This window comes from Ursus arctos, unplaced genomic scaffold (genome assembly GCF_023065955.2).
Source record: "Ursus arctos isolate Adak ecotype North America unplaced genomic scaffold, UrsArc2.0 scaffold_27, whole genome shotgun sequence".
In the NCBI taxonomy this organism is placed as follows: domain Eukaryota; kingdom Metazoa; phylum Chordata; class Mammalia; order Carnivora; family Ursidae; genus Ursus; species Ursus arctos.
This window is the reverse complement of record NW_026622952.1, coordinates 16,002,459-16,131,522: the sequence shown is the minus strand read 5'-3', so window position 1 is coordinate 16,131,522 and position 129,064 is coordinate 16,002,459. Positions and strand designations below refer to the sequence as shown.

At 39.9% G+C, this 129,064-nt stretch overlaps 1 protein-coding gene and 1 long non-coding RNA gene across 9 annotated transcripts; one reads left to right on the top strand and one right to left on the bottom strand.

The window, feature by feature from the left end:
• Positions 1–59,054: 59,054 nt before the first annotated feature.
• LOC113262030 (uncharacterized) lies at positions 59,055–60,702 on the bottom strand. Its single transcript, XR_003318585.4, has 3 exons — positions 60,502–60,702; positions 59,928–60,010; positions 59,055–59,745 (listed from the first exon to the last, which is right to left on the bottom strand). It is a non-coding gene; the product is annotated as an uncharacterized LOC113262030 (long non-coding RNA).
• Positions 60,652–128,775, top strand: SLC7A2 (solute carrier family 7 member 2). Of its 8 annotated transcripts, none has more exons than XM_048226303.2 (14): positions 60,674–60,825; positions 71,716–71,860; positions 78,039–78,160; positions 103,690–104,080; positions 104,561–104,716; positions 108,184–108,349; positions 111,264–111,397; positions 112,427–112,649; positions 114,519–114,658; positions 117,506–117,608; positions 118,982–119,187; positions 120,171–120,337; positions 121,098–121,206; positions 123,558–128,775. In XM_048226303.2, exons 4-14 carry the CDS (start codon positions 103,705–103,707, stop codon positions 123,752–123,754), a joined length of 1,977 nt encoding a protein of 658 aa, XP_048082260.1. In that variant the 5' UTR covers positions 60,674–60,825; positions 71,716–71,860; positions 78,039–78,160; positions 103,690–103,704; the 3' UTR covers positions 123,755–128,775. The 8 variants fall into 8 exon arrangements, with proteins under 8 accessions (XP_044243480.1, XP_026364236.1, XP_048082262.1 ...); XM_048226306.2 differs by lacking the exon at positions 114,519–114,658 and adding an exon at positions 114,923–115,059 and having other exon boundaries at positions 60,676–60,825; XM_048226305.2 differs by lacking the exons at positions 78,039–78,160; positions 114,519–114,658 and adding an exon at positions 114,923–115,059 and having other exon boundaries at positions 60,672–60,825.
• The last annotated feature ends 289 nt before the right edge of the window (positions 128,776–129,064 follow it).

Here is a 129,064-nt window from a genome sequence, read left to right as displayed (position 1 = left end):
GGTTGAGTTGAGAGCCACAAACCTGGGGAAGAAAAAAAAAAAAAAACGTTTTCTGAACTCCAGAAATTTAGCTTTAATTATCTAGAGTCAAAGACAGAAGGAAGAAGACATTAAGTTTATCCTCAAACAATAAACAGGGAGAAGAAAGATGAAGAGCCCATTTCCAGCCACACAAGAAGAGGATAAAAGACTTTTCTTGGCTGGGGGAAAGGACTTCAAAGAGGAGAGAAAGCAAGAGCGGGATATTGTGTCTCTGGCCCCTGGCCCTACTTCTGATAGCCTGGGCTGAGTCCAGGTAGGGAAGGCAACTGGAAATCGAAAGCAGGAAAGGACCCAGAGTCTCTGCATCCATCCTGGCACCAGGAAAATCTGAGAGATATGCCCAGACATCTGGTCCAAGGGCAACCTCATGCATTCTCAGGGTGATATGGGAACAGCAGCAGAAAGTTACTGTGGCCCTGACAGGGGGATGGAGATGGTACCCAGGTCAATGGACATGGAGGGAACTGGGATCTATGCCCTAGTGAGCAGGACTCAGAGTGACCTGCAATGAACAGATAATCAGGAGGGTTATCAGGAGGACAGTGTTTCTTCAGGACATGCAGCAGGACACGCATCCAGAGGCTGGCGGGCTAAGTTGCAGCTCAACAGCTGCACGAGATGGACACGGGATGACTGAGTACCAAGCACCCTCTTCCCCTGACCTGGAGGATAGTTAAATTCTCTTCCTTCTGGGACTTATGTCACCTCCTGGCAGAAAGGATGAGAGGGTTGAGGGAGAATGAGAATGATTGAGAAGATAGCCATTATCCACAGAGCTTTAAACCCTGAGGATCTGAGCTAACCTCGAATCAAGATTACTCTTGTCACTACCCATTAAACTTTAGTTTAATTATAGAGAAATGAAGAAAGATAGTTTCGCATACCTGTTCAATATATGGGGAAGGTCTACAAATTTTTCATTTAAAACGTCTTTCATTCCTGCTGTTGAAGTGCTGTTGCACTGAACATGGAAGGTTTCTCACTGGCCCTTCACCCAGTCCTCCTTCTCTCGGGTTTTCTTCACTAGCACACACTTCTCTGTGCCTTCTTCCACCGGGATCACCTTGCGAACTCCAAACTCTGTTTCCATAACCTGCAAAGCAAGTCAGCACTCCCCAGCCCTGACTCTAACCACGTACCAGCCAGTAAGGTCCTCACAGCTCGAAGCACCTTTCCATTGAACAGAATCTGACCTTAGAAGTGACTTTGGGTTAGGTATGCCATCTTTCTCCTTTTACAACTATGTACCAGTTGTGTTTTGTACTTCACCTCACAATAATGTGTATAAGAAAACTGACAGGGGCTCAGGAAGAAAACGAAAAGAGGCATAGATCAGAAATTGTGCAGGCAGTACTCAGACCTCGGTCTTCCTAACCCCAAATCATATACTAATAGACACTGTCTTGCAAAAATTCCTAGTCTTTGCTTGTATGTTTGAGTGATGTCCTTGAAAGTTACATCTTGATCATTCCCTTTCTTTTGAGGGCTTGGATTCCTTCCAGTCTACTTCTCCTGATTTATTGGTTAATAAAATGGCTGATGGCTGATTGGCTCTGTCTCTCCAACTCAAGAGCCCATTATCTGTCTTCTCACTTTGTCAAGTTGCTCAGTAGTACAATCAGCCTCACTGCCTTCTGAGGCCTGAGGGAATCTTTTTAAATCCCCTTTGATGAGAAAAGTCATTTCCTGCCCTGAGTTTCAACTGAAATTTGATCATGAACATTTCCTGTATATCTCTCGGGAAGCAGTAGCTAATGGGTGGTATTATTGCTCAATCTTTTTATGTCCCCTCTGTGGACTACCAGGGTCACCCAGAGCACTGTTCCTGCCACCTCCTTTGGGGAAAATCACTCCAAAGGGGAGTTGATTTACACTAGTTCCCAACCAATGTTCTCACAAAATGGAGTGGGAGAAAGAGAGCTGTGTAAACAGGTGGAACCACACAAAATATTTTGCCCTAGACTGAAAACTTATGTGGTTGGAAATGTCTAACAGCTCATGAAAAGTAGACACTTCAGACATTTTCTTTATCTCTTCTTTCAGAAGACTGAATAAAAGAACACATTGCATTTAGCCTTGGAAAACCGACTGTCATTACAAATTTTATCTTCTTTAAGGTTATTTCACTCAAAAAAATTAACAGCTTTTGAGATGTATCGAAAGCAATCATAGCTAGAAAAACAACTAGTCTTTCATGAGTTAATAAACTGTGCTACAGTCACTAAGTAGTCAAATAAATTAAACTCAAATTCAATTTGATATATTTCTCTGTTTTAAAAGCCCTATTTATCCCAGGTAGGCAGGTTGGTTTAACAATCCAAAATCAATGTAACTCACCATATTAATAGACTAAAAAAACTCCACCATATTATCATCTCAACAGATGAAGAAAAATCATTTGGCAAAATCTGACATCCATTCCTGATTAAAAGAACAAGAATAGAAGGGAACTTCTTCCACATGATAAAGGGCATTTCCAAAAAAAATCTACAGCTCACAAAATACTCAATGATGAAAGACTGAAAGCCTTCTCCTTAAGATCAGAAGAAGTCAGGAGGGCACATATTGCATGGTGCACTGGGTGTTATACGCAACTAATGAATCATCGAACTTTACATCAAAAATTTAAAAAAACAATCAGAAGAAGTCAAGGATGTCCACTCTCACCACTTTCACTCAACATTGTACTAGAGTTTCTTTTTTTTGTTTTTAAGATTTTATTTATTTGACAGAGATAGAGACAGCCAGCGAGAGAGGGAACACAAGCAGGGGAAGTGGGAGAGGAAGAAGCAGGCTCCTAGTGGAGGAGCCTGATGTGGGGCTCGATCCCAGAACGCCGGGATCACGCCCTGAGCCGAAGGCAGACGCTTAACGACTGCACCACCCAGGCGCCCCAGTGTACTAGAGTTTCTAACTAGTGCAATAAGGGAAGGACAAGAATTTAAAGATTGAAAAGGAAGAACTAAATCTGTCTTTATTTGCAACCAAGATGATTTTATACACAGAAAATCTCATAGAATCTACAAGAAACCCATTAGGCTAACAAACTTACCAAGGATATAGGATGCAGGGTGCCTGACTGGCTCACTTGGAAGAGCATGTGACTCTTGATCTTGGGGTCATGAGTTCCAGCCCCACGTTGGGTATAGATATTACTTAAATAATTTTTTTAAAAAGCATATAGGATGCAAGATCAATACAAAAATTAATTATATTTCTATATGCCAGCAACTAATAATTGGAAATTAAAACCTTTTACAATAAAATTTAAAAATGTGAAATAAGGGGCGCCTGGGTGGCACAGCGGTTAAGCGTCTGCCTTCAGCTCAGGGTGTGATCCCGGCATTATGGGATCAAGCCCCACATCAGGCTCCTCTGCTATGAGCCTGCTTCTTCCCCTCCCACTCTCCCTGCTTGTGTTTCCTCTCTCGCTGGCTGTCTCTATCTCTGTCAAATAAATAAAATCTTTTAAAAAAATAAAAATAAAAAATAAAAACAAAAATGTGAAATAAGCATAAATCTAACCAAAAAAAAAAAAAAAAGTGTAACCACCATACACTGCAAAGTACAAACATTGCTGAGAGAAATTAAAGAAGACCTAACTAAATGTTTAGGAGGATTTCATGTTTGGGAGGATTCAATATTATTACTATGTTGCTTCCCAAATTTATTTACAGATTTAGTGCAATCCCAGTCAAAATTCCTGCAGGTTGTTTCTGTATAACTGACAAACTGATTTTACAATTCTTAGCAAAAGACCTAGAATTGCCAAAACAATTATGAAAACTAAGAGCCAGTTTGGAGGACTTACAATATCTAACTTGCAAATCGTGAAACTGCAGTCATCAATACAATGTGATATTGGCTTAAGAATAGACAAATAGAGTAAACAAAATATGGAGTCCAGAAATAAACCCACACATATATACTGACTTTCAACAAATGTACAAGAGCAATTCAGTGGAGAAAAAAATAGTCTTTTCAACAAATGGTGCTAGGAAAATTGGATATCCATGTGCAAAGGAAAAAAAACCCAAACAAAAACAAACAGAATAAAACTGTGACCCTTACTTCACACCATTCAACCCAAAATGGATCACAGATCTACATATAAAACCTAAAACTATAAAGCTTCTAAAAGAAAGCATAGGAAAAATCTTTGTGACCTTGGGCTAAGCAAAGTTTTCTTATATAAAATACCAAAAACACAATCCATTAAAAAAACATCATAGGGGCACCTGGGTGGCTCAGTTAAGCATCTGCCTTTGAATCGGGTCATGATCCCCAGGTCCTGGGATCAAGACCCACTTCGGGCTCCCTGCTCAGCGGGGAGTCTGCTTCTCCTTCTGATTCTCTCCCCTCTCATGCTCTCTCTCACTCCCTCTCTCTCTCTCAAATAAATAAATAAAATCTTTAAAAAAATAAAAAATAAAAATAAATTTGGGGGATCTAAGTGAGCAATACCGTATTGTACAATCGAAAGTTGCTGGGAGAATAAAGCTTTAATGTTCTCACCATAACAACACAAGAAAATGGTAATTATGCGAAGTGAAGAATGGGTTAACTAACCCTATTGCGGTAAACATTTCATAATATACACATGTATCAAATCATCACATTGGACACACCTTAAACTTACACAATGTTATATGTCAATCACATTTTACTAAAGCTGGAAAAAGTTAAAAAATTAAAAATGGGCAGAAAATTTAAATAATGTCACCACAGAAGATATGGAAGGCAAATAAGCACATGACAATATGTTCAACCTGATGAGTCAACAGAGAAATGCAGGTTACACTATAACCAAATGCCACCTCGTACCTAGAAGAATGGCTAAAATTATGAAGAATAATTCTACCACCTGTTGGCAAAGTGGAACAAGTGGAACTCTCACACACTGCTGGGATAAATGAGAAATGATACAAACATCTTGGAAAACAGTTTGGTGATTTCTCCAATAGTCAAACATCCTACTCTTTGATTCAGCCCTTCCACTCCTAGGTATTTAAAGAAACAAAAGCATATGTCCACACAAAGGCTTGTACATGAATGCTCATAGCACACTTCTTTGTAATATTCCCAAACTGGAAACAACCCAAATGTTCATTACCAGGTAAATGTATACATAAACTGTGGCATATCCATATAATGAATAATCCTCAGCAATTGAAAACAAGAGAGAGCTATTAACTCACATAGCACAGACAAATGTCAAAATACTTAGGCTGAATAAAAGAAGCCAGACGTCCCACCCCTTCCCCGCCCAACACACAGACATACTGTATAATTCTATTTATATACAATTCTAGGGAATTCGAAGTACTTTATAATGACAGAAAGCAGATCAGTGGTTGTCTGGGGTTTGGGAGGAGGAGGTTATTTGGAAGGTGTGGAGAGAGGAGAGTAAGGATTACAAAGAGCATAAGGAAACTTTTGGTGGTAAGTCGTTATCTTGGTTGTGGTGATTTCATAGATGTCAAAACCTATCAAACATGGTAGTTGTGCATGTCGGCTACACCTCAGTAAGGCTGTTCTACAAAAACCTTTTTAATGATTATAATTTATTTAAAGAAATCTGAATTATTTCTATATCCTATAATTTTTCAATATCCTATAATTTGAAATAAAAAATTAAGTTATTTTTGGAAGTGCTCCAAGCAGTCATTTCATAAGGACTTTTACACATTTGAATCGCGTGGCTGAAAAAGTGAAACTGTACAGTAAGATCTGTAAAAGGCTCATTGTGTGATCAGATTTTCTGACGTCATTCAGTGTCACCTGAATGTCGAGTGTCACCTCTGTAGAGTGCTGCTGGTGAAATGTGCAAAGGCTTTGTCTCTGGGGACTCAGATTTGTATGAGCCAGAGTGACTGGGATCTTAAGGAAAAGCTGATAGAAAAGAACTCGGGTTTGGCAGCTTGGAGTATCAGGACAGGGAAAGTATAGGCACAAGGCTGTCCATCGAAATGTGCCACAGCAGTATTTGCATCGAGTTTTCTTGGGGCTGGCTGCAGTCCTCACCTGCCCCCCTCCCTGCCTATGCACAGAGCAAGAGGCTCTCTCTCTCTCACAAAGTGTATGTTTGCTCGGCTCTTCTTTCTCACTTGTGGGAAGGCAACCACAAAGCTCTGTACTGGGGACTGAAAAGTCATAATGCACAGATCCCTATTGTTCTCTGTTTCCTGAGTAGCCAAGAACAACAAAGGGGACCAAGGTAATCCAGGCCTGATTTTTGTGTATCTGCCAGTTTCAATAAAAGATTCACTGTGCTGTAGTCAATAGTACTGTATTATAAGCTTCAAAGCTGCTAAGAGACTAGATCTTAATTGTTGTCACCACAAAAAAAGAAATGGTAATTATGTAACCTGACAGAGGTGTTAGCTACGGCGAAGATGGTAATCAGATTGCAATATATAAATACGTACCAATCAGCACACGGCATGCCTTAAATTTACACAAGGTTTTATGTCACTTATATCTCAATTAAAAAAAAAAAGATTCAGAGTAATAGCTGTTCTAGCCCTGGTGACAGTTTCAAGTATATAATCTGTGGTCCCAGCTGCAGTGACCAGGAGCAAATTACTTTGGCTCCAACCAGGCACGCACATAGGGGCTGCATACGGGGAGAGTGCTTGGCCAGTGATCAAGGTGGTGTTGAGAGGAAACCTTCCACCCAGGTAGGGGAGGAAGCTGACCGCTCACTAGAGAGCGACACTCTGGGGTCTGACCATGGAGGACTCAAATGTCACACCTAGATGGGAGAGTTATCAATAGCTAGTAAAGAGCAGCCAGCCAAACTCATAAAACTGGGTAGTAAGTAGAGGAAAGAATCATGAGCCTTTCTCTGTAGGCTTCTCAGAATGGCCTTTTGTCTGTGCAATTAAGTTGTCTTATAGGAGATGTTTTTAGGAATCTGATCTGCGGTACAATTCTAGAAATAAGCAGAATAGCTTAAACCATCGCTGCACACCAGAATGACCTGTATGCTGAAAATCGTTTTCAACAGTATTGTCCAACACGTTAGCCGCTGGACGGTCACGTGTGAGCATGGAACACCAAAAACGGAGCTAGTGGGACTGCTACTGAATTATTGTTGTATTTAATTTTAACTGATTTTAATCTGTATCTAAAACAGTGACATGTGGCTGTTGGCCCTGGTACCAAACAGTTTTCTTCTAGCCTGAAATAGCTTGCATTATAGTTGATGGTATATAATACCATCCCGGGTGAAGTTGAAGAAACTAATTAAATTGCTAAAAAGGAAAAGCACCAGCCCTTTTGTCCTTTGCATTTGACAGCATCTCAAAAACAGGCGTTTTTTTTCTTATTCTTGTGGTTTTTGTTGAATACTAAGAGAAACCTTTAGAAAAGAGAGCATAGATATTTCTTTTCTTTTTTAAGGGAAATCCATTAATTTCTTAAAGTCAAAGATTATTTTTATCAACTTCTATGTAGGGAACAGGAAAGTTACAGCAGATATACATGATTCTGTTTGTCAGCATTCATTGACATTTGCCCTGGTAACCATTGTACGGTTATTTGTTTTTCTAAGTAACTATCAACACTACCCAAACCAGCCCACCCCTTTCATCGCTGCCCCATCACACCAATGTAGAGGGAGTTTGGTTTAAGAACTTTCTCATCACCCAATCAGAACCAACAAAGTGAGATGAGATTTTTGTGGGGACCATAGGGGCAAAGATGGCTCTTACCACCAGGACTTCTGGGAAGTAAGCATGATGTGGACTGGGAGGTTCTTCATGGAGCCTGGGGGAGTCACCAACAAAAAGAAAGGCAGAACCAAAAAATGGAGAAAAACTGATAGTGATAAAAAAGGAGAAGGTTTGAACCCCAACGTCCAGTCACAGATGAAGCTCCCATGGAGATTTCTTTAAATAACAGTTTTAATGAGGTATAATTCATATATCATATAATTCACCTATTTAAAGTAACAATTCAATGGTTCTTAGTATATTCACAGAGTTGTATAACCATCACCACAACCAGTTGTAGAATATTTTTGTTCCCTGCCCACCCCAGAGACATACCATTAACTATTTTTCCTCTCTGTCTTCTCTCCCCAGCCGCTGGCGACCACTAATCTACTTTCCGTCTCTATGAATTTGTCTCTTCTGCAGATTTCAGACAAGTAGAATCATGCACACAAACATACAGCCTTGTGTGCCTGTTTTTTTTCACTTAACGTAATGTTTACAAGGTTCATCCAGATTGTAGCTTGCATCAGTACCTCATTCTTTTTTTATTTACAAATACGAGGTTTTTTAAAACAGGCTTTTTATTTTGGCTTAATTTTAGATTTACAGAAAAGTTGCAAAGATAGTAGTAGTAGATATCACTTACCCCTTCTCCCAGTTTCTCCTAATGTTAACATATTACATAACCATGAACATTTTAAGAAATAAACTGTTAGCTAGACTACGGACTTTATTTTGATTTCACTTTTTTTTTTTTAACAAAATGCCTTTTTTTTTTTTTTCTGTTTCAGGAAACCAAATTGCAGTTAATTGTCACATCTCTTTAGTCTTTCTTCCGGTCTATAACAGTTTTTCCTTGTTTATCAGGATTTTTGAAGGCCACTTTTGAAGTTAGATATTTTGTAGACTTTACCTCATTTTGGACTAGTCCCATGTTTGGATTTGTTTGGGGTTTTTTTGTTTGTTTTATTTTTTTTTTCATGATCACACTTGGGTTATAGGTGTTCAGTAAGACTGCCACAGAGGTGAGGCACTGTTCTCTTCTCATGATAATCAGGGATGGGTGATATCCACATGCTGAGGTTAGCCTTGATCACTTAGTTAAGATGTCTACCAAGTTTCTCCTCCATATAGTTAACTACTTTTCCCTTTCCATTCTCTATTTTTTGGTAATAAGTCAATAAATCCAGCCCTCACTCAAAGGTAGGAGGATTGAGCTCTACCTTCTAGAGACAGGAACAGCTACATATATTATTTGACATTCTTATGTAAGGAAGATTTTTCCCTTCTCATTCACTCATCCATTCATTTACTTAATCATTTGTACCAGTATGAACTCATCAATACATATTATAACCCAATACTGACATTGTTTGTTTGTTCAAATTATTCCAGCTTTGTCCATAGGGAGCTCTTAAGTCCTTTGATATGCCCTTTCTCTTCCTCCTCTTTCTTCTTTTCCTCCTTTTCCTTTCCCTCTTCATCCTTCTTCCTTAGCATTTCCTTACTTGCTGGCACTACAAGATGCTCCAGTCCTAGAATAAGCCATTTCTCCAAGAAGCCTGTTTGTTTTATTGAAGAATGATAGTTAGAAATCAAAATCTGAGCACTGAGTGTGCTTATGCAATTGGGATGTTACTGCTGAGCCAATATATGTATGTGTCCTAAATCATATGTACACACATATCTAAAATTACTTTTAGTTCTATCTATTTGTATATATATTAAAATAAACAGGAATCCATACCGATATCTCTGACTCTAATCCAGGACCACAGGGTTCATTCTAATTTCTGTTCTTACTTACTTTTCTTATCTGACAGTGAGAAAACTGGCTCCCACTATCTGTAATTTATTTACGTATTTGTTCAACCCTAGCATGCATGTAAAGTAGTTTCAGAATTTCTAATTTCCACTCTGGTGATAAATAAATTTACCAATTTACGCATAGTGCCTAGTCCCAGTTCTTTTTGTTCCCAGTCTTTTATTACCAAATAAATTCTTTTTTTTTTTTTTAACTGTACAGGTTGTAATTGGCTGGTCTGATACCTCAATCTCTTATACCATAATTTATAGGCATTTAAAAACTCTCATTTAAAAAAATATAGTAAATGTCCTCTGTTTTATGAGGTTTTTACAGTATATTTTATGCTGATGTTCAAAATCAATTATAAGAAACATAAGTCCACGATTAAATAACTCTACCTTACTTTAAAATATGAAGAAGCAAGGAGTCAGAGCTCCCCTGTGCACAGCTTTAAAAAGTCATTCATCTAAAAGGGAACAAAAAATGATGTGGCAATATTGTCATTTAATTGCCATGACTAGTTGAGTTTCACAATCCTAATATATCTAACAAGAGAATCTGATTACTGGTTCATGATATGAATTAATATTTGTTGAAGGAATTGTGGAGGGTTGATGGGCCAACAGGACACCTATAATCATAACCAAAATTACTTTCACCTACACTTATCTCCTTTATTTTTTATACCAACACTGAGAAGACAGACACTATAATTATCATCATCATAATTATCTGCAGTTTTCTAAGAACTGAAGCTGAGTAACTTCATTAAGCAACATACCTAGATTCAAAAGCAGATGATCTAACTTAAATTCCCATGTTCTGTCCCTTCTAGTAGGCTGTCGATCAGGTCATCATGTTATTGCGGATATCAACATACTGACATCATATAAATCACCAGATTTTTTCAGACAGGGGTTCACATTTGGTTCACGTGAGCTACGGGGGGTCCCTGAGCCCTGAGTTCAGAGCAATAATGTATATCCCTTTTGTCATCACACCATTAGCCATAAATCTATGATATAATAGTAATGCAGTTAAAGAGATGGAAAACATTCAGATTTTTTAAGCCCTCTAAAATTTTCAATTTCTCCTCCTTTTTCTTCTCCTCCTATTTTCTAAATAAAAATTCTCAAATTACTAACTTACAAAAATAAGAAACTTATCTATAGAAGATGAAGATTTTTACATTTAATTGACTTTGGGTTTACTGTCAACCTTTACGACAAACCTAGAAAAAGACTCAGGGTCTATGTTAGTTCGTTTCATGGTAGGTACCTGGTAAATGTTTGTTGCATTAATCAATTATTCAAATCACCAAATATTTACTGAACTAAACTCTGTAAAGTCGCCAAAAAGAAAAGGTCTGTCTTCAAGGAGCAATGACCTAGCTGAGGGGCCTAGGTACAAACACCTGCTCGTGCTGAAAGTTAACAGTACAAGAGTTCCAGGATAATCAAAGCACTAACATGGAACTTATTGCCAGTTAAATTATGGGTAGTAGATACAGAAGAATTTCTGAGCAGAAAGCAATTATTCAAGCAGACATGATCAAGTGGACATTTTGCGGAGAGGTGGTTTGATTTCAGTTGTAAAGGGTGGCTAAGCTTTGGGTGGGTGAAGGTGTGGAGGTCTGCTGTAGAGAGAGAACAGGGAAATGCCAAGATTTCTGATCTGAGGGGCACCTGGGTGGCTCAGTCATTAAGCATCTGCCTTTGGCTCAGGGCATGATCCCAGCGTTGTGGGATGGAGCCCCACGTCGGGCTCTTCCGCTGGGAGCCTGCTTCTTCCTCTCCCACTCCCCCTGCTTGTGTTCCCTCTCTCACTGGCTGTCTCTCTCTCTGTCAAATAAAGAAATAAAATCTTAAAAAAAAAAAAAAAGATTTCTGATCTGAGAGCTTATTTTTCCACTAAAGACCAAATGCAAAGGTGTCAGAGTGAAGTTGCTTATGTCAGAACAGTCAGTGGCCTTTATTGATCTCAAAGAAGCAAAATGTGTCAAGTACTATTTAGGAGTTTGAGAGTAAAATAAAAGAAATTAGCTGAGATCCAAGTTTCAAAACATCAGGTAACTGCTTTGTTCTGATTTTCTTTAACTACTTGTATACCTACAATCAAAAGAAATATCATTTGAAAAAGTAGTCTGTTTTTAGAGTTTAAATTTAAAGTTTAGCTAAAGTCTCTATGGCTTTGAGTTAAAGTTTAATTATTTAAGTAACCAACAGATTCCTTCATTCCCCCATGAATGTGACTCACAGTAATTTTCAGTATGATGTGTTTAAAAAAATCTCAAGTGGTTTTGTCTTCCATAAGCCACTTTATTTTTTATTTTTCCAACTTCTACACTTTTAATTTAGATTATGTGCTATGTGGGGGAGTATTTTCTGCTTTCTCTTCATTTTTCTTTCACTCATTAGCAGGATATCAGTTTTACATGTCTTTCCTCTCATCCCAATAACTGGAGGTTCAGTTTGGTTTCCAAAAAAAGATCTCATTATGGGGCAGCTCCACCCAGAAGTTGGACTCTAAGTTTCCTGCATATGTACCTATCTATAAAAGACAACTAATTGGTTCTTAGAGGTAGATTGCCTGGCTTTAAAATACACACTTGCTGTCCAACAATGAGACCAGAACAAAAACTTTCCTTTTGCTGAGGGAGTTCTAAAAAAAAAAAAAAAAAACTGGAAAGAAACATATTTAGTATTGGAGGAAAAATTGTTAGTTTCCTTCCAAAGAGTGCTAGAGGCACATGTCAAAACATACTAATAATAGAAAAAAAAAAGTTCTGTTTTTTTTTCTTTTTACTGTTAATGTAGCTTGTGTGAGGCAGCTGCAAATCTTCATTTTCATGGAAACAATCCCACACCCTTGTTCACCCCAAAGAGCTCTTTCCTTCCAACTAAGAACAGATTTTTTTTTTCCTTTCATAGGATTTTAGAGTTTTGAAACTTAGGGATCACTGAGTCTAATTTTATAAACTGAATGAACCAACAAGGATAAGGCAAGAAAATAATAGGAGAATCTACCCACTTATCCCATTTCCCACCTTGTACTCACCTATAAGCTAACTACAGTCCAGCAACATTAAGCTTTTTGAAAAGATCTGGTGATTTTAGGGTTCCAAACGTTGGCACAGGCAATTCCCTTGCCTGGAATGACAGCTCCTCCTTCATCAGGAACATGCCTGCTCATCCTCCATGACTTAATTTAAAGGTTGCCTCAATAATGGAGACTTTCCCAGGTCCCTGAGCAAAGTGCTGTCTTCTGACCCCTGTCTTCTTAGAATACCCAGTTGATACCTCTCTCATGGCTCTTGTCATGGTGTATTACAATAATCTCTTACATATTCCGACACTCACTGGACCGTGAGTGACTCGGTTTCAATTCTTCATCTTTATAGATCCATTCCCTTGCATAACACTTGCCACATAACTAGATAATTCATAACTGACGATTGAGTGATTGGCTGGAACTTGCAAGCAGTTCTCCTCATGCCTCTACTAGATTGATTACACATTCTCAGATCTGTTTCTTATCTAAATTGAAATCATTACTTGAATAATAACTCTGAGCCCCACACCTTTTGGATAATGCACTAAAAAGTTAGCAAGGTTGCTCGTTTTCAAAATTCTTTGATATGCATTTGAATAAATTAATAACCACAATCTACCATTCATTAAATTCAAGGAGTAGAGGGTCACTCATACTTCACCTTAGAAAAAAATCACTGGGGGCGCCTGGGTAGCGCAGTTGTTAAGCGTCTGCCTTCGGCTCAGGGCGTGATCCCAGCGTTCCGGGATCGAGTCCCACATCAGGCTCCTCCTCAGGGAGCCTGCTTCTTCCTTTCCCACTCCCCTGCTGTGTTCCCTCTCTCGCTGGCTGTCTCTCTGTCACATAAATAAATACAATCTTTAAAAAAGAAAAAATCACTGGACTCAGCAAATTTAGAACAAAATAAAATTAGAGTTTGATTATTTTTGCCTTTTTTAAAAATAAGAAATGTCTTTGTCCTTTATTAACTAGATATGATTAGGCTTCATAATCAAGTTTTTGTACCTCTCATCCTCATGGTTAGCCCTGGGGAGTTTTCTCTCACTGGTAAGATCTCTTCTACCCAAGTATTTTAGGAACTAGGAAGGATAAAGTTTAAGATATATGTATTTCTAAAATATTCCCAAATATAAGATGTCAAAATTTTAAAACTTAATTTTTAAAGTCAGCTCTCTCCCGATCTTCCAGTCCAGTGGTAAAATGGAAATTATTGACTCTGGGAACTCTGACTGCCTTAGTGATGAATCATGGCTGCATGACACAGACCCCAGAGCTGCGTTCCTGTGTATTTTCTCAATTGCCATCATTGGTTTTATATGTTTATTTAAAATGAGCCAAACTGCTGCAAACGTTTCAATTCCTATGCAAAGGCCACTAACGTGTCTGAAAGGGGAGCTCGTTAGGATTGTTGGATGAACCTTTTGGACAAAAATCAAAGGCTACATAAAGCTCGGTATAATCAAACTCTGTGAGCACACACAGAGCCAAAAATAAATGTTGTGTATTGGCAAAGACTCAGGGCTCAGAAGTTAGGCTTTGAAACTGTTGGTATAGGTTTTTCAGACTTTCCCTGTAAACTGAAAATATTAATATTTGCCATTCTTCATAGTACTAAGTAGTTGCTCTCTGGAGAAAAATACAGACATTCTAAATGTTATTCTTATCTTCCTCCCCCCCTCTGTTAAGTCAGTCACTATATTCGTTTATCAGAAATGTGGGAAAAAGTCTTAAAAATGTGCCATTATCATTTCCTATAGGGAGTTTGACTAAAGGTAAAATCGGGTCTCTTCAAATATGCTACCACACTTTTTCTCCCTGAAACACGAAGAGATTGTGGCATTTTTATGTACCTATCTCTGGACACCAGAATGTTTTGCCCTTGTCTTAATTTTTCATAAATAAGAACATACATAAATAAATAAGTATGGGGGAGAGAGAGAGCGAGCTCTATTAAAATTACATTTTAAATAAATTACCAGATAGATCTTATTGACTACTAAAGGCTTACAATAGAAGCTATGGAAATAACCATCTAATAATAATATGTGAAATCTGTTGCCTTAGTGTATATCCTAATCATACCTGCACATTCCATTTCACCTGGAAGTGCAAGTGAAGACACATTTGGTAAAAGATGTTTATACGTATATGTCCTGGTTAGAGCAGGAAGTAATTGAAAAATCTCATGAGAGTCTTTCTTGTGACCAAGCCAGGAGAGTTTGGGGGATTCCAGATGTTTATGAGCTTATTACCGACTTTGAATTGCTATCTGCACCCTGACACTAACCATTGACTAGCCATTATTTCATTCCTCCTCCTAACCCCACCCACTAAGATTTGAGGACATATCTCTTTATACCTGGGATTTAAAAATGGGGGGGGGATCCCAAACCACCTCTTATCGTGGCAAAATCCTTAACCACAACCCTCCTGACTATCTCCTCACCCTCTCCTTAAACCAACAAAGAAATGCACCAGACCACTTTCTAAAGCTTTCCAAATGTAAATCCTGGTATTCAAAATTATGTATGTTCTTTTGGGAATCCCTTTTAATAGTAGAGCACTGATTTACTTTCTCTTCAGGAAGGAACACCAGGGCTGAGTGAAAACACCAGGAGCCATGCTCTATGAAATCCCATCCACTCCCCAGCCTTCCGCTGCTCGCCCCTGGGAATCCAAACTACCACAGTGTCTGCTCACCCCCGGTAATCCAAGCTGCCACAGTGTGGAATAGCAATTAAATATTTTCCAAATTATCTGAGTAAGTTATGGGATTTCATATTTTTTCTTTTTCTCGTCTTGAAAATAAAAGAGAAATTCTTTTTCAATCCAGTGTTCTCTCGACGGCTTTAAATGCATTAAAAGACAAGCAGACAGGAAAACAATGCTAGGAGACAGAAGAGCATTTGGCAGTTTGCCCGAGTCTGACACCTTCCTCTTCCTCTGTGACATTACCCCTTGAGCTGGTGTGTCGTTCCGGTCACATGAGTCAGTCACTGAAGCGTGTAGAACCTTGACTAGTTTCAGGTGGTTCTGTTCCAAGGGGAGACTCTTTTAAATCTAAGAGCTTGTTTTTACTCACTGATTTCTGTACTGAAGGCCACTGAAAGTACATCAGTTAGCAAAACTTTTTAGGACACCTGTGTCACAAGATGTTTGACATCGAGTAGTGTCGGCAAGGATGACTCAAGCCCGGTTAAGTTAGGTGGGATCAGCGGTCATTCACACATAACACAGTTTTCTCAGGGCAAATTCAAGAGGAAAAAAACTGCTTCATGAGACTAAAACCTCACTTCGTATTATCGAAGAAAACAGTGCACCTCATTGTGACACTTAATAAACCAAATGTGTATCCTTTCCCTTTCAGAAATGGTCATTTTCTACTGATCGTAGACTAATAACAAATGATAACTTGATCCAATCTCATGACAAGATAACAGTTTTTAGAGAGAACCAATTGATTGCAGCTGTGTTTTTTGTCTCCCAACAGATGATTTCCCAAAATCGAAGCTCTTTTTTCCCTTGGAAAGCTATTAAACAAAATAAACAAGCAAAACAAAACAGAAGCAAACTCATAGGTACAGAGAAAAATCTGGTAGAGATTCTGCCAGAGGAGAAGGGGATGGGGCGACGGGTGAAGAAAGGCAAGGGGATGAAAAGGTACAAACTTCCAGTTATAAAATAAATACAACAGAAGATGTAATGTACAGCATACGTGTAGTTAATAAGATTGAATGTAGTTCATAAGATTGTAACAACTCTGTGTGGTGACAGACGGTAGCTAGATTTCTTGTGATGATCACTTTGTAGTGTCTATAAACACTGACTCACTATGTTGTACAGCTGAAACTGATACAATATTGTATGTCAACTATACATCAATAAAAATTTTTAAATAAAAATAAATAAAAAGATTAAAGATTATTTTTGATCTCCAGTGATGTTATTATTTATGACTCTTGTTATATGAAGTTTAGCAAAACCACATTAAAAGACCAAATCCTTTCATAAGGGAAATGTCTTCCTTTTCAGACATGTCTAATAGAATCATCTGAACTCCGGAGCAAGAGGAGCCTGGTTACAGCCTGCAGGAGCAGCAGCAGTAAGGGGTACAGAGAAGGAATCTGAGAATAGGAAAGCCATCCCTCAGTGTGTCTCAAAGTGAGTAGACTTACTAGCACTTACATTCTCTGCTTTTGAAGACAGGCATCGGAAGAAAAATTCAGATAAAGATTCAAAAGGAAATTCTAAGATTAGAAAATATTCTAAAAAAGAAGGAAGCAGAGCTTTTGATTTTGGTGTAGTCCCAATACTTTGATTTTGCTTTTGTTTCTCTCTTGTCTGAGGAGACACTTCTAGAAAAATGTTTCTATGGCCAACGTCAAAGAAATAACTGCCCCTGTTTTCTTCTAGAAGTTTTATGGTTTCAGGTCTCACATTTAGGTCTTTAAACCATTTTGACTTTATTTTTGTGTACGGTGTTAGAAATGGTCCAGTTTCATTCTTTTGCATGTAGCTGTCCAGTTTCCCCAGCACCATTTGCAGAAGAGACGATCTTTTTGCCATTGCACATTCTTGCCTCCTTTGACATAGATTAATTGACCATATAAGCGTGGGTCTATTTCTGGACTCTCTGTTCTGTTGATCTATGTGTCTATTTTTGCGGCAGTACCATACTGTTTTAATTACTATAGCTTTATAGAATATCTTGAAATCTGGGACTGTGATACCTCCAGCTTTGTTCTTCTTTTTCAAGATTGGTTTGACTGTTTGGAGTCTTTGTGGTTCCATACAAATTTTAGGATTACTTGTTCTAGTTCTGTGAAAAATGCTGTTGGTATTTTGGTAAGGATTGCACTAAATCTGTAGATTGCTTTGGGTTGTATGGGCATTTTAACAGTATTAATTCTTCCAATCCACGAGCACGTAATATCTTTCCATTTGTTTGAGTCGTCTTCAGTTTCATTCATCAGTGTTTTACAGTTTTCAGAGTATGGGTCTTTCACCTCCTTGGTTAAATCTATTCCTAAGTGTTTTATTCTTTTTTGATGCAATTGTACAGGGGATTGTTTTCTTAATTTCTCTTTCTGCTACTCCATTATTAGTGAATAAAAAGGTATAGAAATTATGTCTTCATATTTTGTGTCCAGAGATCTTACTGAACTCATTTATCAGTTCAAATAGTTTTTGGAGGAGTCTTGAGGATTTTCCATATATAGTATCACGTCATCGGCAGTGTTTAAATCACTATGTGTAGTTCACAGGCAAATATGAAGTGCATTTGCTTAAGTTTTTTTCAGTTTTATTGAGGTATAATTGACATATAACACTTATAAGCTTAAGGTGTACAGCATAATGACATTGGTATAATCCATCTCCTCACATAGTACAAAAAGTTTATTTTCCTTGTTATGAAAAATTTTAGGATTAGTCTCTTAGCAGCTTTCAAGTACCCCATATAGCAGAGTTAACTGTAGATGGACCTTGAGAGCATTATGCTAAGTGACACAAGTCAGACCGAGAAAGACAAATACTGTGTTATCTCGCTTATATGTGGAATCTTAAAACACACACACACACACAGAAAAAGAGATCATTTTTATGGTAAACAGAGGTAGGGGGTTAGGAGGTAGGAGAATTGGGTGAATGTGGTCATAGGCACAAACTTCTCATTTTAAGATAAATAAGTCCTGGGGAAGTTGCCTACATTTTTAAAATTCTAGTTGGTTAGCATGTAGTGTAATATTGGTTTCAGGGGTAGAATTTAGTAACTCATCACTTCCATAGAATACCCAGTGCTCATCACAAGTGTTTTGTGGTGACTCTCAATTTTGCTCTTTCTCCTGTGTCTCATTTCACTAGGCTTTAAATCAGACTGCCTTATGAAATGTGTTGGACTCACGTTACAGCAACAAGAGCCAAGCCACAGAACTAAATGAGAAGGTAAGTAAAAATCAATTCAATAACATCTGCTCCCAGATATCTGAGCCTGAGGGGTCCCTGCACGGCTTAGTATGTTGTGAGTATCCAAAGAAGCTGTTTGTTCTGTACCACAAGCAGGAAACCAGTGTGTCCTGAGGCAGCATCCTTACTGCCAAGGTTACACAGCCAGTTGGATGGTGAGAAGGGAGCAGGTGAGGAGAAAGGGCTGCAGAGAGAATCAGTGATTGGGAGGCAACATGGCAGGAACGAGTTGAACTGTCAGAGAAGGTTGGGTTCAGAGACCTTACAAGACATGTAGAGATAGAGACAAACTTTGAAATAAGTTACAGTACAACTGGAACATGAGGGTTAGAATCTAGTAAAGTATGGAAACTGCGAGGGAAATGAGGGAGACAGAGGTGCTGGGTTGACGCAGCAATGTAGGTCAGGATGATTGTAGGATGAGGTCCAACATGAGTCAAATTTGGATATGCAGTGTTTATTGTAACTAGGCTCCAGATCCAAAGATGTTAGGAATTGATAAAGGGCTTTTGGACTCAAGGATGTGAAAAGCTATGAACTCTGGTTTTTCAAGTTGTGCTGTTAGCACACTAGAGTCCCATAAACCTTTCTAATTTCTGTTCATTGCCACCTGCAACTTCTGATGTTAGTCCTCAAAGATGAGAGGTGAAAAGAATACAGAGCCACATCTATCAAAGAGATTACCTTTTGAAGGGTTAGGATCTAACCTGTTGGTGGTTCTCCAAATTTTATACATATTAGAGTCACAGTGGTGGAAAGTAGTGGAGCTTGTTTAAAATACAAACCCAATCTGGAGATCCTTTTTCAATAGATTTGAGGTAACGATTCAAAAATCTGTGTATAAAACCAGCATTCTAGGACATTCTTATCTGGGCTGGCTGCTGGCACGTGTGCAATGTGGTATCAATTGAGTAGACCAATTTAAAAGGCTCTCCTTCTTTAGGCCTTGCACACTCTTGCCAGCAAGCATATCCTAACCAGCAGGGCTGGTGGAACTTCAGCCCCAGCCCCTGCCTACTTGGCTGGGCATGATACAACGTAACACCCTCCCTCTCTCTCTCTTTTTTTAGAGAGAGAGGTGGCAGGAGAGAGGGAGAGAGAGAATCTCAAGCAGGCTTCATGCCCAGCACAGAGCCTAATCCTGGGCTTGATCTCCTGACCCTGAGATAATGACCTGAGCTGAAATCAAGAGTGGGGCACTTAACCGACTGAGCCACCAGATGCCCCAACCTTCACAATCTCTTTCAGTGGTTCTGATTATTTGAAGGTGGTTCTTGAAATACAATGTGAGAAAACCTACTTTAATTGAACATTTTCCAAACTGTCCTGAGGATAACCATATCCTAGTATCTTATTAAAATGAAAAATGCCTGGGGTCCCACACTCAGCCTATTGAATTAGACTCTTCAAAGGCACAGATTGGGAATTAGAGTGTTTAACACATGCCTTGGTCATTGTTTTCCTCGGAGAAGTTTGGGAAACACTAACTTAAGGGATGATAAAACCCTGGTGCAACATTTGTCCTTGGTGTGTTCTCCCATCTGGGGAAATCAGAAGCATCTTTTCGCTCCAGATCTTATGACCTCTCAGAATGGAACAGAAAGGCAAAATAATATGGACAGAAGAGCAGACTTGAAAAATGTTCAGGAACTACAAAATGCAGAGAAGAATGATAACTTGAAATAAGCTACATGTTTTCATAGAAGAAGAAATTGGGAACATTCCCTTGCAGTTTTAAGCATGAACAGCTGTCATTCTGGAGTTTCTGTCTACAATGCCTCTTTCCAGCTGTCATATGCTGCAAGATGATATATGAAGTAAATTCAGTTTTTCATCTCATCACTCCTACATATTGTGAACGCTTTAAGATGTTGTTGAAAGCTTACTTGACAATAAAATTTGTTCATAAAGTTAGAGGACATATGTTTCACTATTTTCACTTCCATAGTATAAAACAACACCAAATAATCTGTCCAGGAAAGAACGAAAGATTGTCTGAATAAAAATGTTAGAAGTGGACCTCTGATTTAAGTAATTTTATTTCTTAATAATCTTAAATACAACTGCAGAAACATGAATGAAACACATGTTTTAGAGGTCTGATAACTTTCATATGGTGACCAAATCCTTATTAATGTGCAATGTTACAGGATCAAATCCTGCAATGTGTGTAGCTGTTGCGTAGCTTGAAGTTACAGGACTCATCCATGTCTTAATCTTCTAAAACTAAACAACACAAAAAATCTCCATTATGGTGACCTGTGAAATTTAGATTCTTTTCTTAAAGCCATTCTGACCAAGAACTGGGGTTAGTAATGGGTATGTAGTTTTAATACGTGTCAGGATAACTTTTGGATGTTCCTGGCTGGTATTTGTGACAAGCTGGGTCCTTGATTATTTGATGGTCTAATGACCACTCATGCCCAGGCCTGGAGATTTGGTTGACATCCTCAAGTCTTGTGTTCTTCCAGCAGGCTTAACAAAATTGATTCCTCATGATGTTCAGATCTATTTCTGAAGAGGGGGTAAACATGAAGTGAATATTTGCTAGAAAGGGATCAAGATGAAAGCCCAACACAAAAATGCCATTCTAAGTCAACAGGTGTGCTTTTCAAAAACCAGAATTTTTTTGTGAGCAGCCAATAGCAACCTTGCCAACTATCTGATGAAACAGCCAAAGGTTTGAGTGACTAAACTGTGTTTATAGAATATGGATCCCGTAGAGGCTGGAGACATTGGAACAGCCTCCAACCATGGTTCCAAGGGTGTGGCGTTAAGAAGCTCTTGGCCATGATTCTCAGCCACTGCTAAGGGGAAGAAGTGGAAGGGGACTTGCTGCTCCTGATAATTAACAACAGTTTCCTTAACATTGAGATCAATTTCTCTGAGAAATGAACTGTAGCTTTTTTCTTTCTTTTTGTAATCAATATTCTCACATTGAAATTAAAGAGTGTATTTTCTAGAGTTGGTTTTTAAGGCATTTGTTTGTTTCTAAGGCATTTGGGGTTGCTCCCACTTAGTTCATTGGGTACCAGACACTTGGGTTTTCTGTCATTACCCTGTGTCTGTACCTGACTAAGTTTACATGTACCTTGAAGTGGGTACCGCTACAAAACTTGTAGTGAGCCTATTTCACCGCACATTATAACTGTAAAAATAGGTACTGACTTCTGAACCACACATATAGACTAATAGCTATGATACAGTGACCCACTCTAGTCATACGTGCTCATGAAAAAAAAAACACCAAAAGTAGATCCTTTGGAAAATCTGACCATGGAATCTCTGTTAGTGAGAAAAGTAACAAATGGTATCTATTAGGAAGTTAGTTTGGGGCTGACTTCCAGGTATAGTTTGCTTAACACTATGTTCTATTGCTTTTACTCAAATAGTTTCTCCTTCTTCCCTTTCCTGCACTCCACAAACTACCAAAATTCAGACAAGATGAAATAGATAACCTGAATTGTTCTGTAAGTATTCAAGAAGTTAAATTTGTAAAGCTCCTGAGAAAGAAGTATCCAGGCCCAGATGTTTTCACTGGAAAATTTTACCAAACATTCAAATAATTAATGCCAGTTTTATACAAGGTCTTTCAGAAAGAGGAGGGAAGAATTCCCAATTTCTTTTACAAGGCTATAATAACCCTGATACCAAAACCAGACAGCAACAACACACAGAAAAAACTATAGAACAATAGTTCTGATGAACTTGGATGCAAAAATCCCCAACAAAATTTTAGTAATCCAACAATGTATGAAAAAAATAATATACCATGACTAAGCAGAATAATTCTAGGTATAGAGAGTTGGTACAATATTCAAAAATCAATTTAACCCACCAATTATATCAGCAAACTAAAGAAGAAAAATCATATGATCATGTCAATTTATGTGAAAAAATCATTTGACAAAATTCAGCATTGATTCATGATATAAAAAGAAAACCCTCAAAACAGTGAGAATCAAAGCAAACTTCCTCAACTCATAACGATCATCTGCAAAAAACCTACAGCTAACATCATACTTAATGATGAAAGAATGAATGATTGCTTTCCCTATAAGATCAGGAACAAGGCAAGGATGTATGTTCTCACCATGGTTATTCAACATTATACTGGAAGTTGTAGCCATGGTAACAAGGAAAACAAGAGAAAAGGCATGCAGTTTAAAAAGGAAGAAATAAAACTATCTCTATTTGCAGACAATGAGATTAGCTGCATAAAAACAACAAATAATCTACAAAAAACAAAAACAAACAAAAAACCCAAACCCTCCTGGATCTTAAAAGTGAGTTCAGTAAGGTCATATGACACCAATCAACATACAGAAATTAAATATCTATATATTGACAATGTACAGTGGAAATCAAACTAAAAAATGCAATACCATTGATAAAGAAAATGAAATACTTATGTATAAATCTAACAAAACAGATACTAGATCTAGTTAATGAAAATTACAGTACACTGATGAAAGAAATCCAAGAAGACTTCAGTCATTGGAAAGACATACCAGGTTCATGGATTGGAAGATACCACATAATAAAGATGTCAATTCTCTCTACATTCATCTATTGATTTAACACAATTCCTATCAAAATCTCAGCAAGTTTTCTTGTTGACATAGATAAGCTTATTCCAAAATCTATTTAGAAAAGGAAAAGTCATAGAATAGCCAAAACAATTTTGAGAAAGAATACATTGGCAGGAATCACTCTTCTCAAGATTAAGGCTTACTGTATATCTACAGTAAACCAAGACTTTGATACTGGCAGAGATAGACACGTAGGTAAGTGCAACAAAGTAGAGACCCAGATAGAGATCCATACATATATGGATTCAATTTATTTTTTACAAGGGAGAAAAAGCAATTCAATGAAGGAGATATAGCCTTTTCAATAAATGTGCTAGAGCAATTGGACATCAGCAGGTAAAACAAAAACAAAAATTTATAACCTAAACTTCACACCTTATGCAAAGTTTAATTTAATATGGATCATGGAGTTAAGTAATATGAAAAAGTATAAAACTTCTAGAAAAAAATAGACAGTCTTTGGGAATGAGGACTAGACAGAGCTCTGGACTTGACAATAAATCTATGTTCATAAAAGGAAAATTGATAAATTGGACCTCATCAAAATTACAAACTCATCCTCTGTGAAAGACCCTATTAGAAAGATGAAAAATAAAAGTTACTAACTTGAAGAAAATATTTGGAAATCAGTTATCCAACAGAGGTCTTGTATACAGATCATATAAAAACTCTCAAAACTGAACATTGAAAAAATTCAGCTAGAAAATGGGCAAGAGACATGAACAGACATTTCACCAAAGAGGATACATTGACATCAAATAAGCACATGAAAAGATGGTGAGTATCATTACACATTAGAGAAATAAAATTAAAACCATAATGAGATATCACTACACAATTAGAAGAAAGGCTAAAATTTTAAAAAATGATGATAGCAGCAAAGGCTGACAAGGATGCAGGGAAACTCATTACTCCTTCATTGTTGATGGAAATGTTAAATGTCACAGCCACTTTGGAAAATAGCCTGGCAATGTTTCATAAAACTAATCAACCAATTACCCTACAACCCAGCAATTGCACTTGTTAGCATTTATTCCCAAGAAATGAAAACTTATTTGCACAAAGAACCGTGTACATAACTGTTTACAGTAGCTTTATTCTTAATAGTCAAAAGCAGCAATTAAACAAACATGTTTACTGAGTACGTGACTGAATGAACTATGGTACATGCATACCATAGAATAAACTTCTCAGCTATCAAAGGTACAAACTGCCGATGTCTGCAGCAACTTGGATGAACTTCAAGGAAGTTATAAAGAGTGAAAAAAATCTCACAAGGATACATATTGTAAGATTCCATTTATGTGACATTACTGAAAAAATATGGTTACAGAGATGGAGAACAGATTAGTAGTCACCAGAGGTTCGGGATGGGGGAGGAGAGGTGGGTGTGGTTATAAAAGTGTAATAGCGGGAGTCTTGCCGGGATAGTAACATATCATGATTGTGGTGGTGGCCGTGTGAAGCTACACATGTGATAAAATTGCAGTTACGGGCGCCTGGATGGCTCAGTCGGTTAAGCATCTGCCTTCAGCTCAGGTCATGATCTCAGGGTCTTGGGATCGAGTCTGGCATGGGGCTCCCTGATCAGCGGGGAGTCTGCTTCTTCCTCTCCCTCTGCCCCTGCCCCCTGCTAGTGTGCTCTCTCTCCTTTGCTGTCGCTCTGTCTCAAATAAATAAAATCTTTTAAAAAATTGCACAGCTACACACACACACACACACGCACACGCACACGTACACTAACTACAAATTTAAGTGGTGAATAAGCCATTGGATTGTACCAGTGTCAATTTCCTGATTCAGATATTATACTTCCATATAAACATGCCATAGTTATTCATGATGTCACATTGGAAGAGGCAGGGTGAAGGTGCACAGAACCTCTCTTTACATCTCCTTGCAGATGTCTGTGAAGCTGTAAATATTTCAAAATCGAAAGTTTTTGAAAAACCAGGTAGTAGGCAAGATGGGCAAGAAGTAAGTGTAGTTGGTGCTCTCATACCTTTCTAAGGGCACTCCAAAGAGATAGTCTTTTTGGGGAAATAACTTGGCACACATTTTTTCCAAGGCTTTTACCTATAAGTCTCCCTTTGAAGATCTCTAAAGAGAGCATCCTTAATAAAAGAAAACTATATTCAGGAAGAAATTTTTCGTGGTGTTATTTGCAGTAACAAAAAATCTGGATGCAATCTGACTTTCCATCACAAGTGGGAGGATTGATGACATAAGACATGCATCTCTCCAGTGAAATACCAGCTGTCATTAAATGTGATGGCTAAAAACACAAAATAGCAAGTGGAAAAATGCATGTAAGTTATAAAAAGGACAAAGCAGGATGCCAGATAGTTTGCATTGCATTTATGCAAAAAGGAAGGAACAGAAATGTATAAGAATAGGTGTGTTGGTATGAAAATTTGGATTTTTTGCTTTTCTGCATTTTCTATGCTTTTTAAATATAATTTCACTTTTTCATACTCAAAACAAACAAAACCTCCCACCAGCAATTTTTACATTTATCACTTCGAAGAGGCTCGAGTGCTTAGCTCTTGGATAGCAGCACGGCTCTGGGTGTTTGGTGTGAGGAGTAGGAAGGACAAGCGAGAAACAGATCACAATGCTTGTTTTTAAAGTTGGCTTGATATCAGCCTAATATCAAGAAGAAGATATTCTGTGCATTCGACTTTCTATTTCACAGGGCCCAGAACTCAGTTGAGCACTAATAACAATAATGATTTAGCTCTGCTGTGGGTACTCAATTGCACGTGAGCTGGGCTAGGCCCCTATTCATCACTCATTAATATTACTTCTGAATTCTCAATCACGGTCAACAAAATTGAAAAGAACCACCGTACACTGTTGGTGAGAAGCAAATTGGTATAGCTACTGTGGAAAATAGTACAGAGATTCCTCAAGAAATTAAAATAGAAATACCATATGATCCAGCAATCCCATTTCTGGATATATATCCAAAGGAGATGAAATAACTACCTCAAAGAGCTATCTACATCTCTATGTTCATTGCAGCATTATTTACACTAGCCAAAATACGAAAACAACCCGAAAGTCCATTGACAAATGGATGGGTAAAGAATATGTGGCATACGCATACAATGACATAGTATTCGGCATTAAAAAAAGAAATCTTACCGTTTTCAACAATATGGAGGACATTAAGCAAAGTGAAATAAGTTAGTCACAGGAGGACAAATACTGTATAATGCCACTTACATGAGGCATCTAAAGAGTCAGACTCATAGAAACAGAGACGAGAAGAATAGAATGGTGGTTGCCAGATGACTGGGGAGGGAAGTTGTTCCATTGGTATAAAGTTTCATTTATGTAAGATGGATAAATTCTAGAGATCTTCTGTACAACGTAATGCCTACAGTTAACAGGACAGTGTTGTGCACTTAAAAATGTGTTAAGAAGATAGATCTTATGTTAAATGTTCTTCTCACACACACAAAAGCAAAGGGACACCAGACATCTTTTGGAGGTCATGGCTATGGTTATTACGTTAATTGTGATGATGGTATCACAAGTGTAAGCATATGTCCAAACTCATCAACATGCTTATGTTAAATACTTGCAATTTTTTACATACAGAGAAATCTCAATGAAACTGCAAAAAAACAAAAAAACAAACAAAAAAAACCACCGCCTTTCCTGGAAAATATGATGGCTACTCTTTGTTCAGTTGACAGCAAAGATCTTGCCTATTGGCTATCCTTAGCGTAAGCAGGTGTATCATACTTCTAGGTGCAAATCTGTTAGTAATTTGGCAGGTGTTAATAAATAAACATTAATGATAGTCTCTCTTTATATCAAGGCTTTAATATGGATCCCACATTCTTCTGTGTGTTTATATATGTCTGATAAACACAAGTAGCTATCCATCCCTACTTCATAAAAATCTAATATGATTTGCAGGTGTCGCATGTGACTGTGGCTAGGATCATGAAAATGCACTGGGTGTTAGGAATCCTGATATTTGCATGGAAACAAGCCAGCTGGCCAGGAGACGCATCTGGTCACAACAGTGCTTACAGATCTCTACTTTTCCTTCACAGTGTGGTGTAACTTGTAAGTACATATTCATTTACATAATATTTTAAATTATGTATTTATTTTTATTAGTTTCAGAGGTAGAATCTAGTGATTCATCAGTTGCATATACACCCAGTGATCTTTACGTAATGTGCCCTCCTCAGTGCCCATCACCCAATTACCCCATTCTCCCCCAAACAAACAAACCCTCCGTTTGTTTCCCAGAGTTCAGTGTCTCTTATGATTTGCCTCCCTCTCAATTTTCATCTTATTTTATTTTTCCATCCTTTCCTCTATGTACATCTGTTTTGTTTCTTAAATTCCATATATGAGTGAATCATTTGTATAATGCTTTTAGTGTTTCTCTCCCACTCAGTTTGAAACCCCAAAAGAACATTGTCATGTGCCGTACGGGCACTCCAGCATCCAAGTCACTGACAGACTGCGTAGCTCATAACTGCTGCATGACAAGTATGTACTGAAATAATAAATATGAGGGTAGAGGTGGATGTGATGTTCTTTGGGCTATCGGACTAGAGAGGAAATAAACCTAATATTTTGAAAGTCAATTATGTGCTACGCACCGTGTATATTTTCTTATTTAGTTTGCATTACAGTCCTCAGGCTAGCTATTATAATTGCATTTGAAATAACCAAGTTGAAATTAGGCGAGGTTGAACCATTGACCCACGGTTACACTGTTTCTTTGGGAACCCAGGTCTATCTGACTGCAAATACTTTGTTTTTGTCTACATCTCACTGCCACCTTAAGCCCTCCTGAGAGGAGAGAATTTCATGATAAAATCTCCTTTAGACAGGACTGCAAAATAATGGTGGGGTCATCTGTGGAATAAGCTTAATGGGGAAAAGGGACCAAACTGGGGCTGAACTCCAACCACCAGCACGTGGGTGAAGAAGCAAAAGAGAAACACCTCACCCTAGAAGCATTGTCTGGGAAAGAACTTCTCTCATGAGGTCTCAACTCACGGTGAGTTACTGTTACTGATGCCAGAGTAGAGATACCCTATGGACTTTTTTTATTTGGAACTCTCCTCAATCTCATTTGGTGATAAGATTTCAGCTTTGAAAGTCTGCCTGAGGAATTTTTTTTTCATTATGTTATGTTAGTCACCATATAGTACATCATTGTGGAATTTTTGATGACATAATGATCTGAGCAGTTAGGGTATTTTAAATCTTCTGCAAAACCCAACATCAGAATTACTGGTTTGTCTTTCTATTATCACCAACACATGTCTACTATAAATAAATATAGGGCTGCTTGCCCCCTACTGAAGCCCAAAGAACAAAAAGCTGATGTCAGTCACCTTGACAAAACCAGACATACCCACTCCTCCAAAAGTTGTTGGTGCTCAAGGTGGGAAGGCGAGGCTGAAGAACACTGTCGCTGGCTTCATGCCTTCATGGGGCTAACACTTTAAGTTTATTATAACCCATAATCAAATTCTGACCAAAATTCCCTGAATAAAAGTCCAATGAAGAACTAGAAATGAGAATTACTTGACTCCACAGCTGACAAGCATTGTTGTTTATATGAAAAATTAGAGAGAAAAGCAATTGAATATATTATGTTCCTTGAGGAGAGAACAGATTTCTCTTTGCAGGCCAAATTCCTTCTGTTTGCCTTGAAAAACGATGCAAGCAAAAAGGCAGCGGGCAGAAGGGATAGTGAGGATTTATTTGGCTAAACATTTTGTACTGCTCGCCTATTTCCAAAAGATAGCATAATAATATGTATTAAGCCACATGAGTTCAGTGAAATTCCTCAGATAGTTTAAAAATAAGTATATAGTTAAGTGCAACCCAATTCTGCCTTTGAGTTCTATTCCTCAAGGGTAAGTGTGGTTTAGAAGCTGCTCAGACTTCAAGAAGCTCCTACAAATACATTTTGATGAGTTGAGTGTAAGTGAATCAGAAACATATGGATTTCATTTGCTCTGAAATATGTATAAGCCTAAAAATCACACAGAACAGTGGTTGTCAAAACATGTTCTGGGAAAAGCGTGGTATAGTGTTTTCCTCAACCAAACTCAGCGAAATTCTTTTCGTTTGTATCCTTTAATGGATTCTAGAAAAAACTTGGCAAGGTGTTGAATTTTAGTTTTCCCTATTTTACTGTCTCATTTGAGGATATGCCTTATTTTAAAGTTCAGGCTCTATGGATCACCACTGCATGGCTTATGATGTTCTCTTGAATACATGAAACTAAACAAAGAAAAAAAAGTTCTGTGTTCAAATTTGCTAATTTAAGTAGAAGTGAAGTTGACTCTATCTTTTTCCTTTAGGAGTTAATGAGCAGATAGGAGAAAACAATGTTTATATAAAATCAACTATTGTGTTTGAAAGAAGGAGGTTCAGGAATGTGGATCTTGCTATATCTCCCTATTTTGCTGTAATGTTTCATAATTGAATTTTTTTCCTGACACATTGATTATTATCTTCAACCGAAAGCTCTTAGAAAGTAGACTATGGAAGTTTTCTTTACTTTCTATGGTGTTTTTTAAAAAGCCTCATATTTCTCTGTGAACCAGATAATGACTAATGCAATTGCTTTAAAGAATTTTTGAAGCATTTTAAGTCCTCAGGCTTATTGACAAAGAAACTCAAAACCCTAGTAACTCCTTATTCCTTTATTACAAAGTTTAATTTTTAAGTGCCAGCCATATATCAACTGCACTTCAGAATTACCTTTTTTTTTTATTAAGCAAAACCGTATTTGTACCTCAAAGGAAAAAAAATTATGTATGTATGGATTCTCTATCATTTTTTAGAAAGGTCTACTTTTTTTCAGAGAAGTCTAAAAACACAAGATCCTTGAAATGGTTTTTTATAGCTAACCCCGCTGTCACAGCAGATTAAACCTAATTATCATATCCAAACTCCTGCAGGGGTGTTGTAGTATTCCTTTCTACACTCACAAAATCAGGTTACCACTGTTATGTATTTCCCTAAAAACATTATCTCATGTTAACCCAACATTTATTTTCATGATCACATGAAACCACAGTGAGTGGTAGAAAGCAAGGAATTTGTCATTGATAGGTCTCTGAACAAGAAAGCATATATATATGTATATATGTATATATATATATATATATATATATATATACATATATACATATATATATACCCCTTGCACCGCCCCATCTTGACCATCAGCTGAGATCGAATGTACACTATACATGGACCAAAACCTGATTAGTCTCTGGGTCTTCCAGCTGGTGGATATATACAGTCTGTTTTTCACTTCGATGTTTGCCTAAGAGCAGAAGCTTGAACTAAGTTATCACCAGAATTGCCCAATATCAAGCTTGTCAGCTGGTTTTTGACACCTACGTCAACACCAGATAGAAAGCAGTGATTGCAGCTCTCCAGCTACACCCCTCCACACACCCCCTCCACACACCCCCTGACATCACTAATCACAGGGCTGCCAGATGGGACAATAAAATAATTTAGCCTCACTTAATTTTTTCCCTAAGTTTTGTTTAAAGTGTTGACTTCCGTGTAATATTCTCTTCTAACTTCACCTAACCATAGAGATAGCTTAACCTCTCCTGACCATTAAAAAGACATAGTTTTAATCCTTTAGGAGAAAAATCAAGAAGTATATTAGAGATGAATAAAGCAACATTAGAAAATTCACATTTTCTAATAATGTACCCCAGGTTCTTAATTTTTTGTATTTGTACAGCCTTGTGGCACATTTCAACCAGTTGACAAATGGTTTTGACAAATGCCTAGTCATTGTCTTGCTGTCTCTTCAACTACATTTCCACTCACATCTCTGTTTGAAATCACAAGGTTAAAGGACAAGTTGTCCTCAGTATTGAAATCCCATATTTGTCTAGTGGTGAAGCATGTTTGAGGCAGGTACTCCTCTCCTGCCAACTGCTTCAACCTTGACCCACAGGACACCTACCACCTTCATTACAAGAGCAGTGATGCACTGGTGGTGTATCTCTCCTGACATTTGCATTCTTCCCTGGAGTCAAGACATCCAGTTGACTGGAGAAATTCCAGAGACTTCTCCTCCATTACATATAGGCAATGTCATGGGACTTGCTATGAGAAGTAAAATGATACTTCGAGGAGAAAAATGAGAATGGAAAAATCATAACATCCAGTTTGGGCCCCCCCCCCCCCCCAGCTTCCACCACTAACTAGGGGTATGCCCTTGGGAAAGACAATGTAAATTACCCTGGTCTCTATTTCCTTCTATGACAAATGAGATAGATACACTGGGAAATGCCAGAGATCCACTGAAACTCTAGCTTTCAATGGTTCTGTGGCAACAGCATGGTTTACCAATGGACGGTAAGAACCCTGAACAACAAGAATACAAATCCCAGGTTCTCCACTGCCCTATGACACCTTGGGTTGCAACTTGCCTCATTTTCTTGGAGGCAATAGTGAACCAAAGCATAATAAAAAATAATCGTAAGAAGTTATCTAATCCAAGCTTGAAAATATCCACTGACTTGCTCACATAGGCACATACTTGTTAGAGTGTTGAAAATGGTGCAGATTTCATTTTTCTATCACCAGTAAAGTTCAGTGGAGAGTATGGGCTGGAGAAAAATGCATGTATGGGTTTTTTTCTTTGATGAGATTTCTTTTTATAGTCGGTCATGGTAGTGAAGACACCAGGGACAACATAGGTCATTCCTGACTTTGCTTTGCCTCACAAGAAGAACAACTGACAAATATTCAAGAATGAATCACCACTGAGAGAATCCTAGAACATTAGGGGTGAGGCCAAACATCCCCTGGACCACAGGACCAAGACAGACTGCATTAGGAGAGTAGTAGAAGCAGCTAAATAAATGTTGACCACATTGTCCCTCCCCCAGGCCAACACAGCACCACATGAGAAGTTCTCTCTTGAGCCTCTGGTTCCTACAGTAGGAAAAGGAAACCCGGGGGGTACAACCAGCCCTCTCCAGCATTGCGGGTCACTTTGTGGGAGCCCCTCTGATCTCACACCATGGGGATTGCAGAGGAATCTGAGAGTTCAACTACTAGAAATCTGATTATGACAGAGGAGGGAGGCGCTTCCAACAACCAGCACAAGGATCTTGGCAGATGGAGTTCATACCTGTAGGGCCCAAGGAGTAGTCCCAAGCAGCAGTTTTGCTCATCTGTACCACTAAGTCAGAGGTTCATTCTGACCAGGGAACTTAGCAGAGTGCACATCTTCCTGCTTCAAATTTTCAAATAAGGAATGTTTTTGTTCTTAGAGCCGGTTTTCCCATGCCCAGGCAAGAAGTGGAGTCACAACCCTACCCACTATGGAGGGTGTCTTCTGGTCCTAGCTGACCAGAGGACTGGTAACAACTCTTGGAAGCTGTGCAGCTCAACAGTGCTCAAGGCTAGAGAAAGGCAGGCAGAGCCAATAGTTTGCAAAGCAAAGTCAGTGACCTTGTTTGGCCAGGGAACTTGGGGTGCAGAGTGGCTTGAGAAAAGACAACAAAGAGCTTTACTAGGTTTAGTGCTGCTTCCGCACTGTGTTTGGGCAGGGAATCTAATCCATAGACCTACTAATCACTGAATATAGCCTTCAGCTGGTCCAACAAGGAAGCATAACCAAAACATAGGGGCAGCTGTGTAGCCAATTCAACAGCCCTACATACAGTAGGGCTCAGCTCATGGCTCTCCAGCTCATGGTGCCCCCCCCCCACCGCCCCATCTGCAGAGCAAAACCCGTGTCCTCACCTGACTAGGGAATTCAGTGTATGTTCTGGCCTGATTCAGGCTCCCAAACAAGGAGTTGTATAGGCTCTGGGTCCTGTCCTTCTGTCCTACCATGATAGGGAAGCTAATTCATATTCTCATCTAATACCAAATGTAGTACCCAGTCCCAACCATCTAGTAAGCCTAACCAGAGAATCCAGCCAACCATAGAGCCCATCTTTCAGCCTCACTTGGGTAGGGAACCAAGCTAGCTGTCTTAGGCAACTGTTCTCAAGCCAGTGGCACCCCCCCCAACCAACCCATTCCTGTCCTCAGAGCTCAAACAGTTGCCTTGCCCAAAAATAGAACATAATAGTAGATCATAGGTCCCACCTGCCCAAGGGCATTACCAGCAATCACACCCAGAAACCCAAACTGAGCTGCGAGCTGATGAAGAACAGTCTTTACTAAACTAAATTTGTGAAGTATGGAAGAAGAGCCCCATTACCCAATTGTGTAGATACCAATGTAAGGAATTGAGGACCACAAAATATCAGATAAATATGACACCATCGAAGAAAACTAACGAAGCTCCAATTACTGACCCTAAAAAATGGAGATTTATGAACTGTCAAAGAGTTCAGAATAATGCTCTTAAGGAAGTTTAGTGAACTACCAGAAAACACAGACATGTAACAAAACAAAATTAGGAAAACAAACTATGAACAAAAGAAGAAGTTTGGAAAGGAAATAACCACCATAAAAAAGGGGGGGGGGACATGGGACACTTGGGTAACGCAGTTGAATGGGCATCTGACTCTTGGTTTCAGCTTGGTTTGTGATCTTGGGGACGTGAGATCGAGTCCCACATGGGGCTCCATTGCTCAGTGCAGTGTCTGCTTGGGACTCTCTCTCCCTATGTCCCCCCCCCCATATCCTTCTTCTCTCTCTTTCTCTTTCTCTGTCTCTCTCTCAAATAAATAACTAACTCTTAAAAAAAAAGAAAAGAAAAATAAGAAAAACAGAAATCTTGGAGTTGAAAAATACAGCAACTGAACTGAAGAATTCAATAGAGTGTTTCAAAAGTAGACTCAGCCATGCAGACAAAAGAACCAGCAACTCTGAGTTTAGGATGTTAGACATTGTACAGTCAGAGGAGCAAAAAGAAAAAAATAATGAAGAGTGAAGAAAGTCTGTGGGACTTATGGGACACAGTGAAAAGAAACAGTATTCACATTATGGGAATTCCAGAAGAAGAGAAAGGGGTGGAATGTATATTTAAAGCAATAATGTTTGAAGACTTCCAAAACCTGGGAGGAGAAGTGGACACCCAGATCCATGAGGCCCTAAGGATTTCAAATAGGTTGAACCCAGATAGAGCTATGCTGAGACACATTATAATGAAATTGTCAAAAATCAAAGTCAAAAAAAGAATTATAAGAGCAGCAAGAGAAAAAGGAGAAGTTAGATACAAGGGAACCCCATAAGACTACAGGCAGATTTCTCAACAGAAACTTTTCAGGCCAGAAGAAAATGGGTCATCATATTCAAAATACTGAAGGAAAATAACTATCAGCCAAGAGTCCTATAACCTGCGAAGCTGTCCTTCAGAAACAAAGGAGGGATACAGACTTTCCTCAGCAAACAAAAGCTGAGGAAGTTCATTATCACCAGACCTGCCTTACAAGAAATGCTAATGGGAGGTCTTTGAATGGGAGTAAAAGAACACTACTTCACATCATAAAAACATAAAAAGTTAGTGTAAGTCTCACTGGTAATGGTAAATAAGTAAATATGTAGTCATAGTTAGATTCTGCAAAATAGTAACGGTGGTGCATAATTCACTTACAAGTCTAGTTTATTTATTTATTTTTTTAAATGATTTTTTATTATATTATGTTAGTCACCATACAGTACATCCCCGGTTTCCGATGTAAGGCTTGATGATTCATTAGTTGTGTATAACACCCAGTGCACCATGCAATACGTGCCCTCCTTACTACCCATCACCGGTCTATCCCATTCCCCCACCCCCCTCCCCTCTGAAGTCCTCAGTTTGTTTCTCATAGTCCATAGTCTCTCATGTTTCATTCCCCCTTCTGATTACCCCCCCTTTCTTTATCCCTTTCTTCCCCTACCGATCATCCTAGTTCTTATGTTCCATAGATGAGAGAAATCATATGATAGTTGTCTTTCTCTGCTTGACTTATTTCACTTAGCATTATCTCCTCCAGTGCTGTCCATGTTGTAGCAAATGTTGAGAACTCGTTCTTTCTGATAGCTGAGTAATATTCCATTGTATATATGGACCACAACTTCTTAATCCAGTCATCTGTTGAAGGGCATCTCGGCTCCTTCCGCGATTTAGCTATTGTGGACATTGCTGCTATGAACATTGGGGTGCATATGGCCCTTCTCTTCACTACGTCTGTATCTTTGGGGTAAATACCCAGTAGTGCAATGGCTGGATCAAAGGGTAGCTCAATTTTTAACTTTTTAAGGGACCTCCACACTGTTTTCCAGAGTGGCTGTACCAATTTGCATTCCCACCAACAATGTAGGAGGGATCCCCTTTCTCCACATCCTCTCCAACAATTGTTGTTTCTTGCCTTGTCTATTTTTGCCATTCTAACTGGCGTAAGGTGGTATCTCAGTGTGGTTTTGATTTGAATTTCCTTGATGGCTAATGATTTTGAACATTTTTTCATGTGTCTGTTAGCCATTTGTATGTCTTCATTGGAAAAGTGTCTGTTCATATCTTCCGCCCATTTTTTGATTTGTTTATTTGTTTCTCGTGTATTGAGTTTGAGAAGTTCTTTGTAGATCTTGGATACCAGTCCTTTATCTGTAGTGTCATTTGCAAATATATTCTCCCATTCCGTGGGCTGCCTCTTAGTTTTTCTGACTGTTTCCTTGGCTGTGCAGAAACTTTTAATCTTGATGAAGTCCCATAAATTCATTTTATCTTTTGTTTCTCTTGCCTTTGGGGATGTGTCATGAAAAAGGTTGCTTTGGCCGATGTCGTAGAGGTTGTTGCCTATGTTCTCCTCTAGAATTTTGATAGATTCCTGTCTCACATTGAGGTCTTTCATCCATTTGGAGTTTATTTTTGTGTATGGTGTGAGATAGTGGTCAAGTTTCATTCTTTTGCATGTAGCTGTCCAATTTTCCCAGCACCATTTATTGAAGAGACTGTCTTTTTCCCACCGGATGTTTTTTCCTGCTTTATCAAATATTAGTTGCCCAAAGAGCCGAGGGTCCATTTCTGGGCTCTCTATTCTGTTCAATTGGTCTATGTGTCTGTTTTTGTGCCAGTACCATGCTGTCTTTGTGATCACAGCTTTGTAGTACAGCTCGAAATCCGGCATTGTGATGCCCCCAGCTTTGTTTTTCCTTTTCAACAGTTCCTTGGAGGTTCGGGGCCTTTTCTGTTTCCATACAAATTTAAGGACTGTTTGTTCCAGTTCTTTGAAAAATGTCCTTGGTATTTTGATCGGGATAGCATTGAAAGTGTAGATTGCTCTGGGTAGCATGGACATTTTAACTATGTTAATTCTTCCGATCCATGAGCATGGAATATCTTTCCATCTTTTTATGTCTTCCTCAATGTCTTTCAAGAGTGATTTATAGTTTCTAGAATATAGGTCTTTTACGTCTCTGGTTAAGTTAATTCCAAGGTAACATATGGTTTTTGGTGCTATTGTAAATGGAATGGATTCCCTAATTTCTCTTTCTTCGGTCTCGTTATTCGTGTATAGAAATGCAACTGATTTCTGAGCATTTATTTTGTATCCTGCCACGTTACTGAATTGCTCTATAACTTCTAATAATTTGGGAGTGTCTTCTTTTGGGTTTTCCATATAGAGTATCATGTCATCTGCAAAGAGAGACATTTTGACTTCTTCTTTGCCAATTTGAATACCTTTGATCCCTTTTTGTCATCTGATTGCTGTTGCAAGGACTTCTAGTACTATGTTGAATAATAGTAGCGAGAGTGGGCATCCTTGTCGAGTTCCTGATCTTAAGGGAAAGGCTTCCAGCTTTTCTCCATTGAGAATAATATTTGCAGTAGGCTTTTCATAGATGGCTTTTATGAGATTGAGAAATGTACCTTCTATTCCTACACTCTGAAGGGTTTTAATCAGGAAAGGATGCTGTATTTTGTCAAATGCTTTTTCGGCATCGATTGAGAGGATTATATGGTTCCTGAGTCTTTTCTTGTTGATATGATGTATCACGCTGATTGATTTGCGAATATTGAACCACGCTTGCATCCCAGGTGTGAATCCCACTTGATCGTGATGGATAATCCTTTTAATGTACTGTTGGATTCTATTAGCAAGTATCTTGTTGAGGATTTTGGCGTCCATATTCATTAGGGAAATCGGTCTGTAATTCTCCTTTTTGAGGGGGTCTTTGCCTGGTTTGGGGATCAAGGTAATATTGGCCTCATAGAATGAGTTTGGTAGCTTTCCTTCTGTTTCTATTTTTTGAAATAGCTTTAGGAGAATAGGTATTATTTCTTCTTTGAATGTTTGGTAGAATTCCCCAGGAAAACCGTCCGGGCCTGGAGTTTTGTTATTTGGAAGGTTGTTTATCACTGACTCAATTTCTTCATAATTAATTGGCCTGTTTAAGGAATCAATTTCTTCCGGTTTCAATCTTGGTAGTTTATAGGTTTCCAGGAAGGATTCCATCTCTTCCAGATTGCTTAGTTTATTGGCATATAGCTGTTGATAAAAATTTCTAATAATCCTTCCAATTTCAATGGTGCTCGTCGTGACCTCTCCTTTTTCATTCATAATTTTAATAATCTGGGTCCTTTCTCTTTTCTTTTGGATAAGTGTTGCCAGTGGTCTGTCAATTTTATTGATTCTCTCAAAGAACCAGCTTCTAGTCCTGTTGATCTGCTCTACTGTACTTCTGGTTTCTGCTTGATTGATTTCAGCTCTAATTTTGGTCAACTGCTTCCTCGTGCGTGGATTAGGCCTGTCCCTCTGTTGCTGTTCCAGCTTCTTGAGGTGAGAATATAAAAACTGCATTTTAGATTTTTCTATTCTTTTGAGTGAGGCTTGGATGGCTATGTATTTCCCCCTTAGGACTGCCTTTGCAGTATCCCATAGTTTTTGGACTGTTGTATTTTCATTCTCATTGGTCTCCATAAATTGTTTAATTTGATTTTTGATTTCCTGGTTTATCGAGTCATTCCTGAGCAGTATGGCTCTTAGTCTCCAAGTGTTTGAGTTTCTTCCAAATTTTTCCTTGTGGTTGAGTTCCAATTTCAGAGTGTTGTGGTCTGAGAATATGCAGGGGATAATTTCAATCTTTTGGTGTCGGTTGAGACCTGTTTTGTGTCCCAGAACATGGTCTATTCTTGAGAATGTTCCATGGGCATTAGAATAGAATGAGTATTCTTTGGTTCTGGGGTGTAGTGTTCTATATATATCTATGAGGTCCAACTCGTCGAGTATGGCATTCAAAGCCTTTGATTCTTTGCTTAGTTTTTGCCAGGGTGTTCTGTCTATTTCTGATAGTGGAGTGTTGAGGTCCCCTACTATTAATGTATTTTCATTTATATGTCTCTTTATTCTGGATAAGAGTTGGCTTGTGTATCTTGCTGCTCCCCTGTTGGGGGCATATATATTTATAATTGTCATATCCACTTGTTGAATACTTCCCTTAAGAATAATATAGTGCCCTTCTGCGTCTCTAACTATAGTCTGTAGTTTAAAATCCAATTTATCTGATATGAGAATTGCTACCCCAGCTTTCTTTTGAGGACCATTTGCGTGAAAGATGGTACTCCATCCCCTTACTCTCAGTCTGAATGCATCTTTGGGTTTGAAATGAGTCTCTTGTAGACAGCAAATGGATGGGTCATTTCTTTTTATCCAATCTGCAACCCTGTGGCGTTTTATGGGATGGTTCAAACCATTTACATTAAGACTGATTACTGATAGATATGATTTTAATGTTGCCATGTTGCCAGTAAAGTCTTTTTTTGTATTGGCTGTGACTTTCTGTTCTGTATCACTCTTGGGGCCTTTTTACTTTTATAGAACCCCCCGTAATATCTCTTGTAGGGCTGGTTTCGTAGTTACAAAATTGGTTAGTGACTGGCGATTCTGAAATGTCTTTATTTCTCCATCAATTCTGAATGACAGCCTTGCTGGATAAAGGATCCTTGGCTGCATGTTTTTCTCTGAAAGAGCTTTAAATATGCTCCCCCAACCCTTTCTCTCATTCCAGGTCTGTGTAGACAGGTCTGACGTAATTCTGATGCTTTTGCCTTGGTACGTGAGAAATTTCTTTGCCCTGGCCGCTTTCAATACTGTATCCTTGCATCTAATATTTGCGAATTGCACTATGACGTGACGTGGCGTAGGTTTGTCGTGGTTGAGCTTGGGAGGGGTCCTCTCTGCCTCTTGGACACGAATGTTTGTTTCCCTTGCTAGATTAGGGAAGTTTTCAGCTATAATTTGTTCAAATATCTCTTCTAGACCTCTGTTTTTCTCCACCCCCTCGGGGATGCCGATGATTCTAACATTGGATCTTTTCATTGAGTCAGTAATCTCCCGTAACCTACATTCGTGGGTGTGGATTTTTTTAAGACCATCTTCTATTTTCATTTTTTCCTCTATTAACCCATCCTCCAATTCACTAACCCTTTCCTCTGCTTCTGCGACCCTGGCTGTCAGAGCCTCTAGTTTTGCCTGCATTTGGCTCATAGAATTTTTAATTTCTGTCAGATTCGCTCTCATTTCTGTCCTTAGGGGTTCTATATTCTCAGTAACCTTTTCGTTTATACTTTTTTCAATTCTACTCATCATTTTGACCATCGTTACTCTGAATTCCATTTCTGATAATTTGGTTACATCCATATCCATTATTTCTGTGGCAGAGGCCACAGAATCACTGTCTTTTCTTTGCTGGGGGGGGCTTCTCCTTCTTGTCATTCTGATGAAGAGAGGTTGCGGGGTTTCCAGAGCCCAAATTATTGACTGGGTCCCAGGCCGTGCCCCTTGTTTTATAGGGATCTTAGGGATGTGGGCTTCTTCTTTAAAGATTTTATTTATTTATTTATGTGGCAGCCAACCAGCGAGAGAGGGAACAGAAGCAGGGGAGTGGGAGAGGAAGAAGCAGGCTCCCAGCGGAGGAGCCCGATGAGGGACTCCTTTCCGGAACGCCGGGATCACGCCCTAAGCCGAAGGCAGGCGCTCAATGACTGCACCACCCATGCGCCTCGGGTTGTGGGCTTCTTGATTTTTCAGCCTGCCTTCTGTGTTCTGGGGGAGGGGCCTGCCGCGCCGATACTCAGGCAGCCCTGTTTGGGTAGAGTCTCTGTGTCCCCTGCGAGGGGTGATGGGGATGGGCACTCCCTGAGCCGGTATTTCCAGGCTTTTGTTCTCTGGCGGCTTTCCCTGGCGGTTTGCTGTGCCTCTTCTGAGAGTCAGAGCAGCAGCGGCCAAATTTCAGCCTCTGTCACGGAACAGAAGGATTGCAGCCCGTTCTCTACTAATGTTCTGGCCACTTTAACTCTGTTTCTGTTGGTGCTGCTCAACCCTGCAGCGTCCCGGGATGTGCGCCCCACACCCGGCGTCCCTGCCCTCACTTCCAGGGCCGGCGCGTCTCTGTCCTTTGTGTTTCTAATGCCGCCAGCCGCCAGCCGCCCTGCGCGCGCTCCGGAAGCTCCCGGTCTCAGTCTGGATCCAGTGAGCGCACCGGGATTCCGGGGTTCCGCGAGATGCCTGGTGGCGCGCGCACCCGGCTCACGGTCTCAGTCTGCTGTTTTGCGGGTGCCGACCGTGAGCCCCGCCCGCTCTCCCGTGCAAGTGGCTACCGCTTCCCGGCGCCCGAACGCGGCGGCTCCCTCCCCCTTCCGTTTATCTTCCGATATCTGTGCACAGTTTCACGGCTCCCCGCTTCGTACCTCAATACTCAGCGCTGGAGATGTTCATTTGTAGAGATCCAGATGCGTCTTCCTGCGTCTCAGGCTGGTTCCGTGGTTGTTTAGGCTGATCTGGTACCTATCCAGCTCGACTCGGAGGACCGGCTGAAAACGGTGTCTCCTACTCCTCCGCCATCTTAACTCCTCCAGGCATACTATATCACCGGCCTATTACAAAAGGATATAACTCAGGAACAGCCAGCTGGAAAGGACGCGTAGGATCAGGTGTAGGGGAAAGGGCACGGAGCTTTTGTGCTTTCTCCCGGTGCTCCTGTCTCCTCAGATCCTACAAGTCTAGTTTAAAAACTAAAACAAAGGAATGTAGCAAAACAAGCATAACTACAATGTTCTGTTACTAGTTACATAATAAAAAAAAAAAAAAAACCAAGTAAATTGTGACAGCAATAACCTCAAATGTGAGGGGGGAGAAGAAGTAAAAGTGTGAAGTTATAAATTCTATTGAAGTTATATTGTTATTAGCTTAACCAATCAAATACAGATTGACTGCCCAAGAATGAGTTATGAAAAAGTACATAATATTTTAAACATCTAATTCCAAGGAAAGTCATAACTGTAAATAGAGAACACAGCACACCAGCATGAATATAGAATATTCGTTCAATGAATTAGGACAAATGAATATGAAAGATGATCTTGTATAAGCAGCAACAAAACAGAAATAAATAAGAAAGATATTGAAGAATATCTGAAACCTTTTTGATTAGACTAACAACCCTGCCACCCATCGTCCCCAGGTCACTGTTAATATTCAAACTTTGTCAAGGAGTGGCAAAAAGCCATGGGAGCTCTCATATCATTAAAGCAAAAAGTGCAATGACCCCTTTGGTGAACCTACAAAGGAAAAGTACAAAACAATGCCTTCTAGTATAAAATTCATCTGTCGCTAAAGACGGAGAAGAGAACAAAATACGAAGATATTCAAAATCGTACCTTGTAGAGAAACAAAGATAGGTAAGCCTCACGTATAAGTCAATAAGCTCAGCAAACCAGTCACAAAGTGTGCTCTGGGAGAAAATAGAATTCTCTCCTCCCCAAATCTCCGTACTAAATAACACCGGTGGATGGCAACTATTACAGAGGCACCGTATCTTATCTAGGGGTTCAGGTAAATAGGTGGCACAAAAGGCAAAGAAAAATCATTCCTCCTGAGAATCTCTTAGGACGGTGGTGTTGGGATGCCAACGGTCATCACGCAAGAGACAAACTATCTCTTACTAAATACAAGATCAGGTTTTCCTCCAGCACTGGAACGGATCACTACTACTTTGGTTGGCACTGGGTGAGCTAGATGGATTGCATTTAGGGACCATGTTATACAAAATACATGTACCTTTCAACCACAGAATCACGCTTAGTGTAGTGGGATGTGAGACACAGGGGATCTGAGAGCAGCTAAGGAGTGCAGAGCAGACTCACAACCCCCATGACATGCTTGACTGGGGGAATAAAGACTGAGCAGAGGAGTAGGTAAACTGTGCTATTTGAATTGATCCCCCCTCCCACGTTCTCTCTCTCTCTCTCTCTTTGTTTTTTAATAATAGATGTCAGCCAAAGAGATCTATGAAACTGCTTTCACGGTCCACTTTTTTTTTTTTTAAGATTTTTATTTATTTATTTGACAGAGAGCGAGACAGCCAGCGAGAGAGGGAACACAAGCAGGGGGAGTGGGAGAGGGAGAAGCAGGCTCCCAGCGGAGGAGCCTGATGCGGGGCTCGATCCCAGAATGCCGGGATCACGCCCTGAGCTGAAGGCAGACGCTTAACGACTAAGCCACCCAGGCGCCCCACGTTCTCTTTGTGATAGAGTTGATTACACCTAGATTAAATAAGCAGATGTTGCAACACTTTTGCATCCATCAATGTGTTTCAAAATGAAAGAGCAAATCCTGTGCATGTCTTCATATCTATCATATTTCAGTTTATACTTAAACAACTGATGTGGAGTTCTTTACCTATATGTGAAGGAAATGTATTAGACAACGTTGCTATGGGAGGAGATCCATTTCAGCTAAAGACTATTTTGTAAACTAGATATCAGCTGAAAAAAAAAGTGTTGAGATTAGTGTTGATACTAGCAATGTATGAAGCAAATTGGAAAAAAAAAAACCATAGCAAAAAAATTTTAAAAATCAAAAACCTGGGGCACCTGGGTAGCGCAGTCGTTAAGCGTCTGCCTTCGGCTCAGGGCGTGATCCCGGCGTTCCGGGATCGAGTCCCACATCGGGCTCCTCCGCTGGGAGACTGCTTCTTCCTCTCCCACTCCCCTGCTGTGTTCCCTCTCTCGCTGGCTGTCTCTCTGTCACATAAATAAATAAAATCTAAAAAAAATTAAAATAAAAATAAATAAAAATAAAAAACCTCATATCTGAATGTCAATCCACTTATTTATTTACCGAGGACAATTGGTCAGCTCGATGCTTGTCATGACATTTAACTCCTTCTATAACTCCAAACATTTTCTCAAGTATCTCCTCCCAATGCCGTATTAGTACCTGAACAGACAGAATCTTTCTCTCTTTCTCTGCACCTGCTTCTCCATGTGAATCTACTATAATTGTCTCAGCCTTGGCAGTGGGGAGGGGCGAGGAGAAGAGCAAGGAAGAAATTCAGCTGTCCAGGTGCTGATAAAACAAATTCAGATCATGGGGCGCCTGGGTGGCTCAGTCAGTTAAGCATCAGACTCTTGATTTTGGCTCAGGTCATGATCTCAGAGTCGTGAGATGGAGCCTGCATCAAGCCCCTCACTCAGTGGAGAGTGTGCTTGACGTTCTCTCTCTCCCTCACCCTCTTCCCCTTCCCACCCGTAACCCCGTTTCTTTCTCTGTCTCTGTCTCTGTCTCTGTCTCTCTCTCCTCAAAATAAATAAATTAATTAATTCAAATCATAAGTGAAGGTGTGGAACCTTAGGTCCAGGCTAATTCACCAATCTGTTATAATAAATCAGAGATAACATTTTGATCCCATTTTCTGTGTCTGTTTCTTGACTGTCTCAGAACCCATAGGGAAGAGAAATGAGATTAATTCTGAAGCCTGAGCACATGATACATTGGCCAAGAGATCCTGAAAATGCACTAGCAGAACTAACGTTGCATTATCAAGATTGCACAGGATAATGAGGCTCTTGGGTTGGCTGTAGCATTAGGTGACTGCAAGTGAATGGCTGGTTTTGTAACTATTTTTTACTGAATTTCAACAAACTAGAATATAAAGGATAGCAGCCCCCCCAGCTGTGTGTATTAGCCTTCTCCATTTCTGCCTAAGGAGGGACTCAATTCTCTCTTAGTCCGATTCCATAACTTTTCAGTGCCTTTGATGATTAGATCAGTCTCATTTTAGTTCCTATAGCCACATTACTGTTCTTTACTTTTCATCAGCTTTATCGAGGTGTTATTGGCATAGAATGAGCTGAACATGTTTCAAGGGTACAATTCAATACATTCTATCGCATAAAAGCATCCGTGAAGCTGTCCCCAACATCGGTGAATACAACCATCACTCCCCAGAGTCTCCTCTTGTCCCTTGGAATCCATTCCTCCTACCTTTTCTTATCCCCTTCTTCCCTTAAAGAGCATGCAGTCATTTTGTTGTCTGGTCTCCTTCACTCAGCATAAATATTTGAGGTTTATCCATGTCGTTGTGTGTACCAAGAGTTCATGTCTTTTTCTTGTTGCATCATATTCAATTATATGGTTATACCACAATTTGTATATCCATTCACCTGTTGATGGACATTTGAGTTGTTTCCAGTTTGGGGTCATTACCAGTAAAGTTTCTGTGAAGATTTGTGTACAAGTTTTTATAGGGGCATCTGTGCTTTTTAAAAATATTTTATTTATTTATTTGCCAGAGAGAGAGAGCACAAGTAGTCAGAACAGTAGACAGAGGGAGAGGAAGAGAATTACGCTCCCCACTGAGCAGAGAGCCTGATGCAGGGCTCAATCCCAGGACCCTGAGATCATGACCTGAGCTGAAGGCAGACGCTTAACCGACTGAGCCACCCAGGCACCTGTGCTTTTAAAATTTTAGATAAATACCTAATCGAGGAATAGCTGGGTCATATGATAGGCATATGCTTAAAATTTTTAAAAACTGCCGAATTGTTTTCAAAGGTAGTTGTACAATCCTATCAAAAGTGGTTGAGAGTTCTAGTTCCTCCAAGTCCTTGCCAACATGTGAAATCGTCCATATTTTTAATTTTGGTGATTCTTTTTTTTATAATAATATTTTTTATTATATTATGTTAGTCACCATACAGTACATCCCTGGTTTTTGATGTAAAGTTTTATGATTCATTAGTTGCGTATAACACCCAGTGCACCATGCAATACGTGCCCTCCTTACTAATTTTGGTGATTCTGATCTCTCATTTTGGTTTTAATTTGCACTTTCATAATGACCAACAATGTTGAGCACCTTTTCATGTGCTTAATTGCATGTCTTAAAAAGCATTGTTTCCTATATTTTGTCTGGTGTGTGTGTGTGTGTGTGTGTGTGTGTGTGTGTGCACAGTTTCAGGAGTGAGGGTAAGTCTGATCCTGCTGACTCCATCTTAGCCAGATGTCCCCATCCACTTCAACTCAAACTTTAATCTCCTATCTATTTCAAAGCTCCTCCCGTCACCCCAACAGAGTCACCAGTCTAAGAAACAGAGAGGGAGGCATGAGAGGGACTTCTGATTTTGGAGACTCAGAGACAGACAGACATCTCATTACTATATCCTACCAGGTTGCAGTCCTTTTCTCTCGACAGCCTTACCTGCTCTTCTAGCTCACTGTCTTGGTGTGAATGGTTGAAGAGAGGTCACTGTGGAGCGGCTTCCTGAGTCTTTGGGAGCCCCTTTCAAGAGCTGATAACTTCCAACCAGCTAGTAACCTCATATCAAGTTGCTCTAATGTGTCCACCTCCTTGTCCCCCACACTACCGTGCAGCGTCTCCAGTCTACCCTGTGAGGCCTTTTTCTGGGCCCTGGGCACAAATAGGTCAAGTGCTGTACTCCTCTTAAACGAAGAACTCAGCCAGGGATCTGGTGGGATTTGAGCCCCCCTGAGCATCTCAGTCCCACACCAACATTCCTTCTCTGACCTCTGTCACGTTACCCAGTCTATTGATCCGATATATGTTAAACAGCAAACGTCAATGCTAATCTCTCCTCCAAACTTTAGAAATGATTTTCCCGGGGCATCCCCATCCTCGGCTTTAGGGGAGGAGGGGAATAACTCCTTCCCACGAGTAGCACATCCTCCCTAAGCCCACATCCCTCACCTAGGCTCCCTGGTTGAGAGGTACAGGCCCCAAATGCTAGTGTATCTGAACCTAGAATGTAGGCTACTCAGTCCCTGTTTCCCTGAGGCTTGGGTCTTAACAGCAATTCTGAGACAACAAGAAAAATCCCACTCAATGTCTGTTCCTCTGACACAGCTGCAGCACCTGGGAATTCCAGGCATAGGGCCGTTTTTAACAGACACGAGTCCTTGTACACTCTGACATGTAAGCTTCTGTGGCTGAATTTAACCTCAGTTGAACTGGGGGGAACTTGCAGTTGGAGCTGAGGCAGCTTTTAGATTTCAAGTCAAATAGTATTTTAGTTGCATGGACTTTCTAGATTCTTCTTCTTGCTGCCTACTTATCAGCAAGGAATGTTAGGACATTACATTTCAAACACAATTGTCCATGGGATAGACAACATTCATGTCTGAGGTTTGAACTCATATTTACCCTAAAACTGCCTTTTTCCTTTATATGGCTTTGATTTTCATCCAGTTCAATTTCAAGAACTGTATGGGGGATCAACCATTCAGTGTCTTGTGACTCCTGGTGGATCACCCTGACACAGGGTCATATTGGCTCAGGTTTGTTAATTCTATAAGCTCTAATCATAGCAATAGATTTCAGGGGCTCAAAACTATGGGGTCAGCCGTAGAGGAGGAACAGATTTTTTTTTTTTAAGATTTTATTTATTTATTTGACAGAGATAGAGACAGCCAGCGAGAGAGGGAACACAAGCAGGGGGAGTGGGAGAGGAAGAAGCAGGCTCATAGCTGAAGAGCCTGATGTGGGGCTCGATCCCATAACATGGGGATCACGCCCTGAGCCGAAGGCAGGCGTTTAACCGCTGTGCCACCCAGGCGCCCCAAGGAGGAACAGATTTTAACCATAACTAGATAATGAAAAGAGATCTTTTCCATTTCTTTGGGCTGAAGAGACTCATCTCAATTAATTAAAACCCAAAAGCTGAAAATAACTGTTACAAAATAAATATAATAGTGTGCTTGGACCACTTGGCCCCTAGAAATTGGGTTGGTTTATAATCGGGATTGGTTTAAAAACAGGTCTTGATCTTTAAATTAGTACAGACGCTATGACATAATTAAAAATAATGGCAATCAAGCTTGATTACACTATTTTTCCCAATGCTTTTTCTGATTTTTTTCTTGTGAGAATATTTTAATTATAAAAATTCAAGAAAAAATCTAAACAAAATTGAAAGTCTTCATATTCTTATCACCCAGAAATAAAATAGCTAAAATTAAATAGTCAAAAGTAAATATAATTCCAGCCATCTATCTCTGCTGAAAGAACAATGAAAGGAAGAGAGAAAAGAAAATGGAAAAAACAAAATAGGATCATGGTGTATGTGTTACCTTTAAATTAATGGTATTTAGTATAATTTTACCTTAATTCAAACAAAGAAAAAGTTAGCAATGAAAAACTGATAGAATTGATAAATTTGAGATGAGTATTTCTGTATTGAAAAATGTGTTTCTTCCCAGAGTCCATAGGGTTTCAGATGGGACGGGGGTGGCGGGATGGGGTAGCCGGGTAGTAGGAATTAAGGAGGGCGCGTGTTGTAATAAGCACTGGGTGTTATACGCAAATAATGAACCATTGACCACTACATCAAAAACTAATGATGTACTGTATGGTGACTGGCATAACATCATAAAAAAATAAGTCATGGGATATAAGGTAAGCATGGTGACTATACTTAGTAATAACGTATTATATATTTGCAGGTTGCTAAGAGAATAGATCTTAAAAGTTCTTATCACAAGAAAAAAATTTTGTGACTGTGTGTGATAATGGATGTTAACTAGACTTATTATGGTGATAATTTCACAGTATATTAAAAATAACAAATCATTATGTTGTACACCTGAAACTAATATAATGTTATATGTCAGTTATGTCTCAATATAAAATAAAAAAATAAATAAGAAAAAAAAGAAAAATGTGTTTCTTAAAAATCTCTCCAAAATTAAGAAAATGATAAAAACCTTTACAAATTTGGAATAATACTCAACATCACAATATGAGTGTGATATTCTTGGTACCTTTATTTTTTAATTTTTTAAAAGATTTTATTTATTTGAGAGAGAGAGAGAGAACAGTAGTGGGGGCGGGGAGGGGAGCAGAGGTAGAGAGAGAAGCAGACTCCCCACTGAGCAGGGAGCCCCATGTGGGGCTCCATCCCAGAACCTCAAGATCATGACCTGAGCCGAAGGCAGATACTTAACTGACTGAGCCACCCAGGCGCCCCTATTCTTGGTACTTTTAGATACCTTATTTATTACTCATTTATTATTACTTATTTATTAATATTGAGTTCCTTTAGATACCTACAGATAACTTTAGGATGTTATTATGAAAAACAATAAAATTAGCCCTTCCACTTAGACATGTGCATTTTCTCAGCCCCACATTCTGGTCTGGCTTTGTTACATTATATTTTTATATTGTCAAAGTTTATATCATTCATGTTCTATTCTGTAACCATAATTTCCACACTGGCCAGTATTAGTTTGTACATTCTTAGAATGGATACAAGACTCTTATCAGTTCAGCACAGCAGTTTCTCCTCTGGAGTCTCTGCGTTCTCCAATTTGAGAAACAATGCTGTGTCTTTCTATGTGATATAATGTTTTTATTATGTTCCCATATGTTCTTTATGAGCATACAATGTTTTAATTACATATCCCTCCCAGAATTCGCATTTATGTTTACATTATAATAACACCTTAGTTGGGTCTTAAGAATCAAAGAGAATGGCTTAGCGTCTAAATCATGCACTCCAGCCGAGCCGAGTGAAGGTAAATGATTTTACATTCACTGTATAAACGAAAGTCCTTTAGTAATTTTTATTTATTTATTTATTTTTTAAAGATTTTATTTATTTATTTGATAGAGAGAGAGGCAGCCAGCGAGAGAGGGAGCACAAGCAGGGGGAGTGGGAGAGGAAGAAGCAGGCTCCCAGCAGAGGAGCCTGATGTGGGGCTCGATCCCAGAACGCTGGGATCAAGCCCTGGGCCGAAGGCAGACGCTTAACTACTTAGCCACCCAGGCGCCCCCTTTTAGTAATTTTTAAAAAAAGAAAAACATGGTGAAAAATTTTGAGTCTTCACATGAAATAAAGGAGGACTGACTCAAATATCTTGGCAGTCAGTATCATAGTCATAGTGCACGTGGCATTTTAGTTTTAGCGGAATATTATCTCCCATACTGAATTAATGTGAATTTAAATGTTATTGGTTTGCAAATTTTCTGTCCTCTTAATTTGTAACTTGGGTAGGTTTTACAGTTTTGTTTGTAAGAGACATAAGCAAAGGAGTTCACGATTAGTTTTATGTTTGTAAAGTATTTAAGAAATACAATAAAAAATAAAGTCAAATAAAAACAAATAAAAAAATCAGTTAAAAGTAGGAGGTAATGTCAGTGTCTCATGCTTACCCCTTTGGGCTATTTCTGTTTCAGTGGTGCACATAATACTGACCTGCAACTGCCGGTGCCTGCAACGGAGGGCTTTTTCTTGCCCTCGTAGACTGCTGTACCTGAGCAGTAGGCTTGAGAATTACCCCTCCTAGAGCAGCCCTCATCCTATGCCTGAGGTCTTCGCAAGGGAGTTGGTATGTACATACCTCTGCTCTCCTTGATGTGGGTGAGATAACTTTGAGGCGCGTGTTGAACTATTTCCTACCTTTCCTCAGCAGATTTAAGTTCGGTTGTTAGAACGTTTGTGCTGGTGGATCTAAACCTACATCATGGTCACCTTTTAGAGTGGGGGTGCACGGACACTAGATGGTAGATGGAATCGGAGTCCTGGCCCAAGTTCATCTCACAGTAGAATCAGTGGATCTAGGGAACTACCAAGTAGAAACTTCTGTTGCCCGAGGGCGTCATGGAAACGACTGTAATTAGAGCTGGTAAAACCTTACCTCACGCTGGTTCTTTGGCCTACACGGAGTAAGTCATATGTGAAGAAAAGCCAAATGGAAGTCCCTGAAAATGCCCCCATCAGCCATGGTAATAAATCAAGAGAACTATCACATCCTTGGCAAAACTGTAGAATGCGGGAGCTGTGATCCACGTCACAGTCCATTTTAACCTAGCAAGTTCTCCTGCCACAGTGTCTGCATTTAAAATGCATGGATCAGGGACTGACTTGGGGAATTTGGGCTTCCCACCCCCACAACTTTTGCGGAGGGTGAGATAGAGGTCTTGGTTCCCGGAAGGCAGAGGGATCCTTCTACAAGGGGACAGAGTAAGGGCTCCACTGAATCTTAAGTCGTATCTTCTCCCGTGTCATTTTCAGCTGCTTATTTCAGATGACCAAGAAGCACAGAGGGAAACCGTGGCTGACATGAGGATATAGGTCTGCTACTCCATCACAAAGACAGGGAAGGCTGTGTCCTGCATGCCTCTGTAGGGGCTTTCTCTGGCCATCAAAGCGTGGTTGCTCATGTTCTGGGAGAGTTAGCAGCCTCCAGGAGAAGCTCTGGACCAAAGATGGTAGAAGTGGTGCATACATATCCCGTTTCCTTCTCCCTCGGTGAGATAATTCTGAGCTACACCATCAACACTGTTCCCCAAAGGCTCACACTCCACTTGTGGTACTTCTCTTGATAACACACTTTCTATTTCCTCTCTCTTTCCTGTCTTTATTCCCTATGCCCTTATTCCTCCCATATACATTTCTTGCAGTCGAATCCTTGTCTCAGTGTTTGTTTCTGAGAAATTCTGAACTAAGGTCGGATCCTTGAAAATTGTCTTTCCTTTAAAGCCAGTCAATAACATTCTTTAAAATGCTGTTGAAGATGATGTCATTAACCATGCATGGGGATAATATAGATGATAAAACAGTATTCTAATTATTTATATGCTCATAAGCCTGACCAAAGGTACAAGACAATTTCTTCTCCAGACGCTCTTTAAGGTTCCAGGAAATTGTACATTAATATAGGGACGCCGGGGTGGCTCAGTCGGTTAAGTGGCTGTCTTCAGCTCAGGTTGTGATTTCCGAGTCCTGGGATTAAGCCCCACATTGGGCTCCCTGCTCAGCAGGGAGTCTGCCTCTCCCTCTCCCTCTGCAGCGACCCCTGCTTGTGTTCTCTCCCTGTCAAATAAATAAATAAAAATCATTAATATATATTATATTATATATTAAGTATATGATATTAGATATATAATATTATACACATACACACACATATATACAGAGACACACAGGCACTTTAAATTTAGGTATTTAAAAGGACAGATTTCTGTTCTTTGAGAATTGTACCATGCGGAACAGCTTACTTAACTCTTGAATCCTCAATGAGGTTACTTTTAGGGCTGAGTAAATTGTATTCTGCATAGGGGGGTGCCTTTTACCATGAATGGCACCTCCTGTGGTTATGTAGGGGACAACCAACCAAACCTTATGGGTCTATAACATACAGTTGTCAAATGAATGCTTACTCCCTTAGATATCACTCCCAAATTTCTTAAATATAAAATGATGTGAAACAGTCTATCAAATTGAAACGCCCCCCCCAACAAAGTGAATGTTAAATTCCCCTTATTCAATGCAGTTGTCATTGTCCTGAGTTGCTTTATCTAATACTGGAATGTCCTCATTGAGTCATATTTTAAACCAGGATTGTCTGTGATTCTATATGTACCTCAAAGTGTAATCACATTGGAACTAGATAAAGGGGCTCTGTCAAGTTCAATTTAGCCAAGATTACCTCCCCAACAAGGCTTCAAAGATTTTATTCACATAATTCATACAGGCGGATTAGAATATGCACTCGGTTAAACAAGATCACTTTGCGATTCTGATAATCGTGCACAAGCTTACTGCTAATAAACTCCGTTGTATAGTTTCCCACGCGGACGAGTGGGGTTTCTCATGGGAAATATTATACAACTTTTTAAAAGAAATTTACACTAACCTTTGCTTAAAAATCAACAAATAAATCAGTATCTTCAAGCGAATACCACTAGAATATTACAGAAAATTAAATGTCCACTCAGCCTGTAGTGAATGGGGTTTCAAAAATAATTTTGATAAATGATTTCAATTGACTTCTTGATTATATAAGTAAGCCTTAGAGCAGATGTTGAAAATTGGCAGCCCTAAGGTATACTTCAGCCTGTATTTGTGTATTGCCATCTGGCTCGGTGTTTTTAAATTTTTGCATTTGAGGGCTTCCTTAGTGCCATAACCCCCCTCCCCACCCCCCATTATGGTCTGATGCCCGTCTGCATTCACATTTTGGTGTTAGCTGCTTGGCCTCACCAGAAGGCTGAGATTGCAGCCTCTGCAGTATAACTGGGGGGCACCGTAGATTTTTTTCGAGAGCCATATTTAGATGCATTTATTAACAAAATACAGACGTATTTTTGTATACTTTCAAAAATTATCACATGCCTGAGGAGGCCGTGACATGCCTGAGAGCCTATAATGAAAATGTTGTCATTTCAAGATTTTTTTTCTCAGCTCCTATTTTTCTTCTACTAGCTACTTTTTGCACTAAGGTTCTCTAAACTGTAAGAAGACCAGAAAGAAGGTCTACACGGGGCCAGGAGGAAGGGGAAGCAGGGGGGAATCAAGAGGCACAAAACAGCCAGTTATGAAATTAATCAGTCATGGGGATGTAATGTGCACATGGTGAGAACAGTCAAGTTTACTGTATTGTAAACTTGAAAGATGCTAAGAAGGTAAATCTTAAAAGTTCCCATCACAAAAGAAAAACTTTTGTGACTTTGTACGGTGACGGATGGTATCTAGCCTTATTGTGGTGATCATTTTGCAATGTAGACAAATGTTGAATCATTATGTCATACACCTGAAACTAACCTAATGTTGTCTGTCAGTTATACTTCAATTAAAAAAAGAAAGAAAAAAAAAGGGGGAAGGAGCGTGACCAGCATGCTGAAGTCCTTTTGGCCAACCCATGGGTTCACGGGTCACATTGTGGCAGTCACTGCTGCTGACCATGGAGGATGGTACCAAAGATAGAACTATTGTTGAGGGACTTACTTGGACAGGTTAATCTGGTTTAAAAGGGTCAGTTTTTAAAACGCTGTTTTATTTGTCTCAATGTTATGTTGAAGATAATGGCTACGTTGCATGATTTACATGTATAACCTGAGAATTAAGAGTTAGATTTTTAACTTTAAATTGTATCTGGATCCAAAGTTTAAACTAATGGGGGTGTGAACTGATGCAAGAGTAAAACCTTGGCATGCCTGGGTGGCTCTGTCGGTTCAGCACCTGCCTTCGGCTCAGGTCATGATCTCAGGATCCTGGGATCAAGCCCAGCATCTGGGTCCCTGCTCCACAGGGAGCCTGCTTCTCCCCCTGCCCCTTCCCCCACTTGTCCATTTGCACGCTCTCTCTCTCTCTCTCAAATAAATAAATATAAAAAAAGACTAAAACCAGGGCGCCTGGGTGGCGCAGTTGTTAAGCGGCTGCCTTCGGCTCAGGGCGTGATCCCGGCGTTCTGGGATCGAGCCCCACATCAGGCTCCTCTGCTGTGAGCCTGCTTCTTCCTCTCCCACTCCCCCTGCTTGTGTTCCCTCTCTCGCTGGCTGCCTCTCTGTCAAATAAATAAATAAAATCTTAAAAAAAAAAAAGTCTAAAACCTTACTGACTTAACTTGTTCACAGTATTTTTTCTCACCGGTATGTCTCCTCATAATCTTTTGAAGACGTTAAAGTATTATTATCCCCATTGCACAGAAAAAAGAAACCAAAAAAAAACAAAAAATGCAATTGAGAACTTTTTGCTCAAAATCATGCATTTAGTTGAGTCAGCAACCAGCAGGATTAATTTGTGCTTTTTACTGTACACTTGTATGCAATTGTAATTTTTTTAAAGATAATTGGTAGAATTGGACTGACCTTTTTATTTTTTATTTTATTTATTTATTTATTTATTTATTTATTTATTTATTTATAAAGATTTCATTTATTTATTTGACAGAGAGAGAGACAGCCAGTGAGAGAGGGAACACAAGCAGGGGGAGTGGGAGAGTAAGAGGCAGGCTCCCAGTGGAGGAGCTGATATGGGGCTCAATCCCAAGGCCCTGGGATTACGCCCTGAGCCGAAGGCAGACGCTTAACAACTGAGCCACCCAGGCACCCCTGCAATTGTATATTTTTATTTCATGATCTTTTCCACAGAATGAAATTTGGGGAAAGATCAAAATTAACCTAAGCAGAACTGGCAGGCCCTCCAGATTACGTCAGGATCCTACTCAGTTTCAGCCTGCCTATAAGAGGCTCTGGCTCCATGCAAAAGCACAAAAGGGCAGGTTTCCTCTTAAGTCTCTGGAGGAAATGCACAGTTGCCCTGAACAGTGGGGTCTGATTTGATGGTGGAGATTAGGGGACAAGCCACCTGAGAGCCAGCAGCTCCGACTCTTCTGTATAATTAAGGAAGAATGCCAGGTGTTCTCCCCCTGCCTGAGTAAGCCAGCATTGACTTGTTATGAAGAGTGTGGTGGACCAGACTGCTCATCATTAAAACAGACTCCGCCTGCTTGTCTAGGACACAGAAGGGAGAAAAAAGACTACTTAATTAGCCAAGAGGCATCAATTCATGCCAACCCAAATACAAAAGTAAAACAGGTGGGAACTTTTAAAATATCCTCTCTGAGGCATGCAGCCCCTGAGGTCTTAGGACACATTACCAAAGCATGGAGCTTTTTAGGGGCTGGATCTTGTGAATCAAAGCCAGACAGGTAAAGACATCAAAGCCAAGCTTTGCAAGGAACCAACTATCTGTCTTCCTTCCTTGCCTCCACCACCAGAGGTTCATTTACTTTTCATTGTTTGATCTCAAAGAATTAAAATTTGACAAGGCTACCAGGAAGCCCTGGAAGGTGCTAGACGGTAACATTTTCCACATGAATATTTTGAGACGTTTTGCAACTTGGAATTCACAGCCCAGTGCAAGAAGTTGTTGCTAAGTGGAAATTGGAATTTAGATATTTTTTCAGACCGATGCTAGAACTTTGGTGATTCTAATGAGCTCGTTTTATGAGCCCGTGACATGGGTAGTATGATTCAAAAGGTTTCAGTTCAGTACCCTAAAAGTTCAAACCGACCACCTATCCTTTACTCCTTTGGGAGTTGGAGGCTTCTTAACCATGTAACCCTTTTGCTGCCACAACCTGGGATTGAACCTACTTCTCTGAATTTCTTATCTAGGGGTTTTCACTTCATTTGGATGCTGCCCCTTAGCTAACAGCCCTTGAAAACAAGAATAGGGCTTACTAGAGAAGCATGGCTTCAAAGGTGCCAGGAAGAGATCCCAGGAGGACAGGGAACTGACGGAGTTGGAACTGAGGTATCCCTCCTGGGTTTGATTGAGCGCATAACACCTTTCTTCCTTACAGTATGCAGTGACATGATTTTAAAATGGAAGGTGAATTTAATATGAAGAATTGTGACCTTCCGCCCCAACCTGGAAATCACAAAACCAAGGCTAAGAGAAAATGTTGTCAAGTCAGCGCTGCTGCGGCCAGAGAAAGCAAATTAGCAGGAGGCCGGTAACTAGAAATGAGAAACAAAGTTAGAGACTGGAATATGGCAGAGTAAGTGAGGTGGACGAACCATCTCCAATTCCCTGGAACTGAACCGTTTCCTGAGAATTGGACTTTTAGTGCTGAAATGGGGAGAGTCCCAGGCAAGTCAGAATGGTTGGTCAACCTAGGTAGGTGGCAATTTGAATAAACACTGAGTTCTGTTCTTTACACGACTTGGACTCTCCATGCAAAGGATTACCTGGTTGAGGAGAATGTTTCCTCAGTGAAAACACCGTGCTGTGCCATTGTCCAGAAGAGTACATTTGAAGCACACTTTCTGGAAGCTTGGTCAGAAACAAGGCAAAGATCTGACTGGCAACATGCATGTACCTTTATTTTCCAGCTTCAGGTCTTGAGTATGGTAAAGTCTGGAAGAAAGGACAGAGATTCATGAAAAGCAGGCAGGAGGTCATTCTGGAGGTGATTGAGTGCATCAACGTACAGGAGAGTATGTGGACCCAAGTCCCTTCAGGATACAGCACTCATTCCAGAAGAATCGGTCTACACATCTTACCCCAGGCCCACTCTGTGCTTTCCTCCTCTTCTATTCCAGAATGCCATTCTCTTACTTCTATGCTGAGGAAAAGAAATACTATTTATCCTGCAACCATCTTCTGAAATTCCACTTCTTCAGAAAAGGTATCTCTGACCATTCACTCCTTTAAGCTCCCACAGGGGGACTCTTTTTCAGTCATTCAGTGTTTGCCTTCTGGTTGTGTCAATCCATGACTCTCAATGTCTTGTCTCGCCAGCTGGGTTGTGAAGAATGGGCTGTCCAGATTATTCTTACCTTTTTAAAAATTGCCTCTGATTTCTTGCATAGTGTCTAGCCCAGAATTGGCTTCTTGATTGTCTAAAGCCACACTGTCCAACAGAAATATGTGAGCCACATTTGTAATTTAAAATTTTCTAGAGTCATATTGAAAAGAAGTCAAAAGAAACAGGTGAAAATCATTCTAATAATATATATTACTTGGCCCACTGTATCCCAAACATTATTTCAACGTGTAATCAACATGGAAAAACTATTAATGAGACATTTTTACATGATTTTGATTGTACTACGTCTTTGAAATTCAGTGTGTTATTTTACTCTTCAGCACATCTCAATTTGGTGTAGTCACAAACCAAGTGCTCAAAAGCCACATGTGGCTAGTGGCTACCATATTACACAGCACAGGTCTGAGTGATAATCTGAGAAAATTCACTAAAGCAGTTGACGGAGACTTACATGATAGGAGTTTAGTTTGATTTTACCATCAATAAGGTTTTTTTTTAGAAAACTGCAATCGCATGTCTTAACATGATGAGGATAGAAATTAAGGAAACGAATTCATAGACATTAAGAGAAGGGATTGTTTCCATGATAAAGAATAAATGGAGGAGGAGTAGCAGAACTTTGTGAACAATGGAACATAAAAGCTGAAAGAGAGAAGCAAGTAATCAAGAGCTAAAAGTATTAAGCCTGGAGGACCAGAATAGTGAGATGGAAGTCAGAGACAGAGAGAGAGAGAGACCAGTCTAAGAAAGAGAGGGATTTGTTTTCAACCATGTAATTTCAGGTGCTGGCAAGTTCATCTCACCAGAGACATAGTTTGGAGCAAGGATGAATGAGGACTGGCAAAGTAGCTTTTGGGATCAATGCCATTAAATTGGTTGAGCCTGAGGATCGTAAGATTGTGAAGGCAGATAGAGATAAGAATGATTCAAATATTTGATCTTAAGAGTTCTATAAGTAGCAAGCAGGACAAAAAAGTGATAAGGATGGTAAGAGGAAAATGAAGAGATCACAGAAGTCAAGGTAGAGGAGAGACCATTTCAACACAGAAAGGGACAGCAAGCAGGAGAGAATTTGAGGCAGATGAGAACAGAGAAAATCCATTGGACGGGCTCTGGAAGCCATCTCTAAAGCAATTAGAATCTTTGTCAAGGCTGAAGGAAGAAAGAGGATTTATATTAGCTGAGCTCTCTTCCAAACCCCTGGTTTTCAATCCTTAGACCAACAGGCCGACTGAAGATGTTTGGATTGAGAAAGCTGACTTTTTCCAGCAGATACAGGCCCAGCAAGAATCCTGGCAGAAGGAAACAGAGACCAGCACAACACGGGTGGAGCTCTGGGTGATTCTTGATTAATGGCCAATGTAAAGAAACCCCAGAAACAAGCCAAGTGACAGGACGCAGGGAAATTCATAGGGAGAGCAACGCAGACCAGAGAAACCATTGCGAAACCATTATTTGGTCTTCATTAAAAGACAAGCAGAAAAATATGAATTTAAGATCTAATTTATCATTTTAAGGACTTATTATTTTTTTCCAACCATTTTTTTCAATATTTTATTGCTTATCTTTAGGGATGGGCAAATATGGAATGTGTCCAGTGGAAAGCTGCCTTTAATTTTTTACACGTTTTTGAAAGGGAAATGGGGAACAACAGTGGACTGAAAGCCCTAGAAACTCTAGTGGCCTGAACTCAGATCCAATCCTTTTTCCCTGTCAAGACAATTCAATGGTAACACAGTATCCAGTATCCAAAGTTAGGGAAAAAAAAGGGGGGGGTTGGGGGGGACTTAACTTTGTCTTCACAGAAATAGTTTCGGGATAATGGAGTCAAATTAGAGCTAATAAGAATCAACTCAGGTCTTGGTAGTTAAAGTAACTCGCTTATTTGTGGACATGAGGTTTACTTTGGGTTGTATTTGGCAAGTGTAGGAGTAAAGGGTGTGGAATTTATTCAGCTACAAAAGTCCCTCAAAATTCCCTGCAATTTCATAAAACTTAACAGTTCAGATGCACAAATGTTTCTGAAATCTTTGGAAGACAACCACCCAGATCACTCCGGCTGCTGAAAATGACTAAATTGGATTTTCTGTTTCATCCCTGAGGAGGAAGCTTGACAGATGAAAGTGAAAAGCATAGTACACCAGACAGGGTGAGGTAGACCGAGGTGGGTGAAAACATGACTCAACTGGGAAGAGGATGCAAATTCCATTCCAAGGAGCAGGAACAGAGCCGTGCAATGGAAATGCAGATGAACATGAAGTCAATATAGCTTAATCCAGCTCAAATATTTTGTTTTTATCTATTCTAGTTTCCTTAGCTCTCAGAGTCCATCTTCAAGACTCAGATCTATGCACGTTCCATTCTTTCTACATCTAAGCACATTTTAAAAGTTGAGAAACAACCAAAAATAAGACGTGAGATTCACAGTTAATCAATAACTTCCAACAGGAAAAGGAATACATAAGTCAAAGACTCTAGTGCGTCAAGATAGCTATCAAACATTGTGCTTATTAGAAAGGACTTGTTCATTTTTGTTTAGAGATGAAATAGTTTTTATTATTCAAACACATGCACACAATGGGTTCTTGCTTCAGGAAGCACCAACATCAGATAGTCAGATTATCAGATAAACTCAAAGATTGGTATTCTGACTAAATTGGCAGTTTCTAAATGTCAGATAGATTAGTTTATCTCAAAATCACTGTGGTGCAACCTCATCACAGACTGTCCCTTGAGGGTATTTAGATACAAATATATGGGGAAATGATTTCTTAAATTTAAAATAGCAACTTTGCGTTTCTTAAAAAAAAAAAGTGGAAATTTTTATATCAGGTCCCTCGCCCTTAGAAATTAGACAAAGTCTCTTAAGTCTTGAGTCTCCTTCACCCCTTGGTGCAATGCCTCCTAACCCTTATGGGACTGAGTAAATTTGGTGTCACGATCAACATGTATCATTTCCCTCTATATCATTAATGATTAGTTGCACAAGGAATCTGTTTTATACTGTGAAACTAAGTTTATGTTGATAAAAACTCTATTACTGAGGACATTTACTAGAACAGATAATAAATATCCTTGCAGTCACGGTGCTATTTAGACTTTTTAGACTTCTAGCTCTTCAGTGAGGTCCATTGATGGCTTCATGCAGGTAGCTGAACTCCGGAAATAGTCATTGAGGTTTTGTACATGTAACATTTTTTGGAGTGAAGTCCCAAATCTTTAATCGGATTCTGTTAAAGAAGTTAAGAATGATTTAGAACACCATATTAAAAGTATATGTGTAAAGCATTAATATGAATCTGGCGCTTTGCCAAAATTAATAGTATTAGTAGTAGATGAATAAAAAGATATTTAGCATAATATTAAACAAAATAAGGTAGATCTTTCTATCAAACAAACAGTATACACTCACTGTTAAATTCAGGCCAATGTTTTGCCTCCTTTCGGATTAAAATTAACAGTTTCACATTGTGACTTCAGCCTTATCAGAGACTCCTAAAGCAAACAATAGCGCAGTATGAGAAACCTCGATTGTGTAACTTTTGCTCTGGCTTTTTTGGAAATAACAAATGTCATTTTCTTATTGCCCACCTTCAAACTGTCATGACAACCTATTCACATTACTGGAATTTTCAGAATAGCAACTGCACATTTTTATAAACTTTCATGGTTTTTATTGGTGAACTAGTACTATTTGACAAAGCTTCTATTGATCATCATTGGTATGTTATTATTCTCATTTACAAATTCTGCTCAGAATGAAAAGTAAACGGGGGACCAAAACCCCACTTGGAAGAACTCCACTTAAAGCTCTGGCAACGCCCGAGCTTGGGTGCTCCAAGTAAAGCAGGAATTCCGTTTCCCCTACTGCGCAAACACGCTTCCCAGGGCCGACGTCCCAGGAGCCGGCCGCGCGTCCCGCGCCCACCCGCAGGGCCGGGGGAGCGCAAGCCCGCGAATGCCCGCGCTCCAGGCCGCGGACCTACCCGGCGACGCAGCGGCCGGACGCCGCCTACCCGCCTACCCGGAGGATTGGCCAGAGCGCTCGGGGCCGTCCGGACGCGGGGCGGCCGGCGCGGGGGAGGGAGGAGGCGGCACCGCCCTGCCCCGCGCCCCGCCCCCCGCACGGCTACACAGAGGGGCGCCCACGTGCCCAGCCCGCCTTCTGCGGCGCAGCGGCCCGGGCGCTCCTCTCCGCGCGGACCAGCGAGGCGGCGGCAGCTCCTTCAGCCTCCCGGAGCCGCGGCCCCCGACACGCTCCAGCCCCTCGCCCACCACCGCCCCCTCGGCGCGGCCCTAGCACTGCCCCAGTAAGTTGCCAAGTGTCCGGCCACGCGGAGGGGCCGCCGGCGAGGGGCGGCCTGGGCCGGAGGGGAAGGGTCGAGAGGGGGCGCGGACGGCCGAGTCCGGCTGCGCGCAGCTGCCCGGAGGCAGCGCTGCCGCGACTCGTAGACGGACAGCCCGGGGCGGCGGGAGGGGGCTGCTGCCGCGGACCACTGTCCCGAGGGCTGCGCCTCGCCCTGGCCAACCCCGTGCAGCCGCGTGTGCCCCAAGGCGTCGGCGTCCGCCGTAGCTGCGCGGGTCGCAGCGGCTGGGAGACGGCGGGCACTTCTGCGGGAGCCTTTGAGGCACTCTTGTCCCGGGGGCTCTGAGCACCCAACTCCTGGAGGGCAAGCCTGCTCTCCCCCGCCCCCGTTCTGCACACTGAGGGGTCCCTGAAGTCGCCTTTCAGAGATTCTTGGTTTAAATATAGAACAGCGCTTGGAGCTCTGGAAGCCTTTCACGTCCTAGACCTGACCGGGACTGGTAGGGCAGGTAAAATGTCATGGTGTGTGCTTGAGGGGTACTTGAAAGTAAATGGGTGCAGTTTTAAACGCGTTTGAGTTGGGTTATACCCTTTTAAGTCTATTTCATGCAGTTTTCAGCTTCGAACTGGAAATGCCATTCTTGATGCTTAGGCAGTCACCAAGCCCATCGCCTCGGAATATCCATTCCTCCGGAGAACTTTCCGGCACGCATTTACGCGTATACCCAGGCCAGGGAGTAACGTCTTCAGAGATGGTCTTTTAAAGATCCTTAAAAATACGCTCGAGTCCTACACGTCTTTATAAGTGGAAACAGTGCCTAGATTTCAGGAGTAAAAAGGTTCAACCTATTCAGACTTTCATGCATTTATGCAGAACTGCCTCCAAGAGCGTTTCGTTGACTCTTAGGACTGGTAATGAGGTTTATCTAGTCGCATGTGCAGAAACATTCATCCTTTTAATGAGGGAATATCGTCAGATTTTATTCAGATAGAGCTCACTGAATGTTGGCGGAGGCTGGCATGTCAAATTAGTGTGTATGTGGCCTCTGACCTGATAATTGTGCGCCCTTGCCCCAGCCAGCCCTTAAAACTTCAGTTACCTCTTTTCCCCATAAGCATTTATAATTACCTCCCCAGGAAATTGCAAGCAATTGTGTTTGTGCTCTTTTTCTATGGGATGTACAGGAAAAGAATAGTTTAAATGTGTACTTTCTGAGAGCTGCCTTTTCTCTTTGTAAATTAAATCCTTTTTTCTTTTAGTTGCGCTGAAGCTTGATATGAAATGTCTTTTGGTGCAGAGCATAGCATTTTTAATTTTTTTCCTTCACTAAAACGTTCCTAGTTGGCTACTCTGGGTTACCACTGGGAGGCCACATTGTTTATTAGGATTTTTTTTTTCCAGTTTTCTCCCTTACCCTCACTTGGTTTCTACATTGTGCCAGACCGGGGATTGTCATTTACCCATTTACCTTAAGGCATTTTAATCTTTAAGGGTGTGCCATGGCCTTGGAGACCAGAGTAAAACTCTGCCTGGTATCTCCTGGGATTCAGTTTGTAGAATCTTTGGCCTCTTTAGCATGTCGTGGGCAAAGCCCTTTTGATTCCAAAGTCTCTAATCATTATCACTGGACTTAGAGTCTGCTAAAGAGAATTAGAGGCTGGGATTGGAGACAAGGTCACTGTTGGAGTTTGAAAAGTCTGAGACTACTCTGGAGTTTTTCATCTTATATTCTCATATATTTTTGTTTTTTTGAACCCATGTGCCCAAAGAATTTTCAAGGTCTTGCTTTCTGCTACACACCTGCTCACCTTTGCAGAGTGGGAGTGCCTGGTCTCCATTCTGCCTGGCCTACCTTTTATTGTGTTCTCGTGCCTCCTTGCTCAAGTTCTCATCGCTTCTCTTGCTCTTCTGGCCAGACCTGAGCCCTCATCTGTGGCCATTTCTGCTCTTTTTAGCCACTTTTTCAAAGGGGCTTTCTCCCATAGTTTTCCTTTGGTGACTTCTCTGTTTGGCCTAGTTTCTGTCTTCCCTTCTGTGGTGTTTTGTTTTTTGGTTTTTGGTTTTTTTTTTTTTTTTTTTTTTGCTTGCTTCTCCATATATCCCTAGCTATATACCTATGTAAGTATTTTTTTAAGGGTTCAGGGCCATCTGCTGGTTTTATTTTGATGTCCTTCGGTGACCAACGTTCAGGACAGAATATTGAAAACAAGCTATGTTGCTATTTGTTTTATTATTTCCACAAACATGATATGAACACGTTGATTTTTAAGGACTGGCTTCTTGTAGACCACTTACTGGATGTCAGACAGGACAAAAGCGACATTTTCAATTGGATATATTTCTAAATATTCACATATTTAGTACTGTGTACCTCATATGAATGTTTTATCATCCAGCTGAATATTGAAAAACTCAGTTAACTATAGAATTTCCCTTATGTGATAAAACTCATCTAAATGGTTTGGAAAATCTGTGTGGTTAACTCATTTCTATACCTTTAATCTGAGTATAAAAAAACCACACCGATAAAGCCTTACTTTAAAAAAAACCTAATGAAATCATTCTTTTCATTGTCTTCTATTTTAATAACTTTTCATTCTATTGCCTAATGCAATGTCTGCACATAACAAATGCTCAGTATGTCTAATTGTTGAGTGAATGCCAACTGATTGCAAAAATTTGAGAAAATGTGTTATGTATGTCTTTGAATGTATATTCCTTTGTCGAAAATTACCGTACCAGGCACCAGACCACCAAAAGTAATGTGTAGCTGCAATTTTGGAAGGATTCTTCAATTAGTTTTACATTTGAGAAACCCTTCATTGGTGGATTTACAAGTAGTTTTTTGTTGTAATTTTATATAAAATAACAATACCTGTACGCAGGTGACTTGAATACCATGGACACCGGAAACCAAGTAAGGAACACACTCTCTCACATACGGAGATGTTGCTGTTTACTAGCCCACCATCAAAAGCACTTACGCTTGGCATTTTTGTCTTACTGGTAGTAATAAATTCGTCCTGATTCTTCTTCTATATTCTTTTACTTGCCTTTTTGGCTATTGTTTTAGAAGTGGTGTTTGTGGCTGTGGGAATGTTGTAGATGACATTGACAAAACCAAACCAACAGCTGGGGGTTCATTTCCACCAGGCTCTAAGTAGCCCACTAGGTTCTCAGTAGCTCAGTTAAGATAATCAAAGCATGATTTATCTATTAATTTTTCTTGTCCAACTTAATAAACATATATTAATCTGTGGTAGTTTGCAGTGTACTACTGTTTTTCTTGTGCATATGGACTCTTAAACTTTAAATGTTTCTGGGAATGGCCTTTGCTGCCCTGAGTTAAGCTTCTCCTTGGTAAGTACCATTAGTATTGACTTTAACATTTGAGTTAAAGTGGTTTTTATTTAAAAGGATTTAAATATGTGGGTTGTGTCTCTTCTGTTCCTATTTAGAATTTTACTTTGGCTCTCTCTGTTCAGGGAAAGCTGTGGTTCTGTTTTTCTGGGTGTGTATGGACACACGTTGTTGAAAATCTTGGGGTTTCTTACATCCAAGATGAAATCATCAGGCTACAATGTCCTATGTGATTATTTCATTCTGCAGATGTTATAAATTCGATTTTATGTCTCTCTCCATCCCCCTTCAAAAAATAAAATAAAATAAATAAAAAACAAAATCCATCCTTTTTTTGGTGCCGCATGCTAGTACCTTTCTTCAGAACGTGAGCCAATCTGGGATTTGGCAGTGAGGCAAATGATATAAGAACATTCCTTAACCTTTCTTTCAGGAGTTTAAAAAAAAAAAAGGGCCCTATGTTGTATTCATTTTTGGAATATTTTGTGAACAATACACAGCAAAGAATTTTTATGTCCCTTGTTGATTCTTGCTAGTTTTTCCCACAGTTCTGGGGAAAATTCTTTTCTTTCCTTAACCCAATCTGGCTTCAGGAAGCCTCCCTAGGTCTTTATACAATTATATGTAATACAATCCTGTTTATGCCGTCAAAGCCTACTTCCTAGTAAGCCTAGTGATCATGGTGGATGGAACTTCATGTCACAAGGGATGCTGAATGATACTGTAATTAAGAGGCTTTCATTTTATTCTTCTACTTTTGCCCCTCCCCCACTTTTTTTTAGCTCAGATTTTAAGATAAGTGGGTCTGTTCTACTTAAAAACAAATGCTTGTCTCTTCAAAAAAAGAAAGAAAGTACACCTTAAAGCTTATTTTTTATTCATTTTACTTCTGTGTAGACCAAAAAATGTTATGGGAGTTGGTGCTTTGATCATTAGAGATAAAGATTAGTTGGTTAGGGTCTTTTCTTGCCTTGGCTCTGGGTATCCAGCTGTCATGTTGGTAAACGATGATAATCACTAGTGGAATAAGAGAGAGTGAAGTTAAGTGATAGTGGAATTAAGTGACTCTGTATTGAATCCTACAGAAGAATGGGGTCTCTTTGCATGGTCAGCCTTATTTTTTTACACTCAATATGAGCTCAGGGCAGATTTTCAGAATGCAATTCAATTTTTACTCTTAAAAATCACACTGCAATCTCTAGAATTTGAAAAAATTTGAGTGGTGGGAGTGAGAAGTCATCTCTGTATCATATGCAGTATTTATTTCCCCAAAGCGTGTGGTTATATTCCCTCCCTCTCCCCATTCCTGCTGTCTGGTTTCCAAAGGAAGGTATGCATTTGGTGGAAACAACTGGATTTGATTTTTGTGAAACTAGTATGCAAAATTTACCACAACTCATATGCAGAATTCATAGTATTCAGCAATTGTGTGTGCATCGAAGTTACTGAATACTGTTTTGATACATTAGGATTGCCTAGGAATGGGAAGTACGACTTCATAATTTTGATTCTAAGAATATCTTATGAGATACTCTATTTAGAGCTTTCCATGAACAGTGGTTAGTTAATCCATTTTGGATGAGTATGTGTTGCATATATTTACTGCCCAGACCTAGAGTCTGTAGAGAAGCAAAGAATAAATAATTTGGTTCCTGCTCTCTGGGCATTGACCACCCAGTGAAGGAGTTAACAAGTAAACATACAATGGAAAGAGAATGATAAAGTTGCCAGTTGAGTTACACAGAGAGCTGAAGGTATCAGGACAAGAGATAACAATCTATTCTAAACTTTACTTTTTAAAAAAAGTATGTGTTGTGTTTCTGACATAGACTAAATGCCCATTCAGTTTAGGTATTATCATCATTACAGTTACTGTTATTGCTGTTAAAGCCAATCTTCCTTTTCCTCTAGTTGCTCTTTGGTAAAACTTGAGTCACTTGGACTTGAGTTTGGCTGAGTGGTTATTCACCAAAATATGCATTTAGGAGGGCAGTAATATTTAGTTTGGTAAAATTGCTTATCCTTTATTACCCCAGACCTCTAGAAAATTATGTTTAACTGTAAATTCAAACTCCTCTTAGGAGAAAAGTTAAAACACATTAGGAGATTATATTTTAGGTGGAAATCTTGAAGAATAAAGCCATTCTGAATGTGCAATCAAATAAAGAATATGAGATTATTTTAATTTCTCACTCTAACAGTTGAGTTGTTGCGTTTGGCAAGCATGGCACATTTATGCAAATTTAATGAGCTTAAAACCCATACAGAGCCTCGTCAAGAATAGAAAGATCGTAAGAGGTCTTCATCCATCCTCCCATTACTGCTTCTCACACAGAACACCCGCTCAAGACCAGGAAAGCAGGCCCTGTCTCCATTTTAGTGGTAGTTACAGCCTTTGCTTTCAGCTTGGAATGGACAAAGGATGGACAAAAAGTGCAGATAGCTGAAGAGATACTTGTCTATCCCCCGTTAGAGAGGGAAGAGATGTTTTGTGAGAAGAAGGCACATGTAGTTCAGTGTCCTACCGTTGACCTAGTAGAAGAAAAAAAAAATTTTAAAGAGAGTATTGAACCCAAACTGTATTTCAGTTCCTGTCAGACATAGTTCTTGGGTGGTGCACGGAAAGTCTCCATGAGGACACGGAGCTGAGTGCCACACCTTCACCTTCCAGGCTTCAAGGTTCTTGTGAATATACCATTAAAGACAAAAACACCTGATGATTGTTCCTGAGATGGGGTAGGTGTGGGAAGGACAAGTAATTAATTTGCATCTTTAGTTTACTAGACAAATCTTCCCGTTTCTACTAAGTAAAAATTACTTCACAAGGTAGTTGTTTACGGGACCTTAGGTGCTCAGAATTCCATTAGTCCTAATTATTCATTTGTAGCACACTGTTGTCATGCCGTTAACTGCTTGGTTCACGTATGACCGATAAATATTATTTCTAAGTTCTTGGGTTGGATGGTGAATGGATATTCATTGTATTATTATTTTAAAATACTATATGAATAAAAAATACTTTAAATTTCTCCTAAGTAAATTAGCAAATAAAAGTCTTTACAAATGTCTTGTGTTTTTCCTTCAAATAGAGAACATTTGTATTAAATGATATTTTCCCCTTTCATTCAGAAAGGCAGCTTTCTTTAGAGAGTGACTTTTTTTTCCTCTTGAAATTCACTTTATGTTCACTTCTGTAATGTTCCTGGGCTCTTGAAGCAGAGGATACTTACTATTTTTGCCTGGGACTCAGAGTCTACAAAGATGTTTGCAACGCCATAAAAATCCAAATGAAAACGTACTGACGGTTTGTACCAGCTTCCTCTGAGAAAATACTGTGTCCAGTAAATTCAGGCCAGTCTACGTAGACTTTTTCTCTGCTTTTGATGACCATATTAAACAACATAATTTTACATTTGCGTTTGAATCCAACAGCAAGTTTTAAGGGGTTTCTTTAATTCTCTTGTTATTTGAGCAATTGTTTAGGAGATGTTTCTGTGAGACCTAGAAGGATCCAGGGGTGAGCTTTGACACTCCATCCTGAGGGCTCATGAACACTCTGCAGTGTCTTGGCCATGTTAGGAACCTACTCTTTTTTTTTCCAGGGCAGTGTATGCAAGAAAATGAAGTCACATTGGCTGTGTCCAAGCAAGCAAAGCGAGTTTGCTATTTCACTTCTCAGGTTTGACATGTTACATTGACCTAGACGTATCTGAAGGAGTTAACAGAAGAATAAGAAACGTCATCCAAGCCCAAACCTACTGAGAGGTCACTTTGTTCATCACCTAAAACAAACAACACTGCTGAGTTTTTCAGTGCGTTTCAGCTTGGAGTAAAGATTGAGCCCCCACTCTGTGGCATGGGAGCATGTGCCGTGTGAATGAGATGTTCGGTGGATCACAGTTTAATCTCTATGGAATTTGAGGGTCTTCAGAGTCACTTCCCTACCAAGTCCTCTCCTCTTTGGCTGCTCAATCTATATTACAAATTTACATGAACATTTCTGGAAGAGAAGGTAGCAGAATCATTTAATGTATTAATGTAATCATAGTAGAATCATCTTAATATTTACAACTTGAGGTCCATGCTGTTTGAGCAGTGTCTGAAATTTAACTGTCCAACTCTTAGAAGATTGGACAAGTGAATCAAATGGGAGAAGCAAAGAGATTCAGGTTGAAAAGGAAAGATTGCATTGACTTACTGTCTTTAGTGAAAGGTTTCATGACAAGTTTCGTACAATTTGAATCAACTGTATTTGAACAAATGGTACTTTAAGTTTTTTGGTAGAGAAGGAGCCCCTCCTTCTTTTGTCCATTCTGATTATGTTTTTATTTTCATGGAAGGGAGAAGAACCACACATATATGTGAAAAATACAAGTGCGCCAGTAATTTTCTGTAATGTATCTGGCAGTTTAAGCTGCCCTGAATTCATACCTAGGGTTTTAGGAACCCACAGGATGAGAACCCTGTGATCCAGATGCCATTTCAAGTCCTGGTAAAAGTATCTTAGGAGAGGATGTTTTGGGGGCAGGATGGGGCCTTCTTGGGTCATACATCCTTTCTTCTTGCTGATGGAAGGCTGCTCGTGGCCTCCATGGGGGAGCTGAGAAGAGGCTCAGAGGTAAGTGTGGCTGTGGGGAGCTCCAGTTAAAAGCTATAACAGTAACACAATAATGACCATTCTCATTTATGCCATGATGGAAGCAGTTGCCTGGTATCAGAGGAGCCCTTTGGACATCAGTTATCTCCAGCATCACCACCTTTCTTTCTTCCAAATTCTCAGATCCACAGATTTCTAGGTCTGCCTATGCGCCAGGAAATAGGTTCGATTCTAAACTTAGCCAAGTTCACTTTAATTGAATAGTTGTAAATATATACGTAAATGGTAAGAAAAATGTAATGGATAGGACTAGTCAGCACCCTCTTATCTAAATTTGGAGCATCTTTAGAAAGACATTTGAAATCCAACCTTATGGCTCAGTGTCAGTCTGATGTGGATCTTCTTATAGAAAGCTCTGGAAGGTAATAAATGTACAGTTTAATGGAACTAAAGAGGTCATGCAAAACAAGAGTGACTAGAAAGCAGCCCGGCAGATGTTTAATAACGTGCCTAACAACAGAGTTTTAAAGTGGATTTCTCTGCTGAAATTCTTGTCTTTCACAAAACTTGCTTGATAAGTGGTTACAGTTTGTAATGTTTTGTTGCGAAGAGTCCACTTTAAATGCATGACGTTGGTGCCATCGTGGTCATGTAGGTGGAGTGGGACTTGTGTATGCAGTATTCATCAAGAAAAGAGCACAAGGCCCATTTGCATGCCATTGAGAAGCAACAGTGGGTGTTGATAAAATTTGTAGTACTAGAGCTTTGAAAATATATCTTGGGCGGGTGCCTGTTTTAAACTCTCCTGAGAAACAATTTCACCTTTAAAACAAAATCACTTTTTTTTTGTTAGATGATAAGACATGTATAAGCTCGGTATCCCAGAAATTTAGTTCTACCGCTGGAAAAATGGTGAGGTACTGTTGTGATAGCTGGTTTTGTATTCCAAATCCTAAATTTAACAATACATTGAAAATTTGTGAAGCTTTGGAAGTATTCTCCAGCCTCCCTGGCTGCAGACAGTTTCTGAGCTCCTGGCACTATGCCTATGTCAGCCAAACATGGTGCTAGACAAGTTTGGAAGACAAGGAGGTAAGCTCCGGAGAATGACATTTTAGACCTCTCTTTTTATAGGTTAAGAAATTGAGATCTTAAGAGGTGTAATATATCTGAGTTCGGAGAGCTAGGCCCAGAGTCAAGACTTGATTTCAAGATTTCGATATAGCAACAGCACTGGTTTATATCAGACTATTCTGCTTCTGTGAAAGCAAATCATAATCATGTGGTAGAAAATTTATAAATGGGAATCAAAGTACAATTTAGCTTTTAGTATTTAAAATTTCTTGGAAATTAACATTTGAATAAGATGTTTTCATGTGGTGGCATTCTTATGATGTGAACAACTTTTTTTTTTTTTAATGGCTTGCTTTTCAAAAAGTAAAAGGAAAAATGTAATCTTAACCTGAAAATAAAATGGCTTTAAATATGGGTTCTCAGCTATCTAAAGTCATTAGGATTGAAACCTTCTAAGTGGTGCTTTTAAGCAAGTTCTGCTTGGAGTGCTAGTGTGCTATCTGAAAGAAAAAAAAAAGCTGTTTGATTTTTTTTTTTTTACTTTTTCTGATTATCATAGGTAACAGATGGTTTGCACTTAGTTCAGTGAACCAAACAAAAGAGCAGACTTTGCATAAAATTTCTGTTGATAGTGCATTTTATCTCACTGAAATGGGTTGTATGAACCTTCTGAACAATGAATAGCATGTTTACATTATTCTGATCTTTTTTGCTACAGAGTTCAAAATAAATGGGAAGGACAAACCTGGCATTGCCACTTCAAAAGTTATACAATATTTAAAGTATTTTTTTTAATTCTTACTACAACGCCAACTCTAGGCATGTGGCATGCCCCGACTACTTCCAAAATTGATAAATTGCTCCAGTGACTTTGAAAACTGCAGGCACTTTGATCTCATTGAACTACATTGGAATAATAGTAATTTAATTTTTGTAAGGATTTGAAACCTTAAAGCCTCGAGGACTCCCATCATTTCTCTAATCCCCCAATTTTGAAATTATTTGGTACAGTCGCTAATGTTTGACTTTCTGTTGATCCACTAGCCCGTTCGTAGTTGTTGCTTAACTCTTGGATGACGTCAAAACCTGGAGGTGATGGTGCCGGGACGCAGGCGGGATGATGTGGCTGCCGCGGGGGGTGACTTGGCGAGTGGGGAGGCAGACACCAGCTGCAGTTGGTGCCAATAGTAGTTGAAAGCTCAATTGAAAACTTGACTTCGTCACACATAATTTTAATGCATAACCTATTAGATCAGGGGAACCAGTAAAGTTAAACCATATAATTTCACTTCTAACTTTGTGTGCATGAATCAGAATTCAGGCTGTTTTCAAGAAGTGGAAGAAGTGTGCTCATCTTATTGAACCAAGTGTCATTTCTATTGCGTGAAATAAAAGGTGAAAAAAGAATGCAAGAATCCTTATTCTTTTTTTTTTTTTTTTGCCCCCAACAAAATGATGTATGTAGGTTAGTGTTTTAAGTCAGAGAAAGTAGTTTTTCTCCAGTGTTCGCTTCAGCAGAACTTACGCTGAAATTATTTCCTGAGTTGGATTTTCCATGCCTTTGAAAGCATCAAAGACAGCACTGCTAGTTTTAATACATTATGAGATTTTAGGCTCAGAAGACGCCTGTACAGTTCACTCCAAGCAGAATCATGCTTAGGTGTGGGTGTTATGGAAGAGTGAGCTAGAGATTGTGTGCAGACATATCTGCAGAAAGTCAGAATTCCTAACTGCTAACATAAATGATGATGTTTTCATATTTAAAAACAAAGTGCTGAGAATATCTATCGCTGTAGGAAAAAAGATCTGTATTTTCTCTTAATTCACTGTAAATGCTGATTTTTTTTCCAACTCTATTGCAGTGCTTAGGAAAAGAGGGACTTAGAGCGTCAGAAGATCCCTTAAACTCCTTTCCTGCTCTAGAAGAAAAATAGCAAGCAGACCATTCTTATTATTCCCTAGGATTTCCCACCAAGAGCTTCTTGATGTCTTTTCTGACCGTATCAGGTATGATGCCACTCAGATGTTAGAGACCCTGATATGTAGCTGGGGTGTACTGGGGGGCGGGGGTCACTGTAGCTGTTGAAGATAATTCCGCTTGTAATCAAGGAAGCATTTACAGCAGGCTCCAGGTTTTCTCCTCTGCCCCACTGCTCTTAGTCCCCTTGTCCTCTTTTCTTCTTCATCCTCCTTCTCCCTCCTCCTCTTTCCCCCTCCTCCTCTTCGTCCCTTTGTTCTCTTCTCCCTCCTCCTCCCACTCTTCTTCCCTTCTCCTACTCCCCTTCCTCTCTTGGTCCTCTTGTCCTCCTCTCAGTTCTCTTCCTCCCCTTCCTCCTCTTTCCTTCCCCCTGGTCCTCCCCCTCCTTTTCTTCATCCGCTTGTCCTCTTTTCTTTTCCATCCTCCTCCTTCCTCCTCCTCCCCTTCCTCCCTTATCATTCTTCTTCTAGTTGGAAGTGAATGGGCAAACTATCTAGTTACACCTGAGCCTAGCGCTCACCAGAGCCTCAGCTGTCAAGGCTGAGCTGCTCTGTAGACCATGGTCTGGGTGTCATCCTTAACTGTCTGCGGTCCTTGGCACGTGGGTTGTACTTTCTCCTTTGGATAAGGTCAGCCTTGAAGAACATGGTACGTGCACTTGGCAGAGGCTTTGGGGAGCATGCTGGTATGTGGGGAAACCAGTGTCAGCATCTACCTTCCCTCCTGTCCCTCATTCTCTTCCTACACTCCCTTTCCCTCAAGCTTTACTCTAAATGCTGACCTCAGGGTAATAGGCAACCTTTTCAGAGCATAAAAATGAACAGTGAATACGGGGAGGGTAATTCTGTAACTTTTTAAGAAAAATCTGTGTCGTCATTTATAGCAGCCCTTCAACTTTGTGCGGAAGAGCACCTTGTAGTTGCTCTTTAAAAAAAAAAAAAGCCAATGTGTTTTCTCAAGAAGTCTGCCTGTGAGTCACCCCTTTTAGTTATTGCTCTTCCAAATAAATGGAGCTAGTTTATGACTTGAATTAGAGTAACATAGTTACTGCTTTTGGAAATCCTGCTATTACCAGTTACTACAACTGTTATTGTAGAAATTATTCAGGGGATAGAATTCAGTAAATTAGGTTTGTATTCAAGTAATATCTGTCTCTAAAGCCCTAATCAGTATATTTTTAAAAAATTATTACATTTAAAAGACATCTCTTGGAAGAACATATTTTAAATTAGCTTTTTGAAGGGTAACCACCATTTTATATGAACTTGCTGCTACAAGGTACTAAATAGGGGGTTTTACAAAGCCCAACGGCAGCCCGTCATTGAAAAAAATTTCCCGTTTACAACTTAGACTCTGAAAGCTAGAGTTTAGAGACTTGGAGCCCCTACTAGGGCAACCTCTTGACAAACTGGGACATACGGAACCAACAATTGCACAACATTATTTGGCATTCTTTAAGTAAATGAAATCCTTGACCCAAGAAAACTTTAAGCTCTATAATTTCATTTTTTTTCTTTTTAAAACATATGGCCACTCAGTAGTTACAGAATGCCCACCAAGTGCAGAACTTTTCTGTCTACTTAGACACAGACACAAATTTAAAAAGGGACATGTTCTTTGAGCTTTTAGAACTTACACTCTAGATCAAACTTACTGATATCTCTATACCCAAAACAGAGTAACAAATGACATGACTTTTTTCCTAAGCCCTAGAGACATACACTCCAATATCCAACATTAAAAAAATAGAACCCAAGGCACCAGGGTGGCTCAGTTGGTTGAGTATCTGACTCTTGGTTATGGCTCAGGTCATGATCTCAGGGTCGTGAGATCAGCCTGCGTCCGGCTCCACTCTCAGCATGGAATCTGCTTGGGATTCTCTCCCCCCGCCCACTTGCACACACACTTCTCTCTCTCTCTCTTTCTCTCACTCAAATAAAAAAAAAACCAGAACCCCAGGTTGTTCTGGAATAAACTATATATAGCCTTTCTCAACACTCTTAAAATCTTTTTTCTTCAAAATAATGTTTTAATTATGTTGAAATATACATAGCATAAAATTTATTGCCTTAACCATTTTTAAGTGTATATTTCAGTAGTGTTCATTCACATTGTTGTCTAACCAATCTCTATATAACGTTTTCATTTTTTTAAACTAAACTCCATACCCATTGAACAACTTATTTTCCCTCTCCTCTCAATCCCAGATAATCATCATTCTATGGATTTGACTACGGTAGATACCTCACATAAGTGGAATCAAACAGTATTTGTCTTTGTGTGACTGGCTTATTTCATTTAGCATAATGCCTTCAAGGTTCATCCATGTTGTAATGTGTCAGAATATCCTGTTTTTAAGGCTGAATAATATTCCATTGTGTGATTAGACCACATTTTGTTTATTCATTTGTCAAAGGGTACGTAGATTGCTTCTACCTTTTGGCTATTGTGAATAATGTTGGTATGAACATGGGTGTGCAAATATCTTTTTGAGTCCCTGTTTTCAATTCTTTTGAGTATAGGCCCAGAAATGGAATTGCTGGATCATATGGTTATTTTATTTTTAATTTTTTTTTAAAGAATTGCTATACTGTTTTCCATAGTGGCTGTACCATTTTACATTCCCACCAACAGTGCCCAAGGATTACCCAGTTTCTCCACATCCTAGCCAACACTTAACTATTTTCTAGGTTTTCTTAGTAGCCATTCTAATAGCTGTTAAAGTGCTTTTCTAGTTACAAATTGTCTCTAAACTAAACGAATAAATACATAAAAATAAAATTAGGTGTTTTACCTTCATCACACAAAAAGTTTAAAATATTGCCTCGTTTTTTTAAGATTTAAAACATTCCATTTATTCTCAGGATCACTTGCCTCTTGTATACATCTATGTAATAGCATAGGTCAATAAAGAAAGTCCTGAGCTTATCTCAACCCACAAACAACGTGTAAATATCAAGGGTGTACACGCTGTACTCTTACAGGATTGCTTGGGAGCAAAAAACCCTCTGCACATTCGTGAAGCTTCCTTGACCTCACAGAGGCTCCCACTGATTTAGTCCCAATTCCCTGAGTCCAGACATGTAATGCGAATGAATGAAAGCGGTTAGTGCAAAGTAGTAAGGTATGTGGTGAACCCGAGAGCAATCTTTTCAAAATACCACGTGCACTAAAACATAGGTTGAAAGTTGGGAGGAGTGGCTGGTAAGGAACCCAGCAGAGTCCCTGACATCGTGAAAGGAGTCAATGTGACATGAGAATGCAGCCCAGGAAAAAAACCCTATTTTTATCCTAGCTCTCTGCAAATATGCCAGAACACACTGTATATAAAGCCATTCCAAACATCTTTTCCCTTAAAAACGCACATAGCAAGAAGCTGGCCAGTAGGCAGCAGCCGCGGATGGCAGTCGACTGCTTGCATCTAATTCTGGAATAACTTAAACTTCTAAGCTTTCCAGATCTCCCTCTCCTCTTAAAGCTCTTCTGAGTGGGAACAAAACTCAGTCTTGCCTGGGGAGAGTGTCTTTGCCCTGCTTCTGAGTTCCTATATTCATCTCTTAGGCTAGCTTCACTACCCTTTCATCCAGCCAAAAATGTGGTCTTGTGAAGATGATCAGTTAAAGCCTCATCTTCCAGCAGATGCTATTTTTTCAAATTCATGAATCACAACGACCCTAAGTCTTGGAAGCATAACAGTAATGAGGATAAAGGCAGTGGAGACTCTGATAAATTTTGCTGAAATGAGAAAGATGAAATCTCCTGTTAGTGTGTGATCTTGATATTTCCGGTGTTTAGCATTGGCGTTGTCTGGGCCAAAAGCGTCAATGATTGGGCTTTTATTTCCTGGTCTTGTACGACATTGGTTTTTGCAAGTACATTGGTAGAGCTGCTATGAAAGGCAGGACGTGCTGTTGTGAAGTAAAATTCTCTACAGGGGAACAGGGAAAGAAAGGAATCATAGTTGCTAGCCCGAAAATAGACTTGTTGCATCAGGTGAACCTTTAAACTTGAGAAAGGTTTACCAAATCAATATTTATTTTATCTGAATAGCGGATATGTAATGGTGTAATACCCCTTGACACTTTTCCAAAGTCATCACTATTTTGAGGACATACCTTGCGGGTTTTTTTTTTTCCTCGTCACTGCGCTTACATGATTGCCACGTTTTTGAGGAGGGTGAAGACGAGGATGTTGATTGAGATGACAGATTTTTTGGCAGTATGGACTTTGGTGTAGATTGTCTACCTGTAATCTGACTGCTGGTTTATACATATGCAGAGAATCATGCAAAATGTAGTTTTTAAGCCATAAAAAAAGAAATCCTATCATGAAATCAGAATCTGAGTTGGCAGATACCTTGGCTAATACCTTTTAACGAAACCTGGTTCTGCAAATTTCTGAATCATTCTGAATCACATGTTCTCTGTTTAAAATAATGAGAGAAATCTGACACCTTTATTGGTAGGCAGCTTTATTAGGGAGGTATGCATTTTATTGGGTCGGCATTTTAGTCTTTTTTTGTATGATATCTTTTATTTGGAGTTTTGTGTCCTAGTATAATATGGATAGTGTTACTGTCTTTTTACACATTGCCATTCACGTATCTAAAGAAAGTTATCATTTCTAAGTCCTTTTTCCCCCCAAGAATTAAAAGAAGCGAAACATAGAAATAGTACGAATTTATTTTTCGTAAGTTCTTTGCTTTTTGCCAGACATCTTTCTCGTTCATTTCACCCTTGTAGCAGTTCTGTTTCAAAAGCGGAAAGATGGAGATGCCAGTGACTTGCCCAGACACATGGCTGGTAAGTCTTAGGCTTATAGGCTGGGCTTAGAGCAGGGTTCTCTCTGCTCCCAGCTCTAGCCCTGCTTTTTGTACTCAAACACCTGCTGCTGTTCTCATTGCTCAAGTGGTGACATGGTTTCCGGACCCTTTACCATATCCTGGTCACTCTTAACTGGATGTACTTGGTCAACATTTAAGAAAAAGATGGTGGCAATCATCCATTCAGGGATTATTTGAGTACCTATTATGTGCCAGGCACTCTCTAGGTATTTGGAATACACCATGAACAAAGCAGTCAAGTGAAAACTCTGCCCTCGTGAAGCTTCTATGTCTGAGGGTTTACATTGAGACTGAGGCCCCCGCCCCCATATCCAGCACCCAAGAGGGGTTTGAAATAGGGGACCAGAGACAGAGCAGCACGCTCTGTGCCACTAAGGAGTTAAGTGGGAATTCTATGTAAAATGTCGACTGGTGTATCAAATACGTATCTAACATCTCTGTTCATTTCCCCCTTTTCATCCCTTCAGCCAGATTCCTTCTGTGGATTAAAAAAATAACGTTGACTCCTACTGAATTATATCAGTTAATTCCCAGGCACAAAATGAGGCCACAGAAGAACTTTTGGTAATAGAAGGGAAAGGTGTTTGATATTGTCAGAGGCCATTTGGGATACAATCTAAGCAAAGTGAAAACATGAAAGATGTGATTTGTAGAAACAAAAGACTTCATTTGTTTTGAAATAATGTTTTGAATTTAGAAATATGGGGAGAATGGAGAATGTTAGTTATTTGAGGACCTCAGACACAGGTAAAGAATGAACTAGATAGGGGCGCCTGGGTGGCACAGCGGTTAAGCGTCTGCCTTCGGCTCAGGGCGTGATCCCGGCGTTCTGGGATCGAGCCCCACATCAGGCTCCTCCGCTATGAGCCTGCTTCTTCCTCTCCCACTCCCCTGCTGTGTTCCCTCTCTCGCTGGCTGTCTCTATCTCTGTCGAATAAATAAATAAAATCTTTAAAAAAAAAAAAAAGAATGAACTAGATAAATCATAAAATTAGTATGGTGTTTCAGAAAATGTTGTCTGTTTTACTAAAAGCACTAAAAGTCCCCAGCTTTTTATTGCAGGAAACCTTTTATTAGATCACTGGAGGTTTTTGTAGCTAGAAGAAACGAGTTTTAACGTATGTTAAAAATGTTAATGTAGACCTAAGTTATGACGCTTATTTATTCTTCCTGGTTCTTAAAAATTTTTTCCTCCATTGCTGATATTTTACTAATTATTACACTTTCAGTCTTAAGGTGGTAGTGGTTCATGAGTTTGAAGGGTGAATCTCTTTTGGAGATAAGATTTTAAAATCCCAAAGTGTTCCACGTATATTTCTGGTAACATCTTAATGACGACCTTCAAACTGTCTTTCTTTCATCAGTTGGGTGTCAGATGGGCGGCCGAGAGTCAGGGAACAGCTAGAATCCTGCACTTTTCTCGGAGGGGGCATGGATGTCGGAGCTCTACAGCCTTAGGTTCACGTCTAGCTCTGAGAGATCTTAGGTAAGTCTCTGAACATCTCTGAGCAGCAGTTGCCCCATCTGAAGATGAGACCGTGTTTGCCCTGAGGTGGTTGTGAGGGGTTATTAAGGAACGTACGTCAAGCACCCAGAACCTAATAGGAGAGCCGTGCATGACCCCAACTATTCCTTTTTATTATCGTATTTCAAAGCCTGTGGTAAAAGGGAACCCCCTTTGAATCGTTTGTTTCTCCCTAGTTGATAGTCCCAAATATTTATTCCTTTTTCTTCTTTTTGTGTGCCGCACAACCTCCAGAACTAAAGGAAGAGAACCCCGCAGCTCTGCCAGTTCGGAGTTCCTCCTGAGCGTGCTATATTGAGCTCGACGATGTCACCGTTAGCTACCACTGGCTTGTACCCAGGCTGTGGGGACAAGTTTCTTTCCTTAAGGCACACTCTGGATAGTGTTTCAGCTCAGTTTAGAATGTGTACTTCATAACTGCACTATTTATTGGCAGGGAACTGCCTCTGCTTCACTTTCTGGGGCGTGCTGGTTAACGCTTTGCTCCTCACACCACTGTTTCCTCAGTCCGGCCCTCATCCTGGGAAACTGTCCGTTCTGCAAGAAATGTAAACTTCGTGCTTGTCTCTGTAGATGGTGCAAACCAACCGAAAACTTCAGGGGCCGCGATGAAAGAGAAACATTAGCAAAAAAGAGGGGGGAGAAAAAAAGAAGTAGTAGTTCGTTTTTTGTTGTTGTTTTTAAATCGTGAGATTTTATGACATTGCTTCTAAAAAGCTAATGCTCATATTATATTTTGTTATGGAGAGTCAGGCAGACTTGATTTTGTGTCCTGACTTTGATGGGTACTGGCGAGTATTTACCTCTCTATGCTTTGGTGCTCTCCTCTGTAAAGTAAGGATAGTAACAGTACCTACCTCATAGGGGTTTTGGGCAATTTGGTTGGGCTAATGTAGGTAACGCACTTAGCCCAGCTCATGAAACCTAGATGCTCTTGATAAATATGAACATCAGTACTAGCAGCAAAAGTGAAAGTCATAGGGGCGCCTGGGTGGCACAGCGGTTAAGCGTCTGCCTTCGGCTCAGGGTGTGATCCCAGCGTCATGGGATCGAGCCCCACATCAGGCTCCTCCGCTATGAGCCTGCTTCTTCCTCTCCCACTCCCCCTGCTTGTGTTCCCTCTCTCGCTGGCTGTCTCTATCTCTGTCAAATAAATAAATAAAATCTTTAAAAAAAAAAAAAGTGAAAGTCATAGAGGTGATCTATTTGTATGCACTTTATGAACGTGTCTCATTCCAGGAACTTAACCAGGACCCTTCTTAAATTTTGTTGCTGTTTGTTTGTTTGTTTGTTTGTTTGTTTTTTAGAGAGAAGGTGTGAGAGTGGGATGGGGGAGGGGCAGAGGGAGAGAGAGAACCTTAAGCAGGCTCCACACTGAGCGCAGAGTCCAACATAGGACTGGATCTCACAACCCTGAGATCATGACTTGAGGTGAGATCAAGTCATGCTTAACCGACTGAGCCACTCAGGTGCCCTAAGACCCTTCTTAAATTTTAAATTGATGATTGAGTTCTCTTGAAGCAGTTGCAGTATTCTTGCTGCCATTTTCTTTTCCCATGGTAATTGCAAGTTGCTTGCTCTGAATCCTGTTCCTTCCAGCCCCGTGCCTCCAGCTCGGGCTCCATTACGGAGATGGAGTTATCGGTCTCTTCTTTGGCCTCCGACCCTGCCGTATACGTAGGTGCGTGTTGCCGGTTACTTTGTGGCTCCCTCATCTTTGCCTCAAACCTTTCAGACTCTTTCTCTTTCTCCCCTGCTCCTGCATCTTGTCCCCTTCATTCACTTTAAGGTCAGAGTTTCTCTAGGTCTTCTGAGTAAGAGGGGCCAGGTTCCTAAACCAGATGTTCACATTCCACTTGCCAAACTGATTCTTTCTGATGGCTTTAAATATTCTCTACTTTGTCTTCTCCGTAAAGCCTTCCAGACTGACCCAAGAAAAGTACTCTGCTTCTTTTTCTATGAACCCTAGTAATGGATCCAATCTACCATCACTGTCTACCAGTAGCACATTCATAGAAAGAAACATTTTATTCCTCAACAATGAATTGGGGGAAATAAGAGTTTTCTATAAGAAGGAATTATTAGTGATTACCATACTGAAATATATATTCAAGCTATATTTAGTTTTTTGCTATTTGGTGTTGATTTTAGAATAGGGGCCATTTTGAAACTTTGATAAGTGACAAATGAGTTTTAAGTCTTAAAACAGGTTATGTACAACAAAGAGCAGATGTGTTTTGGGGAAGAATCAACAAAGGAAGATAATTTCATACTATGGCATACATTTCATCAAGTATTTCAAAGCATAGTCCTATCGAGTTTAGAGATAGATGGAAAATGTATTTTTGGCTGCAATAAGTAATATATATATAAGTATATGTAAATTCTTTAATTCTTCAATTAAAAAGTGTCAGTACTTCTTCAACACAGAAATTGTTAAAATTAAAAAAATTGTTAAACAATTAAAAATATTTTATTACTTTTTCAATTCAGGGGATGTGTGGTACGTTCCAGAGGGGTTATATGAAGATACGTAGAACACAGTTTCTGCCCAGCACATTTATCAAATGTGTGTGTGCTAGGCACAGGGTGATGAATGCCATATCCAGAGAGGCATCAACAGGATATTATGGACTCTTCAAGAGAGATCACTTCCACTTGAGGGGATTAAGAGGAAGTTTCATGAAGAAGGTAGGATTTGAAAAAGACCTGGAAAGAGGAAGAAATCTGGAAGGGATCCAGTAGCAGAGATAAGTTAAGAAGACCGTGTTATTCTTGGAAGGGAAACAGCATAAGCAAAGGACTCTGAAAAGTCTAGGACCTATTGGCAAAATAGCACATAATTCGCCTTGACTGAAGTAAGATGGGAGGGAAGGGGAAGGAGGGAGGGGAAAGGAAGAAGGAGGAAGAGGAATACTAGTAATAGCTCACAGTTACTGAGTACATACTACATGCTAGGTGCCGTTTTAAGCACTTTACTTGTATTCACTGATTTGATTGTAAGGAGCATAAGGCTAGAAATACAGATTGGGGTCGCAGTTTGGACTTTGAGGAGAAAAGGTGTTTGTATTTTGACGGGTAGTGGGGTGTCAGAATCATAGCAAGGAGTAACTGAGCTCCTATGATGTGAGGACCGTGGGATGAGCTGAGGCTACAGGAATGAGAAGCATGCTCACTGACACTTTAAACTGAGGTAATTGGGCATAATTGGGAAATCCCATGAGCAGTAGTTTAGTATTTTCATATTTACAAATTTCCAAGTCTTCAAAGAGAGAGATCTTTTTAAATAGAGTAGCGTGTTTATTTTATATTCCAGTATTGATTTGTGACCACAGAGATGCTATATATATATAAAAAATTAAGTATCTTAGAAGCAAATACATGCTGTTACCTGCTTTGAAGTCACTTAAAATTTTAACCTCAAGCAAAAACATGTGTTCTGAAAATGACCTTTGTGAACCTACTCCAGGCTTAGATATGATTTGATTTTGAAAGAAGCCATAGTACCATAATGATATTTACTGCCACCGATTTGCTGGTGTTATTATTTAGGCTAATATATATGTAAGGTAATACATCTTTTTTCCTATTAGTCTTTTTTGTTATCCTTGAGCCTTTTTGGGTTACTTGCCTTTGAGGAAAAATATATTTAAAATATGATACTGCATATTTTGATAGAGAGAGGTCAAAAGACTTGTTTATATTTCAGAAAAATGGAGGGAAAGCCTCACAGAATTTAGGCAATGTTTGGCATACTTCTTGCTGTGTTTTTCCCACGCACCAAAAAAAAAAAAAAAAAAAAAAAAAAAGCGCCTGTAAATGGCCTGTGTTTGTTCTTTGTGATTGGTGGGAAGGGGACAGAGTAGGACTAGAGGAATTTACATCAGGTTCACTTGGCAGGGTTCTGATAGTTCCTTGATAGTTAATTCTAGGCACACTGTTTCTGTCCTGTTAGTGTGTGTGAACTTCTTGGCTAAGGAATTACAGTGGGGGAGTTCTGTTGTCTTCTCCGTACTGGATTGCCATCTGTTGAGGGCCTCCAGACTCCTGCCCCTGGGCCAGACCTTGCTGTGCAGACAGCCATGGCAGGACCCAGCCCAGACGTGGTGCCAGGAGCCGCAGAGAGGGGCTCTTCCCTGGAAGAAGTGGCACTGGGCTGTGGCCTCTCTTTGGCTTTCTGGCAGCAAGTCCCTCATTAGCATGGGTGCCAGGATATGCTTGGCTAAGGAGGAAAACGCAAAGCAAAGCCTTGAAGAAAGCCCAACTCCTTTCTTGTGTCCATGCCCAGAATGATACATTGTTAGCCTGCAGCGGGTTGTAAAAGGAAGAAATCAGACCCAAATGTGAAGGCAAGTTTCTTCATGCTTTCATTTCCCACTTTAAAAGTTTTCTGTCAAGCAGCTTCCTTCTTAGGGAGATAGGACCTGGTGGGCCGTGCCCAGGAAATTGTATTTGGGATTTCTTTTAACTGAAGTTCTCTTAATGGAAGCTATAGACTATCAGACTGCTTTAAAGACAGGTTGTCTTCAGCAACAGAACCTCTTCTAGGCAAGAGGACAAGAATGATCCAGACTATATTTGAGGGTCTAGAGACTGAAAACCCTACTGGCCCCAGTGAAGCAAGGCTGAGTACGCGTACGGGGACCTAAGCATGCTGCACACTCATTTGTACCACCTGGTAAACAGCTGAGAGGAGAGACTGGACAGGATTCTATTTTTTTTTTTTTAAGATTGTATTTATTCTTTTGTTAGAGAGTGTTGAAGCAGGGGAGCGGCAGGCAGAGGAAGAGGGAGAAGCAGGCTCCCTGCTGAGCAGGGAGCCCGGTGTGGGGCTCAATCCCAGGACCCTGGGATCATGACCTGAGCTGAAGAGAGACGCTTAACCGACTCAGCCACCCAGGCGCCCCTGGACAGGATTCTTAACTATGTTTTATTACATTTTCTCAGATGACCTAATAGAGAGGGCTGTTTTTCTCCACATCTTCCCAGTTTTTACCTGGGCATATCCATGAACACCTGAAATAAAGATTAGGTTCTTAGACTCCCTTGAAGCATTGGATTAATTCTAGCTAAAGTCAAGTACAGAAACGTGTCTTTTGTGACTTTTGCAAAGTATCTTTTAAAAGAAGGGGGAGTTGGGGCACTTGAGTGGCTCAATCAGTGAAGCATCCGACTCTTGATTTTGGCTTGGGTCTTGATCTCAGGGTTGTGAGTTTGAGCCCCATGTTGGGCTCCACGCTGGGCATGGAACCTACTAAAAAAAAGGGGGGGTCTTCTCTTCATCCCTTCTGTTACAGATCGAATGTGTCCCCTTCAGTTCATATTTTGAAAACCTAACCCCCAGCGTGATGGTATTGGGAAGTGGGGCCTTTGGAGGTGATTAGGCCATGACGGTGGGTCCCTCATAAATGATATTAGTGTCCTTATAAGAGAGACCCCTGAGACCTCCGTGGTCCCTTGTGCCACATGAAGACACAGCAAGAAGAAAGCCATTTATGAACCAGGAAGCAGGCTCTCACCAGACCCTGAATGTGCTTGTGCCTTGATCTTGGACTTCCTAGTCTCCAGACTGTGGGAAATGAATGTTAGCTGTTTAAGCCAGCCTGTCTATGGTATTTTGTTTTAACAGCCCAAACTAACTGAGACACTTTCCTGCTTCTCACTGTTTGGAAGGCAGATATGGAGCTGAAGTCTGAAGATCCTCTTTAGACTATGAAGTGAGCGCTGTATAGAGAGGATGGTAGGAGAACAAGCTAGAAGACATCCTGATGTGCTCTTGATCCAGAGGAGCTTGGGCATATGGCCTCTAGACTTTGTATGTCAGTGTAATAAGCTCCTGCTGTAAACCACTGTTATCTGGGGTTTTCTGTCACTGACAGCTGAACCTAAATCCTAATGAATACAGAGAAAGTGGTAATGAAGTCGAAATGAAGATATGAAAAAAGTTTAAATTTTCCACATAGGATCATTTTTTAAATGGTGAACAGTGTTTAAAAAAACACTGAAAGGAACTGGTAAGTTCTGGGATAAACATATTAAAAAATTCATCCCAACTCTACTAGAGTAGCTTATCTGTAGTTCTTTTCATACAAGTAGGACATTTAAAACTTGGAAGATTTTCTAAACCTGCAGCTCTGTGAAAGCTACCAAGGCAAGTTATTCTGAATTTCTTCAGTATATTCATAAATTTCAAAACTTTGGGTTTTAAAATGGATTTGTGATTGATCTAACTGACCAATCTGCACTGTGGTCAGATTTGTATGACTTGGTTTCCTTTGAAATTTGTTGAGATTTACTTTAAATGGTCTAAAGTTATATCAGTTTTTGTGTATGTTTCTCATGGGCTTACAGAGAGTATGGATTGTCTAATTGCTAGGTGCAAGGTTTTATGCATATCCGTTCTCTGCATTTACTTCCATAGTGTTTATTGTCTCTTCATCTGGGATGTGATTTCCATGAGGGGTAAGGACTGTGTTTTGTTCTCTGCTCCATCACCACTAGCTAGAATAGTGACTGACATATAGCATATTCTAATTACTGATTTTAAGTGAACCAATCCAACCAATTGTGACCTTCAAATCACCTGCAGCATTGATAATCTTTTTCTTTAACACCAACAATTGAGGGAGGGAAGTTGAAATCTCCCACTATGGGCATACATTTGTCAGTTTCTTTCTATAATTCTCTCAATTTTTGCTTCATGTATTTTGCAGTTATTTGATTAGTGCATACAAATCTAGAATAATTTCCCAACAAGTTTAATCTATTCACATTATGCAATGCCCCTAATAAACTTTTTGTTTTCAGTGCCTACTGTACCTTATGTTAATATATCTACCTCGGCTTTGTATTTTATTAGTATTTATTTACTTGTTTTTTCTGTCTCCATTCATTTATTACTCACATTTGCCTGGTTGTTTTTTCTGTACTTCCAGCATTTCCAGGTTCTTTTGATTTGATGTTTCTCTGTAGTAACACATAGAACTGTAATTAAAAAAAAATTCAATCTATACTCTTTTAACTAGAAAATGTGTCAGTCATATTTAGTATAATTGTTGATCTTTTAGATATGTCTCTGTCATTTTAATTTGTGTTTTATATGTGTCCCGCATTTTTTCTCATGTTTTGCATTTTGACACAGCTTGGGTGGAGTGGAAAGACCCGCATTCTAAGCCAGTCCTATTAGCTATCTATCCCTGGCCTTCGTTTTCTCCTTGAAAATTTAGAGTACAGACGAGCAGTCTATTTCATTCTAAATCTGAATTTCTATCTATCTACAAATCTTTTAAAATAAAAATTAGTGGCTTTTATAAATGGGTTATATTGGGTGTTCCAAGATGTGAATGTCAAACACATGTCTTTGGTTTTTATTATAATAAATCAGTTAATAACAGCTACTACCTTCCATTGAGTACCTGCTTTGTAGTGGGCACTACACATGTCTTATCTCATTTGATCCTCAGAACACACTTATGAGAATCATATCTTCATTTTACCAGTGAGAAGATAAAGGCTGAGAGGTAAACACCCACCTGCCTGCCTCCAAAGCCCTCTAAAGCTTTTCCTACACCGGGTTGCTTTTAGGAATCTGCTTTTATCACTTAACTGTAGGATTAAATGAGTGTGGGTGGTAATATAACTACACCTGATTGTCTTTGAATTTTCTAGAGGTGTTTAACTTTGCGTGAGGGCCCTCTTAAATTTCTGTTGGATGCCTGGAAGGATGGCAATAATGATTGTTTTGTTGTTATCACCATTGCAAAGGAATGAACAAAAGCAATTTGCCTACTCCTTCCCCCTTCATTCTCAACCTCCAGAATAAGTAAAATAATTGGCTGAAATGTGTGTGCATTTATGCATAGTTGTAACTTTCACATTTTTTTCCTATGCTGTTTGCATTAGGGAAAAATACAGCACCACAATATGCTCTTAGGAACGGTTCTTGGCATAGGTGACCAGTTTCTCTTTACTTACTTGCTGTATAGTGATAGCACTTTAACTGTTGGAAGCGGAGAAGTTACCAAAAATTATTGATTGGGGCAAGAATCAAGAATGATTCAGAGCTAGACTCTCTTATTGGTGTGTCTAATGAAGTTGTAATCTAACATGGAGCCATTTTCCACATACTTCGCTGGTATTTTTGCTATATTTGTGTTAAAGTTAGCCTTTCAGCCCACCAAGGAGGTTGCCTTGACTTTTTAAGTTGAAAAATATCTTCACTGAGTATCTTAGATGTGCTAGGCTCTTTGTGCCCCATTAGAAAGGGTATTTGGAGGATGAGTATTTCTCTATTTGAAGAAAAAGGAAGTGTTTAGAAGTCTTAAGGGGAAAAAAAAAGCTCTAGAATGTGAAACAAGACAGGAGCCAAAAATCATAGTTATAATTATTAGTATTTGTTGCATTTGCTTCTTATTCCTCAATAAATCATCTTTACACTCAAGAGAAAAATGACCTAGAAAAAGGACTTTACACGGATAGGGGTTTGGATGCATGAACTGTAGGACTGGCAAGTCCTGAGGAAGGCATAAGTGATCATCTGGAAGGATTTGTTTGCCCGGGTTTTAATTTGACAGTGAGCTGTTTACCTTCAAATTATCGTGGTAGGATCCTGTGTGCTTCGCGGGTGATGATTGGGTGCATGTGAGCTCGCGCTCGGAGTACATTAAACAAGATGATGGTGCTAGAGCCATAGATGATGAAACTTTGTTTTGTTGCTTGCAAACAAGGACATTCCCACAAGCAGGATTTGTTGAAACCTTCCAGTGAAAGATTCTTAAACAAACTTGGTCTTTGTTGGCATAAGATAAACCAGATAGAGAGGGTGCGTAGTGAGAGTTTAGAAGGTCCAAAGAATTTGCACAAACTACACTTTTTGGTCATATTCATAAAATGTGTGTCTTTTGGTGGCAAGGAAATCATTTGCTTGTATCTTAGAACATTCCTTAAATGACCAGCTATCCCTGTTTTGCTTTTCTCTTTACCAGAAAGGTGGTAATCCAAATAGAAGTATAGAACAAATAACTGAAAGGGAGTCTGTAAACCAAATGAATGAGAGAAATCCTAGCCGCTTTCAGCTAGTTAGCAATTTTAGTGATTTTTCGTGATATTAAAATCTTGGTAGGTATGAGTGTGGAGTGACCATCTGTAATCTTGGAGGTGCCCTGAAGGAAAAGAAAGGGGGGAGAAGAAAGAAAAGAGGCCGTTACCCTTATTTTCAAAATGGAGGCCAGTGTAGATCCTGGAAACCACAATGAGGGCTCTGGACAGGTTCACCAGTAAACTCTTAGCAGTTTGTGGTATGCAGTTGGAAAGTGACGATTTCCAAAAGGCATGGGTTCACCAAGGACAAGTTATGCCTTATAGACTCCATACTGTTTTTACATGGTTATTAGGCTGGTGGATTTGGGAAGATTAAACATAATGCATTAGGATTTCAGAAAGCATTTCCCATTGTGTGTTGTGATAACCTTTGGATGAGCTGGAGAGAAATGTGGATTTCTAGTTGGTTGCATGATATACCCAGAGTGTTGATTAATGGGTCGATACCAGCTTGGAGGGATGTTCTTGGTGGCATGCCATGGTACTCTGCCCTTGGCCCTGTCAGGCTAACAGTTTTAATCACTTATCATTGGATTAAGATAGAAGATATGCTTATTAAATTTGCAGATATAAAGATAGGTAGGGTACTTAGTATATTGATTGATGGATTTATAATACAATATAATCCCAAATAATATAAAATTTAGAATTCTGAATTTGGGTTTTAAAAATTATCAGTGAAACAAAATGGACTGTAAATGACCCATCTGCATCGGTATCTTTGAAAAGAGAAACCTAGGGTTTTAGTTGTCTATAAACCAAGTCTGGTTCATTCATTCACTGAACAAATGCTTATTGTGCTCCTATCCATATCAGTAAGTACACGGGGAATACAGCAAGGGAACAAAATAGAGACCTTTCTTTCACAAAGCTTTCAGTCTAAAGGAGCATATTAGTTTCCCAAGGTTGCCATAAAAAAGTACCACATACTGGGCAACTTAAAGTAACAGAAATTTATTGTCTCACAGTTCTAGAAACTAGAGGTGGCAGCAGGGCCATGCTCCTTCTGAAAGCTGTAGGGGGGATTCCCTCCTTGCTGCTCTAGCTTCTGGTGGTGGCCGTGCTCCTCCTGCCTTGGTGCTCCTCAGCTTGCGTCACTGCTTGCGTCACTGCTACATCTGCCTCTGTCTGTCATCACACGGCATTCTCCCCATGTGTGTCATTCACACGGCATTGTCCTCATAAGCACACCAATCATATTGGATTAGGGCTCACCCTAGTGAGCCTGCACCTAACACCTGCAAAAACCCTGTTTCCAAATAAGGTGCCAGGGTTTAGGACTTCAGCATCTCTTTTGGGGGAGCACCGTTCAACCTATAACAAGGATTAAAAGCTACTCATCGAAGTGGTTGACTATAATTATGATAAAGAAATGGTGCCATAAAAATACAGTGCCATGAGAACAAGTAATAGGGTGACCGCAGTTAGCTTGGGGGAGGGCATCAAGGGTGATTGGGAGCTGTCCAGGCCAAGAGGAGGAGGAGTCACCTTCCAGGAAGAAGAAACACTTGTGCCAAAAACCTGGAGGCAGGAAGAGGCTTGGAGTTCTGAGAAAGTTGAAAGGAAACCCGTGTAGCTCAAGGGTATGAAGGAAATGCAGAAGATGAGCTAGGAGATAGCAAGGAGCCAAATCCAGCCGAGCTTTGGACGCGGAGTTGAGGTGGCATGGGGTGGCTATAAAAAAAAACAAAACAAAACAGAAAGAATCAATTGAGTTTATAGGATGGGAAAAGATAGTAAGCAAATGAGTCTATACTTGTTTGATCACATCTGGGCTGCTTCGGTCTTGTTCGGAGTGTCATTTTTTAAATTAGTGTTTTTCAAAGTGTAGTAGTTGTACTTTGGATTCACGTATTTACCTGAGAGGAGAGAGGAGTCTTGGGATGGTAGCCATTTAGAATTATTTGAGTGAGAAGACTTTTTGGTGCTTGTTCTTGGGGCCGAATGAGAAGGGTGGGCAGGAGTTACAGGAGGGCTCTATGAAAGAGCTCTCCTAGCAGGGGGAGCTACGCAGGAGAGAACAGGATGCTGGGAGAACAAGGCCTTTCTGTGCCTCTCCCTCCATCAGCAATGAAAGGGGGCGAGATGGGGAACGATTTCCTCCAAGGTCTCCTACAGGAAGTATCCACTAGGGTTTCAAATATGACGTTAAGATTTCTAAAATACATTTACCATACTTTATAATTAAAATTTAAGAGCATTAAAAAGGCTTTAAGATTAAATGTCACTGGGGATTATTAAACAACTGAATTCTTTAAGAAAAATCTTTGTAATACAATGTGATGTGTCAGTTATATCTCAAAAAAAAAAAAAAAAACAAAAGCCTTTGGGGCGCCCGGGTGGCTCCACCAGTTAAGCGTCTCCCTTTGGCTCAGGTCATGATCCAGGGGTCCTAGGATAGAGCCCCACACTGGGGTCCCTGCTCAGCGGGGAGTCTGCTCTCCCCCTCCCTCTGCACCACCCCCCTCTGCTCACGCTCTCTCTTGCTATAGCTCTCTCAAATCAATTCAGTAAAATCTTTAAAAAAAAATCTTTGCCTAATTTTTTTAATTTTTAATTTTTATTTATTTATTTTTATGTAAAGTTCGATGATTCATTAGTTGCGTGTAACACCCAGTGCACCATGCAATACATGCCCTCCTTACTCTACCCATCACCAGCCTATCCCATTCCCCCACCCCCCTCCCCTCTGAAGCCCTCAGTTTGTTTCTCAGAGTCCCTAGTCTCTCATGCTTCATTCCCCCTTCTGATTACCCCCCCTTTCTTTATCCCTTTCTTCTCCTACCGATCTTCCTAGTTCTTATGTTCCATAGGTGAGAGAAACCATATGATAATTGTCTTTCTCTGCTTGACTTATTTCACTTAGCATTATCTCCTCCAGTGCTGTCCATGTTGCAGCAAATGTTGAGAACTCGTTCTTTTTGATAGCTGAGTAATATTCCATTGTATATATGGACCACAGCTTCTTAATCCAGTCATCTGTTGAAGGGCATCTCGGCTCCTTCCACGATTTAGCTATTGTGGACATTTGCTGCTATGAACATTGGGGTGCATATGGCCCTTCTCTTCACTACGTCTGTATCTTTGGGATAAATACCCAGTAGTGCAATGGCTGGATCATAGGGTAGCTCAATTTTTAACTTTTTAAGGGACCTCCACACTGTTTTCCAGAGTGGCTGTACCAATTTGCATTCCCACCAACAGTGTAAGAGGGATCCCCTTTCTCCACATCCTCTCCAACAATTGTTGTTTCTTGCTGTGTCAATTTTTGCCATTCTAACTTTTGCCTAATTATTTAAGACATATATTTTTTTAAGATTTTATTTATTTATGTGACAGAGAGACAGCCAGCGAGAGAGGGAACACAGCAGGGGAGTGGGAAAGGAAGAAGCAGGCTCCCAGCGGAGGAGCCCAATGTGGGACTCGATCCCGGAACGCCGGGATCACGCCCTGAGCCGAAGGCAGACGCTTAACGACTGCGCTACCCAGGCGCCCCTTGCCATTCTAACTTTTGCCTAATTATTTAGACGCATTTGTCTTTCCCGACACTCTGCAGCGATCGCGGTAGGGGTCCTTCACCTCACATCTTTGGTACAACTGCCTCTTTCCTTTTCCTGATGTTCTGTCTGCTGTCCTGACTTGGCTTGTTGTATCCCATTGGTTCCTAGGGATCAATTGCCAATCATTCATGTTAAGCCAAATCCTATTTAGAAGTGATGGTATATGTAAGTGTGTGCAATCTTTTTGGCACCAAACAAGCAGTTTTACCTTCACTGGGGAAGGAGGGAGTGGCAGGGTGCATAGTAGAAGTGAAAGTTAATATCACTACCCAAGTGTCATAGGACCCAGTCCCGTGGGGGGAGGTCATAGTCAAAGAAACACTGACCAGAGGCCAACAGGATACCTAAACGGGAATTTCCCTTGTATCTCTTGAAGGACGTCCAGCTCTTCCTCCACACCAGCGCTGCCCCCCCTTCTCCCTGCCAGTGGACTTGCTCCAGGCTATAGTGTTCTCCTGTTTCCCCCCCACTCCCACCCCACGGCCAGCCCTTTATTAGATACATCAGCTTCTTGGCTTTAGTTTCTTAAGTGTGGTGTGTGTGTGTGTTTTACTTCTTTGACTCCAAAGGAAACTCAGGAGCTGACAGGGAAGGCAAGAAAGAACCTTCCTGCTGTCTTCTGCAGTGACTCGGAGGGCCTGGGAACAAACCCTCCGTAGAGGACAAGGGGCTGACTGGAAACACACAGGCCAATAAATCGTGTCACAGTGTGTGGGCAAGAAGACAAGCGTGCAAGGGGTCGTCGGTGGGCAAACTAGACTACAGCGTTCATGTGGAGAAGAGCAAAACAGAAGGCTAGGAAGAGCGCGGGCTGAACCCCATGGCAGTTGGGGTGCTTGGGAAGCCCGGGCTCAGGTGTTGGGGGTTGCTGGAGAGACGGCAGGAGGCACATTAGATACCAGTGTAACTAGATAGATCCCAAGTAGTGAAGTGCAGCTCACCCCCCGTCTTTCATAATCCTCCGTTATTTTGGAGCGTGCCGATGTTCATAAGCGTTTCCAAGCGTACTTTAAAGTTACAGACATGAAACTCTCTTTGACCAAAATCGTTCTTTTCAAATCCCTGCACAGCGTGGTTTCAGATGGTTGTTTCCCTTGCAGGCATGATCCCGGGAAGTCAGGATTAGGACGGAACAGTGCTGGTTTCCTGGGCGGAGCTGGAATTCCCAGCCCCGCATGTGATAGTTCTCTCTCTGCGGGTTGGTGCTGAACATTCTGAAGGTCAGACGAAACAGCTCTTCAGCTCTCTGCAAAGCATTGGCGAACAGCAGGGGTGTGAGGATGAAGGGAGTTTATTTACCTTTTTGTTACATTCTCCTTGCTTTACCACCCCAGGTGGACCATTGCCACATTGTAATACAGAACCCTTAATAGAGGTTTTTAGAGGCAAGAAGGCCAAGATAGGGGCGCCTGGGTAGCGCAGTCGTTAAGCGTCTGCCTTCGGCTCAGGGCGTGATCCCGGCGTTTCGGGATCGAGTCCCACATTGGGCTCCTCTGCTGGGAGCCTGCTTCTTCCTCTCCCACTCCCCTGCTGTGTTCCCTCTCTCACTGGCTGTCTCTCTGTCACAAAAATAAATAAAATCTTTAAAAAAAAAAAAAAAAAAAGAAGGCCAAGATAATAGTTTTTAATCGGGGCTGATGAAAAGATTAAACATGAGTATTTTTAAAAAGAAGTTTGAGAAACTCTGTGTGCAGTACATACTTGTCTACGTGTTTTTAAATTTCTGCTTAATTGGCAGGTCTTCTAATGCTCTATACTTTTTGTTTTTATAAATTATATTCCTTTTGGAGCCCACTCTTCACACATTATTTAAATAATTTACTTGTTTAGGGAACTCTCATTGACCAGCCATTACCAAGTAAAGTTTTTAGCAGAATATGGGGTAATTTGAATTTTAAATTGTAGAATAACTTAGGCCATTGCTATTGGAAATTAAAGATCAAAATAGATGTCTCCAGGAATTTCTGATTAAGAGTTTTGAGATTAACATGATTATTTTAAGGATTTGTTACTATTTATTAGGGAAAGGACTTTAGTAGTTATTAAGTATATAAACAAAATTCAGGATCTTTTTCCAAAAAAAGAAATTTTCAAATAAAGAAAAGGAAGGGTCGAACTTTGAAGTAATTGATTTTAAAAGTGGCCGATTATATAAATTGTCAGAATTTCAAAATTAGTTTTTAAAGATTATGGATGCTGCTTTGTTCTGAGGACTAGTTAAGCAGTATTTGGCGTTTTTCTTTTCCTTTCTTTTTTTTTTTTTTTTTCAATGACTTCTAGAGTGGGAGAATGGGTAGGAATCAGATTAGTCATGGCTCCTCCAGGAAGTCCCCAGGCAGCCTAAGTCCCAACAGGGCGCCCCCTCTTGTATGTCCCCACAGTACCCTGTACTTCCCTTACCCACAAGTATACTATATGGTAATGGCCAATTGTATTTGTCTTTCTCCCTCTGCCTGTATCCCTATGCCCCTTGGAATTTTCTTTATAAATTACATTTATTTTTTTAGTTTTATTTAAATTCCAGTTAGCATACAGTGAAATATTAATTTCAGGCATACAATGTAGTGATTCAACACCTCCATATAGCACCCAGTGCTCATCCCAACAAGTGCCCTCCTTAATCCCCATCACCTATTTAACCCATCCCCCCCCACCTCCCCTCTGGTAACCATCAGTTTGTTCTCTATAGTTAAGTGTTTGTTTCTTGATTTGTGTCTCTCTCTCTTTTTTCCCCTGTGCTCATTTGTTTTGTTTCTTAAATTCCACATGTGAGGGAAATCATATGGTATTTGTCTTTCTCTGACTTACTTCACTTAGCATAATACTCTCTAGTGCCATCTATGTCATTGCAAATGGCAAGATTTCATTCTTTTTTAGGACTGAGCAGTAATCCATTGTAAGTGTTCATCAATTGCAGAATGGATAAAGAAGATGTGGTATATTTATATATATGTAAACTGCATTTAGACCATTTCCTTTTTCCTTTTTGAAATTGTAAGACTTAATCTTACAATTAGAAGAGAGAGATTAGAAGTTCATTCAGCAATGGCTATGTCGAATTCAGTCTATGTAATAAGATTACAAAAATTAAGAAAAAGTTTGGTGGAAACTTAAGTTGGAGAAATTGTTTGCAGTTATGACATATTAATAAGTTGAATATAAACGTGACAAGAATGTCAGACGTTACTGTTGAGGACCACACTATTTCAAGTTATTGTAGTTTAAAAAAATTCTTCTTAGTTTTTGTCTTCTCAACTTAAATCTTAGAAGCTCGAAATCATGATGATGACGAACTTGCACTGTTTTAATTACTTTCTCTGAGCACAGAATTGAAATGTTTTATTCAGATTTATCTGAAGCCAACATGAACTTCCAAACTCCTCTCAGCCAATAGCAGTATTTTAACAATCTGCCAAGATGCTAATAATAAAATCTCTGGTGACACATTGTTTCTGTATTTTAAGAAGTATCAAATCAGGGGCGCCTGGGTGGCTCAGTCGTTAAGCGGCTGCCTTCGGCTCAGGGCGTGATCCCAGCGTTCTGGGATCGAGCCCCACATCAGGCTCCTCCGCTGGAAGCCTGCTTCTTCCTCTCCCACTCCCCCTGCTTGTGTTCCCTCTCTCTCTGGCTGTCTCTATCTCTGTCAAATAAATAAAAACTCTTAAAAAAAACAGTATCAAATCAGAACATGCTTTGCAAAATTGAAAATATAGTTTCAAAAATGACAGTTTTTCAAGAGGTGACTTTCTAGCAAAACCATAAACCATGGGTATACTCAGCATAGTATCCATCTAAATTTTGTGAACTTGAACTAAGAACGAATCTTAATTCAGCTTGAATTCCTTTTCTGCCACAGTTTGATGGAAGGAATTTTACTTAGCATTGAAACAAAAGTGGTTGAATTCTAACAATTAATTAAATTAGTTTGCTTTTAAGGGCGGGTGCAGGGTGGTGACTTGAGAGGGATACTTTGGCTGTTTGGAAAGGGAACGATTAGAGGAAATCAGAGTGTTCTAAAGTATTTCTTCAGACAAAAAGAGCTTTCTTGTATTTTTAACACCCCTCCTAGTCCATGACCGTACTGCTAGATTCTTTAATCTGAAATTCAACTACTGATCTAGAACTAAGTACAAAAATCCCACCTGAGCAATGGCTCTTAGTCAGGAGGAGCCTGGGTTTGTCCAGTTCACCTGGATTCTTCGACATCCTTGAGCTGGCTCTAATTTGTACGGACAGTGGATTAAAATCAGAATTAAGGTAATAGTATTTATTTATTTTTAAACAATTCCTTGAGAAGGAATACCAGATGCATCACTGTCGTATGAAGGTGAATAGCTTTGGCACATGTTAGCACAGTAGATAGCCTCCATAGAATTCAGGAACATTTAGGAGAATCAATGAATTGTGGCAAGATTGGAGCAACAGGAGTCAATGATTTAGAGATTTAAATGTTAGTTATCTAGAAAACTCATTTATTTAGAATAACTTGTTCCATGAAGTCACCATGCCAGATATTACTGTGTCTGTTTTCTGAGTATGCAAAGAGCCAGACATGGAAGTTTTAACTATGTTCTAGAAGCGTATACTTAAAGTTACTATGCATTTATTTTTTCATGTTTAGAATGGGAGTACACATTTTCCATGATCAAAAGAAAGCAAAAAACCATCATCCATGGACAGTTTTGCTGAAGTCATTCTGACATTACTTGTTTGTTTCTTTTTATTGTCATCTATAAACTACAGTTGCCCCCAACATGGGGGTCTGGGCACCAATCTTCCTCATAGTCAGAAATCCAGGTATAACCTTTGACTCCCCCAAAACTTAGCTACTAATAGCCTACTGCTGACCAGAAGCCTTACAGATAGTATAGTTAACACATATTTTGTATTTTGTATCTATTATATACAGTATTCTTACATTAAAGTAGGCTAGGGAAAGGAAAATGTTATGAAGAAAATCTTATGGAAGAAAAAATACATTTATAATGCTGTACTGTATTTATTGGAAAAATGTGTGCATAAGTGGGTCTGTGTAGTTCAAACCTGTGTTGTTCAAGGGGCAACTGTATGTGCCACATAAAATCAGAATTTTAGGAGTTCTCAATAGAATGAGAGCTCAGCAGTCTACCCTCTAGCCTACAGACTTGTCTGGCCTTGTACTACCCTGTCCTCCTTGACTCTTGGGTGAAGGTGCCATTTCTCCTTCTACCTGACTCTTCATCTCAGCTCTGGATCCCAGTCTTCCACAGCTCAAGGATCTTCTTGATCCATTCTCCCTTCTCTATGTTCTACCTCTCTGTCTGGCCAGGCACTTTCCCTTCAGAGTCTAAACACAGTAAATTCCTTCTTTATACAAAGTCTCCCTTTGACTCCATGGGCCCCTCATGTCGTTCGCTTGGAAAAACCACCTGAACTTGTCTTTGTTTCCCCACCTCTCATCATTCCTCAGTCCAATGCACCTGGCTTACACACTCACAAAGCCACAGAAATTTCTTCTGTCAAGGTCCCGAAAGACTTGTCACTAAATCCCCAGATCATAATTTGTTCCTTCTTTTCAAGCACTGTCTGACCCCGTTGACCACTTTCCTTCCTCAAAGGCTCACTCCCCTTTTGGGTCAGAATTTCTGGTTCCTTCTACCACTCTTGTCTCTTCTTCACAGCCCCCCCCCCCATGGGTTCTTCTTCTTCTTCCCATTCCTTAAATGTGTGGATCTTTGGTGTCTTGTTCCCTTCCCTTCTCATGTACAGTCTGTCACTGGGTGATACTGTCCATTTAATCAAACTCTCTGTACTGATAATTCTCGTATCTCCTGTCTCCTGTGCTCTTGAGCTTTGTTGACCACATGACAGTCCCACTGAGATCTTAAAATCAGGGTGGCCAGAAAGAACCATCCTCTGTTATTCCTTAAGTGAAGGATGCACAAACCATCTAGAGGCCATGGGCCCAAATTCCACATTCACTAAATTCTGTATCCTTCACCTACTGAACAGCTCAGAGATCCATTCATTTCCCTTCACCCTGGAGCAGGTCAGAGTCCCTTGTGCCTTGATCATTCCAGGAGCCTGGTTTCCTTTCTTCCTAACTCCAGTCTTGATCTTTCCCTGTCTCTGTTTCCTCATCTATGCTATGAGATTCACAAGAGTCCCGATCTTATATGGATATGGTGGAGATTCTTGAAGGAATACACTAAAAGGACTTAGATCAATACCTGGCACATGGAAATGCTGAATGAATGTTAGTCAGTTTTATTAGTATAGCACTGACAGAGTTGTGATGGCTGTGAAATCACTTTTGACAGGGCCTCCCCTGATGCTGGAAATGGTACGTATAAGATGACAGGGCATAGCAGAGGACACTTCTTCCATAGCTGCCAGGGCAGAGGGAACAGGTGGTACCCTCTGGCATTCAGAGTGATTTATTAGCCAGAGATTGCTAATACCTAGTGGGAATGGGCATCTGCCTGGTGCTGAAGCATGCCACCAAGATCCTTGACCATGGAAGTGGGGTGCTGACTGGGCAGATACTCCAGTTACCAGGGTGCTGAGGGCTCTGGTTTCTTTTCTTTCTTTCTTTTTTTTAACTTCCCCTCTTTCCCAACCCTAAAAACTGAAGCTGGAAAACTTAATGCTTTGGGTTTGTATTTTTTTAAAGATGTTATTCATTTATTTGAGAGAGGAAGAGAGTGAGCATGGGGGGGAGGGACTGAGGAAGAGGGAGGAGCAGACTCCCCACTAAGCAGGGAGCCCCATACGGGACTCAAATCCAGGACCCTGGGATCATGACCTGAGCCAAAGGCAGACGCTGAACCGACTGAGCCACCCAGGCGCCCCTGGAAAACTTAATGTTTTCTAATTGCTCTGCATTTGTCTAAATGAGACAGCTAGAGATGCCTTATTCCTGTATTTTTGCCTTTACTAAATAAAACGAAATGGGTTCACATTGTAACATACCAGCTACCTTTGCAAACTGTCTCAGCTGTTCCTTTGTTGGATGTCCTCAGGAAAGATACTTGTCTGTCTGGATTTTGTATCATAAATTTTGAAATAGTTTAACTTCCTCATAGTACTGATTTGATCTGAAAGGCAAGAAAATAGGGGCGCCTGGGTGGCTCAGTCGTTAAGCGGCTGCCTTCGGCTCAGGGCGTGATCCTCGCGTTCCGGGATCGAGCCCCACATCTGGCTCCTCCACTGGGAGCCTGCTTCTTCCTCTCCCACTCCCCCTGCTTGTGTTCCCTCTCTCGCTGGCTGTCTCTCTCTCTCTCTGTCAAATAAGTAAATAAATAAAATCTTTAAAAAAATAAAAAATAAAAGGAAAGAAAATATAAATGTCATTGCTGCATTGATTATTGGCCTGGATTGGGTCATTAATTTTTACTTATTTCTACATTTATGTTCACCTATCTGGAGAAAATTTTGGAAGAAGATATTGTTCAGAAAATTTGATTTGGAGAAAATATTAGCTTTGGACCAAATAAATATAAGTGAAATGTATATGAAGAAGTATTTTTGTTTTTCAAAAAAAGAAAGGTTTTAGGTTTGAATGCAAAGGTTTGTTGTTTGTTTTTTACTAACCAAAGTGAACAGTTAACCATTTTCGATGATCTCTTATGCTGCATTATGTTTTCGATATATTTTTTTGAGAAATTAATCTCTTAAACGTACGTAAAAAGAATGAAAGTCAATAATTACATGGTATTATGTCCCTATCCCTCCTCTCCTTTTCACTAAATTATTTAGCCTACAATATAATTTGAAAATATGTTTTTGAACTTGTAGAAATGTCGTTGATGCTGAACTTGGAGATTGCAAACCCCAAAGCTGTATTTCAGAAGAGAGAAAAACACAATGGGGCAGAGATCCCAGTTCTCTATGGTTTAATTCCTTTCCCCCTGTCCGTCCAGAAACTGAACGGGCAGATTGTCTCATCAGGAAACTAGCAACTCAGATGAGGCAGGAAAAATTGGTTAGGTTTCTGAGCAGCTAATTTGTTGAGGACTTGTTGGAAGACCCACCCCACTGTCTTGCTGCAGCTGCTTTTTCCTGTAAGATTTATTGTCAGGGCCTGGGATACTGGTACAGAGGATTCAGTGTGAGATTTCACTTTACTTAGGGGAGGAGAGGAAAGATCCATTTCTATGAGACTAAACACTACATCAAACTTTTGAACTCAAGTGAAAATCCAGGATTGACTTTTGACTGTATTTAGCAGATTCTAAAAGGTTTCTGTGGTTAGTTGAAGTGAAGTCTGCTCTGGGCCATGGTCATATCCTCAGGGCTAGGAATATACTTGACCTAAAATTCTCTACTGTCAAGTTTGTAGCTTGGGTTGGAGAAGTTTGAGAAGGCGGTGATTCCAAGTTGCTGAGGAAGTAATGAAGCTTTCTGGCAAGAATTAATAGGGCTCCATCAGGGAGGGGGGTCTTGAAACAATTATGCTTAGGGTTAGGGGCGAGGAAGGGACAGAGGGAAAATCTAACTGGATCTTCGAGCTCATTAAATTCATTGAGAGATTTTTTTGCTAGAGAGTACATTGTAGATCTCTCCTAACCCTCCCTTGGTTAATAGCAATTTCAGATCTAAGCTTTCTTTCAAAAGTCTCTTCCAAGAGCCTAGAAGATTGTCCTCTACTATACATTTCTGTAGGAAATAATAATCCTCAGTCACGACAGCAACAGCTCACAGTGGATGTGAGGGTGGGGATCATTGTCCGCCCTTGGAAAAACTCTGTGCCCTCCAGACCAATGGAATTACCTTCAAAATTCCTGCACATTCTCCCTGCACCGTTATTTGTTGATGAGATAACCCACCAAAGTCCAGGCAAAGACAGTGAATACAGACCTGAGTCAAAGGATATGTATGAGTCGGGGCGCCTGGGTGGCACAGCAGTTAAGCGTCTGCCTTCGGCTCAGGGCGTGATCCCGGCGTTCTGGGATCGAGCCCCACATCAGGTTCCTCCACTATGAGCCTGCTTCTTCCTCTCCCACTCCCCCTGCTTGTGTTCCCTCTCTCGCTGGCTGTCTCTATCTCTGTCGAATAAATAAATAAAATCTTTAAAAAAAAGTTATCATAACCATCTCACCTAAGGAGCATATCTTTTTAAAACGTTTTAAAGGAAAAGTTATAAAAAATACGTAAATATCAAATTCTATCACCGATAGTAGGTACAACTATCTTTTTCTTCCTCATTCCCTGTTGCCATTCTACTTTCCTATATCAGTCTGTCTCCACAAAAACATATTACTCAGCTATCAGAAAGAACGAGTTCTCAACATTTGCTACAACATGGACGGCACTGGAGGAGATAATGCTAAGTGAAATAAGTCAAGCAGAGAAAGACAACTATCATATGATTTCTCTCATCTATGGAACATAAGAACTAGGATGATCAGTAGGGGAAGAAAGGGATAAAGAAAGGGGGGGTAATCAGAAGGGGGAATGAAACATGAGAGACTATGGACTATGAGAAACAAACTGAGGACTTCAGAGGGGAGGGGGGTGGGGGAATGGGATAGACCGGTGATGGGTAGTAAGGAGGGCACGTATTGCATGGCGCACTGGGTGTTATACACAACTAATGAATCATTGAGCCTTACATCGGAAACCGGGGATGTACTGTATGGTGACTAACATAATATAATAAAAAATCATTAAAAAAAAAACAAACAAAACAAAACATATTTTTCAAAAGCACAGGGTTCTTTTTTCTTTACTAACTAAACGCTGCTTGATATACCTGCCAGGATTTAATATACGTTTGTTTAATAACGATTCATTCAGTTGACCCAGGATGTTTTTACGTTGCTTTTCTCCCATCCCATTATATTTCTGCAAAGTTGGTTTTGTGTCATGGCTTTTGCAATCAGTATTTTATCAGATAGGTGTGCGTAGTTGAGGCTGTTTGTGAGGGACATTGTGTAACCTGTCCGTTCTCAGAAGAGTTTCTGACGTACACATTTCTGTGACTCAAAGCAAATGAGTGCCTGACAAATGGCAGCTTTGTCGTTTTTCCTCAGGGCAATGTAGAAAAACTGAACATAAAATACTTTCCATTTTTAATACAAAAGAGGCAGTAGCTATCAGATCTCATCTGATTAAAGCTATTCATTTCTTTAAACCATTCTGCTTCCTACGTAAACCGGAAGCAAATTAAATTCATTTTTCTATTGACAAGATGAGGGTCACTCACGTATTGATTTTGGGTAAATGTTCATGAAAGTTTTCACTATTTTTAACGTTTCAAAGAGGTATGTAGTATTGGTTGGCTGGCTTATTTCCATTCATTCTTATGGTGGATTTTATGTGTGCGTGTGTGTGTTTTATTTTGCTTTGTTTTTTTAGAAATTTCACAAACAACATTGTGGCCATATTACCAGAAAAAAAGAATTAAAAAAAAAAAAAAACAAATAAAAGCTCCCCCACAATCCTGCCATTCACCTTTCTTCTTAGTTTTCCTTGCTTCCTTCCAGATCCTTTCTCCTTCAGTGTGCAGTCGCTGCAGAATTTGCATCTTTTATTCATAAACTCTGGGGTTCCTCAAGTACTTTATCAAGAGCATTTCATTTAGTTAAATGTCAAACAAGTATGCCTCATTTTGCCTATCAGTTGTTTCCCAAAGTTGTAGATGACGTGTCCCCATTCTCACATGATCCTAAATCGTTACTAAAATTCAGTGGTTCTTCATTTCTGAGCTCTTTTCAGTTGGCAGGGACCCTTACTTCTTGATCTCTGCACACCTCTGTGTAAAAACACTTGAATGTTCCGGAAGGTCAGCATTTAGTAAACGCCTTCAATTCCCCTCTCCTCATCTCCGTTGGTCTATATAACTTCACCTTTTCACTTCCTGATTCTTCCTTAAGCGTATCACTTTCTGCCTTATCTTCTAGTTGTGTTATCTGAGAAATAGCTCTTTAAGGGCTAGGTAGGGGTAGAAATTGATACATATTTGATTTAGAAAAGTATTAGGTTTTGACTTTGGAAGCTAGAATACTGGCAAAATTGGAGATGTCATGTGTATTTGCAAATTTTTCAACAAGTATTTGTGAAGTGCCTGGCTCGGCTCTCTGTCGGGTGGTGTGGACGACACTGATGTGTAAAACTTTATTTTTACCATCAAGGAAACCTTCACTGATTTTCCTGTATCTGTGGGATTTTTCTTTACATTCTTTGAGCTAGCTGCTTTTGAAGTCAAGGACTCGTATTTACACTGATATGTGAATAATGTTCAGGGAGTTAGCTTCCTCTATGAGATTTAGTGTGAAACTGGATATTCATATCCCGGAAATGTCTGTGTCTCTTATCAGCATCAGGTCATTTAGATTTAACGTAGAAATTTCATTTTATTTATTATTTTTTAAATAAAATAATTTTAATAATGGTTGTCTTTTTATAGATAGGAAGGATGAGAAATGTTCAGGGGTTTATTTTATAAATAAAAAGCTCTAAGTTCTTCAGAGAAGATGCAAAGCTGTGATCTCATGAGTTTTAGGGTATTGATAATGAATATAATGAGACCGAAGGAGATAGCATTTTGTCTCTACATCATTGTGCAGCAGAAGTGGGGAGCATGACTCTGAACTTCTGAAAGTTAAATACATTTAATTTTGTTGACCGATAAGCTGCATATACTATTACAGTCCCTATTCCTCAGTTTTTTCCCTGTCTGCTGAGTTATATGTCTCTATAGACAAGACCATGTAGGGTTTTTAAATTTTTATAGGTCTTTTGCACGTAAGGTGTACAGTTTCCTAGAGATAATTTAGAAATATATATTAGCCATATGAAATATATTCTATGAAATACATGGAAGTAAAAATTAGCCCCCCACCAAAGATCATCACGGTTAATATTTCAGCATTTTTTACTTCAGACTTTCTACTGTAATACATATATATATTTTTTCCTTACTAGGATCCATGCTTTGTTTTATAACCTGATTATTTTTTTCAGTGTTAGGTTGTTTGGGCCTGTAGGGTGTGGGGAGTATATTTCTCTATCTGCCTTATTCATTCCATTTAAAAAAAGAACACATCGTATTTGGCATGGATTTGGGACTTATTTATTTATTTATTTAGAAATCTCAAGTAAATGTAAATAAGCGTGTGTGTGTTACTACAAATTCACACTCAAAGCATTGTTGAATAGCAGTTTTACTTAGAAAAACCCAAGTACGTTTCCGGGGGAGTTTTTTTTATTCTCAAGGTTCAAATGGCTTCCCATTAAAATGAAACAGACCGAAATGAAAACAGACATACTTGAAAAAGCCGGAAAATGCATCATGATGGTCTCTTTTACCTGCTTGCAGACAATAGTTAGACTGCAAGCCCCATAAAGCTGGAGACCATCAACACGTAGCACACCATTCTAGACATATGTCTTAGCACATTCCCCGGCACGTCATAAGGCTTAAAAAATAGGAGTCGAATGAATGATTGACAAAAAGATGAGGTAATTCATCCCCTTGTTTGTAGCGAGGACAAGTAAGCCGTGTCCTGGAAGAGATTTTTATCAGCCAATCTTTAAAAATTGCAGCAGCACAAATGAGCAACAGTGGCAAATCTTTTGAATCACCCAAAGCTTCCACTCCTTTGTTCCCTAAATAAGCCATTTGCTGCAGTCCCTTTTAAAAGGCCATGTATGATTAGTGAACCCTAAGAAATTCACAGCTTTGACTTTTTCCACCTGCTCTCTGATAGCTCCAGGCTGCATTTCTAGGAACAAGTAAAACGAAAACAAAAACAAAACGGTGCCGTAATTGGGTTGAGAAGTTGGGCCAGTCCTTGGAGGGACGATGATTCCCGATCTGCTTCTAACTTCCTCCCTTCTCTTCCCCAGGCTACCATCTTCAGAATGATTCCCTGCAGAGCTGCCCTGTCTTTTGCCCGATGTCTGATCCGGAGAAAAATCGTCACTCTGGACAGTCTAGAAGATTCCAAATTATGCCGCTGCTTATCCACCATGGACCTCATTGCCCTGGGGGTTGGAAGCACTCTTGGTGCTGGGGTTTATGTCCTTGCTGGAGAGGTGGCCAAAGCAGATTCTGGCCCCAGTATCGTGGTGTCCTTCCTCATTGCTGCCCTTGCTTCCGTGATGGCGGGCCTTTGCTATGCTGAATTTGGGGCCCGAGTTCCCAAGACTGGGTCTGCGTATTTGTACACTTACGTCACTGTTGGAGAGCTGTGGGCATTCATCACTGGCTGGAATCTCATTTTATCTTATGTGATAGGTATGTTGCAAAAAAAAAAAAAAATCTATCTAGTTGCGTGGAATGGTAGAGCTAGTGCTCTGAGGCCCAGATCCTTGTAGGTCTGCATTAGTTAGTGACCATGTGATCATGAGTGAATTACTTGATCCCTGTGTGTCCCATTTATCTCACTTCTAAAATGTCTCCTAATTGCAAAATTCAGTGATTCTGCTTCATCTCTAAATATGCTTCTGAGTGGGTTTGGAAATATGCTTTTAAAAACAAACAAACAAAAAACCGTAGGTCTTTAATGCAGATAAAGTCAGCTGATTCCACACTTGGGGACTTGAATTTGGTTACTAATGTAGAATTGGAAAATTATCAAGATAATTTTATATGTGATTCAAATTTTCAAATCTGTCCAAAGTAACCAGTGTTCATCTTAGAGCAGAGTAGCCAAGGATGTAATGTTAATCTTCTCCCAGTGACCTGTATATTCTCTGAATGTTCTGTTTCGGGAAGGCACATCAAGTGTTGCAAGAGCATGGAGTGGCACCTTTGATGAACTTCTTAGCAAACAGATTGGCCAGTTTTTCAGGACATACTTCAAAATGAATTATACCGGCCTTGCAGAGTATCCTGACTTTTTTGCTGTGTGCCTTATATTACTTCTAGCAGGTAAGGAAACCAGTTACACTCCTCCCTGAAATGAGCCGGACTAATTATCCCAGGAAAACAAGTTACCACTGGATTTGGGGACTGAGTTCCCGAGACAAGGTGGCATATTTATATGTTTAGGTTACTACTGCGTATCTGTGGGCCTTGTCGCTGGTTAGAATCACGTTTTTTCTTATGTGGTAGACATGTTTTTAAAATAAATCTAAATTGTGTGGAATAGTCGGAATAGCACTTCTAAGCAAATGGTACTTGTAATGCACTAAAGAATAAGATAAATCACATCATTATAATACCAATTGGAGATTTGCAGGAATGGCAGTGAAGTTTCAATAAGGAAGAATGGATAATTTTTGGCATTATTTCCTCTTGTTAGCTACCACTAAGGATATTTGCAAGCATACTATTTCTAGAAGAATTTCTGTCTATTCATGCCTTCATCTATGTAATGTAGGTATTTAGCTAAAAAGGAAGTCTATTCAAACCACTTGTCCTTTTTTAGTGTAGATCTTATGTAGACAAACATACTTGTTGCTAGAATTTTCCCATATTTTACCATCATGGAGCATAGTAGGTTAGAAAGAAAGGCACAGGAATTAGAATCAGAACAATGAGGTTTTCAGCCCTACTTTGCCTCTCAGTATCTTTGGAATATTGAATGGCATAATTTTTCTGTGACTCCGTTTGCTTATCCATAAAATGGGGATATCAGTGTCTATCTTGTAAAGACTTCTTGCCTGGTATACAGTAAGCACTTAGATGGCAGGTGGTTTTATTTTGTAGGCATAGTTAATCCCTGCAGCCACCTTACATCTGTTTTAATTATTTAAACATTTTCCATTTTGATTGCCATTCTCACCTGCATTTCTGCCTCAACCATTCAAGGATTTTACTAAGAATAAAATCTGTTTTCTCACTTCCTACCTGATATCTGCTCGATACTCTGCCCCTTGTTTTCCTGTCCAACCTTGTCTCCAGTTATTTTCTCCCTTGCTTACAGAGGTGTGACAGAAATCTCTTTCTATCATAAACTTTTTCCTTGTAAAATTCTGTGACTTAAAAAGTAACTTTACCCTTAAAAAATGTAGTCATTTATTAAATATTTTATGTGGGGCTAGGAACATGAACAAAATTTATAGCTCTAAAATATTTGACATTATACCCGTAATGTCAAGAAAAATTACAACAATTGTTTCTCAATAGGAGATAGAATTCATTTGTTTTGCTTTCTAAACTGCCTAGCTAACATTAAATTAGTTACATCATGTTTTATTTAGGGATGGTTTCAATGATCTTAACATATTCAGCTTTAATCTCTAAGCGATGAGAAGCATGTAGCTGTGACAGTTAGAATCATGAAAGGTCCACGGCAGGACTCAGGCCTTGGCCAGGAGCATTGCCCCATGTCATTTACCAGTGTGTTTTTACTTTAAATGTAGGCTAAGCTCACATGATAACTTTGTCCCTAGAATCTCCGAAGATGAAAACCTTCGATTATAAATTTTGATTCATATTGTAATACCAAATGTCTTGTCAGCTGAAGCTCTTGTTTTATGAAAGACACATGGAAGTGTCTGCAGTATTTAGATGAGATATTCATTGGTCGTTAATCCCAGAATAGAGTGTGCACATGGGGTATTGGGAAACGCTCATAAAACACAAGAATAGCTTTGTTATTTTCCAAGCAGATAGCGGTATAGTGTACAGGGTGTATTTCCAAAGTGTGTAGGCGTAGAGTGGCTTCTCGTGCTACAGAACCAGTAATTATACCGTTCATGCAGTGTCCTTTCTCTCATTATAGTTACATTATTGTAAAATTCTGGGAATTATACAGGTAGAAGAATGGAATTCAGCTTTCCTCATCTACTTGGGTAATTTTGCTTATTTGATCCTGGGTGGTACAGATTTGTGGAAGAAGCAAGTAGAGATACATGACATAATAATTCATCACCGTCCTTTCCCCAGTAGTAACAAGTAGACTTTCTTTGGTCTATAATTTGTATCCTATATAAGATGGATTAAAGGTAAAAATGTGATAGGGGTGCCTGGATGGCTCAGTTGGTTAAGCATCTGACTCTTGATTTTGGCTCAGGTCATGATCTCAGGGTCATGAGATCGGTCCTCAAGTCAGGCTCTGCACTGAGCATGGAGCCTGCGTCAGATTCTCTCTCTCCTTCCTCCCCTCCCCCCCACTTGCATCTGCTCTTTCTCTTTCTTCTATCTCTCTCTCTAAAAGAAATAAACATACACACATACGTATATATAATAAATACAGTCATGAAAGTGCTAGAAGGAAACAGTTAAATGTTTCAGAGGTAATATTGGGGAAAATCTTTCTAAAGGTAAAAACTAAAGAAGAAAAATTTATGTTCTAAAACTTTCATATATATATAAAGTCAATCCTAAGAGTAAAAGTAAATGATAAACATACGCAATACATGACAGAGAGCTTATAGCATTATCTATAAATAAATCTTACAAATTGATATAAATAGAATAACCTAGTAGAAAATAATGGGCAGCTTCAATTGGGCCAAACTTTCTGGAGAATATTTCTGACAATGTGAACCAAAAGCCTTTTATGAAAGGACATATCCATGATACGGTATTACCTTATAAATGTTATTTTAAAGCAATAATTAGGAAGTGCACAAAGATACTTATAAAAGGATGATGATATCAGTACTATTTATAGTTGTGAGACACTAAGAGCTCCCTGAGAGTCTATAAAGAAGGGATTCTAGTGTTTTCATATTGCAGAAGAGTATGCGGTTGTTAAAAATGAGGTTATCTATCTGTCAACATGAAAATATGTCTGTGTGTCTGCATGTGCGTGCACGCCTGGAGTTCTGGAGAAGAGATTATATTTGATCTTCATTCCCTTCCTATTTTTTCTGTGTGTTCAAATAACTTGAATAGGAAACAGATTACTTTTACAATCAGAATATACAATGAAGCTATTAAAATGGGAATCAATTAAAAATTTATCTTTTTTGGTGAGACAGTTGAAGAATTTTGTATTCTGTAACCATGAAGCAGACAAATGACTGAGCTTGTATTTTCAAAATGTTGCAGCCACGAACCTTAAGGTGACTTTTTTAGAACAGCATTGCATTAAAATTCAGTTACTTTACCTCTACCTACCCATTGGTAATAAGAGCCAAATAAGATCCTCTCCCCCAATCCCCCCCCCCCCCCCCGCCAAAGCTTTGCCAGTAGATTTATTGATCTCTTGGAGTGCGGTGTCTCGGGGCCATGAGTACCATCCGCCTTCAGCAATGGAATTGGTTGTATTCAGGAGATCTTGTGACAGGTGAGTCAGAACTCACAAGAGAAAGGGATCGATGGAAGTTAAATACATGGATGCTGGTAAAACAATATCCTAAAGCCTGTAACTGCCTCAAAATGCCATTGCTTTTCCTAAAACTTAGGTAAAAAGAAAATTAAAATACCCTTTCTTTTTTCCATAGGTCTTTTATCTTTTGGAGTGAAAGAATCTGCTTGGGTGAATAAAATCTTCACAGCTATTAACGTCCTGGTCCTTCTCTTCGTTATGGTTGCTGGTTTTGTGAAAGGAAATGTGGCAAACTGGAAGATTAGTGAAGAGTTTCTCAAAAATATATCCGCGAGTGCCAGGTATAGTATTTGGGTTTTTCCCTTCTTATTTTGAATGTATTTTTCTTTTGTTTTTGATTTGCCTGCTCTTGTCTTACATTTTTCTCTGCAACAGTGGTTTTCATTTTTTTTTGCTGTGGAGACATTTCCGAGGGTCTGGTCTATTTCAAGACTCTTCTTCCCAGTCTCCCCCCAGACATAAATGCATAAGTGCACTCACTGTTGAGCAGCTATTTGAAGCCAAGCAGTGGCTGGTTCTCAGCTTCAGGCTGTGCGGGAGGTATAGGAGAAGAGCCAAGTGAGATCCTAATCATTGGAAGGATGCCTCTCTTCCCCTTTGCCCCCTCCCAGGCTTTGTCACCTTTGCAAAACAATGGGTCTTTTTGAGTCATGCATCCCTTACTTAGTTCTTCCTTTGGGAGAACCCTTTGGTTTCATTGCATTCTTTCAGCCTCTTAGTAATTTTCAGGCCTTGATTTTGGGAGAATGTCATTGGTTGCATATGCAGAATTGTCCATGCATTTTGCTTTTAACCTGGTAGTCTCAAAAATTAAATTAGTGATAATTATGTACCACAGGTTTCATTGTAAGATTTTTTTAAATTATTTTTTATTATATTATGTTAGTCACCATACAGTACATCCCCGGTTTCCGACGTAAGGCTCGATGATTCATTAGTTGCGTATAACACCCAGTGCACCAAGCAATACGTGCCCTCCTTACTACCCATCACCAGTCTATCCCATTCCCCCACCCCCCTCTGTAGCCCTCAGTTTGTTTCTCATAGTCCATAGTCTCTCATGTTTCATTCCCCCTTCTGATTACCCCCCTTTCTTTATCCCTTTCTTCCCCTAATGATCATCCTAGTTCTTATGTTCCATAGATGAGTGAAATCATATGATAATTGTCTTTCTCTGCTTGACTTATTTCACTTAGCATTATCTCCTCCAGTGCCGTCCATGTTGCAGCAAATGTTGAGAACTCGTTCTTTCTGATACCTGAGTAATATTCCATTGTATATATGGACCACAACTTCTTAATCCAGTCATCTGTTGAAGGGCATCTCGGCTCCTTCCACGATTTAGCTATTGTGGACATTGCTGCTATGAACATTGGGGTGCATATGGCCCTTCTCTTCACTACATCTGTATCTTTGGGGTAAACACCCAGTAGTGCAATGGCTGGATCATAGGGTAGCTCAATTTTTAACTTTTTAAGGGACCTCCACACTGTTTTCCAGAGTGGCTGTACCAATTTGCATTCCCACCAACAATGTAAGAGGGATCCCCTTTCTCCACATCCTCTCCAACAATTGTTGTTTCTTGCCTTGTCTATTTTTGCCATTCTAACTGGCGTAAGGTGGTATCTCAATGTGGTTTTGATTTGAATTTCCCTGATGGCTAGTGATTTTGAACATTTTTTCATGTGTCTGTTAGCCATTTGTATGTCTTCATTGGAAAAGCGTCTGTTCATATCTTCTGCCCATTTTTTGATTTGTTTATTTGTTTCTCGTGTATTGAGTTTGAGAAGTTCTTTGTAGATCTTGGATACCAGTCCTTTATCTGTAGTGTCATTTGCAAATATATTCTCCCATTCCGTGGGCTGCCTCTTAGTTTTTCTGACTGTTTCCTTGGCTGTGCAGAAGCTTTTAATCTTGATGAAGTCCCATAAGTTCATTTTATCTTTTGTTTCTCTTGCCTTTGGGGATGTGTCATGAAAAAGGTTGCTTTGGCCGATGTCGTAGAGGTTGCTGCCTATGTTCTCCTCTAGAATTTTGATGGATTCCTGCCTCACATCTAGGTCTTTCATCCCTTTGGAGTTTATTTTTGTGTATGGTGTGAGATAGTGGTCAAGTTTCATTCTTTTGCATGTAGCTGTTCAATTTTCCCAGCACCATTTATTGAAGAGACTGTCTTTTTCCCACCGGATGTTTTTTCCTGCTTTATCAAATATTAGTTGCCCAAAGAGCCGAGGGTCCATTTCTGGGCTCTCTATCCTGTTCCTTTGGTCTATGTGTCTGTTTTTGTGCCAGTACCATGCTGTCTTTGTGATCACAGCTTTGTAGTACAGCTCGAAATCCGGCATTGTGATGCTCCCAGCTTTGTTTTTCCTTTATCGTAAGATTTATATGAATATTCTGATGTGCAAATAAAATAAGTTTACAGAAATATCTATTAATGAAGTGAGGCATAACTACATGTTTTTCTTTATATATGTTGTTTGAAGCCATTCTTTGGAGGCCAAAAATTAGGAACTTCTGGTTTTATATAATTTTTAACATGTCATAAAATATTCAACTTCAGTATTATTAATCAAGCCTAGAGAATTCGATTTCATCTTTTCAAATGACTTACTAGTAAAATATTTAAATATGCAGCCTGCCCAACTGTCCATGAGAAGAGGAGGGTTTTTTTTTGTTTTTGTTTTTTTTTTAAGATTTTATTTATTTATTTGACACAGAGAGAGAGAGAGCACAAGCAGGGGGAGCAGCAGACAGAGGGAGAAGCAGGCTCCCTGCAGGGAGCCCGAAGAGGGACTTGATCCCAGGACCCTGGGATCATGACCTGAGCAGAAGGCAGACACTTAACAGGCTGAGCCACCCAGGCTCCCTGAGAAGAGGAGGTTTCATGTCCTTATTTCAGAACATGGCCCATATAGCGTGTCTCTGCTCTCACAATCCGGCTGTGAGTTCTAGCCAGAGTGGATCTGGACCATGTACTTATGCTATTATTGATCAGCTTCCAATTGAGTGTTGACAACCCAAGTGGGTGCCGTTCTTGGGAACACCACTACATTCCCTAGGACAGGGTGAGGAAATCAGAATTTATGTTTAATTTTATATATGTCAGCTTCAAAGAGCTGGTGAACACAATAGCCTTCCAAGAAACAGTTTTCTATGAAAATGACTTTGCATTGTGCTTGCTCTCTTCCTTAGAGATCTGCCTTCTGAAAATGGAACGAGTATCTATGGGGCTGGTGGCTTTATGCCTTATGGCTTTGCGGGAACTTTGGCTGGGGCTGCCACCTGCTTTTATGCCTTTGTGGGATTTGACTGCATTGCAACAACTGGTAAGAGCAGCATCTTGGTTCTATGTAGAAGGAAAGGTGTTCCTTGTTCCACAGGACTACCCATGGGTGGCAGCAGAGGGTCAAGGAAAGAGTGGGATTTGGGGTGATATGGGCTGGTTCCAGACACAGCTATGACACCTACTGTATATGATAAAACAAAAACCTTGTGAAACTCTCTGGGCCTTGGTTTCCATGAACTGGTAAAATGGGGAGAGCTAGGACCTACCCTTCCTGCTCCTGTTATGAAGGTTACTTAAGATCCGATACACATAAAAGATTCTCTGCAAGCTGTCAAATATTTTATACATGTTAGTCATAACTACTGTCCTTAACCTTCAGTCTGGAAGTAACCTCCGGTACTCTCACAAGGAGTAACAAATGATGGTCGTGCTCGCAAATTGTCTCTTCTTTAGTAGGGCAAAACAGATCGTGGTCATCCTTTTCTCTTTATCTTGTACAACAAAGTAATCATGGCAGAATCCTTCTCTGCTTCTTCTGGTTCATATTACTGTATCGCCTTGTAATTGGCCATTTTGGGGCATTTTGAATGCCAAATCTTCTTAGAAAGATTCAAGTACTATTTTTGTGTTGAAGCCAGAGTTTAATAGAAATTGATGCCCTGGGTGGAAAATGTTTATCTTCATATTCATGGAAGCCTTCCTATTTAAGAGCCTGCAGAATGCCATGATAGTCATTTAATTTCTGTGGATGAATCGTTTTCCAAATGGATTAAGACTGCCATACTACCCTGAAATATTCCATAGCGCTGGTATACCATGTCTTTTCTTTCTAGAAATGGGAAACTGACCTGCATGATTTCTTGCTTTCTCTTTTTGCCCCTGGGACTTGGAATTTTGCGTCATAGCATAGTACTCTTAAGAAGAGAGAAAATTTCACGTAGAATATATGGAGGAAGCTAAGAAAACAGAAAAGACAAAAGCAGAGTGAAATGATATGAAGAAGAAGAATCCATGTTGTATCCATTAATGTTTCATTGAAGATGCAAATCTTTTGTTTATATCTCCTTAGGTGAAGAAGTCCGGAATCCTCAGAAAGCTATTCCTATTGGAATCGTGACTTCTTTGCTTGTTTGCTTTATGGCCTACTTTGGGGTCTCTGCAGCTTTAACACTTATGATGCCATACTACCTCCTGGATGAGAAAAGCCCACTTCCGGTAGCGTTTGAATATGTTGGATGGGGTCCCGCCAAATATGTTGTTGCAGCAGGTTCCCTCTGTGCTCTGTCAACAAGGTACATCGCATCGCCTTTGACACAGGGGCTGTTGGCAGTACCGCCAAGTAGTCGGTGTTTAAAGAATAGCTTGTATAGGTTTTAAAAATAATCTTAATATAAGGAATATATTGTGCAACTATGTCTTCTCTGAATAATTTGACTAGAATTGCCACATAAAAATCTTAAGTGATATAAACTTTATCACCCATCAGTTAAAAGTCAGTTTTTCAAGATGAGGATGGTGCAAGCTTTGGTAGAAATGTATGTGTCATCGATACACACAAAAACATACACATAACGTATGTCATATTTATATATGTATGTGTTATAAAATGGTAGGATGCTTATACCAGCATGTTTCCCTGCTGGCTGTGGAATTACTTCTAGTGCTACAGACAGCCAAGACCTTAGGTGCAGACTTGACATTTTCTGCTGTCTTTTAAAATAATATCGTGTCTACGTGACTGGGAGCTCTATGCTATGGCATTGTTCAGCATAATGCTGAGACTTTTTCTCTTAGTACTCATCAGAATGAATTTGGTATAGAAATAGAAATTACTATTCTGAAATTAATCAAAGTTCATATAATATCTGTGTGGAAAGCAAAGAGTAGTTGAATCTCCAGTACTCCGATTTGCAGTAGCTACTTGTTTTAATACTTGAGAATTTTATTTCTCAGGTTCCCTGAGCTACTCACATTTCAAATTAACATGTGATCATAAGATATTTCATTCTAGTTTATATCATGGTAGCCCGTAAGACATTCTTACCAAGAGAAAATTAATCTCTTTGCCTGATTGCTAAATTTTTAAAGGGAAAATAAGTTTTTGAAAGTCCAAAGTTGGAAAAGCAATCTTTTTGTATAATTCATCAGCCTAGCTTTTGTTCTCTCTCAAAGTCTTGTTTATTTTCTATTCAAGATAATATGAAGCAGCAGTTAGAAATTCACCCCCAGTGGTTTCTCAGAGAAACCTGAGGTTTTTTCTGAATAATTTCAAGTACGTTCAAAAATCTGAACTATGAAGACATCATGCCATCGTGGTCTTAAGAAGATAGATGGACAAAGATTTATCCATGGCCAAGTTCGACCAGCTTTATCAAAAGATTTTAAAAAAATGAATTTTTAAAATAAAATATTTTACACATTTTCTCTTAAATGGTTATTTAATATAACTAAGTCATGTATGGAATGGTGTAACCAGCAAACACAAAAGAAATTCAAACATCTAAGGCAAAGAGCGTTTTTTAAACTTCCCTGTTCCTGACTTTTAATCGTGGCTACTTCTGTGTACTGAATTTACAGTGAGTTGGTTTTTTTTGTTTTTTGTTTTTGCTTTTACCCTTTCTTTCTTGATTATCTTATGCTGCTGGGTATTATTACTAATTTGAAGAAATATCAGGCTCTGTGAGGAAAAATAATAGTAAAATAAATACTAGAAGTTCATAATTATCGAATAAATGAAGGGACTGTACCATGCACTCAAATAACATAATCTCTCCTTTAATTTCATATCAGCTTAGGACTTTTAATTTCTGAGTTATGGCCACTAAAAATGCCTTAATGATACAATTGGGTTTGGTTTTCTGAAGTCTTAATTACTCAGTTTTAATTCAGTAATAATTTGTGGGCATGCACAAATTACCCGCAGTGTTGTTCTTAGTCTGGTTAAGTGTGCTGGGCAAAGGTTTGCAACAGAATAATTAGTAGCACAATGGTAAATATTGACAAATATTCTTAAATGCCCAATCATAACACGTTTTAAAAATAACAAGACTTTGTAATCATAGCTGTGATGCTGAGTTTTATACAAGTACTTAATTTCTGTTCTGAGATGTAATCTTGCATGAACGTGTCTGCCATACTGCATGTGTTTGCTTTTTATTCAGTCTTCTTGGATCCATTTTCCCAATGCCTCGTGTAATCTATGCTATGGCGGAGGATGGGTTGCTTTTCAAATGTCTAGCTCAAATCAATTCCAAAACGAAGACACCAATAATTGCTACTTTATCATCGGGTGCGGTGGCAGGTGAGAGAGAGTTGACTTTTTTTAAGAAAAGGGGGATCTTTTTTTTTTTTTCTTCATCAAGGATTCTAAAGAGAAATGCAAAGTTAGGCAGTTTTCTGTTTTTGTATCTTTAAAGGTCAATAGCTTGTTTGTGAATGTTTTCCTGTTTTGAATTGTTTGGGCATAGGTTCTGCATTTTAGTGTGTCCGGTCTTTACCTGTGTGTACCTGTCTAGAATAATACTCGAAATAACTCACGTGTGGATTATGAATTTTTCTGTTCTAGTCTTCTGGGCTCTATGTTTCCTTTACCCCGAATTCTATTTGCCATGGCCCGGGATGGTTTACTGTTTAGATTTCTTGGCAGAGTGAGTAAGAGGCAGTCACCAGTTGCTGCCACGTTGACGGCAGGGGTCATTTCTGGTAAGCTTTACAAACATAGGATTATTCAGCATTGGCCTTGAACGTTTTATGCGCATGCATGGCCTTATAAAGAGGGTCTGCTTGCTGTGCATGTAAGTTAAGGGAAAAAAATCACTGGTAAATGAGGTTACGAGCATTGGGATCTGGTAATTGTGGTGGTGGTGGTCTACTGAAATTCATTCTTAACTGAGCCTTGGGGATTTTTTTTTTTTTTTTTACTATTTCATTATTTTAACCTTTTGGGTTTCTAACAAAGGTGCAGAGGGTTGTAATGGTTCTTCACTGTATTGTTACTCATTTTTAGTTAAGCGTGAGAAATGTCAGGGTAACTGATACTTGGCTGTGGTAATCACTGCCCTTGGTGTGGGGGTATCCACACATCCCGGACCACCACGGTTCTCTAAGACTTACTAACAGCTATTTCCTCTTAGACCCCATTAGGAATCTATTTTTGCTTTCAACGATTTTGATACTTAACTCATGTTAAAAAAAACAAAAACTCCCAGATGCCCACCTTTGGGGATGCCGTAACATGTTTGTAAAATGCCGTTGGCCAGATTCTTATCCCATGCAGAAATTTTCAAAGAGATTCTACAGACTGAGAGAATGGCCTTAAAGGTCCTGTTAGAGAGAGCAAGAGGGAGACTTCATCAAGCTTTATAATGCTATTTTGGTAGTAGAAATTCAAGCCAAAAGTGATAACTTGGTTGTGACTCTGAATTTGGGGGAAATTACAGAATGCTAATGCTTAATTATGTATGAAATGGTATTTTTTCAGTTGGAAAGTATTTGCCTCAACAACTTCACTTTGTAAATGTTTCCTCATAAATCTGGCACTTTATTAGACATACATCAGAGGGTCAAGGCCCTTATTTTCTTAGTGCTTAGATTTGTGTCCCCATGAAATGAAGGTTGCACTAGATAATCTAAAGCCCATTTTTTTATTAAACAGTGGATTATGCTATTAAAAAGAGTTTATAAATCTTGACAAAGGATCACACATTTTATTTATTCCATAAAAATGTTTCTGCCCCCCCCCCAGTGAAATCTTACCCAGTAATACTGTTTTGTATTCAGAGCTTTAAAAAATGTATCCCTCTTTCTTCAGAAAGAATTTAATTTGGCAGCCTAATATATTGACATTAATAACTAAAAGATGGTAATTGTAGCAGAGGGCTTTTTTTTTAAACATTCTGAAATACCATATTTTTGTTATTTGTACTCCCTCGCCTTACTTTGCTTGTCTTTAGCTTAGATCAGAGAGCTTGTCTGGATAATTAATCATTTTCTTCTGTCTTGGCTACTTATTTTGCTATTTGTGAGTCTTACAAAGCATATTGAAATTTTAATAATCCAATGTGTAAGCATACTAGCAACGGAAGGTTTTCAAAGTGAGGCATGAATTGTATTTAAAGAAACTGCGTGATCCTGTAGAAAGAGCACAGGGAGGTAGGGAACAGGTAGAGTTTACCTGGAACTCTACTGCCCCCCCATAGTTGTCACCACGCTGTCAGCCTGTCTATAAGATGAGGAGCATAATCTTATCACGTCAAACCATGTGAAATTGCTGATTTCAGGGTCAAAAACAATCAAATTCTGGCCACTGCATTTGGTTAAACCTGTATCATTTCCCCTGTCTCAGAGGATTATTGGATCAAAGATAAATTGAGGTCACAGAGATGGAAAGCTTGCTAAGAGATGTCTGGATCACCATGTGAATGGAACGTAGTGTTTCTGCCTAGGATAATAGACAAGTTATCACTATTTGATGTTTCAATGGAGAAAAAATTGCTCAGTGCAAGTTCACTCTTCAACTGGAAAAGTGTATTTTGTCTCAGAACATTACTGAGATTTGAGGGTGAGACATAGATTCGATCTCTCAAATCTAGTCAGTCTTCTTGGAGTGTGGAGTTTTAACCAGCAGAGAATTTGGCCTCTATCAGAAACATTTCCATTTAACTGGAAATTACTTTATTTTGTATGTGTCATAACTCAAAACGCGGATGGACGTTGAAATGATTAGGTAACATCTATAATGAAAGCTCTTCTGTTTGAATTTTTTAATGGTTGTTTTAAAACGAGTTAGCCAGTGTTTCTGAGCCATGTTTTCCTTTTGAAACATCAAAGGGGAGTATTCTGTCACAGAATATTTTCACTCTTTGTCAGGCCAATATTTTTTAAGTAATCAAAGTAGAATGTGTTTTATACTTGATAGATGGCTGAGGGTTTTTGAAGTTTTACTAGCAGTTTATATGACCCAAGGATCATCTTTTTAACTGTGAGAAATATATTTCCTATAGTTTGTTTGATTTATCATGGATACTGGGACCATAAAATGCCAGTTGTCCCTGACTTGGAAGTTATCAACTGTATGGAGTTTTATCATAGGCGGTTTTGGTTTTGGTTTTGGTTTTGGTTTTTTACCATTCTGTCCTTTTCCCTGTAGCTGTGATGGCATTTCTCTTTGATCTGAAAGCACTTGTGGACATGATGTCCATTGGCACTCTTCTAGCCTACTCTCTGGTTGCTGCATGTGTTCTCATCCTCAGGTGAGTGTCCTCATGGGTTCTGAAGGGTGTGTGTCATGTGGGGCCCAGGGAGTAAAGAAAATTAGAACTCACCATCCTTGTTTGCAAGGAGCTAGTTGTCTCACAGAGGTGAGAGGCCATGGACAGAAAAACATCAGTATAAAGTATAATAATCATACTTAGTCCTTAGCCAAGAATTAAATACAGTTGATAATTAGTAATAAGTTGGCTTAATCTATATGAACAGCAAGTTCTTATAATGTATAAAAACACTTAAAAATATTATAGTTTTTGTCTCAGTATCTCAACTGCTAAGATTTTATAATAAAGATTTTACTCGGTGAGGTACACGTACACACACACATACACACACACACATATTTATATTTATGTGAAAAGGTAATGTACCGTCAGGAAAAAATTGAATGAACCTGGATATCAGTAGCAGAACAGTTAAACACATAAGGGTACATTTATTTGGTAGACTCTTTTTCTTAATTATACTTAATTATATGGAGAAATGTATCCAATTCAGCAAAGCTGTATGCAGCATCGGAATTTATTTAAATTATAACATAAATTTACATGAAGAAGTCATTTTGCGTAGATATACACATCTGTGCACTTCCGCCTGGCCGAAATTCTACCGAAATGCTGACAGTGATTAACGCTGGGTTGTAGTATTGTGGGTGGTTTTGATTTCCTTCTGTATATTTTGTGTATTTTTTTTTTCTCAGTGAGCCTATTTCTTCTTTAGACTGAGGACAGATGTTACTTTTAAATTCAAGTAAAGGCTGCTCCGAGGGAAAGAGACCACAGTGGGGGCACTGGGGCAGATCCTAGGAGGTGAAGCAGGCTGACTCAGGCTGGAGAAGAGGAGGATGAATTGATAAAGGGACATGGCAGGTGGCAGAACGGGGTTTGCCCGGGTTCCGCTGGAGGACTGAGAGAGGAAGTTGAGGGACGTGAGGCCAGAGAGGCAGACTACCAGAGGCAGTGGAATGCCAGCTTGAAGACTGGGCGTCATTCTGAGGCTGCTGCTTCACCAGACTTCCTGTGCTGTTTTCTGGAACTGCATATCCTTTGCGCACAGATATTTCCAGGCTAATCCTCCTGTAGTCACAGTTGCCTCAGGTGAAAATGTCACTCCCTTCTGCATCTAATATGTAACCCTGCAATTAAATGACCGTAGAGGGAAGTCAGGGCTGCTGCAGATATCTCACGGAGCCGGTTTGTGGCCTGGCTCAGCCCGCTCCGGGGCGGGAGTCATGAGAAGGGTCAATTCACTGCCCAAGCGGGGACCCTGTCAGGTGTTCTCACTTTGAGGTTTGCTTCCTTTGGGCCAAGCGTCTGTTTGAGAATAAAGACACAGACGTTCGTTTATTTGGGGCTAGGTACCAGCCCGGCTTACCTTACGAGCAGCCCAAATGCTGTCCCGAGAAAGAATCTCTGGGATCCTGTGCCAACGCTGCCTCGAAGTGCGAGTCTCAGGTCACCATGCTGCAAGGGCCCGGCCTCAGCCTGCATATCCTCGTCAGCCCCTCAGCTCTGCCTACACAGCAGTCGTCTTCTCTCGTGAGCTTTCTGGTAGGATTTCTTGGTAAGTCCTCTGCGCTGCGTCCACTAGGAAGGGCCCAGGATGTGTGCTGGTGGAGAAGATACAATGTGGGAGAGGACAAAAGGCAAAAACCTTGTCTTCGCCTATGTTTGCCACTGCCCCGAGCCCTGAAATCCCCACCTAACGGGTCCTAGGAGCTGAGACCATATATTAGCAGGATAAATGGGTCATGTCAGCGAAGAAGAAAGGAAGAAGTTCCCCGAGGGATGCGTGGCAGCTGTACAGAGCGGGTCCCTTTCGGTGGCTGTTAGGGGGTTCCCTGCATGCAAGCTTCTGGCCAGGAAGACCTGCCAGTCAGGAGCAATATAGAACATCTTGTTTGCTCACTCACAGTTACGTAATCGGCCATATTGTCAGCAACATTCGTTGAGCACCATCAACATGTTGAGAACTCTGCAGGGGCAAGAAACATGGTCCTTGTTGAGTTTGGGGTTTGAGGAACAGAATTATTGGTGGCAAGCTAAGGGAAGTAGAGGCTTCTCTAGAGCACAGAGGAGGGACCCCTAATGCAGACATCATGGCCAGAAATAGGGTGGGTGAGTGGTGACATCGCCTTCTGAAAGAGGGAGAAAAGACACAGATCGCTGATTCTGTGTTTGCATGAACAGTGTTTACAAGAGCAGGAAACGGACAGACTTGCCATTTCCCATTTGAAAACGGGAAGTCTCCTTGACATTATTGCATCAATCCATGCGATATAGTCTGAGAATGTCAAAGGAGAACCCTGATGACACGCAGGCAGGAAAAGCAAGATGGTAGCGCCGGGCGGGGGGGGGGGGGGGAGAAAGTGGTTCTTCCGTCGGTGCAATCAGCCATTCCTTCCCATAATGAAAATGAAGAATCGTAGTATTTGGCCAAGAAGCTATGGAAAGCACTTGACATCTTATCACGAGACTGCTTGAACCGGGGGCGTCTGAGTGAGACGTGCGTGCTGATTTTGTGTCACCTCTGTGTCACCTTTGCAGCCCTTCTTGTTTTGGGCCTGAGCATCTTGACCACTTACGGAGTCCAGGCTATCGCCCGGCTAGAAGCGTGGAGCATCGCTCTTCTCGTCCTGTTTCTCGTTCTCTGCGTCGCCGTTGTGCTTATCATTTGGAGGCAGCCCCAGAATCAGCAAAAAGTAGCCTTCATGGTATGAATAATGAACGTTCGAGATCCTCATTATCATCTGGTGTGTTAGTTTTGTAAGTTGTTTTAAAAAGAAAAAGAAGAAAAGACGCTTCTGATGCAGTTAACCAGTAAAGAACAAGAGTGGCACGATTTTTTGAGATGTTCTTTCTGTCCTAAGTATTCTCCCTACATGGCTTTTCAAAAACTCAAATGTGCTCCTTTCACGTTCTCTATAATGGTAAATAAATTTCTTGTCAAGTAATCTGTAGGATCAAAGAATAAGTAGAATATTTTATTTTAGAAATTCAGTCCTCTCTCAAGAAAATTATTCCCACCAAAAGCCCGTCTGCTCTAATTATCCTGTCAGATTTGAACGAGGAGCAGGTTTGGACTGGAAGAGAGCTTTCTGGAAGAGTCCGCCCTCAGAGGCCATGTATATCCAGACTTCAGAGGCATGCCCTGTTGATACCTGAACGAAACCAGTGAACCCTAAACTAAACCAAACCCTGATACCAATTGCATCTTGGCGATGATGCAGATGCTATCCAGTCGGAGAGATCCCATTGCTCTGGGCCGCACTGTAGTAGTGTAAATTGTGACGTTCCCGTTAGTAGGCTCTACAAGAATGATTTTTTCTTCAGGTTGTCCTTTTTTGTAAAAATATCAACTTATGGACACGGTGTGAAATACATATGTCAAATTAGTTGTCACTGTGCCGAAACAGTTTGGGGAATGTGCTTCCCAAAGTTGAGTCTATTTAAGAAGGTATTTTCCCCCCTCAGGTTCCGTTCTTACCATTTTTGCCAGCCTTCAGCATCCTGGTGAACATCTACCTGATGGTTCAGTTGAGCGCAGACACTTGGATCAGATTTAGCATTTGGATGGCACTCGGTAGGTCTTTTAATGTTTTTGCTTTCTGAACCGTGGTTCTGTCTTCCCAATTTCATGCTCTGTGATTAGAGAAATGTATCCCCTCCCCCTTCTTGGAAATAAAGAGTTTTTGTTAGTTGCTTTGTTTCCCAGATTTTAGATCATCTGAGTCCTTACTTCTCCAAGTGTTCTCAGATACCTTTTTTTTTTTTTTTAATTAAATTCACCCAGGAACCCTGTAGAAACCCTGTAGATTCTATTTTCTCCAACTTAATGGGTGAGAAAAAAGCCCCAAAAAAGTCAAGGATCGAATTTGTGGACGGCAGTGCAAGGCTCTGATTCCAAAGCCAGTTCTTTCTGGTGTCCCAGTGGCTTTCTGAAGACATTTTGAATGAGCTAATAGCGAGAAATTTCTTATCTAAATTTCTTATTATTTGAACCTTGGGATTTAGCATTAAATAACATGAGTGAGCTTATTTATATCTCTACTACATGGGTTTTTTTATTATGATTCCTTTCCTATGTGAAAATGGAGTCAGAAAATGAGAGTTTACATTTGATGTAACTAAAACACTGAGTACTTATCTTAAAAATGTGAGCAGACATGTCTGTAAGGTGAAGCAGGGAGAAAGGAGCGCTAAGTCCGCATTGGTTTGGGTCACCTGAGGAGTTGAAGAGTTTGCTCTTTGACAGCCCTCCCGTTGGCTTAGCAAGAATGAACCTAATTCACTCTTGGGTATGTAATTGTTTGCTTTGGCTAGAGATTAATTCAGTTTCAATTTCAAGCCACCAATCCACTTGAGATGATGGGAGATTTCACCTCCGTCAGTTTTGCTCATCTCCCCATACCCTCACTAGAGTTTTGCCCATATTTTGGAGCCCTCATCTTCTGCCAGGTAATTGGGGGGCTGGTGCCTTCGGTCACGGGTTATCATCCTACCCGGGTTACACTAGTTTGTTCTCTCTTTCTGTCAGTGTGGCCACTTCTGGTAGGTGGTTCTGTTGCTTCAGCGCAAGGATCCTGACAGGAATCTCTGCCAGTCAGCCACACCCTTGGGGATGTAACCATGCAGCCGTTGCTTTGGGGTCTGACCCACATGCTGCCAGGCAGCCGAGTCCAAACCCCAGGGCACAGAACCGTAGAACTCACTCTTCTCCTCTGAGCCCGGAAGAATCTCTTTCGAATCTAGCAGAGAACTTCAACATGCTTCCTGCCTTTCCACGAGCCCTTGCTTCTCTCCTCAGTCGTAGCCCACTGTGGTTTAATGTGCTAGATCTTGGAAAAGAGCGTGAACTTCGGAGCCAGACGCCGTGTGTTTGAATCCGCCTGTGCCATTTATTCACTGTGTGGCCTCGGCCAAGTTACCTCCCTGTTTTTGTGCCTGCTTCTTTGTAAAATGGTGATGGTAGTACTACCTTTATTTGAGCACAGGGAGGGCTGGGTCTTTAAACCTTTGAGGACAGGAGAGGAAGTAGAATTATCCCTAATAACTGCACCTGCCAAAACGCTAATTGGTAGCCTACTTCCCATTGTTTTAGATGGGATCATTGTAAAGCATTCCGTATCAACCCAAAACTCTCCACCAAGTTTTAAATCTATAGCTAAAACAGAACAAAATGCCTACATGTAAGTAATAAACTATCTGGTGGGGATACGTCAAAACCTTTCCTTCTAATTCCCAATCAGCGTGTTAATAACCAATTACTTAGTATATAATTATTTGGCCTCTCCTGTTTTTATTTTTAAAACTTTTTCTTTATTTTATTTGAGAGAGAGCACAAGCAGGGACAGAGGCAGAGGGAGAAGCAGACCCCCGCTGAGCAGTGAGCCCACCTCGGGGCTCGATCCCAGGACCCCGGGATCATGACCTGAGCCGAAGGCAGACACTTAACCCCTGAACCACCTAGGCACCCCTATTTGGCCTCTCCTGGTGACAGTTACACGTGTAAAGCACAGCCATGTCCCCTTTGTTTACACAGGGCGTGTTTTCCAAAATATCTGATTGTGACTCTGACAACCCATCACTTGTGTTTGGGATGTAATTTGAGATTTTACCCCCCATATCCTTTTGTTTCAAGTATAGTATTGAGTTTTGAGAAAATAAATATTATTTTTTCAATGTAAATGTCTGAAAAACACTTAGCTGAGAGAAACATACGTTCTACAAAGATTGGGTGTTAAAAATGCAGAAGCACATTCTACTAGAAAAGCGTCCATCGGGGACCTTCTGCGGGGGTGTTCTGTACTTGCCTTCTGTCCTAAAATAGCCAGAAAGGGAAGGCGAAAAACCCCATTAAATTCTAGATTACATTTTCCATATTCAGCCATTTTCTGACATACTTAAAACATGGATTTTTTTTCCCTCTGAAAGGTTTCCTGATCTACTTCGCTTATGGCATTAGACACAGCCTGGAGGGTAATCCGAGAGAGGAAGAAGACGAGGAAGAGACTCCCTCAGACAACACCAATGCCGCAGGAAAAGAAAAATCTGCCATTCAAGCAAATGACCAGCACCAAAGAAACCTCAGTTTACCTTTCATATTCCATGAAAAGACGAGCGAATGCTGACGCCTGCAGGAACTGAGCTGGTCCACAGTCTTACCGTACTTATCCTACACGGAGTAAACCAGACAGGTGTCATCATCGTGCTGGGTTGCCGTGGGTTTGCTGCAGACATAGTTCACCCTAACTTATACTACTCACCTGGACAGCACCTCCTCAGATGGTGAATTGTGTACCTAGGGAACCCTCCTAAGCTCTCTCCTCAGCGACGAATGTCCCCCAATAGTGGGAGCATGTGTGCACGTGTGTATGTTTATGCTGGGGAATATGAACGTTAGAAGTTGGCTGTGTCTCACTCTTACTGCATTTACGGTTTTTGATGGTGTCATTCATTGGGGGCTTATACTGCACATGCGGAAATGGAAGTAATCACTGAATAGAAAAAGGGTTTGTACGTGCCTGGTGTGTTTGGGGAAATAACCATGGCTTTTCCTTATTAGGTGTCATTAATGTCTATTAGAACATGCTAGAAACGCAGTTACCCATCCCAGTGTCTGTCGTTGGTCAGGAGCAAGAGGAGGGGATAAGAAATGAGCCTTTTCTGTAACTTATCAATGCCAGCAGTGGGTTTAATCCAGATTTTTCTTCTACAAAGTATGGCAGTTTGCGAAAACCTCAGCCACAGGCTGCCTGGCTACCCAGGGTGGGAGTGGTGCTCCGTGCCCCCCCCCCATGGCGCCCCTTTCAACTGCTGTCATTTTTGAGAGAAGTGGTCCTTCCATATGTGAAAGATATACTCCCCTGAGTCCCGGCTGGGGCTTGAGAGCAGTATGTGTGATCTATTTGGGACCCTTTCTGCTAGAAAGTGAAGACAGTCCCCTGGCAGGAAAGCTTGTGTAAATGGCAGCGATGAGGGTATATTTGAAAATCAGAGTCAGACAAATGCTTGGAAAAGTAGACACCAAGCATCTTTGTCTATAAAGTCACATAAAATAAGCCAGTAGAATCTTCCAGATCACACAATGGGTGGGATGATTTACCCTTTTCTCCTTTATTTAATTACTAATCACAGTTCAGTTTTTTTTAAACCTCGTCAGGTACAGAATTCACTCCTTTGTTTCTGTTAGTTTGTCTTGTCCTAGGTAGGAGGGGCTGTGCTAGCAAAGTACGTCTTTACTACATGCCAAAGAGGAAAAAGCAAAGGGATACAAGAAGAGGAAATGTCCCTGGTCTGAGTTTAAAGTGCCTATTCAGATATTAAATTGCATTTATGCCAGTTTCAGGGGTTTGGCTCTAATTTGCCTTTGATGATTCTTTTGGAAACATTTAGGGATGTTTCCTTTCCCCCCATCCCATAAATTGTTTAGCACTTTTTATCTCATTTATTTTTAAATGTCAATACCCCATTCCCAGTGGTTGGGGAATAAAATATCTGGACTAAATACATGATTATTTAAAACCTCAAGCTAAAAAAAAAAATTAACCTAATTGAATGAAAGCTATATAAACACAGTGACCTTTATAGGAGTAAATGATTTGTTTTTACATGTAAGATTCTCTAATTCCTAGATTTTACTTCATAGGGTTCTCTCATAGTGAACTATTTACCTGCAGTGTGCTTTGCTTCTCATGAATTATCTTTCTTACAATAATTAAATGGTTTACTAGGTGAGGCTAGGGGCTAAATACTTACATATAGATGGATTACATTCCCAAGATGAATGTCATCAGGCACACCGGTTGACCAGCTTAATCCAAAGGCAAAGAAAACGTTTGTTTCCTGACAGCTCTTCCAAGAGATGAGCTATTTTACCAATGCCAATTAAAAAGCAAGTTGTGATCGTTCTGTCCAACCAAGAGTTTATTGTGATTAAATATCAGATAAACAGAAAGCCTGGGTTTCTGGCTGCTAGTGTTGGAGCCTCCCTGATCTAGAGCTCAGTACTGACATTCCATAATTTCCAGGGTGCATGGTAAAAGCTGAAACCCAGAATACTCTTTCAAGCATGTTTTACCAGACAGGAAGAGTTGGATACGCAAGGAGTAAAAGATTTTTGTAAGGACTATAGGCATGACCCTAAATCCTTGTTGTTATAGTATTACACTGAGAACCCCCTTTTATTCTCGAATTGATCTAGAACAGGCCCTTAAAACAGGGAACATAAGGAATTTCATATATAAATATATGAGTCTTTGTAACGAAATCAAGAAATTTATTTAGAATGTGGTAAGCAGCTAAAACTCTTATGCCCACTGTGTTCAATTAGGAGCAGAATTTAGTTAAAAATTATTTTTCCACATTAAAACACTGCAAACGCAAAGATCTATGAAAAGATGCTTTGTCGGTGACTGTGCTTTTTTTTTTTTCTGTGAAGACTCAAATGTGTGCTCATATCTCTGTATGAGTGTGTGTATATATATATGTATATGTCTGTGTATTTCAAATAGTATATAAGTCAGTTGGGTTTATGGTGGGCTTTGGAAATGATACCATCGTATGGATTAAAAAAACCCAATTGATGTGGAAAAAACATAATATTTTATATTGATAGGTATGCTTATACAAAATTTTTAGGTTTTAAACTGTTTTGCAATATACAGCAATTTTATATGTATGATATTTTCTATAGATTCTTTAAGAAAGATATATTTATAATGTATCTAATGTGGAATCAGTAAACTCTAGTACATTGTAACGGGTGCTTTATAATCTGAAATGGAGTAGGGGTAGGAGGTGTTAGGGTTTTTCTGTTTACTTGCACCTTTTCTGACATCTCTGTCTTGCTCTGTGTTTATTAGTAAAAGCCAGTTCCACCAGCTCTTTTACCACCTCCCTGTTCCTATATCTGAATGCATAACCTTTGGGACAAAATATTGCTTTTACTTTCTTAGGATTACCGAAATGTTTTTGTAGAGATTTGACCAGTAATCAATCACACTTCTATAAACTCCTCTCCAGAAATGAAAAAAAAATGCATACCCCACATTCTCTTCATTGTGATTGAGTAAAAACAGTTTAAGTTACTTTTCTTTCTTACAGTAGGAAATACGTTTTCTTAATATTTTCCATGAGAAACTTCCTATCAGAGCACCTTTATTTTATACTCTTCAAAAAAGGGAAAAGATGATTTGTGAATAACCATAGAAAGGCCCTGCCTACCCTACATTTAGAAAGGTAGCTACACAAATTCAAGTTCAAACCCTATTTATGAGAAAACTTACGACGTTTGATAAATACTGAAATACAGATTAGTGCTTACTCACATTGTCCTCCAGAGAGAAACATCAAGAAAACTTCGTAACACCAAAAACATCATTTAGGATATATACATTGAAGAAAAACTAGCGTTGATATATTTAAAACTTTACTATAACCAATCGTAGTTAGAAGAAAATATCTCTTGCAGAATTATTTTCCTTTAAAATTCAAAAGCCTCTCTTTAATTTTCTGAATAAAAGATTTTTTTAAACTTTTTTTTTTATTTTAAAAATTAGCCAAAATAGTTGCTAAGTCCTGGGTATTCACAGGTAGTTGTTAAACCTATTTTGAATCAGACTTCCTACTTACCACGTTCTTGTCTAAACTAATTTGAATGCTTGGCAGGGAGAATAAGGAAAACTATTGCCCTCCAGTTCTGATAATGCCAGAGGAGCGGGTTGGGCCTCTGTCTTCGTAAATCAGGGCATGTTGTGAGAGTACAAAGCACATGATAACGTTGTGCCAAGATTCCAGCCCTCGTGATGTTGCTCATGGTGTTCTCTGCCTGATTTTCTCCTGATGTGCTTCAAGAAACTGTAAGTTAACAGCCAAACTACCATTTCCACAGAATTTTAAAGGATCAAGTTTAGAGTGAACATCATGGAGTATTGAAATTCACAGGATGAACGTGAATTTTGGGGAGAGGGGTATTAACTTTTTTTTTTTTTTTTTTTTTGCTAGTGCCTTCTCTGTACATTTTCTACTTACGTTCTCTCACATGTTCTAAAATATCAAGGGAAAAAGTACCAAAGTTCAGCACAGGTCATTTTTTAGCCATGTAGATTTGGAAATAAGGTTGTTGACTTTGTTGTTTAGCTGAGATTTTTTTTTTCTCTTTGTATAATTATATTTAAATGCTTTTAAATGAATTTCTGGTTTCTGGATTTTGAGAGGCCTGCTCTGTTTTTGTGGTTGTTGGTTTTTGTAACATTCATTATTGTTTATATGTACACAGTTTGGTCTTACTGATCTCAAGTGCATTTTCTTATGTGTCAACACGATTGGCAACCTATTGGCTGCAAATAATATACCGGGCTTTTATTCACCATGGCTGAAACCACTGCCATATTCTCTGGCCTTAAAGGACCTTCTGTGACCACTGGTGCCCCATGGGGATCATGACCAAGAGCCCGGGCTGGTTCTAGGATCGGGCAGCCTGCAAAGTATAAGCATCCGTAGCTTCCCTTGTTGAGTGGAGTCTTGGAATGACAGTGGGATATGAAATGAAAGGCTTGCAAGGTAGGAGTTTGGGGTCCTTAATTTCAGAATATCCCAGGGACACATCAAGGGTCAATGATAAGGAACTTCTATGACTTGTGGAAAGGATGGCTGCTTCCTGGAACTGGTACCATAGGGTCTGGCCCACTGCGACCCCCGTATGGGCACTGACCCTTGTAGTAGAAAGTGCATGGGCCCGAGCGCAGCTGGTAGAGAGCTTGTATTGCCAACAGGGTGGGGCTCTCTGGCCCAGGCCTGGTTAACGGGCTCTTCATCTTTGGTGTCTCCTAGGGCTGCCCCATTGTGTTCTTGCTCTATTTTGTTGTCCTTGTACTTAATAGAAACTGTTGATAGGGCCCAAACCCCTACAGAAATTCTATGTCTGTAAAGGCCAACAGATACATTGGACTTGTCTGAATGTAAAGATTTTCTGTTTAGTGGGTAATTTCGAATTTAAATGTTTTAAATGATAATCAGAGTTCCTTTTTACTTACAAAGTTGGATTATTTTTTAGAATTGTAATAAAAACTATTGCTGCTTTCAACCACTGTAAAACAGGCTTTCTAATGTGACCATGTACTTTTTAAATAAATTGTAATACGACTTGTAATAATACAGTATGCATATGTATCACACGTACCCAAAGTATACATCTCACGCTTCTCTTTAAAAAAATTGGGGAACATTTTCAAGCTCAGAAATGTGGTACAATCTAAACCAAAATGATTATAATATCAAAAATATTCACTGGCAGCCTAGGGACTACATGGGGACTACCAAGTCCTCTAAGATAAAAGACATGTTTTTACGCACCCTCAATCCACATGGCATATCCTAAAAAATAGCTCTTCCTCCCGAAGCATGCCATCCCAGGACCACGCATCCGAGATCCTACCACC

Excerpts from the sequence above, each read along its gene's own strand:
- SLC7A2 (XM_026508451.4), top strand. The coding sequence starts at position 103,705 with ATGATTCCCTGCAGAGCTGCCCTGTCTTTTGCCCGATGTCTGATCCGG. Across the intron at positions 114,659-117,505 it reads ATCATCGGGTGCGGTGGCAG|CTGTGATGGCATTTCTCTTT; the intron begins GTGAGAGAGAGT and ends TTTTCCCTGTAG. Across the intron at positions 119,188-120,170 it reads CTTTCTGGTAGGATTTCTTG|CCCTTCTTGTTTTGGGCCTG; the intron begins GTAAGTCCTCTG and ends TCACCTTTGCAG.